At 44.4% G+C, this 144,179-nt stretch overlaps 1 protein-coding gene and 1 pseudogene across 2 annotated transcripts; one reads left to right on the plus strand and one right to left on the minus strand.

Annotated features, from left to right (window-relative positions):
* The first annotated feature begins 24,748 nt into the window (after window positions 1–24,748).
* Window positions 24,749–31,389, plus strand: LOC310789174 (CREB-binding protein pseudogene; annotated as a pseudogene). The gene has a single exon. The product of its transcript is annotated as a CREB-binding protein pseudogene (transcript).
* Window positions 31,390–45,551: 14,162 nt separating this feature from the next.
* Window positions 45,552–107,861, minus strand: st6gal1 (ST6 beta-galactosamide alpha-2,6-sialyltranferase 1; the record flags this gene model as incomplete). The annotated part of the gene is made up of 8 exons (XM_083650873.1): window positions 107,655–107,861; window positions 99,077–99,457; window positions 95,298–95,396; window positions 89,565–89,730; window positions 82,938–83,035; window positions 77,671–77,772; window positions 74,618–74,792; window positions 45,552–45,838 (listed from the first exon to the last, which is right to left on the minus strand). Exons 1-8 carry the CDS (start codon window positions 107,844–107,846, stop codon window positions 45,552–45,554), a joined length of 1,500 nt encoding a protein of 499 aa, XP_083506999.1. The 5' UTR covers window positions 107,847–107,861.
* Window positions 107,862–144,179: the final 36,318 nt, after the last annotated feature.

Consider the following 144,179-nt stretch of genomic DNA (forward strand, 5'->3'; position numbering starts at 1 on the left):
CCTAGGGGAGATTTTAGTGAACTAGTTGCCAGTTACTAGTGGACCCCTGTGGGAGTCGGGGCCAGCGAGCCCAGCAATCGAGTGCGCGTAGCTAGTAATTGATAAATACACTTTTCTAATAAACCCTAATAATTTGGCATAATATATTGATAATGCAGTGAAGTTCAATTTCACACAAGGCAATGGTAGTCATGTGTGTCCCAGTATTTGTAGCTACTTAACAAGATGGCAGACGGAGATGCCTCGACTCCAGACGCACCAAATCGTGCTTTTTGCTTTCACAGATTTGAGATCAAATTCCAGTCAGAGCACTGCTAGATGTTCCATGCATTTATGTAAGTTAAACCAAGTATTGAGAAGAGAGGGACAACCTCAAACTTAAACAAGACGTTCTGTCAAGGATGCACCCAGAAAAGTAAGTGAGATGCTGGACTAGCTTCGGAAGTGACTCAACCACTGGGTCCAAGATGTTCTGTTAGGTCACTACTAGTCCCAGTGAGCAATTTTACGTTAATTAAACATCTAATAGATGTCTAAATGGGCCCTAGACATCTAGGCTAAATTCGGTTGAAATTGGCAGAGCTAATCGACATCTATGCTTAGAGGTTGTTCAAAGACATTCAAACAATGTCTAAGGTCATTCCTAGATGTCTATTAGCTCTGCAAATTTCAACTGAAATTAGCCTAGACATAAAAACAACATAATTTCAACGGTCATGTTCTAAAGTGCGGTTTTGCTGATTTTCTAACTTTGATCCAAAATTAGTAGTATGACAATGAACAATGTCTTAACTTCCATACATCTTGCCTGCAACTGAGACCACTCCACTTAATGGCAAATCTCAGGCAGGGGCGGTTCACAGACAAGCCTGAAGGAAGTTACTGTAGACATTGTTCATTGACAAATAGTAAAGATTTTGGAATGAAACAAAGCTGGTTGAAAATCCCCAAAATCGTCCTTTAATGTAGCATAACAGTGAATAATCCAGTTTGCACACAGTTGTAGTTTAACTTTTTTTATTTAGAATTTTAAACCTGATGCCTTAAATTGTTAGAAAGCTCAAATGATACAATACTGAAGTAGAGAAATGATAATAAAAAATAAATAACATTAAATAAAACAAAGTGCAGGTTTTTAAGATGGACTGTGTGACTTTTAAATATAAAACAAATATGTTACATTGGGGGCTTAGCCCAGGGGGTTCTAGTGTCATTACATTATCTAATGTCTCTGCTTCTCTCCACACCACCTCCCATCCTCCAGTCTGGTCTCCTCTGCTCTCCTCATGTCTGCTGTGGTCTGGTGTCCTCTGCTTTGCTCTGCTCCACTCCCCTCCGGCTGAGATTAGAAAAATTAAACAGAAAATATCAGTACTCATGCCTGACCAAATCATCAGTTACTCTAGCAGAATAATCTATTGGAAACAATTGTTTTACACAGGGGTTTTCAAAGTGGGACTGTGGGGCTCCCCGCAGACAAAGCTTAGAAAAATAAGCCCCCCCCTAGCTCAATTCTGTTATGATTATGTTATTTGATCCCATAGCACTCAACAATTGAGCCAAGATAGCCTGATATTGCTGTTTGACATACTTCCGATTACACCTTAAATACAGTAATTGGTTTGAAGGTACATTATTTGTTTCTGACTCTGGGAAAGTGTGTGGGGGGGGACTTGTACAATTTCCCAAAACTACCTCTGAATGTGAACTATCTCTTCTTTTTTAAATCACACACATTTAGGCTATTCTATGAGATCTCCTTTTAATAACTAACTAATGTTTTTTTTTTTTACTTCCATTCACTGAGCCTTCACTGAAATTGCTTGGAGACCCCCTGGGGAGGCCCCACCTCCCACTTTGAAAACCCCTGGTTTTGCAGACCAACCTGACTTGTGTGGGAAACAGTAATTCTTCACTTGCTTTGGCCCTGTTTGTGGGGTCCCTAAAGGGCTTCAGCTACCGGAGGCACACGTGTAGCTGCACCCGAGGCCTTCTGGTTCTTCTCTCCCTCGTCTCCTGGTAGACGTGTATTTGCACCCAAGACCTCTTGGTTCCGCTCTCTTTCCTCTTGTAGCTGGATCTCATCTCTTCTCTCTCCCTCCTCTGTGATGAGGCAGGAAGGTCCTACCTCATCTGTATTGGGAGACAAAACATGTGTTATCAACACTCAAGCTCTTAAACAACAAGGCCATTGTTATTATCATCCTCCTCATGTCACAGTCTACAAAAATGCCAATCCCATGTTTTTCATGATGATACATTAAAGGGATAGTTTGGTTTGTTTGAAGTGGGGTCCTATGAGGTACTTGCACACTGACTGTACAGTGTACTAGAGCAGGGGTTCCTAAACGTTTTCACATTGGGACCCAAAAGATAAATGATGTTTCTGTGGGGCCCAACTCACAAAAAACATACGTTAATGAGTTGCCATGACGACCTGGGTTCCGACCCATAGTTTGGGAAACACTGTACTAGAGCACTCTGGACGCATCGCACACCAGGATAGAAGAACTGCACTCCAGCCACGGCAGGCACGGTCTGCTGAGTGTGAAGGCAGGCACAGAGCTGTCTGCTGAGTGTGAAGGCAGGCACAGCTGTCTGCTGAGTGTGAAGGCAGGCACAGCTGTCTGCTGAGTGTGAAGGGGGCCATGAGCAAAAATGTAAAAAACAATAAATACATTAAATGCTTCCATACTGCTCACCTGGCATAATCAAAGTCTCCACAAGCCCTGAGATGCCAAGTTCAACAGGTGCCATTTATTCCCTGTTTTTAGCTGAAATCATCACTGTAGCCAAGTGGTGCAGCAGCCTCACTTTATCCCCACCTTCAACCACACCTGGCTACAGTGAAGACTTCAGCTCAAATCCGGGGGTAAATTACATCTTTTCAAGTCAACTTGGCAAGGCCATTGGCTCGAAACGTCAGTCACTGCAAAAAAAAGTCTTGCACTTGGTGTGTGGATCTAGTCTCAAGTACACATTTTGAGACTTCCGGTTGAGCATGCGGCGGTAGGAGACGCGAGCAAGGTGGCTCTGCAAACAATTGCTATTTTTGACATTCTTTCTTGTTCTGGTGAACAACACTCACGCTCAACCTGAGTATTAAAACGTTGGTTAACACAATGCATCGTCTGTGTCCGACTATGGGTCCTAAAAAACCACCGAAAGTCAAGCCGACTGACGGCCCCCACCAGGCTGGCGCGGAGGAAGCTAATAGTGGCCTGCTAACTGAGCGTTCAACCGAGACCACGCTAAACCAAACCAGCACTGATGCAGCCGTACATTCACCACTTCCCACTGACCTAGAGAATCTGCGTGCGGCGATCCACAAAGACACCGTCTCTACAGTTTCAACTCTGCTGGACACCGTCATAACCCCGATTAACAACACCCTGGAATCCATCAAGTCAACCATCCATGATCAAAACCAGCGTATTACCGAAATGGAAGCTTCACTCTCCGGCCACAGTGACCAGCTCGTTCATCTCGAGTCCTGTTACAAAGCATTGCAATTGCAAAATGATAAACTCGTAGACAAAGTGGATGAACTGGAAAACAGTGCTCGCCGCTCTAACGTGAGGGTTGTGGGAATCCCTGAAAAGTTGGAAGGACCAGACCCTGTGAAATTTATGGTCACTTTGTTTACCGAGGTGTTTGGTGCTGAATCCTTCACCCCCCCACTCTCACTGGACAGGGCGCACAGGCTGGGCAGAGTAAGGTGACCAGATTTCCCAAATTAAAATCGGGGACATTTTGTGGTCTGCTAGGGGGGCCCAGGGGGGGCTATGCCCTTCCGGCTTTTAGAAAATTGTGTACATTTTACAGTAAAATGTATAAATCTGGTGCACTTTGAGAGCAAAAGTAAGAGGCTAGATCTATGAAGAACTTTGTGATTTTGAAACAATTGAAAAAGAAGCAGTGGTTACTAATGGTTACTAGTTATCTGGCACATTTTACCACAAATTAGACAGCCTTGGTATGGGAAATAGGCTACTGGTGTATTGTGTAGAGTGGCAGGAACATAAAGAGGGACAACTTCTCTCTTTGACCTCACCAACTGGTGGATAATTTATTTCCACAAAACAAAAACATTACAGTAGTGATGTATTACCTCAGTAAACACTTTCCTTGAGTTTAGGGTGTCGCTCACCAGTTTCAAGTATTCAATGGCCACATGACCATATTCTGCTAATTTAATATTAAATGCTGACAAAATAATTAAAAAAATCATGTTAATAGGCTACTAAAAGGCAATTTTAATGATTAAAATTGTAATCTAGAGATAAATATGACCTATTGTGTTAATTTATCAAAGTTTTGATGGCTGAAGGCCAATTTAGGGAACAGTAGGCTAATGACTAGATAACAATGATCCATCGCCAATCATGTTAAAAATTGACATTTTTTTCAATGGAGTTTGGTGTAAATAAAAACGTTACTGACTTCTCTGCAAAAACGTTTTGAGTTAGTTACTGCACTTACTTACCAGATAGTTTTACTGTACTTTTAACTTTCAATTCAAAACAACTTGGATGGATAACCCGCTGAATGGGGTCCGGTAAACAAGGACGGTAGCAAAAGCAGCAAGCAGACGCCCCCTCTCGTTCGCCACCTCTGGGGCTTCGGTTGCGGGCGGCTGGGTCCTGGGAAAACCACGGCACGGGCAGAGGGAGAACATCTACTCTGTGATCTACTCTGTCACACACAGGCAGCACTTTGCACAACGACAGGCCGCAAATGCTCTGTTATCGAGTTTCTTGCCAGTATTATTATTTGACTTTGTGGCCAAAATCGGGGACATTTTCGGGGACAGCTCCAGCCGGGGACAGAGCACCGAAATCGGGGACTGTCCCCGAAAATCGGGGACGTCTGGTCACCCCGGCAGAGCGACCGAGGACGGAGGGAGTAACAGAGGACCAAGAGCCTTTATCGTTCGGTTCCATCATTACCAGCACAAAGAGTGGGTCATGACAAAAAGACGCCAAGGCATGGCTTTCCGAGGCCATACATTTCTGCTCGGTAACACTTTAGAATACAGCCCGCAAATAAGCATGTAGTTATAGTATAACAACGGGGTTTAGGGCTGTAGTTATAGTCTAACTACGGGGTTTAAGGAGTGAATTATAAGATCTGTACTTATAGTCTAACTACGGGGTTTAAGGAGTGTAGTTATAGTATAACAACGGGGTTTAAGGAGTGTAGTTATGGTATAACAACAGGGTTTAAGGGGTGTAGTTATGGTATAACAACGGGGTTTAAGGAGTGTAGTTAGAGTATAACAACGGGGTTTAAGGAGTGTAGTTAGAGTATAACTACGGGGTTTAAGGAGTGAAAAAATACTTTAACTAAAGGGTAACAAGATCTGTACTTATAGTCTAACGACGGGGTCGCGGGCTGTATGCAGGGGACAAATGTTTGTACTTATAGGCTAATTACGGGGTACCACACTGTACTTACAGGGTAACTACGGGGTTTAAGGAGTGTAGTTAGAGTATAACAACGGGGTTTAAGGAGTGTAGTTAGAGTATAACAACAAGGTTTAAGGAGTGTAGTTAGAGTATAACAACGGGGTTTAAGGAGTGTAGTTTGAGTATAACAACAGGGTTTAAGGAGTGTAGTTAGAGTATAACAACGGGGTTTAAGGAGTGTAGTTAGAGTATAACAACCGGGTTTAAGGAGTCTAGTTAGAGTATAACAACGGGGTTTAAGGAGTGTAGTTAGAGTATAACAACGGGGTTTAAGGAGTGTAGTTATAGTCTAACAACGGGGTTTAAGGAGTGTAGTTAGAGTATAACAACGGGGTTTAAGGAGTGTAGTTAGAGTATAACAACGGGGTTTAAGGAGTGAAAAAATACTTTAACTAGATCCGGTAACAAGATCTGTACTTATAGTCTAACTACGGGGTCGCGGGCTGTATTATGAAGCAGGGGACAAATGTTTGTACTTATAGGCTAATTACGGGGTACCACACTGTACTTACAGGGTAACTACGGGGTTTAAGGAGTGTAGTTAGAGTATAACAACGGGGTTTGAGGAGTGTAGTTAGAGTATAACAACGGGGTTTAAGGAGTGTAGTTAGAGTATAACAACGGGGTTTAAGGAGTGTAGTTAGAGTATAACAACGGGGTTTAAGGAGTCTAGTTAGAGTATAACAACAGGGTTTAAGGAGTGTAGTTATAGTCTAACAACGGGGTTTAAGGAGTGTTGTTATACTCTACACTCCTTAAACCCTGTTGTTATACTCTAACTACACTCCTTAAACCCCGTTGTTATACTCTAACTAGACTCCTTAAACCCCGTTGTTATACTCTAACTACACTCCTTAAACCCCATTGTTATACTCTAACTACACTCCTTAAACCCCGTTGTTATACTCTAACTAGACTCCTTAAACCCCGTTGTTAGACTATAACTACACTCCTTAAACCCCGTTGTTATACTCTAACTACACTCCTTAAACCCCGTTGTTATACTCTAACTACACTCCTTAAACCCCGTTGTTATACTCTAACTACACTCCTTAAACCCCGTTGTTATACTCTAACTAGACTCCTTAAACCCCATTGTTATACTCTAACTACACTCCTTAAACCCTGTTGTTATACTCTAACTACACTCCTTAAACCCCGTAGTTACCCTGTAAGTACAGTGTGGTACCCCGTAATTAGCCTATAAGTACAAACATTTGTCCCCTGCTTCATAATACAGCCCGCGACCCCGTAGTTAGACTATAAGTACAGATCTTGTTACCCTCTAGTTAAAGTATTTTTTCACTCCTTAAACCCCGTAGTTAGACTATAACTACACTCCTTAAACCCCGTAGTTATACTCTAACTACTCTCCTTAAACCCCGTTGTTATACTATAACTACACTCCTTAAACCCCGTAGTTATACTCTAACTACACTCCTTAAACCCCGTTGTTATACTCTAACTACACTCCTTAAACCCCGTTGTTATACCATAACTACACTCCTTAAACCCCGTTGTTATACCATAACTACACTCCTTAAACCCCGTTGTTATACCATAACTACACTCCTTAAACCCCGTTGTTATACTATAACTACACTCCTTAAACCCCGTAGTTAGACATAAGTACAGATCTTATAATTCACTCCTTAAACCCCGTAGTTAGACTATAACTACAGCCCTAAACCCCGTTGTTATACTATAACTACATGCTTACGTTACCTTCTGCTCTTCCCCGACCTCAGCGCAAGCCTTGCAAAAAGACGCGCAGCCTTCAACGATGTTAAAGCCAGCCTCTATAAGAAGAATATTCGTTTCAGCCTGCTACATCCCGCTCGGCTCCGAGTATTCTTGGATAACAAGGTTTATCTCTTTGATACCCCTGTTGAGGCTCAGGCTTTTTACACTGGCCATTGGGGTGAGTGATCTATAAATAGCCTACATACTAACATCATACACCAGAAGCGGAGGAGACGATGTACCTGTATGACTGATAGCCTACATCTCTAATGTGAGATTTGAAGTGAACTGAGCTAGGTATCGAACAAGCACTAAGACCCCCCCCCCCCTTTTTTGAGAATGAGGATAATACAACATCTAGTGCTACTTAACACATTGACTGCCAGCCGTTTTTTTCTTGCTGTAGGTAGCTTCTGCCAAGCCGTTTTTTGAGGATTGTGGCTCATTTTACAAGAGCCGAGGATTCTTTTCTGCTTGGAGTTTGTGAACATACAATATCTCAAAAGTACTAATAGAATGTGTACTTTCTCTGTCTAAAAGAGTTAGTTTGTAGAGTTAGTAGTTATGTAAGCATTAGCAGTTGAATACAGCATGGTTTCAGCATCAGAAAAAATATTCAGAGATAAACGGCTTTTTGTGAAATTCGATAGAACAGTCACTTTAACCATTCATTTTTGGCTCTCTCTCTCCCTCCCCCTCTCGCTCTCTCTCTCTCTCTCTCTCCATCCCTCTCGCTCTCCCTCCCTCTCTCTCTCTCTCTCTCTCTCTCTCTCTCTCCCTCCATCTCGCTCTCCCTCCCTCTCTCTCTCTCTCCCTCCCTCTCGGGAGGGAGACGCACTAGGTTTAATCCTAGTGAGAGGGGGAGAGGGAGAGAGAGAGAGAGAGAGAGAGAGGGAGGGAGGGAGAGAGAGAGAGCGAGAGAGAGAGAGAGAGAGGGAGAGAGCGAGAGGGAGAGTTGCTTCAACTCCTCCCTCCGTGGGCGTTCTTCTTGGCTGCAGCGGCCGTCACAAGCTTGTCTGCTTTGCTGCTGTCCTGTGCCTGCATGTCTGCGCGGCCGCTGTTTGAGGAAGTCTGGATGTACTCGCTCGCTTCTTGGAGTTTTGGTTGAGAGAAGCTTTTGCGATTCTGGTCATATTTATGCTGCGTGTTTCAAAGTGTGTTCCACCTGTAATCTATTATGCAAATTTGCAATCCCGCATCGCCAGCAATCAGCGCGAAAACGAAAGCGTTTTCCCCCATCCATTTTCATGAGAATGGCTGGGGTGAGAATGGCGTGACAAGTTAAAAAAATGCTTGCCTTCCTCTAGTCAGGAGAGCACTGTTGCCACTTAGTGGGTCGGTGGAATGGGTTGTAAACGTTCGGTGGCTCCAATAATTATATAAGAGATGTAAAAGGGTTAGATGCACATCCCACGGTCAAAAAAAAAAAAATCTTTTTTTTGACGTATCAATACGTCCTTGGCAGTGAAGCGCTGGATTCTTTTTGACGTATACATACGTCGTTGGCAGTCAACGTGTTAAAAAAAAAAAAAAAAAAAAAACGTGTAAACTATTATATTGACTTTTCATTAAGAACTGATTAGATACAAGTGGCCTTTTGGCAAGAGACACATCTCACTGATTTAGAGCATGAAAAGTTGAAAAAGATGGGTTTTATGAATACATTTTACTCCTCCCACGTTTCGGGACGTAAGAGGGGCGTGGCCATACTGATTCCAAATAGGGTGAATTTTCAATTGACAACTCAAATTAAAGACAAGGATGGCCGCTATATTTTGGTTAAGGGCAAAATAGATAACAGGGAAGTTACAATGTTGAATGTGTATATGCCTCCAGCCCATGATAGAAGCTTCATTAAGAGAATATTTAATTTATTGGTCCAAGAATTATCAGGTACTTTGATCTGTGGAGGAGATTGGAATATTCAAATAAATCCCAAACTTGATTCCACAAATTCATTTAAGAGGAGTAATCAACACTCAAAATATTTGCATAAACTGCTGAAGGAGTCTGGTATGATAGATATATGGAGGGAACTTCACCCTTCAGATAGGCAATTTACCTATTATTCCCCCCGCCACTCTGAATACTCCAGACTGGACTATTTTTTCGTTTCAACTACAGACAGACATAGGATAAGCGAGTGTGAGATAGGTGTGAGAGATGTTTCGGACCACTCAGGAGTATATCTCACTCTGCATTTAGATAACAGGAAAAAGGACACATTATGGAGACTTAACACTAGTCTACTGAACGATAAACACTGTAAAGAATATATAAAGAAAGAATTGAAAGAATATATGCAAATTAATGATAACGGAACAGTCTCACCAAACATATTGTGGGATTATTGGAAAGCAGTATTAAGGGGTAAGCTTATAGCCTACTCTGTGTATAAGAAGAAAGAGAAACAAAGACGTTTACTCGAACTGCAATCTGAAATGAAGAACCTAGAAATGCAACACTCCACTCAAAGAGATCCTCATCTATTGGCTAGATTGAAAAATGTCAAACAAGAGTTAAATAAAATATACGAAGAGGAGAATGAGAAAAAATTGAGGTTCATCAAACAAAAGTACTATGAAAACGGACCAAAGGCAATGAGGCTTCTATCATGGAGACTGCGTAAACAGCAAACTGAAAGGACGATTTACAAAATACGTAACCCTAACAATAACAAAATCTCTCATAAATTAGAAGATATTCAACAATCCTTCGAGGTCTATTATAAGGAACTATACACTCAACCTGATAGAGCTGCTGCCCCAGTAGTTGATCAGTTTTTGAAATCTCTGGATCTCCCCTCGATAGGAGAAGCCCAAAATAGGGCACTAACTGCTGACATAACTGTTACTGAGCTAGATAGAGCAATAGCTCGGCTGAAGGCGGGGAAATCGCCCGGAGCTGACGGTTATGTTGGTGAATGGTATAAAGCTTTTAGGCCTGAGTTGACGTCGATGCTTCTTAATTGCTTCAACTATACTCTTAAAAAAGGACAGATGCCTCAGTCATGGAACGAAGCAGTTATAACTATAATCCACAAAGAGGGTAAAGAAAAAGTAGAGTGCAGCTCTTACCGACCAATATCTGTTTTAAATACAGATTATAAGCTGTATGCATCAATAATTGCCAAACGAATAGACCTTATAGTTCCAGAGCTGATAGACGAAGACCAGACGGGGTTTGTCCGAGATAGGCAAACCCAGGACAACATTAGGCGAACACTCCATGTGATTGACCACGTGTCTAAGGAAGGAATCAGTGCAACGCTAATTAGTTTGGACGCCGAGAAGGCGTTTGACTCGGTGGGGTGGGGCTACTTATATCAGGTGCTGGAGCGATTTGGCTTTGACGAGAGATTTGTACAGTGCATTAAGTCAATATATTCAGCACCTACAGCTAGAATACGAATTAACGGACAGTTGTCCCGCCCCATTACACTAGAGAGAGGTTGCCGTCAAGGTTGTCCTCTTAGCCCCGCCCTCTTTGCGTTTTTTATAGAACCTTTGGCACAGGCAGTGAGGGAGGATCCAGAGATCAAAGGGATTGTGATTGGAGGTGTGGAGTATAAAATAAGCTTGTTTGCAGATGATGTTTTGTTGACCCTGGGAGAACCGGGGAGGAGTATACCTAAACTGATGTCCCTCTTGACACTGTTTGGCTTATACTCAGGTTATAAACTGAACACGCACAAGTCCCAATTATTTTCCTATAAATTTACACCAGCAGCTGTGTTACGGAGCAGATTTGATGTCAAATGGGAATCTACTACTATAAAATATCTGGGTGTATGGATCCCCAAAGATATCACCAGAATATACGAAAATAACTATGGTCCTGTCATTAAGGCTATAAAGGCGGACCTTGACAGATGGTCAGTTCTGCCATTAGACTTGTCGAACCGAATTGAAACGATAAAAATGAATATACTTCCTCGGTTGTTGTATCTATTTCAGTCACTCCCCGTAGTAGTACCCCCTAAAGATTTTAATGAATGGAATAGAATGATCTCAAGATTTGTATGGGACAGTAAAAGACCACGCATCAAATATAGTATATTACAATTATCGAAAGATAAAGGGGGACTCTCTTTGCCGTGTCTTGAGGACTACTATATCGCTGCCCAGCTGAGGCCACTGGTTTGCTGGTGCAATTCAAATTACTCAGCCAAGTGGAAAGACCTGGAATTAAAACAATTTAACATCCCTGCACAATCTATACTAGGCAGCTGTAAACTTCAGGCTGCCTGTCTAGACAAAGCAAACCAGTGGACTAGAGTGGCCCTTAAGGTATGGCATAGAACCTGTAGAAGGTTACACCTGGAAAAGTATACAAGAATACTTAGATGGGTGGCATACGACCCAGACTTCAAACCTTTGAGATTAGATAAACAATTTAAGCAATGGGCAGAGAATGGGGTAACAGCTTACTGCACCATAATTAAGGCCGGTACCGTGGATTCCTTTGAACACCTAGCAAATGCCTACAATCTTGAGAAAAAAGATTTTTTTAGATATCTCCAGGTTAGAGACTACTATAACAAAGAAATTAAACAAGAAACTAACGAATTAAATTTGATTAATATATTTACCGATGCATATAGATTTAATAATAACAAACATCTTATTTCACAAATCTATAAAAAACTGCAAAATGCTAATAACATCTCTACAGTTAAGGTCAAACAGAGGTGGGAAATGGAGTCAGGCCTGGAGATATCAACTGAGGATTGGGATGGCATTTGGGAGGATCAGGCCAGGACTACTAGTTCAGGAACCTGGCGGGAATTTTCCTGGAAGAATATAATTCGCTACTTTGTGACTCCTAAATTGAAATTCAAACGGGGGGGCTCTCTGGGACAAGATGTATGTTGGAGGATGTGTGGTAAATCCATGGCGGACCATTATCACATATTCTGGGGATGTCCTGTGATCCAAAGCTTCTGGGAAGAGATTACCAGAGAACTGGGGATTATCCTTGGGACTGAGTTAGAATGCTTGTTTCTTTCACTATATCTTGGTAGAATTCCGGAGGGCATTCAGGCACAGGACGAATACATGTTCAAAATACTTCTGATTGCAGCCAAGAAAGCTATTACTCGAAAATGGCTTCAACCGACCCGGCCATCAACGGATGACTGGATTTCGGTAGTCGACGAGATCCATTGTATGGAGAGATTGACATTTTCTTTGCGATTGAGACATGAACAGTATATAACAAAATGGACAAAATGGATTGTATATACAATGGAAAGTGACCCCCCGTCTGAGTAACAAGTAATTCCTACTGAGTGCAATCGTCGACCAAAATAACCCGCTGTACACCATCTTATGTTTCGTCTGTCAATTTTTTTGTCCTTGTCTTTCTTTATTTTCAACTTGAAAACTCCAATAAAAAGAAAGTTTCAAAAAAAAAAAGAACTGATTAGAGCTACCTTACTATGTGGTTTAAATGACTGTGCAACATGCAGAATTGCAGTTGTATTTTTCCCCATTTTTTTACACCACGCAGGCAGCCAATAGGCACAACAAACCAGCTATATCTTTATATAGATATATATATAAGAAAAAAAAAGACTACAAGGAATTTTATTTTTATTTTTTATAGTCTCCGCGGAGATCTCTGCTACGCCTCCTCCTGACGAGGCGTAGGAGTTACGCCTGGTCTTAGTGAAAATAAGGCTTAAGTCGTCTTGGTGCAACCGGCGTAGCTGTTAGGTCGTAAAGTTACGACCAACTTAGCTTAAGACCAGTGTAAGACCAGTTGGTGCAACCGGCCCCAGATGTTCCGACCTATCACTGATTTTTCTTTCTCTGGGTGGATTAATTGCTGATCGATGTGTCACCTGTGTTATGCTACTGCTTATTGCCATGTGTGGTATTCTTTTTTTCTTTTTTCTTTTTTTACACTATACAGGCTGTCAACTGACTTTAGTGCTTTTTTTTTGTGTGGTTTTAAGGGAAGAAAAACGAAAAGATGATAAACCTTCTAATGCAACTATACTTTGGTCAGTGTACAATTTTGTTATATAATAGCTCACCAATTAGCTCACAAAGGTATATCAATGGGTATTTGACTTTATGAAAGAATTGCCATATTTTTATTTTTATTGAGCCACCTTCCCTGTCGAAGAGAGGAGATGCACCGGTGGTTTAGGTCTATTGCCTATTACCCGCAGTTCCCCATTTTTTTCTGGGTGAACATAGGACCCCCCCCCCCTTTTGTTGTTGTTGTTGTTGTTTTGTTTTGTTTTGTTTGTTTTTGGAGTCGCTGTGTGTTTTGTCCTCCTATGTTTTGTGTTTTTTTTTTCTGTTTTATCTGGGAAAGGTCAATGTTTCTTTTTCTATATTATTGGGTTCTGCCCTTGGTACTTTTTTTCTGCAACACTTCATGTATGCTGTCAGCCCCTGTAATGATAGCTTAAATTATGACATCTACATTTAATTATTCTAGCAGTGGGAGGGACAATTCAGTCAGATTGATTTCATGGAATGTCAAGTCAATGAACGGTCCAATCAAACGTTCTAGGATCTTTGCCCATTTAAAAAACCTAAAAGCAGACCTCATGTTCCTTCAAGAGACTCATTTAAAGTCCCTGGAAACCAAAATCCACAAAAACGTTCTAACTATGTTATTTAGGGTCTTATGTTAGTAATTTTGTGCCTCCGAAATTACTATACATTACTTTCAACCCAAAGCCTTAAAATCGCCACTTTTCTACAAGATTCTAAAAAGTACTTCCTCATTGAAGACAGCAGTGCGCGAGGTGCTAAAACGCAGGAGCTTATGACGTCATAAGCTCTATATAATCTTTGTACACGCGCGCAATCCGCACCCACCTATGGCAAGTCCGTTCTTTGCCCCCAGTGACAGCGCTCCCTCGCTGTCCATCTCCTCTGTATGCAGTCTGCCAAGCGCTATGCTTGTGAGATTAGCAAGGTGTCGGGTTTCAGGCCATTCTCTCTCTCTCTCTCTCTCTCTCTCTCTCTCTCTCTCTCTCTCTCTCTCTCTCTCTCTAGAGAGAGAAAGAGAGAGAGAGAGAGAGAGAGAGAGCCGCGGAGCAACGCGCGAACACACACACTCACACACACACACACACACACACACACACACACACACACGGTGTGTGCACTCATCTCTCTTTCTCCGTTTCCCTCCCCCCTCTCAGAGGTGTCCTAAGTGGTTAGGAGTTGCCAGCAGGGCAATGTTGACCAGTGGTGTAGTCTACCTTTTTTCAGAGGGTATACTGACTCTGACTGACATTTCCCACGGATATTGTCGCGTTTTTCTTTCATGGCTTGACAGAAAAAGTATGCCTTCACGCGCCTAGTTGGCTTGAAAATAGAACTCACGTAAAAATCGGCGCAGCTCAGGCGAGGCGTGGGTACACGGAAGGTTCACGTTGAGGCGCCCTGTGTACACAGCCTCATTGACTAAAAAGGACGCCTATTTAAAAGCGTGGGTAAAGGCAAGGCTTGGGTGCTGTGTGTGAACGTAGGGTAACACACAGAGCGCACAGGGTGAATTTTATAAATGGAAATAATTGAAAACGATACATATCATAGCGCATTTCCCAGTGCGCATATGCAAATCTGAGTCATTTCGCAGTGTGTATACGGCGTATACCTGCGTAGGTAGACGACACCACTGATGTTGACATCATGGCATTCAGGAGACAGAGACGTGCGCGAATCTTCTCCACTAAGCACAGCGTGTCATCCTCCCTCCAATTCGGCTTTCTTTTGGATTCCATGTTTGCTCATCATACAGCCTATAGAACCTCGCTATAGGGTAGTCAATTGACAGCACACCAGTTTCGAGTCAGTTGTGGGATTAGGTAAATTGGGTGGATTAGGAAACATTTAGCCTATTCTTGAGTCATTTTCAATGTAGGCTATCTTGTATTATTTTGTTGATAATTTCTTCTGAAATTATTGGTGAATATATGCTACACTCCCATTGTGCATTTCACTGTTGAATCATCTCTATTTAGGATATTCGTGCATAAGGGATTCCATTCAGCGATTGGCCATTCCTGTATACCGTAAATTCCGGACTATAAGCCGCACCTTTTTTCCCGTTTTTTGGCCTTTTTTGGCCCCTGCGGCTTATATAACGGTGCGGCTTATCTATGGATTTTTTCAAAAAAAAAAAATCTCTCTTTTTTAGCACTCTTTCTAACTATAAATCCACTTCTGTTTTAATTTCCTCTCTTGCCCTCTTTTCACCACACTGTATGACACTGTATGACACTGTGTGCACTGTAAATAACAACACAGGTGGTGTTGTGTTATGTTGTTTTGTTGAAATGTTAATAAATGGGAGCATTACATATGGTAATTAAACATTAAAAAAAAAAAAAAAAATACCATTAAAACACCCGCGGCTTATAGTCCGGTGCGGCTTATATAAGAAAAAAATAGTCAACTTTGAAGGTGCGGCTTATACACCGGTGCGCCTTATAGTCCGGAATTTACGGTACTTGGAATTGCATCATCAACATTTCCCTTTACGGCACACACACCTGTCGTAAATCAGCTCTGAGATTGACACTTAGGATTCAGTCCTACACCTCGCTGAAAGAGGGAGTGAGATGCATAATAACTGACTTTTAAGTGCAGCTTTTGGCTGGGAATTTTTTTGCTCATAAGTGTACTCTTAGCAGTGTTCTTAGGAGTAATTCTAGGAAGCTTGATAAATACGGGCCCTGGTCTCCAAACCTCAAGACGTTAATAAAGTCTTCGAGTCTTTCTATTCTTCCCTCTACAAATCTGAGCCTCCTTCCAATAGAAGGTGTATGGACAATTTCTTAAATGGCCTGGAATTCCCATCTATTGACCTCGAGCTGGCTAACGAGCTGGATAAGCCATTAGATATTGATGAGATCATAGAGGCTATCAAAGCTATGCAAAGTAGTAAGGCACCAGGCCCAGATGGGTATGGAACAGGGTTTTATAAGAAGTTCTGTGGTAAGCTTGCTCCACTTATCATGGAAATGTTTAATGAGTCCTTGCGAAATGGGCTGCTGCCACTTACACTCACCCAAGCATCAATCTCCCTCTTACTTAAAAAAGATAAAGATCCTGCAGAATGTGGGTCATTTCGCCCAATCTCGTTAATTAATACTGAGGCCAAAATCCTTGCTAAGGTGATGGCCAGACGTCTTGAAAATACTCTTCCTCAGATTATTTCTGAAGACCAAACTGGCTTCATTAAAGGTCGCCATTCATTTTCTAATATTAGAAGACTATTAAACATTATCCATACTTCAGACCCTTCTCTGCCTCCAGAGGTTGTTATATCACTGGATGCGGAGAAGGCGTTTGACCGCATAGAATGGGAATACTTGTTCACCTTTCGTTTGTCACCATCTGGTTTCAAGTATTTAGGCATAAAGATTACCCGCACTCTAACTTCTCTTGTCAAAGCTAACTTTTCCCCTTTGATCGCTAACATGAAAGCAGACTTTCAGCGTTGGAGCAGCTTGCCCCTCTCGCTCTCAGGAAAAGTACAATGTGTCAAGATGAACATTCTGCCCAAATTTCTGTATGTTTTTCAATGTCTCCCTCTTTTTTTACCTAAGTCATTTTTTCGCACAGTCGACCAGGCAATTTCCACTTTCATATGGGGAGGAAAAATTCCTAGAATTAGCAAAATCATCTTACAAAGACCTAGGACGACTGGTGGTGTTGCACTCCCGAACTTCATGCATTATTATTGGTCTGCAAATATCCAAAAACTTATTTTTTGGCTCAAATCCCCTGAAACTAACTGGTGTGATTTAGAAGCACAATCATGTCGCTCTTCTTCTTTGGCAGCTCTGGTATACTCATCTCTCCCCCTCTCTCCCTCTCGGTACTCTTCAAATCCTGTTGTTCTGTCTACTTTAAAGATCTGGATACAATTTCGCCGGCATTTCAAACTCTGCTCAGCATCTGTCTTAGGGCCTATTAGTAACAACCATTTATTTATTCCTTCTACTTTGGACTCAACTTTTAGACGTTGGGACAGACTGGGCGTAAATTGTTTCAAAGATCTATATGATGACACTTTTTCCAGTTTTAACTCTTTATGCCTTAAATTTGATCTACCACGCTCAAATCAGTTTCATTATTATCAGATCCACCATTTTGTACGCTCTCAGTTTGACTCATTTCCTCGACCCCCCAAAGAATTATCGTGGGAGAAGCTCTTTGATCTGTCCCCAAACCAAAAGGGGTCGATCTCTGATATCTATCAAATTACAATGGGCCTGACTAAAGACAATGTTGCTAAGACAAGATCCAAATGGGAGAGAGAATTGGGGCTGGAGCTGTCAGAGGTTTGGTGGGATGGAGCACTAAGCAGAATCAATTCCTCTTCCTCCTGTGCGCGACTCAGTCTAATACAACTAAAGGTGGTTCATAGAGTGCATTTCAGCAAAGCAAGACTTGCTGAAATTGACCCTGACTCTGACTCTAGTTGTGACCACTGTGGTAATCCACAAGCCGATCTTTCTCATATGTTTTGGTCCTGCCCAAGGCTCGAACCCTTTTGGTCTTTAATATTTGACACATTGTCAACAGTCTTGAATACTACTGTGCGGCCCTGCCCTTTGTTGGCTATTTTTGGAGTGTCAGCTGAGCTTCTCCCTCTTAATTCGAATGAGACTGACATGGTCGCTTTCGCCACACTTTTAGCCAGACGGAGAATGTGTGTGTGTGTTTTCTGTTTTGTATTATTAGTTATGTATCTAATAGATGTATGTCTTTCTTTTTACTTTTTCATTTGTCAGTTGATGTTATGCTTATTCTGCTTGCTGTTAAAAAATGTTTAAAAGAAAAAAAATAACAAAAAAGGTGACCTGTACAGATTTCGAACCTCTGTGCATATGCATGTACCTCACCAATAAAAATTGTTAAAAAAAAAAAAAAAGTACACATTTTGATTCAGCACCCATCCTAGTAGGTTTGCGATGTGCGTGTCTTTGTCATCATTTCCACAATAAATATCAGCCACAGTTGGGTAATTTTGGACCCACTTATGGAAGCTTAGTGTAGTAATACAAAAACTACAGTTTCTTAAAAAGTATCAAAGGTAAGTCAACATTTTTAATGAGTGACATAAAAAACATGTTTTTGAGGAACAGCTGGAATATGAAATAACTTTTCATTACAAAGTGTAGATACTACACCGGGACATTTTTGACCCACTCATGCATCTAAGGGTTAATGTTATAAAGTGTTGTAGCTTTGTAGCTGCCACCATTTGATTCCTTGACCCTGAAAATGTAGGTTTAGCAGTTAAAATCAATGTTCCATCTGATTTACAAGCCAAGATATTACAAAAGGTAAATTCTATGGTGGCCATTTTGTAAATTCCAATATGGCCCCCACATAGATATCTGGGCAAATGGAAACATTGATTTTCTGATTCCTTATACAATACCCTTTCCAAAAATGTATAGTTTTACTAATCTCCAAAAAATTCCCACAAAAGTTAAAATCTAAACATAATGAACTATGATGAACTATAATGACTATATGGCCTAATCTAGTTTTATTTGGCATTTTCAAGGAAGATGCGGACATTTGGAATTAATTATAAGGACTAAAACATCAGCAGAAGAGGACTTTATGATTGCTGCTGAGACAAGTTGGTGTGAGTGTCATAGGATTTATTTTTGCCTAGCATTAATCTGCCGCTTCGTTATGCAGAAAGTGCACAGTTTATGCTGTGGAATTGACCATGGCTCGTGTTTGCATTTTGTGGCTCAGCGTTTCCTTGTTGGAGTGGATATGTCTCCTCTCTCTCTGACCCAGGAGAGAGGCGTGTTGTCTGACTCATAAGGTAGATCTACCTGGGCTCCCTGGATGATCATGTAGGCCACACAGGCAGTGTGACCCCACGTTGCTGTGTGCCCCAGAGGGGTGCTGCTGTAGTAGTTGCTCATTGATCTGCCTTCTGAAGCGGTCTTCCTGCAGCAGGGTCCTCAGTTTGTCCAGGTCTCCTTCTGTGGCATCGTGGAGCGGCCTGTCATCATGCACTCAGGGCCGATTTTACCAACGGGGCCTAGGACATCAAGGGGCCCCAAAAAAAATAAAAAAAATAAAAAATTGGGGACCCTTGATGTGTTTTTTTTGGGCCACCTGTCCAGGGTCTTCGCAAAAAATGTTTTTTTTACTGACGCCATTCAATTTTTTTTTGCAGAGTAATAACATCCACTGTGAGAGGGTGTCCACCCGCTATACCGACCACTCGCAATGCCGACCTTAGGTTTAGGCGTGGGGGGTGGGAGAGGTTAGGTTTTGGGTTAGGGTCTGGGGGAGGTTAGGTTTAGGCGTAGGGGTGGGAGAGGTTAGGTTTTGGGTTAGGGTCTGGGGGAGGTTAGGTTTAGGCATGGGGGCTGGGAGAGGGGAGGTCGGAACAGCGAGAGGTCGGAACAACGACATGGAACCCTGTGAGAGGGCTCCCGAATTTGTAGATGAAATAGTGCAATTCAAAGAATTCATCAAAAACAAAGACAATAAAAGTGTGCGGCACTTGCTTCAAATAATAAGGAAGAGGAACCTGTCATCAGTTTTTCCAAATGTGGATATTGCCTTCAGGATTTACTTAACTCTCCCTGTAACAAATGCCTCTGGAGAGCGCTCCTTTTCAAAACTTGGGCTTGTCAAGAACAGGATACGGTCTACAATGGGACAAGAAAGGCTCACCCATTTGACATTGATGTCATTGGAAAGTGACATTGTTAGAACATTGGACTTCACCACTCTAGTCAAACCCTTTGCCACGGCAAAAGTCAGGAAGAAGACATTTCAGGTACGAACAGACTTGAATACTGCTTGATTGATTTGTGCAATAATTGTGAGAATGTGTGTGTGCACTGTAATAATAACAGCAATAATAAATACTAAATAATAATAATAAAAGTGCTTGTTGTGACATCTCAGTGGCAATGTTTTCTTTCCAATCAGGCTGTTTATGAAAGAACATGATGGCTAAACCTACAGTTTGTGTTTGTAAGTTAGAATGCTGACAGGAGAGCAGGTGGTGACATGAAAGTGAGTGAGAAAAGGAGAAGATACTGAATAATGACATCACAACAGTATAATCCTAATGTTGATTTAAAATGAGATATTCCTTTAAATACGGCTAAAAAAGGTTAAAAAAAAACACTCACATTTTTTTTCGGCGGCCGCCGAAGCCCCCCCTTCCGCTTGAGGGGGGGGCCCTGCAGAGATGAATAGCCCAGGGGCCCATGAAGTGTAAAATCGGCCCTGCATGCACTGCTCGAGCAGCCATTCCTTCATAGAAAATTGTGTCCATTTTAAAGTAAAATGCTTCAATCTCGTGCACTTTGAGAGCAAAATTAAGAGACTAGATCTATAAAGTCTGTCCCCAAAGTCTAGCCCAATCTAGATTTATAAAGTCTGTCCCCAAAGTCTAGCATCAATGACAGATGAATAGGTCTGGGGGCCGGGGGCTATTTTCTAATTTTATTTTATTTTAATACCGAGGTCATGACCTCGGTGTCCTCAATGGTAGCTACGTGCCTGACTATGCGTCTCAAATGGAAGGCTTTAGGAAGGGACAAATTGTTTGAGTGAAATCATTGATGACATCACTCACTGATGACATCACAATTGCTCAAGTGACACCACTCACTGATGACATCACTATTGCTCGAGTTATATCACTGATGACATCGCAATTGCTTGAGCGACATCACTGATTGCTCAATTGACATCACTGATGACATTCATGACATCACTATGGTAGTGAGTGGATTGCACCAGCTGTGCTGTGTGTAAATTCAAACTTAACCTATAGAGGGTATGCATGTGATGTCACAGAGGCAGAAGTCACTGTGGGGTCACGCCCACTGAGTCACAGCAAGACTGAGCTTGAATGCAGTAATCAGCCTAGATAACTGACACCTGCTGCTCAGGGAGGAATTTGACACTCATTTTGACACTTGTTCCTGATTGAGGGGGCGTGTTCCAGTGGGTGTGCATACCCTCTATAGGTCTGACATATATATATATATATGTATATATGCCATGGTTTGCAGAACAAGAGATGATAAGGACCTCTCGTTCCCTTCTTTGTATTTGTCAGGACTGGTTCTTGAAGTGTGCTGTAGAACCAAGTAATTGGGTCACATTCTTACTGATCAAATGAGTGATGATGATGACATGTATAGGCAGCGGCGTGTCTTGTATGCACAAGCTAATATGCTGAGGGAAAAGTTTTATTTTTGCTCTGATGAGGTCAAGATTAGCCTGTTTAGAGCCTATACTGCCCCCTGTGGGTCAAGTTTAAGCAGGCTAGCATTCAAAAGCTTCAGGTTGCTTACAATGACTGCATGAGGATTCTGCTCAGAAAACCAAGGTGTTGCAGTGCTAGTGAGATGTTTTGTGGTGCAGGAGTCTACACCTTTCATGACCTGCTGAGAAATCTGACCTACAAGTTTATCGTCTTAATATATCTCAGAACTTGATAATTTGCTGCAGTCTCAACCTGGTCTCAGTGCTACCAGTCTAGCATTGGGATGTTGTATTGTTTTGTTTATGTATTGTTTGTTTTATACTGGACCTTGTGTCTGCTAATAAAGTAATGATGATGATTTTATATATATGTGGCTCTAATTAAACAAACAGAACAGAGGTCAGATTTGCATCGGTGAAGAGGGAGAGAGACTGACACTTTCTCAATGTCAAGGATCCTTCCTCCGCAGGACTTGCCCTTCCTAGTCACATCCTACCTCACCTACCGCAAGAGTCCTTCCTCACATTGGAAGAGCAAACATTTGGAAGAGGCTAGAGAGTGTGTGATAGCATCATGGTCCCAGGTTAAACAGGTGAGTGTGTGATAGCATCATGGTCCCAGGTTAAACAGGTGAGTGTGTGATAGCATCATGGTCCCAGGTTAAACAGGTGAGTGTGTGATAGCATCATGGTCCCAGGTTAAACAGGTGAGTGTGTGATAGCGTCATGGTCCCAGGTTAAACAGGTGAGTGTGTGATAGCATCATGGTCCCAGGTTAAACAGGTGAGTGTGTGATAGCGTCATGGTCCCAGGTTAACAGGTGAGTGTGTGATAGCATCATGGTCCCAGGTTAAACAGGTGAGTGTGTGATAGCATCATGGTCCCAGGTTAACAGGTGAGTGTGTGATAGCATCATGGTCCCAGGTTAAACAGGTGAGTGTGTGATAGCATCATGGTCCCAGGTTAAACAGGTGAGTGTGTGATAGCATCATGGTCCCAGGTTAAACAGGTGAGTGTGTGATAGCATCATGGTCCCAGGTTAAACAGGTGAGTTTGTGATAGCGTCATGGTCCCAGGTTAAACAGGTGAGTTTGTGATAGCATCATGGTCCCAGGTTAAACAGGTGAGTTTGTGATAGCGTCATGGTCCCAGGTTAAACAGGTGAGTGTGTGATAGCATCATGGTCCCAGGTTAAACAGGTGAGTGTGTGATAGCATCATGGTCCCAGGTTAAACAGGTGAGTGTGTGATAGCGTCATGGTCCCAGGTTAAACAGGTGAGTTTGTGATAGCGTCATGGTCCCAGGTTAAACAGGTGAGTTTGTGATAGCATCATGGTCCCAGGTTAAACAGGTGAGTTTGTGATAGCGTCATGGTCCCAGGTTAAACAGGTGAGTGTGTGATAGCATCATGGTCCCAGGTTAAACAGGTGAGTGTGTGATAGCATCATGGTCCCAGGTTAAACAGGTGAGTGTGTGATAGCGTCATGGTCCCAGGTTAAACAGGTGAGTTTGTGATAGCATCATGGTCCCAGGTTAAACAGGTGAGTGTGTGATAGCATCATGGTCCCAGGTTAAACAGGTGAGTTTGTAATAGCATCATGGTCCCAGGTTAAACAGGTGAGTGTGTGATAGCATCATGGTCCCAGGTTAAACAGGTGAGTGTGTGATAGCGTCATGGTCCCAGGTTAAACAGGTGAGTGTGTGATAGCATCATGGTCCCAGGTTAAACAGGTGAGTGTGTGATAGCATCATGGTCCCAGGTTAAACAGGTGAGTGTGTGATAGCATCATGGTCCCAGGTTAAACAGGTGAGTGTGTGATAGCATCATGGTCCCAGGTTAAACAGGTGAGTGTGTGATAGCGTCATGGTCCCAGGTTAAACAGGTGCTTTTAATAACATCTATGGACGGGCATTGCAAATTAGCTTGGCTACAAAATGTTGTGATACATGACATCAGACGTTTCTTGGTAAATGTTATGTATGTGTAGTGATAGAGAATGATATTTTTCTCCAACATGTAGGTAGATCTGTCCCTCTCCAAATAAATTATAAAACTAAAAAAAATCCCCCCATACAATTTCAGATTTCACTGAAGTTTCTAGCTTATTAATAAACAATTTGGTATTAAACGTTTGCTGGCACACTACAGTGATAACATATTCACGAATGACAGAATATAATTGCATTTAAATGTGTATTGCGCTGTTTTGCTGATTGTCATTTAAAAAATACCCAGCTGGCAGCAATCATTTCATCCATGCGCATAGAATTGTGGGTACTTGTGGCATCCTCGAAATGTCGCTCTTCTTCTTCCTTGACTTTGAGAAACACCCTGAATGGTCTGTATGAGTGCACTGGGCCCAGGTCCTCCTGTATCAGATAGGGAGGGTCATCACACTTTTAGATGTTTTATTACAGGAAGTGTATGACCAAAATAGTGATATATTCTGTCATTTTGTTACATATGGATGGAATTCTAGTGAAAATAAATTACCCTTTTTGCTGGGGACCCCCTGGAACACTCAAGGGTTTCATCAGTGATTTGACACTGACCGCAATTCTATACTAGAATTGGGCGCGTGATCTCACTGTTCACGCGTGACTTTTTTGTTCGGACTGTGTGTGTTCATGCTTGACTTGTAATGATGACATCATCAAGGTTGCGATGATGTCACACCAATGACATCACTGATGACATCATCACTGATGACATCACAATAGCTTGAGTGACATCACTGATGACATGACACACTGATCAGTGATTTTATGACATCACTGATGATGCCATCAGTGATGCCATCGGTGTGAGATCATCGGCGACCTGGCCACTTTCTTTCCTTCACGGTGACATAGAATTTGTATGACCTGGCCACTTTCTTTTGGCGACCTGGCCAGTTTATTTCACGCGGACATAGAGTGGAAGCTTGATGTTCAAGGTTGCACTGAACTGAATCCAGCACTCACAAACAGCAGTACAGTGCCCCATAGAGTCAGCAAACACACATTAAGGACAATTTCAGAAACAAATACATGTTTGTTTGTAACGGATTTGTAAACTGCCGAAATGCTGTTTCTGGTCAGTGTGTGCTATTTAGCACTGAAAGCATGTAAAGTTGAGGAAGTAACTCATTTGTAATTCAAAGTAGGCTATATTTGCTTCACAAAACGAGTGACGTATACACCTACTAAACAGCTAATGTTGCAGGAGCAAATAAGCTGCTAGCTTCATTAGCTTATCACTGGGTGAAAAATAGCCTTCTCCATTCACTAAATGAAACATCAACAAAGATGCAACCAAAATATAGTCTTCTTATATACACACGACAAAAGCGACCAAAGCTGAATTCACCTGCCCTGTCAGCATCAGATGGACCAGATCTAGGATCTCTCTCCTGGGATGATTTGGAGAACAACCTTCCAGATCAGCTGATCCCTAACGGCGGAGACATGTTTCTGATGGGTGGAATGCCCTCCATTGGCGGCTCTGCACCTGGTGCTGGCGGGCCGGGTGGCATCCAGGCAGACCTTGACGGAGGTGGCGGCACCATCATCGTTCCGGATGCAGCCACCAAGCACAAGCAGCTCTCGGAGCTCCTTCAAGCCGGTAGCACCTCCAACCTCACAGGCGCAGGGCTGAACTCAGCCAGCCCTCATCTGGGCGGCATAGAAGCCCAGCTGGGCACATCACTGGGGAAGAGCCCCCACAATAGCCAGGGCCATGCTGGGCTCTTGGCCCATGAGGGGCAGCCCCAGACCGGCCAAGTGATGAATGGTGGCCTGGGACCGGGGGCCGAGAATGGCGGAGGAGGTGGGGTGGCAGGCATGCAGTATCAGGGACTGCCCATGCAGGTGGCAGCGCCTGGCCCTGGAGAAGCAGGGAGTGTGTTGGCAGAGACACTCCAGGGGAGGCAGCAGATGGGAGCTCATACCACCCTCAATGCAGCTCAGCAGGCAGGCAACATGAACAAGACGAGCCTGGGCAGTAACCGGGGTCCATTCAGCGTGCAGTCCTATGGTCAGGGTGCAGAAGGTTCGGGCCAGCAGCTCAACCCCCAGCAGCAGCTCCAGAACAAGGCTGTCCTCACCAACAGCCTGCCGCCCTTCCCCAATGAGCTCAAAGGGGCCACCGTGACTAGTGTGCCAAACATGCAGCCCCAGCAGCTTGCGGCCATGTTGCCCCTGGCCGGTGGCGGTGGCGCGGCAGCGGGCCCCACGGCCAACCAAGAGAAGCGTAAGCTGATCCAGCAGCAGCTGGTCCTGCTGTTCCATGCACACAATTGCCAGCGACGGAAGCAGGCCGACAGGGAGGTGAGGGCCTGCGCCCTGCCCCACTGCCGCACCATGAAGAATGTCCTCAATCACATGACCCACTGCCAGGCCGGCATGTCCTGCCAGGTGGCTCACTGTGCATCATCCAGACAGATCATCTCCCACTGGAAGAATTGCATGCGAAACGACTGTCCCATCTGCCTGCCGCTGAAGAACGCCAGTGGCAAACGCACCCAGCAGCCCATGCTGAGTTGCCCCAACACGAGCCTCCAGAACCCCATGTCCTCAGTAGGCGCAGGCCAACCCAGCAGCCCCACCATCAAAACCTTGACCCCCATACACCCCAGCTCTATCCAGAGAGTCTACAAAGAACTTGGGCTGCTGTACAGCATCCAGGCCCCTGGGCAGGCCCCGGGGTCCGGGCAGACTCCGGCTGCACAGAAAGCACAGGCACAACAGCAGCTTCTGCAGCAGATCAATGTACTTGGTAACCAGATGGCTCTTGGAGGTGTGGCAATGAGCGTGCCCTCGTCAGAACAGACAAACCTGCACACAGCCTCCTGCACACCGACTCCCAAGACACTCAACACTAACAATCAGTTGCTTTCAGACGTGTCGACTGTGGGCTCCATGGGCAACCTGCCCACAGCAGCACCCCTCTCTGCCACAGGCATCAGGAAAGCCTGGCATGAGCATGTCACTCAGGACTTGCGCAATCACCTCATACACAAACTAGTACAAGCTATATTCCCCACCCCTGACCCAGTAGCTTTGAAGGACAGACGAATGGAGAACCTGGTGGCCTATGCCAGGAAGGTAGAGGGGGGCATGTACGAGTCGGCTAACAGCATGGATGAGTACTACCACTTACTGGCTGAGAAAGTATATAAGATCCAGAAGGACCTAGAGGACAAAAGGCGCTCATGGTTGCAGAAGCAGATCATCAACCAGGCTCCTCTGGCTGTCCAGCACCCCGCCCTCCCACAGCCCAATGCCCTGGGCCCCAGGTCACAGAATGGTCCTGTGCTTATGCCCAACGTGCCAAGTCAGATCATGAATCACATACAGGTTTTTCAAGGAATCAACCAGTTCAATCCCATGGCTCTGCCCAATGTCCAGATTTCCCAGGCACCCATGGGAGCCTGCAGTCTCTCCCCCATGAACCACCCACAGCAAATCAACATGAGCTCCGTCGCACCGATGGGCATGTCACCCTCCAGGATGCCCCAGGGCCAGGGCATGATGGCAGCGCATGACAGTGTCAGCATGGTGGGGCAGACAGCCAGCCAGAGACAGTTTCTGGCTCAGACCCAGTTTCTTCCAGGATCCGCCGCGACGATAGATGCCATAAATGTCACCATGGTGCCTGGAATGGGCCAGGCACAGGCTGCAGTCACCCAGCAGCAGCAACAACAGAGCGTTAACCTCCCCATGAATGCACTTGGCCCCTCGTTGGGCACCCAGCTAGCCTCCTTCCAATCCCCCTTGCTCTACACGCCTCCACTCGCTGTCTCCTCGGCCGGTGCGGCAACTAACCTGCCGCACCCCCAGCCCTCAAGCCACAGCTCCACCCCCCCCCTCCCTGGCCCAGCCCAGTGCGCCACCCCGGCCCACCCTGCCCAGCCCCAAACACAGGTGGAGCTCCCCGCAGCAGCACAGATGCAGCCCCCGCCTCAGCGCCCTACCACGCTGCTGTCTCAAATGGGGGCCAGTTTGGATAGCCGGGTTCCCATGTTGGCTTCAGCCACCAGTGCCGTAGCTGACCTGCCTGTCCAGGAGACCAAAGCAGAGCCATGGCACAAACCACAGGAGTTTGAGGCCAGCGGTGGCAAGACTGAATCCAAGATGGAGACTGAGGATGACTCTGGTTCACTGTCAATAAAGGAGGAGCCAGAGGAGAAGCAGGAGCCAATGGAGGTGGAGGTGAAGAAGCCGGAAATGAAGACAGAACCAAAAGATGAGGAGGGAGGAGCCAACAGCACAACCTCCTCATCCCCAACTCAGTCACGGAGGAAAAACATGAAGCCTGAGGAGTTGCGGCAGGCTCTGATGCCCACTTTGGAGTCTCTCTACAGGCAGGACCCAGAGTCCCTGCCATTCAGAGAGCCGGTGGACCCCATGTTGCTGTGTATCCCGGACTACTTTGACATTGTGAAGAACCCAATAGACCTGTCCACAATAAAACGCAAGCTGGACACGGGCCAATACCAAGAGCCCTGGCAATATGTGGATGATGTCTGGCTCATGTTCAACAACGCCTGGCTCTACAACCGCAAGACGTGCCGCGTCTACAAATACTGCTCCAAACTGTCCAAGGTGTTTGAGTCAGAGATCAACCCAGTCATGCAGGGCCTGGGCTACTGCTGTGGCAGGAAGTATGAGTTCTCCCCTCAAACCCTCTGTTGCTATGGCAAGCAGCTGTGCACCATACCCACTGGAGGCACATACTACAGCTACCAGAACAGGTATCATTTCTGTGAGAAATGCTTCAATGAGATCCAGGGGGACAGCGTGATGTTGGGGGACGATCCCGCACAGCCACAGACAGTGATATCAAAAGGCCAGTTTCAAAGGAAGAAGAATGACACACTAGACCCTGAACTGTTTATTGAATGTAAAGATTGTGGACGGAAGATGCACCAGATATGTGTCTTACACTACGATGTCATCTGGCCATCTGGATTCATCTGTGACAATTGTTTGAAGAAGAGCGGCAAAACACGGAAGGACAACAGGTTTTCTGCAAAAAGGCTACAGTCGACACGGTTGGGAATGCACATAGAGGACCGTGTGAATAAATACTTGAACAGGGAGAACCACCCGGAGGCTGGAGCGGTGTTTGTGCGAGTGGTGGCCAGCTCCGACAAAACGGTGGAAATTAAACCAGGCATGAAAGCCAGGTTTGTGGACACAGGCAATATGCCCAAGGCATTTCCCTACAGAACCAAAGCGCTTTTCGCCTTTGAGGAGATTGACGGCATGGATGTGTGCTTCTTCGGCATGCATGTGCAGGAGTATGGTTCTGAATGCCCATTCCCCAACACCAGACGGGTCTACATATCGTACCTTGACAGTATTCACTTCTTCAGACCTCGGGTGCTACGAACAGCAGTCTACCATGAGATCCTTATCGGCTATCTAGAATATGTCAAGAAACTCGGGTACGCCCAGGGCCACATCTGGGCGTGTCCGCCCAGCGAAGGCGACGACTACATCTTTCACTGCCACCCTGCCGACCAGAAGATCCCCAAGCCCAAGATGCTGCAGGAGTGGTACAGGAAGATGCTGGACAAGGCCTTTGCTGAGAGGATCCTGCATGACTACAAGGACATTTGCAAGCAGGCAACAGAGGACCGCCTGACCAACGCCAATGAGCTGCCCTACTTTGAAGGCGACTTCTGGCCCAATGTGCTGGAGGAGAGCATCAAGGAGCTGGACCAGGAGGAGAGGAAGAAGGAGAACACAGCTGCTTGTGAAACTCCTGAGGGCACGCCAAGTGACAGCAAAAATGTCAAGAAGAAGAACAAGAAGATCAATAAAAACAAGAGCAGTGTGAGCCGAGCCAATAAGAAGAAGTCTGGGATGCCGATTGTAGCAAATGACCTGTGCCAGAAGCTCTACGCCACCATGGAGAAGCACAAAGAGGTGTTCTTTGTGATCCATCTGCACTCCGCTGCCATGGTCAACACCCTGCCGCCCATCATTGACCCTGAACCCCTGCTGACCTGCAACCTGATGGACGGCCGCGATGCATTCCTCACTCTGGCCAGGGACAAACACTGGGAGTTCAGCTCCTTGAGGAGGAGCAAGTGGAGCACCATGTGCATGCTGGTGGAGATGCATAACCAGGGCCAGGACTGCTTTGCCTACACCTGCAATGAGTGCAACCACCATGTCAAGATGCGCTATCACTGCACCGTCTGTGAGGACTTTGACCTGTGCATTAATTGTTACAACACCAATGGCCATGAGCACCAAATGGTCAAGTGTGGCCTCAGCCTGGACGACGACAGCAACCAGAGCGAAGAGGCCTCCAAGAGCCCGCACGAGAGACGACGTTTAAGTATCCAGCACTGCGTCCAGTCCCTGGTCCACACCTGCCAGTGCCGCAAAGCCAACTGCTCTCTGCTGTCCTGCCAGAAGATGAAAAGGGTGGTGCAGCACAGCAAAGGCTGCAAGCTCAAGACCAATAGTGGCTGCCCCATATGCAAGCACCTCTTTGCTTTATGCTGTTACCATGCAAAGCACTGTCAGGAGAACAAGTGTCCTGTCCCGTTCTGCCTGAACATCAAGCACAAGCTCCACCAGCAGCAGCTGCAGCACAGGTTCCAGCAAGTCCAGTTGTTGAGGAGAAGGATAGCCACCATGCAAGGCAAAACCATGCCTCTACCGTCCCCGCCGGCCTCTACTGCCCCCCGCACACCCACGTTCCACCCCCAGCCCAACACCCCCCAGACGCCCCAGCAGCCACTCTCTAACCAGCCGCAGACCTCCAACACAGCAGATGTCATGTCCCCTTTCTTCCCCAACATGCCCCAGAATGGCCACCCTCAAATGCCGGTATCCCATGGCAAGCCAGGTGCCCAGGCCTCCCCTCTACACCAGCAACAGTCCCCTCTTTCTCAACCGCCCCCGCAGCAGCAGTCTTCCCTGGCTGCAGTCAAGATGGCACTGCACATCAAAATGATGGTCCAGGCGCAGCAGAATTACCAGGTCAACTTGAATGGCCTTCCCATGAATCCCCAACAGCCACAACAGTGCATGGCCGGAACCATGCAGCCACCCATGCTGATGGTGTCGGGGCCCCAGGTCATGCAGCCTGACATGACCTCGGGACAGTGGCCTGGAACTGGGGGACCCATGCAGGCTGCCCAGTCAGTACAACCAGGCCTTCCCCAAGGCCAGTCTCCACAGCAGGCCATGACCATGCAGCGAGCCATGATGCCTCAAGGGCAGCAGCCACAGCCCCAGAGGATGCTGGTTCCCCAGCAGCCTGGAACTCGGCCACAGACACCACAGAGACCTGGTGCTATGACTCCCAATGCCCTCCAGGACCTCCTCCGCACCCTCAAATCTCCTAGCTCACCCCAGCAGCAGCAGCAAGTCCTCAACATCCTCAAATCCAACCCTGAGCTAATGGCCGCTTTCATCAGACAGCAAACAGCCAAGTACCACGTCACCCAGCCACAACAGCGGCAGCCTGGCATGCTAGCAATGCAGGCCATGGCCATGCAAGGAGTGGTGCAGAGACCCGACATGCCCCTGGAACAGCCCCAACAGCCTCCTGCCCAAGGCATGGCTGCATTAGGGACCCAAGGGCAGCTGATGAACCAGCACCCAACCCCAACCCCCAGATCCAGGAGCTCTCCTGCCAGCAGCAACAACAGCAGCAGCAGCAGGCAGTGATACAAAGGCCACCTGGCCCAGTTCCCCCCTCAGGTCCAGGGGACAGCAGCCAGCTGCGCATGAAGCAGCAGCTAGCCATGCAGGCAGGCGCAGGAGCAGCCGGGGGACCCATGGACCAGCTCTTGTCCATGGGTCAGATGGACCAGCCCAGCTTGGGCATGGACTCTACCCAGAACCTACTCCACCAGGTCCATTCTCTGGCACCCATTCAGTCCCCAGGTGTTGAGAGCAAAATTTACCCTGGTGCACGTTAAAATGTGGGAATGTCAGGTTTGTCACCTTGTGTGATTCGTTAGTCGATCGATCGCCCTAACATGTGAGTCAGACTAAGTGATGTTTTTTGTATTCATGGCAACGCCAGGTAATGAAAAGACAAGTAGGTCACTGGGAGAGGAGGGTCAGAAGAGACTGAAGAAGACTACTCAAACACCTGGGGGATAAGAAGGATCACACACTGAATCATCACTGAAAAAGGTTCTAGGGTTGGTTGTGTGCAAACATGGAAAGGGCCGGGCCAGAGGCCGCCGGCACCTTGGGACCAAATACACAATTATGTTTGCTTGATTTAGGTCTCTCTTACTCATTGCGTGGCTCGCAGCACACTTCATTCAACATGAAATATTGCATCATCTTGCCCTCCTGACCATTGAATCACAAAGCATTTGGCAATAAATTGGTATGGCTGATGGCTGTTTTCTCTACTTACTTTTGTAATCCAGAGGTCTGAGTGCTTCACACAGTGCAACCCTCCCCGCCTGCGAGCGGGGACTGTATTGTTTGTCTTTGTTACCAGTGTGCCAATCTGGGAACCCATCGGTTAAATGATTTTTTATTTTGTTTCGCTAACCTCTGGGGGCAGCAGCCCCGTTTCAATGTGATGCAACAGGAACTCAAGAGGCGCAGTCGGCAGCGGAAGAAAATCCCTTTCCGCTCCCTGCAAGCTCTGCCTTTGGCTCCAACTTGCTATACGCTGAAAATTGTATGTTTTGACTACACACCGGTCACGTTCACTTCATTTTGATCGGTGAAGCGCAGCATGCGTGCGAGTGCTGTTAAACCCCTTTGACGGAGCCTGCCGACAGATTTTCGATGCAAGTCGAAAATCTGTCTCGAAAGATTGCCGGTCAAATTACAGAATAAAGATAACACATTGAATAATTGATAGAGAAATATAGAAAATATAGAAATATAGGAGAGAGCAGAGGAGAGAGCAGGAGAAGGGAGGAGAGCAGGGGGAATGTGAGAGAGTGATGGGGTGGGGAGGGAATGGGAAAAGTTGGAGAGTATAGGAGCAGGGGAAGGGGGAAAGAGGAGAGAGCAGGAGAGGGGAGGGGGGAGGGAGAGCGGAGGGGTGTGGGGGAGAAGAGAGCAGGGAGAGGGAGGAGGTGGGGAGAGAATGGGAAATGTGGGGGAGGAGAGAACAGAGAAGGAGAGGTGGGGAAAGTAGCAGGGGAAGGGGGAAAGAAAGAGAATGGGTGCCATGCTTTAAAATGGAATGGATGCCATGCTTTAGAAAAGTGGAGGGGGGGGGGTTCGGGAACAGGAGGAGGTGGGGAGGGAGAGCAGGGGGATTATGAGAGACTACCGTATATGGAGAGAACAGGGAGAGGAGGGCTAGCTGACACAACAGTAACAAATTACAGTAGTAATAATAACACATCGAACAATCATATGATAGAAAAATATAGACACACCTTTTGCAAACGGACATATGTCGATTTCTTTGCAACCAAACTATGCTTAACTTAATTTGCTGCAAGCCTTTAGTAGTGAATCCCTTTGCCAAATAAACACATGTTCACATATAGAGGTTATGGGTGCCTCGCTTTAGGGTAGAATGGGTGCCATGCTTTAAAATAGTGGCGGAATAGTCGGAGGGGATAGAATGGGTGCCATGCTATGGAGTAGAATGGGTACTATGCTTTAGAATAGTGGGGGAAGGGGGAAAGAGGAGAGAGCAGGAGAGGGGAGGAGGGAGGGAGAGCGGGGGGATGTGGGGGAGGAGAGAGCAGGGAGAGGGAGGAGGTGGGGAGAGAATGGGAAATGTGGGGGAGTTGAGAACGGAGAAGGAGAGGTGGGAGGGTGCAGGGGAGGGAGAGCAGGGGGAATGTGAGAGAAGAGAGAGCAGGAAGTGGCAGGGAATGGGGAAAATTGGGGAGGAGAGGAGGAGTGGAGGGGAGAAAGAGGAGAGAGCAGGAGAAGGGAGGGGGAGAGCGGTGGGATGTGGGGGAGGAGAGAGCATGGAAAGAGAGGAGGTGGGAGGGAATTGGAAATGTGGGAGAGGAGAGAACAGGAAGGGAGAAGAGGGGAAGGAGCGGGGGAAGGGGGAAAGAGAAAGAGAGGGGGGGGGGGAGAAGATCAGACAAACTGACTACTCTAGACATTAACCAGGACTAATTAGGACACGGGGGATCTAGCTAATCTACAGCCTAGTCTGGCCTGTCCTATTCTGATTCTGATTTTAGCCTGAACGCTATAACAGGTCTACAGCCTATAGTTAGGCTGTAGCTAATCTATCGCCTACCTAAGCTATTCTAACCTACCGGCAGCCAGTAATGGTGAGCACCGATGCCCCCCACCCCGGCCCCCGCCCCCACACACATAAGGCGTGGGAGAGAAGGCCAGGGCAGGACACAGTGGCACCCCCTCACCCCCAGTTCATGCAAGAAAACCTTTCCACCATATGGATTGCCTCAGTGACTTGGCTGAGGAGGAACCTTGTGAGGCCGATGTACTGTACATCTAGGGACCCCCCTCCGGGACAGGCCGAGAGATGCCGGGCTAAACCATTTACAGAGTTTCAGATTATGGAAATAAAATTTACAAACAGAAAAATTGAAAATGTAAAAAGGAGTCTAACAAAAGGAATACGAAAATGTAGTCTTTAAATGATCCTAAGATCAGGGAAGAGAGTTGAAAATGTAGAAAGTAGAGTCCAAAAAGATATAGAAAATATAGTCTTTAAGTGTTCATAGGTTCAGAGAATACTAGCTAATATAGCTAGGTGAAAAAGGGGTAAAAAGATTGGGAGTTCCACCGGTGCGCAGACCAGCGTCAAACAGCCGTCACTTCACACGTACCATTTCCCTTTCCTGCCTTCAAAATAAAAGCATTCACTTCTCTGTACTCAGAGCCTTCAGATAGGAGGCAACTCAATAAATTCCATAACAATACTGCCCTGCAAAGCCAAAAGGGGGTAACTCACCAGAGTGTAGAACTGAGAAAAATTACTTTAAAGTTTTGTTGTTGTCCAGCCAAATGTATTGTAGGGGGAAAACTGGAAATGTGTTAATTATTTGTTTTCTTAATGTAGTTATTTATCTACACACAATTTCTTTTTGCTCAAACTTGACCTTTGACCCTTATTTGGAAGTTACCTTACTCTGGCTTTGCATTGTCTGCAAAATAATAAGGGGTGATGCCAAGCGAAAAGACTAACTTCAATTTGATCCTTCACTTGGTTGCTTATCACTATATAAAACCAGTATATATGATAATAATGATAACATAGACATGAAGTCTAATGTTCATGGCACAATTAGGCTTAATATAATATACGTATAAATATAATATAACTAGATTATCAGGCCGCTACACATCCTTCAAGCCTAGTTTGGTGGGACTCTTGTTGGCCCGTTGTTGTGTGTCTGTGTGTTGGCGCCGTGGGGGTTAATGTCGTATGAGCTGGCACATCTGGGGTTAATTTCATATGAGTGGCACCTCGGGGGTTAATGTTGTATGAGCTGGTACCTCAGGGGTTAATGTCATATGAGCTGGCACCTCAGGGGTTAATGTTGTACGAGCTGGCACCTCTGGGGTTAATTTCATATGAGTGGCGCCTCGGGGGTTAATGGTGTATGAGCTGGTACCTCAGGGGTTAATATCGTATGAGCTGGCGCCTCGGGGGTTAATGTTGTATGAGCTGGTACCTCAGGGGTTAATGTATCAGCTGGCACCTCAGGGGTTAATGCCGTATGAGCTGGCACCTCTGAGGTTAATTTCATGAGCGGCGCCTCTGGGGTTAATGTGGTATGAGCTGGCGCCTCTGGGGTTAATGACGGTTTTAACTTGACAACAATAACAACCATCACAACCCACCTGGATATCCAGTTTACTTCCTGTATACATAGCTGAGCACATGCTGATATTCGGCTCATATTAAATGTTAACGTTAGGCCGTGTCTCCGACACACACATTAACAAGTTAGCCTATTTCGGTCTTTACGTATTGTAGTAGTTAGTCGTCGTTGTTGTTGTTGTTGTTGATGATAGTTGCCACAACCACCCCTGTCGGAAAGACGTGCACACGCTGGGTAGTAGGAAGCGTTGTTGTCCGGTCCGGAGCTAGCCTGAGAGGCTAATAAAAACTACATGTTACAGAGTAAGCTGACTATCAGTACGTTATTGCACGCATAGGCCTATCTTTACATTTAAAAAAAATAGAAATAGAAGTAGCCTATGTCAGTGTTTTCCCCTGAATAGCTGAGAAAGTGGACACTGTCAATAGTTAGCACTGTGAAGCTGATACAATTCAGGTTGCGGTAATGCAACATTTAAGGATGCCAACCACCATAAAACACAGAAGAAGAAGCTGAGAAAAAGGAAATGTCGTGGGTTTGCAGCTGGTGAAAACCGTCTAGAAGCTGGCACCTCCGGGGTTAATTTCATATGAGCTTGCGCCTCAACTCAATGTTGTATGAGCTGGCACTGTGGGGGTTACATTTGTATGAGCTGGCACCTCAGGGGTAAATGTGGTATGAACTGGTGCCTCGGGGGTTAATGTATGAGCTTGTGCCTCGGGGGTTAATGTATGTGCTGGTGCCTCAGGGTTAATGTCGTATGAGTTGGCGCCTCGGGGGTTAATGTCGTATGAGCTGGTGCATCAGGGGTTAATGTATGAGCTGGTGCCTCGGGGGTTAATGTCGTATGAGCTGGTGCATCAGGGGTTAATGTATGAGCTGGTGCCTCGGGGGTTAATGTATGAGCTGGGGCCTCAGGGGTTAATGTATGAGCTGGTGCCTCAGGGGTTAATGTATGTGCTGGTGCCTCGGGGGTTAATGTATGAGCTTGTGGCTCGGGGGTTAATGTATGAGCTGGCGCTTCAGGGGTTAATGTATGAGCTAGTGCCTCAGGGTTAATGTATGTGCTGGTGCCTCAGGGTTAATGTATGAGCTGGTGCCTCAGGGTTAATGTATGTGCTGGTGCCTCAGGGTTAATGTATGAGCTGGTGCCTCAGGGGTTAATGTATGAGCTGGTGCCTCAGGGGTTAATGTATGTGCTGGTGCCTCAGGGGTTAATGTGGTATGAACTGGTGCCTCAGGGGTTAATGTATGAGCTTGTGCCTCTGGGGTTAATGTATGAGCTGGCGCTTCAGGGGTTAATGTATGAGCTGGTGCCTCAGGGTTAATGTATGAGCTGGTGCCTCAGGGTTAATGTATGAGCTGGTGCCTCAGGGTTAATGTATGTGCTGGTGGCTCAGGGTTAATGTATAAGCTGGTGCCTCAGGGTTAATGTATGAGCTGGTGCCTCAGGGTTAATGTATGTGCTGGTGCCTCAGGGTTAATGCCGTATGAGTTGGCGCCTCGGGGGTTAATGTTGTATGAGCTGGTGCATCAGGGGTTAATGTATGTGCTGGTGCCTGGGGGTTAATGTGGTATGAGCTGGGGCCTCAGGGGTTAATGTATGAGCTGGTGCCTCTGGGGTTAATGTTGTATGAGCTGGTGCCTCAGGGGTTAATGTATGAGCTGGTGCCTCAGGGGTTAATGTATGAGCTGGTGCCTCGGGGGTTAATGTATGAGCTGGTGCCTCGGGGGTTAATGTATGAGCTGGTGCCTCAGGGGTTAATGTATGAGCTGGTGCCTCAGGGGTTAATGTATGAGCTGGTGCCTCGGGGGTTAATGTATGAGCTGGTGCCTCGGGGGTTAATGCATGAGCTGGTGCCTCGGGGTTAATGTATGAGCTGGTGCCTCAGGGGTTAATGTATGAGCTGGTGCCTCGGGGGTTAATGTATGAGCTGGTGCCTCAGGGGTTAATGTATGAGCTGGTGCCTCAGGGGTTAATGTATGAGCTGGTGCCTCTGGGGTTAATGTATGTGCTGGTGCCTCAGGGGTTAATGTATGAGCTGGCACCTCAGGGTTAATGTGGGTGGGGTGGGTGTCTGTGTGGGTGGGGGTGGTATCGGTCCGATGTCATAATCGTGACATTAGACCTGCCCAGTACGGTAACTTATACCTCAACTCAACCTGAGCATTCTGGTGAGTTACCCCCTTTTTGCGTTGCAGGGCAGAGCATTCAGAGTGCAGTCAAACCAAACCAAACAGCCGTAACTGATGTTACCTCAGTCTTGCTTGGCTTTTCTAGGGCTTTTGGAAGTTACTGTAAATATGACCCCCTATTTTCTCCAAAAAACAACAAAATTGACTCAAGATATTTTTCCACATGATAAAGCAGATCTGTAATGTTCCAAAAATGACAAAAACTCATTTTTGACAAAAATTGAGTTACCCCCTTTTGGCTTTGCAGGGCAGAATAGCTGAGGCTACACAACCATTAGAGCAGCTCATCAAGAGATTCAAGACCTGAAGAATTTATTCAGGACTTTGTGGCTGTATAGTTTTAGATGTATTTGTTTTGACTGTATTGAAGCATTTGATAAAAAAAGAATAGTGCAATGTTGTGTTGCACTATTATAAATATACTGTTATATCCTTTATTTTTATTTTTATTCATTCATCACATTATTAGACTCTCTGATGATTAAAAATAACGCAAACAGTAAAACACAGAATTCAGTGTTTTGCGGTAAAAGTGGCTCTCCTCTTGACTTGGTCCTGCCAGTGCGGCTCTCATTGAAAAAATAGTGAGGATCACTGATTTAGGTCAAATGAGAAAGTGCAAAAGGCAAAATTATACTTTTTTTGTTACACTTGACACGTGTGTTACAGATGCCCTCCTCTCACCTCAAGAGGAGCGCCACCTTTCAATGGAGTCATATGCCAAAGTAATTGCCACCACTCCACGTCTCCGTTCCGCTGATTTATCAGCAAAAATGTTTTCACGCAATTTTTTTAACGTAAACTAAAATATTGTAAATGCCGTGTTTTTCTATTTTGTCTTAGAGTTGACAGCAAACGTAATTCATCTGTTAGACCTATCGGTAGACTACAGCTAGCTTAGCTTTTGTGTTAGCTTAGCTTATATACAGGGAGACACAGGCGGCGCAAATGAAGCACTGCTACTATTGTGCTAAATGGTATTTAATATGGTAATGTAATCTATTACATGCAAAACATGACAAGAAATGTATATTTTGATATATTTGTTTGGATGAGCCATTTAGGGAGGTAAAATATTGATCACATCAACAAAATAGATAGATGCAAGCTCTAATTATATGAATTTGCAACATATAACGTAATACAATGTATTTCATAATACTTATACTTACTTGGATGGCTAATTGATGAGGAATGAGAAGTACATGCCAGAAAAAGAAGTACATGCCAGCAAAATGTGTTACCTGGTTGTTTTTGTGCCTCTTTTACCGCTTTCAGACAGACACTGGTTCTGTTCTGGCTCTGTTCTGGAGTCTCAGAACCTTGGTGCTTTCTGGCGAACCAGCCTGCGTTCACACCAGTTTAAGTGGAAGGACGTTATTCCGTTATTTTGTAAGTTTATAAATTATTTGGTCTGGTGTTCGAGTGAACTCAGCCTTGGCCATCTCTTCCGCAAGTTTGGCATACAACTTGCTCTTTCTTGTACTGCTTTCTAGCTTTTCTTGAAATTCGTAGATGCTCAAATCGTCACTAAACATTTGGTTTCCTCAGCAAACCACTGCAAATAATTTTCCTCCATGTTGTCGCTGCCTTCTTCTCCTTCCTGCTTGTCTTCAGAGCCTAGAATAAGACACGCACACTGATGATGTCACGGTTCGCAAGGGAAAAAAATAGTATTTTTTGGTTCCGCTGAGAACCAACTTTTCAGGTTCTGAACCAATTATTTTTTCGCTCTGAATGCGCCGGCCGGTTCAAATTTGGGTTCGGGAACCGGAACCGGCACGGAGCCCTGCCGGTGTGAAAGCCCTATTTGAGAACCGCTTCATTTGCCCCCCGCCTGTGCTTCATCCATCCCTCCACTGGGGGGTGATTGAAGCATTGCGCAGCTTCCGTTTGCAGTCTGATGACTCCATTTGCCCCTGTTCTCCCCTACTTTTGGATGGAAACCCAACTACAACCAAGTCACAAAGTAGGTTTCCATCCACCTGTTTAATCCACATTTTCAATTTACGCATTAAAAAGCCTGAGTGGACATGCTGCAAAATTAGAAAGGGGGGAGGGGGGCACAGCTTAACATTTTTTTGTTTTGTTTGTTTTGGCTACTGTGTCATGTTGCCACATTGTCAGCTGGCAAATGGACTGCATTTGTATAGTGCTTTTACAGGGTAACGACTGCTCAAAGATCACACAGATCACATTAACCCATTCACACACAGACGAGAATCAAGGTACCAACCAGCTCGTCGGGAGCAGTTAAGGCTTCAGTGTTTTGCTCAAGGAGACTTCAACAAGCTACCAGGTGGAACGAGCCTCGAACGGGGGACCTTCCAATTCCAAGACAACAGGTCTACCTCCTCAGCTACTGCACGCCAACGGCCACGGTTCGAATCCGACCCGTGGCCACATGTCACATGTCATCCCCTCCCTGTCTCCCCACCTTTCCTGTCTGCCTACTGTCCTATCAATAAAGGCATGCCCCCCCCCCCCAAAATAATAATAATAATAATAAACATATATATATATATATATATTATATTTATATAAATATATATATTGGACTACCCTGCATACTGAAGAATAACGAAAAAGGGGTACCCAGTGTGTTAAAAAGTGACGCCAAGGGCTCCTGAGCAAACGTCAGTATTTGATCAGATGGGAGAGAGAACAGCTTGGTAGGGGAGGTACAGAGAGAACAGCTTGGTAGGGGAGGTACAGAGAGAACAGCTTGGTAGAGGAGGTACAGAGAGAACAGCTTGGTAGGGGAGGTACAGAGAGAACAACTTGGTAGGGGAGGTACAGAGAGAACAGCTTGGTAGGGGAGGTACAGAGAGAACAGCTTGGTAGAGGAGGTACAGAGAGAACAGCTTGGTAGAGGAGGTACAGAGAGAACAGCTAGGGGAGGTACAGAGAGAACAGCTTGGTAGAGGAGGTACAGAGAGAACAGCTTGGTAGAGGAGGTACAGAGAGAACAGCTTGGTAGAGGAGGTACAGAGAGAACAGCTTGGTAGGGGAGGTACAGAGAGAACAGCTTGGTAGAGGAGGTACAGAGAGAACAGCTTGGTAGAGGAGGTACAGAGAGAACAGCTTGGTAGAGGAGGTACAGAGAGAACAGCTTGGTAGGGGAGGTACAGAGAGAACAGCTTGGTAGAGGAGGTACAGAGAGAACAGCTTGGTAGGGGAGGTACAGGGCTAAACAACCAAGCTTGGAAGACAGAACTTTTACATAAAAAAGTATAAATGAAACCCTTCCCTTCACTGAAGACGTCCTGCCTGAGCCCACCATTACACACAGAAACACAACATGATTCATGTTAGTCCCCGTCAATGTTCCCCTCAGGACAGCTAAGTCTCTAACCCGAGGCTCCAGTTAGCTGAGGAGGATGGTCTGAAATAGCCTTCCTGCTCCAGAAGTTTCACTGGTGATTAAACAAAAAAGTGGTTCCAAAGTAAAAAGCAGATGAATGGTAGAGAGAGACAGAAAGAGAGCAGGACTGCAGCGCCTCACAGTGGAATGACTAACACATTATAGTATATATTCACATTACAGAGGTACCGTACAAGCTGTGTGTGTGTGTTCTTGTTTTGCTGTCCTTGTGAGAATCAGTTTGTGTGCTAGACCTTTGGAGTGAGGACAGTTTTGCAAAGCGAGGTGTTTTTGGCCGATCCTCACTTCTTCAAGGGGCCATTTTCAATCTGGGAACACATCGTCTATCAGTCTCATGACGATCAGGTGACGGACAATATTTGGGGATTTCCAGTGTAGCCATCGTACATCCGGGCCAATACTTCCTCTTCCGTCCCCTATACAGTAGTTTACAGTCTGATGGGTTCTGATATTGGGCGAGTATAGGATTTAGAGTTAAAGGAAGCCGATCTTCAACCCCAATTTTTTTCATTATAATCTCAGTAATATAAGCAGCTTGAGTGTTTACCTTCTCTATATTTTTTCTGCATCGAGAAATCCCTGTTCGTCTGCCTGCAGAAACTCCGCCCCATCAGCTGGTATGGGTCATTCATTAATGCTCGTTAAGGCTCTCAATGCAATTCTCCGTGGATGCACACATACAGAAAAAAATAAAAAATAAACAATTAGTAGTTGGAAAAGCCACCCTCGAGCAGAACAGCTGTTCACTTCCGTGTCAGAATGACGCAAAACACGTCATTCTGACACGGAAGTACCTGGAATAAACTGCAGAGCTCTCGGTGCCAGAAAACATGAAGAAAAGGTAAACAGTGTCCATCTGCATAATTACCGACATTGTAATGATACAAAGTGGGTTGAAAATCGGCAAAGCCTTCCTTTAAGATCAGAATTAGGATTTAGTTTAGGTTAAGGTAAGGTTTAAGGTTCAGGTTAACATTAGGTTTGGTTAAGGAATGAGCAGTCAATGCGAGCTTTGTGTGTGTGTGTGTATATACTGTCTAAAAGCAGGCACATCTATGACTTGATGGGATTTCAGTCTGTGTGCTATGACAAGGACACTGTGACACGTGTACTCCCATGTGCCTCATGCAGTGTTTGTGTTGTGTACGTTTGTGGTGTATAGTAGTCGATTTGTACACACATTTCAGGGGTGATGGTGCGGTCTAAGGGGCCATGTCCACAGAAACCATTTTGTGAGCTGCCAGCACCTTTCTGCAATTCATTTGTATGGTAAAGACGCTAGGACGTGCTAGGAGCACTCCTCTTCCCAGCACCGGGCCTGGCGTTTCAGCACTCCCAGCAGCTATGTTTTTTGGTGGATTGCTCTGGGTGCCTTAAAGTCAGGCTGAAATGAAAAAATACATTTTATTTTATTTTAGATCACATCCCTGGCTATTCATTCATATCACATTTTTTCATTTTCAAAAGTTCATTTTTAAGGATTTTCTTCATCTATTTATATATAAATTGAGTATGTGGGTAATGTTTGTTTGTTTCAAGTTCTGTGTCCGGCCACAGCTATGCCGTTTTAAATGCAATCAGGCTGAAACTTTCAGGGTGTGTAAAGGGCACCTGACAGAGTGACCTGACAAAGCCACATTTTTAAATTAGGCTAATTAGGTAATGATGTGATGTCATCAGTGATATCATCAACGATGATGTCATAAGGGTGCACACACACACACACACACACACACACACACAAGGAGGCATTGTGACAAGACTGGTCAGTGATGTCATAGGGGGGGAACACAAACACACTGATGATGTCATCAGCTGTCAATCAATCTTCATTGCGAGATAAAAATTGTGAGCCGGCAAAATGGCTGCCTGCCCTACATGGGCAGACTTTTCAATAAGTATGTAACATACAAAATAAACTGTAATGTCTTCATTTAATGTAGAATGCAAAGACATGTAACTGGCTCGTTAACTCGCATTCCCTGAATAACGTTAACGTCCACGGCTCTTACCCCGGGCCCTCGGACATTTCAAGGCGGGCAGCAGGATCGGCGAGGACCGCGAGTGTCTGTGCGGAAAAGTGACGTCAAATCAGCCGATACGCCCCTCTGCAAGGCTCCTGTGCGGACGGTTTTCTCCTGGCCGTGCACACCCCGAATTGTGTAACTACGCAGACGCAGCTGAGTGGAGTTTTCAAGACTCCGCTCACTTCCGCGAGCAGAAACCCGCACAGAGTATAAAAACTCCACACGTTGTGGTCAGGATTCCGTGTCTCTCATTTCCGTGCGGCCGGCCAAACGTCAAGCATATTCCCAGCTTAAGCCTCGGCTTTGAAACAGCAGTGCGTGCGGAAGCAGCCAGTTCCCCGGTTCTCTGCGGATCCCACTCGTGTAGGAGCAGAACACGCTGAATCCCACTGGATTTGGGGTCAGAACACGCCATACAAGCGCCAGGATTGGCCAGTCCCCAGAACTGTCAAATCAAATCATCGACACGCCCAGAGATTCCACAATATCGCCGTTAGGAAGGCCCGCAAATGCGTCCGCGTTGCCTTTTTACACAGAAAATGCTCTTAGACAGGCGAGCCGGCTTTCTGCGAGTGAAAGAGGCATCGTTGCCATGGCGATGTAAACAGCTGTCCTGCAGCTGAGAGAAATAAAAAACATTGTGGATAGTTTTGAGGAGAGACTGACAGAACAGAGGGAATATCCTCACCTCTAGACCACGACTCATCACAGAGGATTTATCAGACGCACGCTAAAAATAAAAACTTGGGGAAGCTGCTGCGGGTGTATTGGGAGAAAAACAGCGATAGGTCCTCTGACAGGTCGTTAATATTATTATCTCCATTTAGCCTACTAATGTCAACGTCGTTTAATAGCCTACTACTACCCATAAACTGTGGGTAGCTGTGTGGCACGGATAATTCCTCCTGGCGCAGTCATGGATCTGATCGCTTTTTGATTTCTTTTCAGCATTTCCCCTTTTCTATTGCTGTGACGGCTGTATCATTAAATCTATTATAATATTTATATAGGAAGCTAGGGATTTGTTGGGATATAGGCTATTAGTGGCTATACATGCACAGGAATATGTTGTTTTTCATAAGGGAAACGCAGGCAAGACTACAGTAACAGCAATTCTTTTCATTCCTTTGATTCCACTGCTGTATTGAATTATATGCCTTGGTTAACTTATTTCTGATATGTAGAACTTCAATCTGGAGGTGGTTTCCCCTCAGCCCTGTCTTTCTTATATGAGCCAGCTTCGATCCCTTCTTTCCAGCTTAGCCTGTTAAATAGACGACTTTCATACAGAAGGCGAGGCGTTAGGACGCCTCAACGACGGCGGCTTTCACAGGCTGTGTAAAAGGGGCTAATGTCACTTTTTTCAGTCATCTATGATCTTAGCCTGGAGAGATGTCTCTGCTGTTTGGGGGGGTTCCGGGTGAAAATTATGAATTGTATTACCTTGTTGGGTTGATGTTAGCTTGCTTACCTTGTTATGCTAGCTAGCTGCCATTAGCTTAACTGTCAGCCAACTGTCAGTTGCGCTGTGTGTCTATGCGCTGTGTTGGAATTAAGCGCTCTGGGCATTCATACTGTACATTTGATATCCAAAGCGCTCCACCATGAAAACCATGTTTTCTGTAGGCACGGCCCCTTATGGGGTTACATGCTGCCACTCCGACGTGCTGCCACTCCGACGTTCTGCCACTCCGAAATATCGGCACTCAGAAAGGGATCAGTCTATGGTTCCCCGGTTCTATACTCCCCGTTTTTCACGCCAAACCTAACCTCCCCCCATGCCTAAACCTAACCTCCCCCAGACCCTAACCCAAAACCTAACCTCTCCCACCCCCACGCCTAAACCTAAGGTCGGCATTGCGGCTTCTAAGGTGAACGACCGCCAGTCCGAATAATGGAAGTTAACGTTCGGAGTGGCAGGGCTTCGGAAAGGCAGACAGTAGCCCCCCTTATGGAGACAATTTGATAGTGCTGAAGAGGGTGACCAGCTGTTTACGCTTTTGCTAATATTGTAATGGCACAAAGGTAATTCTACACTCAGAAGACATGCATGTTAGGTATAAGATATTCCTGCCAGCGCCCTTAACCAAGGCACTGGCCATGCTAGCTAGCAATATACAAATATAGATCATGTGAAAATGACAATATTTCTATAAGTTTACAAGTTAAATTCACTCTAGATTCTTCCTTCTCTATATTTTCACAACACAACCTGTCGGCTCCGCTGCTCAGATTCAGTAATTTGATTGTGTGTTTCTTTAATGTGTCCCGGCTTCCCGGTTGGGCGGAGTTTTCCGTTTTTAAGCACTGTCATTGGCCCGCAGGTCCAAACACCACCCAACCGGCAAACTTAGGTGTTAAAATGAAATTAACCCGTTTTTTAAGTGCTCTGTTTGTTGTCAAATTCACTTTCGGAATGGAAGATTTGGGGTTAGTTAAAAAACAAAAACAAAAAACAAACAAAAAACAACCGGCCCACAGATAGAGTGGCCCAGCAGGAATGTGTGTGTGTCCCGCCCTCAGATTTGCTGAGATACACTATATACTCAAAATGATTATCAATAAGTGGCTCACACATTTCTTGATTGAATGATATCTTGCTGAGTGATGAAAGGGGAATGGCACCCCCTCGCATCCCCCCTCAAATGGACTATTGCACGTGAGTATGTGTATTTGTGTGATGTGTGCTACGCCTCCTATGCACGAGCTGCCTTGACTCGGCCAGTCAGTCAGTGGTTAGGGTTAGGGTTATTAGGGCTAATTCCAGGAGTCTGTGTGCAGTTGAGGCGGCTGAAGCCCGGCAGCGTGACACGTCCGTGGGTTAGGATGTCGCGGTCTTGGCCCTGGTTCATGCGTTTGACCAGGTTCTTCTCATACAGCAGTGGGTGGTAGGCGCCCAGCGTGCACGCTGCGTCGTAGAAGCGCTGGTAGTAATGGCACAGCTCTGTCTTCCTCTTGGAAGGCAGGAACTCGTACACATGCACCACCTCGCACAGTGACATCATCAGGACCGTGCCTGGGTTAGGAGACACAAGACAGTGACATCATCAGGACCGTGCCTGGGTTAGGAGACACAAGACAGTGACATCATCAGGACCGTGCCTGGGTTAGGAGACACAAGACAGTGACATCATCAGGACCGTGCCTGGGTTAGGAGTAACCTCGCGTCACCAGGCTCTTCTCGGCGAGAAAGAGCCTGGCTTCCGCTCACAATTGATTTTGTCACCCTACCTGGTTCCGGCCTAGAGCCCGCCCTAGACCGGATGGGCAGCGTTTCTAGCTCGTCAACTTTTACTTTAACTTGACAATTTGACCCAAGTATCAGAACGTCAAACAACAAAACAAAAGATGGACGTACCGAACAAAGTTTTTGAAGAAGTTCTTTTAGAAACATTGCGGATTCACAATCTCACATCTTTTAAGCCAATACAGGAGTTTTGCATCAGACAATTAATCGAGGCAAGAGACGTCAAGCTAACGGCAACAAAGACGTTTTTTGGCGCACAAGACACAAGACAGGAGGGAAGGAAAACAGGAAGCGAGGAGAAGTGAGTGGCTATGTTTGCACACACAGAGACTTCAGTTTGAGTCACTCGGCTAACCTGGTATTGGGTTGACACATAAACATCATAATAATCCGGTTAAAGAGACAATTCAACCCTAAATCAAAAATACATATTTTTCCTCTTACCTGTAGTGCTATTTACCCATCTAGATCATTTTGTGTTAGTTGTTGGAAGGTAGAGATGTCTACCTTCTCTTCAATACAATGGAACTGGATGGCACTTGTGGAGTTCAAAGCACCAAAAATTTACATTTGAAAAAAGCCCCATTCAGTAAGTTTTCCAAGTTTTGCTATTGGGGAAACTGCGCCCTCTGGGTCCAATAGTATCGATAACGATATCGCCGTTCAAAGTCAACAAAACACAGCGCCAGAAAGCTCTATGTACATGTTGTGACATCGGGTACTCACCACGTGATGAAATAATAATCCATAGTTCCGTGAAACATCATTTTCGTAGCAAATCCGAATCGAGTTACTTCCTTGTTTTCCTGAAGACAGCGCTTCCGCTGTACAGCGCATGCGCGCATCCTTTTCTTTTTTCTTGCCACGGGACGTGGCAGACAACTTGCTTAGTCCCAGGGCTGGCCAATGGAGGGCGGTGTGGGATAAATAAAGTCGAGAGTCTCCCTATTACAAGTCAATCTACCATGTCCTGTGACTAAAAAGCTCTTATATTACAGTAAAAAATGTCAAAAATCTTACTGATTGGGGCTTTAACAGCGAAAGGTCTCCTTTCAGAAATCATAACCTGGTTACAATTGCCTACACCTGCTAGCGGGGAGCTGCTAGTTAGCTGCTAGCTAGCGGTTGTAGTTCTGTTGAAAGAAAATAGTTATTTGAAATGAATTGCTGACAACAAGGTCTGTGGATTATCTTGAGTAGTAGCCAGGGTTCGAGTTATGGGGGGACCTATGGGGTCTTGGACCCCATAGCTAGAGTCTGGGACCCCATAGCCAATAACACCTGTGGGACCCCCACAATAAAGCTTTTTTTTTTTTTTTTTTTTTTTTTTTTCTCTCTCTCTTAAATAATTTATTTTTCAATGTAAGAATTAAATTATTTATGTTAACTAGATAAATAGGCTAAATAAGAAACATGTTTTCAGTTTTCCAAAACTACCGTGTGAATTGTTTGTGTGAAATAGGCTGCATTTCACCTCCAAGCCACCATGCGTCGCCCATGAGCGCGTGTTCTACTAACGCTACTACAACCCAGCTGGTGGAGAAGAAGCCAAGGTGTGTGCAACATCACGTAGCTAACAATTCATCTTTACTTTTAGCTAGTAGGGTTACCATGCCGCCAAAAAAAAGGCTGAAGCCGCCAACGGGGTTTAGAAGCCTCGATAACTTCGGTTTTGGAAAGAGACAAAAAACTGCTACTGAAGTTGCTACTAGCTCTGCTGCCAGGTCTGATAATGATGATGATGCGACAGCCAACGTGGATAACGTTACCACGGCCGCCGAACCTGAACCCGATGCTCCGACCAGCAGCACCATACACCTGGACCGCTCATCAGATTCTGAAGAGGAACGTGAATCGCGCGATGACGAGGCAGGAGAACCGGATGAGGACACTGGGGATGCAGGCGCTGCTATTGCCCAACCACCACCATGCTGGGGACCCAGTCAGTGGATAACATGGAAGGCAAAATACCCCTGGTTGTTTGCAAAAGAGGGGTGTATTGGATGCCTTCCCTGTAAACATGCAAAGACACTCTTACAGAAATCATTTAATGGAGCGCATCTGGCCGATTCCTGGATGAATGGGACTGTAAGTAGCACTGTTCCAAGGAAGTTGCGGAAAAAGATTTACTTACACCGTGACAGTATTGCTCATAAACAAGCTGTTGAAATAGCAGAGCAAAAAAATGATGAAGTGCTTCCGAAGAAAATCACAGAAATCACCTCCACTTTGCTTAAGGAAACAGCTAGCTCGTTCAGGGCAGCATATACTATCGCTAAAGAAAGGTTGCCTTATACAAAATTGAACCCCCTTATGAAACCTTATGAAATGAATGGTGCCAAAGTCGGGCCAGCTCACCGATCCGATCATTCTTGTGCCCAGATCGTAAATCACATTGCAGCAGAGATGAAAACAAAATTTGTTTCTCATGTCAAATCACAAGATTCCCTTATTAGCATAACACTGGATGAAAGCACAATTCATGGACGTGCATACATGATCATTTATGTCAGGTGTGATGTCACTGGGGATGGAGATGTGGACAATGTTTTTTTGGACATTGTTGAACTGGATGAGGGCACAGATGCAGAGTCACTATGTAATGCCCTGAAAACCAGCCTTCAGGCAGCGGGGATGACTGAAGATTTTCTTCGGAAAAATCTAATCAGCATAGCCACAGACGGGGCTGCTGTTCTAACTGGGAGACAGACTGGACTCATAGCTAGACTGAAACAGGATTTCCCTCGACTTCAGTCAGTTCATTGTCTCGCGCATCGTTTAGAATTAGCAGTGAATGACTCCTTAAAAGTGGTTGCTGGCTGCAATCATTTAGAGTTTTTCCTTGCAAAACTCTATTCTCTTTACCACCAGTCCACAAAAAATGCAAGGGAGTTGGAGGAAGCGGCTGCTGAACTGAACATGCAGATTCTGAAAATCGGACAAGTGTTTACAATAAGATGGGTGTCAAGCAGTTTCAACACTGTCAAAGCTGTGCCGAAGGATTTTCCAGTGTTATCACATCACTTCAAAACTGCTAGTGAAGATGACTCACGTTCTGGTGTAGAGAAGGCCAAGTACACTGGTTTAAATAAGCATCTGACATCCACTGGATTCCTTGCTGATTTAGCCACAATGAAAGACGTGTTACGTGAACTACAAAGTCTCTCCCTGAAGCTACAGCGACGTGACATGTCTCTGGTCACTGCAAGCCGCCACATTCACCAAACGATCGAGGTGCTCTCTGCCATGAAGGACCAAGGAGGGAAAACGGAAATTAAAGTGAAAACAGGCATAGCCAGTGGCCAGTTCAAAGGGGTTGATCTCACCCAAACTCAGCCTAAAATAAAGAAAACCCAATTTTACCAGTCAATCATCGATAACCTCACCAGGCGTCTCCCTGACAGTGACCTGGTAACAATGTTGAAGCCTATGGATCAGCACTTCTGGCCGGAAGAGAGGGCAGAACTTGTTCTGTTTGGAGAACGTGAGGTGGTGAAGTTTGCTAAACTTCTTGGAGAGTCCGCCAACGACGCTGTCAATGAGTTTCGAGACTGGAAACTACAAGGTGTGTAATTATTATTCAGTAGGCCTAATAGAATATACGTTGCATACGTAGCCATAATGTGTGTGTGAATCTGTGTGCATCTGTATCACAGTATTTGGGGTTTTTATTTTATTTTTATTTAACCTTTATTTATCCAGGTTAGCCAGGTTTGAAAGCGTGAGCGTGACAACTAAAGGGTTTCTCGTTACAACTAAAGGGTTTCTCCTTAGGGCAGATTGAATAAATGAAGGAGTGACATGACAACTAATAGGTCTCTTCTTTTAGAACCTTCGCTATAGCTTCATGTAGTGTGTACATTGTGTACTGTACCTGTGTGAAGATGTATGGATGAATAGTCTAATAGTCTTTTTTAGTCTATAGTTATTATATTATTATACTTTATTGAGCTCCACTCAGGCAGTGCGTCTGAATTCCGTTGTATGCACCAACAATGACAATCAAGGAATCTTTGTCCTATCTTATCTTAAGGCAAGGAACACCAGGGACATGGTAAAATCTTGAAAAGACTTATAGTGGCGAGCAACACCGTCCTTCCGACCTCTGCAGAGTGTGAGAGGGGCTTTTCTGCTTGCAACGACACAGACTGCAAGACCAGGAATCGGCTGCGAGCTAGCAGCCTTACTGCACTGTTGTTCGTGGACCTGAATGGGCCTCCTATCAACAAATTCGACCCTCTCCCATTCATACGATCCTGGATAAAGAAAGGACATCGGACTTCAACATCATGGGTTCCAGGACCACGACCAAAGCCTCCTGAAAACAGAGCACTTTGGTCTATCTTCTCTGCATAATGGTAAGAGAATGGCTTTTACTTTTTACTAGGCTATTTATATATATTTACTCCCCCCCTCCCCTGCCTCTGTTTAAGCATAATGTATCTATAGAAAAATGGCAAAAAACAACATTGGCCGCTGTGACTATCGAATAACAAACAGCGCTGTCCAGACTCCAAGTGCTGAAAGATTCAGCACTTGGAGTCTGGACTACAAAAAAACGACATACCGTATATAAATAAACTATATAAATAAACGTAAAATGTCCTGTCCTACGACAGGCAGACAGATAGAACCGAAGAGAGATCGAGTGAAGAGGAAGACTCAGCTGCAGGGAGCGGGCGTGATGTGGAGAATGCTCTTCTGGATTCTGGACTGACACAAGACACTTTAGAGGTGGCAACACTGCAGATGGTGTTGCTGTAGGAGGAACAACTGAGGAAGACAAGAGAGCCCTGAACTGAGACTGAACTTAAACCGAATACATTAAATAGAGCTGAGGAAGACTGAAGAATGCATTTATTACTGTTGTTTACTTGATGTCATGTTGCTGCTTATTTGGTGACATGCTGCTGGTGTTTTGATCAATGTGTAGCTTTTTGAGACCTGGAGAGGAGAGGAGATGACTAGAGATCAGGAGAGAGAAGAGACCTGGAGAGGAGAGGAGATGACTAGAGATCAGGAGAGAGAAGAGACCTGGAGAGGAGAGGAGATGACTAGACAGCAGGAGAGAGAAAAGACCTGGAGAGGAGAGGAGATGACTAGACAGCAGGAGAGAGAAGAGACCTGGAGAGGAGAGGAGATGACTAGAGATCAGGAGAGAGAAGAGACCTGGAGAGGAGAGGAGATGACTAGAGAGCAGGAGAGAGAAGAGACCTGGAGAGGAGAGGAGATGACTAGACAGCAGGAGAGAGAAAAGACCTGGAGAGGAGAGGAGATGACTAGAGAGCAGGAGAGAGAAGAGACCTGGAGAGGAGAGGAGATGACTAGAGATCAGGAGAGAGAAAAGACCTGGAGAGGAGAGGAGATGACTAGAGAGCAGGAGAGAGAAGAGACCTGGAGAGGAGAGGAGATGACTAGAGATCAGGAGAGAGAAAAGACCTGGAGAGGAGAGGAGATGACTAGAGAGCAGGAGAGAGAAGAGACCTGGAGAGGAGATGACTAGAGAGCAGGAGAGAGAAGAGACCTGCAGAGGAGAGTAGTCTAGAGAGCAGGAGAGAGAAGAGACCTGGAGAGGAGAGGTAATGACTAGAGAGCAGGAGAGAGAAGAGACCTGGAGAGGAGAGGTAATGACTAGAGATCAGGAGAGAGAAGAGACCTGGAGAGGAGAGTAGTCTAGAGAGCAGGAGAGAGAAGAGACCTGGAGAGGAGAGGTAATGACTAGAGAGCAGGAGAGAGAAGAGACCTGGAGAGGAGAGGTAATGACTAGAGATCAGGAGAGAGAAGAGACCTGGAGAGGAGAGTAGTCTAGAGAGCAGGAGAGAGAAGAGACCTGGAGAGGAGAGTAGTCTAGAGAGCAGGAGAGAGAAGAGACCTGGAGAGGAGAGGTAATGACTAGAGAGCAGGAGAGAGAAGAGACCTGGAGAGGAGAGGTAATGACTAGAGAACAGGAGAGAGAAGAGACCTGGAGAGGAGAGGTAATGACTAGAGAGCAGGAGAGAGAAGAGACCTGGAGAGGAGAGGTAATGACTAGAGAGCAGGAGAGAGAAGAGACCTGGAGAGGAGAGGTAATGACTAGAGAGCAGGAGAGAGGAGAGATGACTGGAGAGCAGAAGAGAGACACGAGACCTGGAGAGGAGAGGAGACTGAGACTTATTTTTGCAAGTATTTACAGTTTTTTGTTCTAAAAAGATGCTACTGAATAATGCTGCTGTTAAGTGCAATTTGTTTTTCGTTCATGTTCTTGATTTCCTGTGCACATTTGTTTATACAATATAGCCTAACATTATTTATTTATTTTTATTTATACAAATATTCATGATTTTATGTTTTCTCTCAGAAACCAGGAGATAAATACAGTATAAATGCTGCTGTTAAGAGCCATACAACTACCGTATTTATTTTTCATTCATTTTCATGTTAGTTTTTGATTTCTAAGTGCAGAGTTAAATAAATGTTTATTTAAGTTCAGCAATTTCTCATTTGTCAAATTAAATTGTTGTATTTTATCAGATGTAAAATACGATGGCATATATCGGAGGTGAGTGAGAAAAGGAACAAATATTGATGAGTAAGACTGAATAATGACATCACACAACAGTCTAATCCTAATGTTAATATAAAATTGAGATATTCCTCTAAATCTGGCTTCAAACGGCCACAATTTGGGGCAAAAAAAAATTCTCCGACTCCCTCCGGGCGCCGCCGAAAACACGAAACACGCCAATTTTTTTTCGGCGGCGCCATAGCTCTCAAGGGATAACTCGAACCCTGGTAGTAGCTGAGATGAATCATGAGAGACCATAGAACATTTCACTGGGACCAAAAGAAGAAAAAAAAGTTGAAATTAATTGTTCTCATTCGTTCTCGTTCTGATGGGAGATTGTTGCCTTTTTCTGCTTCCTGGTTTTGTTAGACAATCGTGGTCGTTCCTGTACACCTTTAGACATGCTGTACTATTTCACAAGGTGAGTAAGAGAGCCATCTATCACATGACGGTGAAAACACTTATTGCCGTCCGATGACGTCAATGGCGGGGAAGCGTTTTCTTATTTATTTTTTATAACGTTTAGAGACGCCAATGGCGGAGAATGAGTTAAAGGAGGACTTACCCCCTAGATATGTATTAGAACAGTGATTTGAAAATACCTATGGAAAAAACCAAGAAATGACATATGCTCTTGTCTATACTAAACTCTTTGGCTGTGTTCAAGTCAAGACTTTTTTTCGGAAATGGACGCCATTACAGTTTGCCTACCGCCTCAAAAATAATTTATTTGAGAGGGGCAATATCTTTATAAATATCAACAACTAGCCAACGCTGGTGGTCTGTATGGAAACAGCATTGCTTAAAATGGTTGAAAGTTATATAAATTTGGTAATTCAGTGGCGAACTAGAAATTTAATTATTTTTCTGCATGTATCTGCATGTAACTACGTTACAAGAGACTAGTGACGCGAGACTCGTTATCGCCGGTCGCATACTGGTGTGGATACGTCATTGCATTCACCCCCTCCCCCCCCCCCGCCCACCACAATCACAATCATAAACATACTGAACACTGATAGCATAGGCTAGGTTAGCTTGTCTCTTGCCTCTCTTGCCTCTAAATTAGGTCTCTAACAATGAGTGACTCTGATAGCAGCACAAACAGTCCTGCGACAGAAATGTCGTATGAAGAAGTGGAGGATCCAGACACTGACGTCGAGGATTTTTCTGCTCCGGAGTCCCCTGTCGGCGGCCCAGAACCATATCAATTTGAGCCTCTAGCACAGGCTGGTGGGGAGCCAGCCGCCCCTCTTGAAGCAGCAGGCGAGGAGACGGAGGCTCAGCATAGAATGGGAGAGGTCAATGAATGGTATGATAGACAATTCAATTGAATGCCCTCTACAGGATTTGAGTGTTGTACTGTAGGCTAGCTAACAGCGTTGGTTCTCAAACATTTTCACGTGAAGGACCCCTAAACTGACACAAATTAGACCATGGACCCCCATCTGATAAGATTTTGAAACCCATGACCAAAGCAGTCATATACCCACTTCTGTCATTGCCTTACTTTTAATACCCATAGGTGGAAAATACAAGCCACTCTCCATTGTGAAATAGCACTACAAAAAAATGCTAATAATATTTTTCTAATTTCATTTATAAATGACCCAACGACAATATATTACAACTGTTTTGCTGGGGGCCACCTGGAACCCACTGGCTAACAGAAAATAACATTTTTGAACCAATAGCCCAGTTTTTGCAGTTACATAGGGATTTTTCATGGCACATTTCTGAAATGTCTTTTCCATTTGCAGGTGCTCTTGTGGCAACTGCAGCAAGCTCTCTCCTAGTGAGAATATCTGCTGCAAAGAAATACCAAAGGTATAAGCACACCAAATAACCCTAAAAAGCTCCATCCTATCAGTATTTGAAGTAACCTCACATGTACTTCTGTAGCTATAATACATGCATCACTGCATGAGACCACACAACACATATACTGCTTTTCATTCCATGCAGGTCATGCGTAGGTGTGGGCGGTATCGTGGGGAAGAAGTCACCTGTGCAACTCTGCACCCTGGGTTTGAACCAGTTTCACTCAATCCATATGTGCTGCAGGCAGCATATGGTACTTACCTGCAGCTCTTTGGCTAAATGGAGGATCCGGTTTTAAATAAGCAAGTATATACAGGGAATTGTATTTACAATATTTTTAATACATATTTAGTATATAAAGTAAACAAGTACTCAGTCTCACAATCTAACATCCTTTCCATCCTGAAAATGATCCCCGTTTTGTAGATTAATAAAACCAATTAACATTTTGGCCAAAGCACTGACCATATATATTCCTTCTTTACAGTTCCTACCGACTTCTTGCATACCGAAACTTTGTGCGTTGGGTGTGGGGTTATCTGGGGAAGCATGTGAGAGTGCGCCTGCCCTCCTGCGTCGTTGGCCGCATCAGGATTGAGTTCCCTGAAGATGAGGCAGCCTACACTGGTTTCAGGGAGGCCCCACTCCCTCCACTTGATTTTGAAGACTAAAATAAAATCATTTTCACTCCAAGTCCACAGCTGTGTCAATTCCAGAAATTATTTTTGGCGCAGGATGGTTTTATCATCACATAACAGGTTACATTTTTAAAACATCAGTAATGCAGAACTTATATATTCAGCAGTTATGTCATTCATCATGTGAAGCCTATTGAGATAGAAATGTTATACTAGTAGCCTACCAATAGTAACAGTACAGAATGAGTATGACTTTTTAGTCCATGACCTAATTTTGTTTAGATTGATATAGATTGATGGGAGTTGCTTGGATTGAATTAAAACACTCCTGAAGATACTGGATAGATTTTTTTTATCAGTGAGGGGTCTCAGTGGTTACTTGTTCTGGTTGACGCTTTACTTTATAAATTGCACTGATAACTGACTGTTCGAGTGCAATTCACAAGGTGAGGGTGACATTTACACAAGATTTTTGATAAATAATCATCACTAATGATGTGGAAGTAAGGACTAAGTTGGTAAAGGCAGCTAGAACAGTCTAGTAAGTTCAGAAAATGACATCACTTTACTGTAATGCACCGTTTAAAATCAGGAAAAGACTTATGCCATATTACCATACCAAACTCTAAGGCTTAGTTCACACCGGCCGCCCAAGCCTTGCCTTTATCCACGCTTTTAAATAGGCGTCCGTTTTAGTCAACGAGGCTGTGTACACCGGGCGCCTGAGCGCGAACCCTGCGTGTACCCACGCCTCGCCTGTGCCTTGCCGATTTTATCGTTTAGGCGCGAGTTCTATTTTCAAGCCGACAAGGCGCGTGCAGGCAGGCTTCTTCTGTCAAGCCATGAAAGAAAAATACGACAATATCCGTGTGAAATGGCAGTCAACTGAATTTCAAAATAAAATAGTTACTACAACAGTGTTGAGCAGAGAGAGAGATTGACGGGTGGCTATCACGTGGGGCTTTCTTCCCGTCGGCAAACAAATCTTCAAGAGAGAGAATAGCGACCGAAGAAGCAAGATGGACAATGTTGTTGTGCCAGCACATATTCTTGCAAGATTGCCTCTGTAAAAAGTCTTGACTATAGTCAGACCTGGTTATACATATCCAGCATCAATAGAACATTAAATATATCAGATTTATTTTACCTACACATGATAATTCGGGACCACACATGAAAAAATACAGCCGGGAGAGAGGAGAGGCGCTTGTGACTCGGCTCCAGGTTCAGCGTGCGGTGTGATCGGTTCACACCCAGCTTAAGGTCTGCAGGTGTAGGCGTGGGTTGAGGCAAGGCGTAGGTTCCCTGTGTCTGTGTGAACGTAGCGGGATGATATACTGTATCTAGTCTGCTCTCACGATATCTGTTCAATTCAGGGGTCTACGATCGATATGGGCTGATATCATATGCTCATTTAAGACCATCAGCACAAAAGCTACAAAATGTAATACCTCTGAAAGGGCCTTAATTTTCCCTAAATTAATTTATCAATTTTACTTTTCAAGACCCCGCAGATACCCTGAAGTAACATCCAAACTAAGAGAAAAAAAACAGCAGTGAGAGTCAAGAGGGGAAGAAACACCAATTTTCTGTCCCGGTAGTGTTGCAAGGTAAGGCAAGGTTGAAGAGAAGTTTGATTCATAGCCTGCGCAGGTTGAAGGCAGTCAGATGTCCGACGGGAGACGTCAATCTTGTTCAGCTCTCAGTAGAACCTCTGGTGGGAAACAGATGTTTCAGGAAGACACAGAGAGAGCTCAATGCCGTAGTGTTTAGTGTTCAGATACAACACAAGTTTGTGTGTGGTCTCAGATACCTTGCACACAGCCATCTGAAGTGGAGTCTGTTGGGCTGATAAAACCTCGGCATGGACTCAACCCCACCACTGGACAGGAACTAATTTGTCCAAGTAAAAAAAAAAATGTTTGAGGTAATAATCTGTGCTACTTTGCAGCTGTTTTGGGAGGAGAACCGACAGGTCATAGCACCAATGAAAGTGATTCATTTTCAACAGGCAGGTTGGGTGGGCTAAAGTCATGTATGAGCATAAGAACTCATGGGTCTGGTGTTGAGACTAGGCTGTCAGTAAAAGTGATGGGGAGGTAATATTTTTTTGATTGAAAAGACATACATAAGTTTCAGTAGTTATTTGTTTGATTATACTTTTCAGTCTGGCTGTCAGTATTTCACCATGTTGTGAAAGCGATGGAAGGGATTTTTATTGAGAAGAAATAAGGTTTTCATCAAGTTATTTGTTGCTGCTTTGATTAAATGTATTTCACAGAATATCAATAATTATAATGTAGATTGAATTCACTCTTGTACTTTTTGAACAGGTTAGAAAAATTGGCTAACATGACATGGACCAAATGACTTGAAACTTACTTGGGCCTTCAGCATGGAGGGACATGTAGTCGGCAGTCAGTTGTTACACAGGAGAAGGAAATCTTTAGTGGACAAGTTGTTCAGCTCTCAGTAGAACCTCTGGTTGGAAACAGATAACAGATGTTTTGGGAAGACAAAGAGAGGTCAAAGAGGTATCATTTAGTGTTTAGTACTGATTCAAGACAAGTCTAGTTACTGCTAGAATATACAGTATTTGTGTGTGATCTCAGATACCGGGCGTGCACACAGCCATCTGAAGTGGAGTCTGTTGGGCTGATGGAGGCACGGTTGTGCAGTGGTAGTGCTGTCGCCTCACAGCTACAAGGTCCTGGGTTCAATCCCCCCCTGGGACGCTGTGGGCATGTTCCACCCCCCATGTCTTCAGTGCCTACTGTCCAGGTGGGCTATCTTGTCGAAAGAGCCTTTCTGTGTGGAGTTTGCATGTTCTCCCTGGGGTTCCTCCATATATAACCCCCCCAGGGCCCAAAATTAACACCCGCCAAGCGCTATTGGCAACCAGATTTTACATTTGACGGGTGACGCTCAGGGGTCTACCCGATTCTTTAAACAAGTATTTTATAACGTCCTTTGTTTAATAGTGGACGGTAAATATTCGGGAACATTACTGGCTGCAATGGCCATCTGAGAAAAATCCTCAGCAGAATCCTTGACGTATTTATGACAAAAATGTGATATATTATTTTGGCCAGTAAGAAATATGCCTGGCGGGTGGATTTCCCCCCCCATCTACCCGTCACCTGGCCGGTGAGTCAAAAAGTTAATTTCGGGTTCTGAACCGCCCACTAAAGACATGCAGAAGATCGTCTGACCAGCGGCGGTTGGAAGAAGTTGGTCCCCGGGCACTTCACTGCAGTGACAGCCTCTTTCCTGGACAGGAACTCACAAGTCACTGGAAAAAAAAGAAAAAAAGCGTGTAGATTTTTAGTTCGATAACAGGGATATATCAGCGGATAGTAATACAACTGGCAAACAATCACTTTCAGTGATCAATAACCAGAAATATATTCTTACAAACTATTATGTAATCAGCCAAACCTTAGCTATTCTTGAAGAATCGTGACTTGTGTCTGGCCACTGCTTCAGCTTTGTCAGGCCTCTGAAACTGTGCACATAGAGCCTCTGGGACAGGAACTGCATCAAGGAACTCCTGATACGGACGCGGCTCTCCCACAACATGATCAAACAATAGCCCCATCAATGTGTCGATGTAGCCTTCAGTGTACAGATAAAACAGAGTTATAACATAACTTTCCCAAAATGAATCATGATGCTGCACTTATGGGAAGAAAAAAAAATACCTGAAGTGGGATGACTCTTCAGTGCTTGCACACTGTAGTCACCGTGCTTGTACTTTGGATATACGATCGAGTATCTCAGTGCTCCAGCTGCAGTGGATGAATGTGTTCTGTCTGCATTTTCATTGTAGTGCATTGCCGTCAGCTGCAGTCTAATAAGAAGCACATTCAGTTATATTAACATGTTCAGCCATTACAAAAAAAATGGGAGGGGAGGGTGAATACTAGAAGTTAGAAAATATACAGGCATTGAATACCTGCACAGCATACCAGTGAAGGAGAACACCACATTTTTGGGGGCAAACTTGAGGATCAGACTGTGAAACGACTCAATCCCTGAAGTGTGGTATTGTGGACTGATTTTTATGATGCCTTTTATCAGTCTCGGAGCCAGCAGAATTGCTGTCAATTTTTCACATGCTGCAGTACCTACACACAGGAGTAATGTAATTAACCCAATTTGGCAACATAAATAGCTGTAAACATGATCAGCGATTTACAACTGCACTTACTTGGCTCGAGCCACTCCCTTGCCTGCTCACCGACTAGAGACTGGTGGAGACACTTTGGAAAAAGGGCATTGTCATGGGTGTGGAGATTCTGGGTGTGGCTGGCAATGGAGGACCACTTCGCCTCAACCTCCTGCGGTGATGCAGAGGTCATAGCCGACCAATAAATGTGGTTCACCACACTCTTCCTCCACAAGGCCACCTTCTGCATTCCTTTAACTTTAGCAAGTGCATCAATCTTTTTCCCTACGCCTGGGCACAAAACATAAAGCTTACAAACACAAATTGTAAGAGAAAATTGCAGCAATATGATGTTTTAGTATCGTTTCATACATACCCTTTCCAATATGCCACGGGTCAAAGTAGTGAGTAATCTCACTTCTTTGCTCCCGCAAAAATTTCCGGACTCCTGTATGTCTGTCAGCAGGCGCGGACTGCATAATCGGGCACGTCGGGCAAATGCCCGGTGGCCTGGCCTGGCCTGGCCTGCAAAAAAAAAAAAAAAAAAAAAAAAAAAAAATTTTGGTGCCCCCAGTCAGGCCACTCACTGAACAGCAGGCCAGGCGCTGCCTACTGGTTTACTAGTGGTTTTATTACTTTATTCAGGGTTAAAGGATGGGTTTTCCATGGGGAATATGAATATATATTAAATCTCACGCCCCTAAGGTTTTCGAATCCGTTGAAATTTTTGAAATTGGTTATTAACTGCCATGCCTATCAAGCATCTATCACATTATTTCCATGTCGCTCTGACGCAAAACGCGTCAGAGCGACACCCCCCGCCTTGCGGAAGTCGTGCACCTATGAACTACAACTGTTGTGAGCCATGGTCCCGCCTCTAGAGGTCCTCCACGCCCCTTCAGAGGTCTGAAGAAAAACAAAAAGGCAGCCATCTTTTTCAACCGCATAGCCTCCTGTAGCTAATATTAGCTTTCCATAGTTCCTTGCAAACTAACCCGATCTCGGGAACGGAAGCACGTAGCGACACGGGACTGGCGGCATTGGAAAGCTCGTCAAATTTTACATCTAGTAGTAGGTGGGTTGAAGTAACGAAATCAACGCTGAGCAATGTACCCGTTTTTACACATTTTTACAGAAAATAGTTACAACATCAGATGCGCGTAACTCCTACGAAAATGCCTTAAAATGCATGAATTTTTTTTTATGAAGACATCTCCCGACATATATACTTCAGTTTAAATTTGGTGCAATTTGGAGGCAATTTATTTTCGATTTATTTTCGATTTATTTCTTCTTCTCTCCATTTATTATTGTCGAAGCCTTCTTCTTCTTCTTCTTCTTTGAGTTTTATGGCGGTTGGCAAACATATATGTGCATTACCGCCACCTACTGGAGTTTGATATCAGCCTGGCTGAGGGGTGGGCATGGAAACGAAGGCCACGCGAGCCCAGTGCATTGTGGGAAATGTAGTATTTCGAGTCCCCGCACCCGCACCTCCCCCCCACCACCCCCCCCCCCCCCCCACACACACACACACAGAGTGGATTTCGGTTGATATCTCTGTGAGTAAACCTCCAATTTCAAAAATTTCAACGGATTCGAAAACCTTAGGGGCGTGAGATTTAATATATATTCATATTCCCCACGGAAAACCCATCCTTTAAAGTGGGTGCATCTCATTGTAAAATTGGACTCGGCCCAAATTGGGCTTCAAACGGCCCAAATTGGGCTTCAAACGGCCCAAATCTGGCTTCAAACAGCCCAAATTTGGCTTCAAACGGCCCAAATCTGGCTTCAAATAGCCCAAATCGGGCTTCAAACGGCCCAAATCTGGCTTCAAACAGCGCAAATTGGGCTTCAAACGGCTCAAATTGGGCTTCAAATGGCCCAAATTTTTCACGCACGTCGGCCCGTATTGGCCTGGCCTGCTTGCTATCTAATGCCCGGCCTGAATTAGAATCCCAGTCCGCCCCTGTCTGTCAGTGACTACTGCTTTGACTGGGACTCCCTTGCGCTCCAGCAGAGACAGACTTCTCTCAAATCCCTCCTTCTCCATCCGTCCGCTGTTTCCAACTTAATTGCTCTGGTGATGGATCAAAAAAATAGATATATGCTCTGCACAGTATATACAAAAGGACTCATGTGAATTATTTTTCTTACTGTTTTTCTATCAATGTCTCACCTGAACCAATTGAATGTCAATGACTTTGTTTACTTTGAGATCCATCATAGTGTAGCTCCCATACTTTGCAGAATGTCCTAAAAACAGGAGAGTAAAGAGTAATAAAACTATAAAATAACAGTACTAAAAAATGTGGAAAATATGCTGTAGCTATGCTGTAGCTAACTATCATACATCCTCATCAAAGTTGGTAATCACCGGGTGAGTCTGCGCGCATGTCCCCACCGAGTGTCACATCTCCACCAGCTATGCTGTCATTGATTAGAGCCTCCTGGTCTTGGTTCCACTGCCAGTTGATGGTGGGTAAAAGGAGCTTGGCCTGGTGTTTATGGAAGGTCTTTTCCGAGATTCCTTGGATCTTGAAGGCTTCCATGAACTAAAAGGAAAACAGTAATGTGATGCGACATAATTGCAACCTACTACCGGAAACAAAACATATTATAAATTTGTTCCTGTCTCACCTTTGATGTTTTAGCAAATGATGAGCCTGTGAACAGAACAACAGCACACAGCTGAAGGTTCCCTGCTGGTATGTTGTTGTTCATCATTGGCTGGCTGGACCACTGGTCAGCGTGGTGCCAGTGATGGCAGTACTGCTTCACCCGGAGGAGTGTCCCAATGACTGTTTTGGTGATCTCACAGCTCCGGTTGCAAAGTGAACATTTTTGAAACAGCTCCATTAATTTGTCTTCGTAGACGATGTACTTGGTCACTGCATGAGGTGGCAATGCATTTGAGGTACTAGAAAAGGGAAAGACAAATGATATGGTGTAAGGAAAATGCTCTATGAGTATGAATGAACCTTGTGTTGACAAAACGAAAAAACGGGTCAGCAGACTAGCCGGGGCAGCTTGAACTGCTAGCTAACACTGCTAACCCTAATCTTGAAGTCCACAAACTATTGCAATATTCCTTACTTTAGTGGTGCACTTATATTATATGCCATCTCCTGTTTTTTCCAGCAGAGTTTAGCGCACAAAATTATCTTTCCGTCAATGGTATTACAATTCTAATCAGCTGAACTATTCACACAACATAAACGCATTATTCATCAATACCAACATAGGACCTAGCTTCGACTCACCTCACAATGCGGCGGTGTACTGCCCAGCGTACTGCCACTAGCCGAGGCCACTGGCCGAGGGACAGCATAACTGTGCAGTATGAGCTGCGTCGCGTAGCCCGACTCCACCTCACTGGCATTGACAAAGGAATCCTTCGTAAAATGGCGGTGGCACACCTTCGCTGTAGGCGGTACACTCTCCAGGCCCAGAGCAACCAGCCACTTTCCCCGAACCTCTGGGTCCACAGGGAAGCTGTTCAGCGCGGTGGTGCTTTTACACCCAGGAAAAAGGCACCTCCGAACCATTCTGCTCGGCTAAAACGAACGCTAAATACTACTAGCTAAAACTATCACTACTGCAATGAGCTAACGCTAATCTAATGCTAACAATGAGCTAAAGCTCACAAAGAGCTATCTACTAACTAAACTACTAGCTACACTACTATGGAGGAAATCGAACCTAACAACTGTCTAAAATCACTAACTTACTAGAACATAACCTATAAACTAACAGCACAATCTACTATCTAACTTCGTATCTCTGTCTATCTCTGTCTATCTCTGTCTATCTCTGTCTCTCTCTCTCTCTCAAAACTCCTACTCTACAAGACAACTAGGCTGAGAGCACTGACTTTTATAAACTTTGAGGTGAAGCTGTTACAATACAGTACTGTAGGTGGCGGTAATGCACAAAAAAGTTTGCCAACCGCCATAAAACACTAGAAGAAGAAGAAAAAGAAGAAGAGCCGAAAGGGTACAGGGGGAGTAGTGGAGTAACTATCTTGAAATCCCATAGTCTTTGGGGACAACCTGACGTCAGGTTGTACCAAATCTCCCATTCATTTGAGAAAAAAAAAAAGCAGTCTTCCACCCTTAGAGGGCGCTTATGCCAGATATGCTACTGAAAAATGATACAAATGGTCAAATGGCAACAGTTTGGTGTCAAATGTGGAAATTCTGACCAGAATTCTTCACACATCACCCCCAAAGTCATATATATTGGTTAAAAGCTGAAAAAAAAGTGTTTTGGAGGTAAGTTCTCCTTTAAATAGGTGCACTGAATACCTATAGGTATGTGAAAAAAAAACATTTTGGGGTTCAGCTCAACTTTAATGTTATTGGTTACCTGTGTTTACCCCGCTTTGAGACACAAAATGTAAGGCAAAGACAGTGGTCTGTTTTATAGCATTCATTACTGTAGGCTGTAGGGCGTAGGCTAAACTTCACATTATTTGACAAAGGAGGAAAAGACAGAAGAAGGTGACATATAGGCGTATTTGAGAGAAATATGTAAATAAATTCCTGTCAGTCCTCGGTTTGCATTAGAATTTATATATAAAACAAAATGGAGACATGGAAGCCTTCTGAATCTCCCACCAGAGAGATTGGTTATTGATTCATAAGACAGGCTTGCAAAATTTGCAACAGCCATAAGACCAGAAGTTAATTCATGAAGGGCCACACTGTAATTTGTCCTTGGCGTGTTCTGACTGTGTAACAAGCTGCTAAAAATAAAGTGCAACAGCCGAATTAATCAAACAAAGAGGTCAACAGAGCATCGACAAAGAACTTACATTGATAAGAACCAAAGGCTAATAGGTTGTTCCATTGCAACATCGACGCACAGCAAATCCACCATTTTGGCCTGAAGGAGACTACCTCTGATTGGCTATCATGGTTCTGTGTTGTTGTCCCATTGGTGCAAGGAGGCATCTTTTCAGGCCAAAATGGTGGCAACACTGGATCATTGGAGCCTTATTTCCTAATTTGGTAGAAGAAGAGTAAGTAAGTAAGTAAGTAAGTAAGTAAAATTTATTTATATAGCACATTTCACAGAACAAGGTCACAAAGTGCTTCACAGTTCACATCATCAAATACAGTTAAAACAATGAATCAGCAATTTATCAAACAACAGTGAATCATACAGAAATGAATGAATCACATGCAACACAAGTAATAAACAGTGAAAAACAAGAGGCTAAGTAAAAGCCAAACTGAAAAGATGCGTTTTTAGCTGCTTTTTAAAAATGTCGATGGAGGCAGCACATCTTAAGGATAGTGGAAGGGCGTTCCACAGATTGGGGGCAACAGATTGAAAAGATCTGTCACCTTTAGTTTTAAGCCTCGAACGAGGAACAGCTAGAAGGCCCTGGTCCGAAGACCTAAGTGGCCTGCTAGTGGAGTAGGGATGTAACAGATCACAGATGTAGGTAGGTGCTTGACCATGCAGGGCTCTAAAGGTGAAAATGAGAACTTTAAACTGGATCCTGAATTTGATGGGCAGCCAGTGTAAGTGAGCTAAAATGGGGGTAATATGGCATCTCTTAGTGGACTTGGTCAACAGCCTCGCAGCAGCATTTTGGACCACTTGTAATCGGTCCAAAGATGCTTTGCTAAGGCATGTAAAAAGAGCATTGCAGTAGTCCAAACGAGAAGATACAAAGGCATGTATAATCATTTCTAGCTCAGCTTGAGAGACAATAGAACGGAGTTTAGAAATATTTCTAAGATGAAAAAATGAAGTCCGGCTCACATTCTTAATATGTTTGTCTAAGCACATGTTTTGGTCAAAAACAACTCCAAGGTTCCTGAGATTAGTTCGCAACCAATACTGTCCGGGGCAACAATAAGGACCTCGGTCTTGTCAGGGTTCAACTGGAGAAAGTTATTGGCCATCCAGTCCTTAATGGCTGACAGACAGTTGAACAGGACAGATAGATTGTCCATTTTATCTGGCTCGAAAGAAATGTGCAGCTGAACATCGTCAGCGTAACAGTGATAAGCAACACCTTCAAATTGTCTAATAATCAGACCTAGGGGAAGCATATAAGCCCCGAATAAAATAGGACCCAAAACCGATCCCTGGGGGACCCCGCAGGACAGGACAGCAGTGCCGGACATATATGGACCAACAGACACTGAGAAACTCCTGTCCGCGAGATACGAGGAAAACCAGTCAAGGGCCGTCCCAGAGATACCCACCCACCGACGAAGCCTATCGATCAGAATGCAGTGATCCACGGTGTCGAATGCTGCACTAAGATCTAGCAGCACCAAGACAGAGCACTCACCTCTATCAGAACACATCATGATGTCATTAGACACACGGAGAAGAGCAGATTCCGTGGAGTGCCTCTGACGGAACCCAGACTGGAATGTGTCATATATATTGTGTTCATTAAAAACAGCAGTAAGCTGTTTAGCAACAACTTTTTCAAGAATTTTAGAAATAAAAGGCAACTTGGAAATAGGCCTATAGTTTTTAGGCAGGGATGGGTCAATGTTAGTTTTCTTTAAAAGAGGCTGAACAACAGCATGTTTAAAATGGGATGGCACACAACCAGATTGAAGGGAATGATTAATAATAGATACCAGACACGGACCAATAGAACTAAGTACATTTTTTAAAAGAGGTGTGGGTAATATATCTAGTGGGCTAGAAGAGGTTTTCATAGAGGCCACCAGCTCAGTGAGGTCTTGCAGGGAAATTGGGGAGAAACAGTTCAAAATTGATGGCCGGGGTGGACAGACTGGAAGAGGTGTGGAAGAGGGGATGATGCTGGCCCTAACATCTCTAACCTTCTCCACAAAGAAGGAGAGGAAATTACTACAGTCCTCGTTAGAGAAAACCGGTACATCAGGGGGTGTGGGGGTCACAATGTTATTGATGGTGTTGAATAAAACTTTTGGGTTCCGTTTGCTGGAGGAGATGAGGTTGGCAAAGTAAGCGGCCCTTGCCTCCTTAACCATTGTATTAAAATCTATTAAAAGGTTTTTATAATAAATACGATGGACTTCGAGCCGTGAAGCTTTCCACAAGCGCTCTACCCGCCGACAGTTACGTTTCGAGCAGCGAATAGCGTCATTTAACCAGGGGGAGGAATTGACAGAAGGCACCAGTCTGGTTTTACTTGGAGCAACTACGTCCAAAATGGAAGTGCAATGTGCATTAAAAGCATGGACAAGGGAATTTACATCTGGATGGGCTGTAAGCACAGTACTTGAATTAAAAGCAGCAGAAAATGTCTCTGCTGAGAGACTGCTTAAAATGCGAGAGGATTTTACCTTTTTCCCAGGCACATAATCCAAATTAAAAGACAGGTTAAATAAAACACATTTGTGGTCCGTAACATGGAGCTCCTCTAAGTTAATAGTGTCTATATTTAGGCCAAGAGTAAAAACAAGGTCCAAGGTATGACCCCTAGTGTGCGTGGGACCAGACACGTGCTGAATAAAATTAAAGGACTCAGTTGCATTAAGAAAATCAGCAGCAAAGCTACTTGCATTATCATTGACATGAATATTAAAATCACCAGCCATGACAACTCTGTCCAGCCTAATAATAGAGGATAAAAAATCGTTAAATTCTGGTATAAAAGAAATATTAAAACCAGGAGGACGGTAAATTAAAATACAATAAAATGGATTAGAACTGCCAACTTTGGTCAGCTGCAACTCAAATGAAGAGAAGGACCCCGTGCACACTGTCCGACTTGAAAAACGGCTCTTGAAAATCACCGCGAGCCCTCCGCCCCGGCCTGAGGACCTGGGTGTGCAGATAAAAGAACAGTCGGGTGGACACAGTTCAATTAGGGAGGCATAATCCTCGCTCCTCTGCCAGGTCTCCGTCAGAAAAAGAAAGTCTAGGTCTTTTGAGACAAATAAATCATTTAAAATGAAGGACTTATTAGTAATGGAGCGGGCATTTACCAGTGCCATCCTGAGGGGCACTGGTTGATTGACGGGCGGCACTGATTGTGCAGCACGGGCAACAGGAAGCAAGTTATTAAGAACCACACCACTGGCTCTCCCTCCCTGTTTACTCAGACGTCTCCTGGAAATCACAGTCAAAATAGGAAAAAGGACAGGTGAGGTTGTAGATAAAAGAGTCATGGAAGGACAAAAGAGGGCGCTATGAATACTGTTGCCTATGGGAGCAGTAATGGAGAGAGAAGGCATAGTGCCAGCAGGACCCACATTAACTGGAACAGGGCTATGACGAGCAGAGCCAGAATGCTGGGCAGGGTCTTGCCGGGGAAACCGTCAGTTAAGGCTAAAAGCAATACAATTAATAAAATTAAATGTCAGCACGCCTATTCCTTTGCCATTTGGGTGCAGACCATCAAATTGAAACAGGTCCTGCTGGGTCCAGAAAGAATCAAAATGACTAATACAGTCAATCCCAGTGGCAGAGCTGTAATTTTGCATCCACATATGCAGATTAAAAACACGGCTAAAGTGCTCAGAGCTTTTAGACAAAGAGGGAATGGGCCCAGATAGGACACACCTTCTCCCCAGACTTTGAACTGTAATGACCAGGGACTCAAGCTCAGCATGTAGCTTCGATGATTCCCTGGACATGACGTCATTGGTACCAGTGTGTACTATCACAGTATGGATAGAAGGATGGGCGTCGAGGGCGGCAGGAATTAGCTCAATAAAATCAGCTGTCTTTCCTCCCGAGAGACAGTAAGTAACTGCACCAGGAAGTTTTACAAATCGGATGATAGAGTCTCCAATAACTAAAATTTCAGGTCGCTCAAAATCTGGATTAGAATTGTAAACAGTGAGTTTGGGATGAATGAGAGGTGGAGTAGACAGGTAGCCATTATCCAAATTGGATGCAGCTGAGGGCAACGGAGTAGGGACACTGGGAGTGACGTCACCACTGGCCACTGAGTTGACCAGCGGTGTGTTTAACAGGTGGGTCAGGGGTTGGAGGCTCGGGGGAGAAAGAGCGGAGTTTGGGCTTAGGTTGTCGGCAGATAGGGGCGACATGTGTCGTGCACGTTTTCGGGGAGATACGAGTGGGGTTGTCGGGGACAAAGTCAGTAAGCTGTGTCAAAAAAGCCGAGCTTTGTCTCTTGCCTTCAGTACTCTTTGGTGTCAACAGTATTGTGCAAGTAGTTGACATTTCACAAGAGCTAGCTCAAAGTTCTAGCCTGGTAAACCAGGCCGCCACGTGAACTCACATTTAATTTGGTTCTGCGTGACGGTCTGGCTCCAACTCTTCACCCAGTCCTTAGCAGGGGCGGGAGCATGGGCGGGCGTAGTTGCCTTGACAGACAACTCCTTCAGCCAATCAGCGTCGGATCCAGTCAAACCCAAATCCACTCGGGAGAATGGCAAAAACATGTTTTCCGTCGAGAAACTCTGCGGTTGCGGCGATACTCCTGTATTTGTTTAATTGTTGTTATTGAGTCTATTTCTGCAATAACTGCACTTTATGGCTGTTTAAACTAGATAAACGCTGACATTACTCCTCGAGACGATCAGGCAAGGAGGCGCAAAATGTAATAAAACCTCACTTTCAATATGTAATAACGACGCATTATGTAATAATATGCGCAATATGTAATAAATCGCCTGAACGTAAAATGTAATAACGTTTGACGCATTTTGTAATAAATTTATTACATATTGCGCAAATTATTACATAATGCGGGGGTTGCACTTTTTTCTGCTTGAAAATGTAATAAATGACGCATTATGTAACAAAATTAGAAAATGCACTGAAGTTGTTATGGGGGGGGGGAGAGTAGGTTAATACATATATTTGACCATAAAAAGCATTTTAACAGTGTTGACCATGCCAATTAACCCAGAATGTGCAAATGTGTCTGTACTCATTTGTCAAAACCAGTCAAGCAACTAGGTTGTTCAGCTGATAACAAACTGAATCTATGGGTGACAACAGTCCGATTTGGGCTCTCCTCCGCACCGCACCCCACTCCTCTCCACCGCCCCCGCGCTCCCCCCGCCCACTGTACTCACCCTCGGCAACAACAAAAAAAGACTCCTCATGTCTAGAAAGGTAGATGGCCTATCCATAAACAATTTGTCACGTATTGAGCCAAGTGATACAGTAGGCTATGTCTAAGAAAGCGGACAGTGAAGCTTCAGATGTTTCAGCACCGAGGACAGCGCAAGGCGCTCTATGCATCGATTGATGAACATTTCAACACCACCGCCGATGGACAGCGACAGGCTGTCAGAGACGATGGTCTGCCCCTTGTCATACACACCCTGTTGTGAAGCTTGATTAAAATATAAAAGCAAATCTCTAAATCTAAACCCTTCTTTGCAGATAAACATTTTATTCACATGCCTTTCAACATGTTGCCTTTGCCGGAGCCATTCAGGCGGTGTCTCCTCATAGACGCATGGTCAACAATGGGTCAGCATGGCCGGGGGAAATCGGAATCCTAACACTGATAGACAATGATGGCAGATGATAGCCTACCACTGAAATATTCTTAGCGACGGTGTAAAGCATGTTATGGTTTCGCATTTTACTGATGTTCATGAAAATTGGTGGAAGGTGTAGCATGGTCCAATGAGAAACCCATAGCCTATATTGAGGAGCCCATTCTCCAATAGTTTTGATGAAGGATTTAGTCTGAAAATCTAAAGATATCCTCTTTCAGCCAAAGTCCATCTGCAACATCATGATCAAACAAAATAGAATTACAACCAATTTTAAATGAACAAAAAACCATAACATGTTGCTTGCTGGCTCGCAGCAGTTAAATGTACCTGCTTGCCGATTTAAATCAAATGTGCATTGTCTCTCCAAAGCCAGCGAGCCAGCAGCCAAAAAAAACATATGCACGCAGCAGCAGCATCCCGATTCCCCGGCCGACACGAGATCAAAATGGCACGGGTCAACACTTAAAATGCTTTTTATGGTCAAATATATTTATTAGCCTACTTCCCCCCCCCAATGACAACTTCAGTGCATATTGTTACATAATGCGTCACTTATTACATTTTCAAGCAGAAAAAAGTGCAACCCCCGCATTACGTAATAATTTGCGCAATATGTAATAAATTTATTACAAAATGCGTCAAACGTTTATTACATTTTGCGTTCAGGCGATTTATTACATATTGCGCATATTATTACATAATGCGTCGTTATTACATATTGAAAGTAAGGTTTTATTACATTTTGCGATTTTATTACATAATGTGCAGTTATTACATAATGCGTCGTTACAAGGCGGCCATTATTGTTTTGTTAGTGCAGTGCTAGTGGCGTTCCTGATTGGCCAACTTGCGCTGTCAATCACAGTGCAGTCGCTGATTGGCTCTTTCGCTCTTCCGCTTCTGCCAAACACCCTCCCAGGCCTTGGAGCCAGACCGTCACGCAGAACCAAATGAAATGTGAGTTCACGTGACGGGCTGGTTTACCAGGCTATCAAAGTTCAGCAGCTCACACAGATTAAAATGAACTTGTTCATGTTCATAGTTCACAATTTTGAATTTTGAACTAAGTTCACAGTTCAGTTTAGAGTTCATTTCTTCTTCTTTTATTTATTTATTTTTTCATTTAGTGCACGGCTTTCAAAATAAAACTCTTATTGTAATGATGTTAACCTTAATATTAATTGTGAGTAGTAATACTTTACAGCCACAGTTTCACTCCATATGTAATCTTCACATCTGTATTTTGATACAGGTTTGCTGTTTGTTGAAATACTGTTTGTTGTTTCTCCAAAAAGGTGAGAATTTGAATACATTTATTCTGAAAGTAAATTGTGGTATTTCCGTTGCTAGTCTGAGGAACTGTTGCTGTCTTGACACAGCCCAAAAACAGGCTAACCACTGCCTGTGTGTGAGCCCCTCCCCCGGACAGGTAGACAGACTCAGAGCAGAGCAGATAAGAGAGACAAGCAGTATCGTGCGTTCCTTTATCGCAAAATAACTGGGATGTGGAGGCTAAATGACATCACATCCGTTTTGTTAGCGTTCCATTTGCAGAAAAGTTGAGCTGGGAAGTTCACTGTTCATTGGTCAGATCCAGTCGCTAGCCAGGCTAGCCATTGTTAGCAATAACAATTGACAACATGGCATTTTGCGGCATTTTGCGCATACAAACACTGCAGCCTCATGTCCACACAGATAGAAGTTAGGCAGTACTGTGTGTACAGCTGATTTAATGAGACACAAACAAAACAGAAGTGCTAAACAATATTACTACGTTTACTACTACTGTTGTTGCACAGCGCAGCCATCTTGGATTTTTTAGGTTGGGGCTGCTGAGGCTCCTACGAGTTTGGAATGGGAAATACCAGCTCTGATGACGTCACCGCCCAGCTCATGACCTTTGAAGTCGTAAGATTACCAGTCCCCAGTTATAAAGGAATGCACGATAGCCTCATTCACACAGGCTGTGAAAGTGGTAAATGTTGTGGAATTACTAAGCCTCGCCTCCGGAGTGGTGAAAGCGGAGTAGTAGATAATTGTGTTACGTCTTTCGTTCCTCCAGTGGAGGTAGTCATAGTTCCTCCAGTGGAGGTAGTCATAGTTCCTCCAGTGGAGGTAGTCATAGTTCCTCCAGTGGAGGTAGTCATAGTTCCTCCAGTGGAGGTAGTCATAGTTCCTCCAGTGGAGGTAGTCATTGTTCCTCCAGTGGAGGTAGTCATAGTTCCACCAGTGGAGGTAGTCATAGTTCCTCAGTGGAGGTAGTCATAGCCCCAAATCGACGCCTGCCTGAAAGGGTAACCGCGGGAAGACGGATCGAAGCTCAGCTCATTCTGAAAAATTACAGGGGAAACAACCTCACACAGCAAGAAAGGCACAAGTGAACGTAAAAAAGTAGCCTATACAATCATGACTGCAGCAGGGAGGAATGCTACAGTTTATGAGTAAGTAGGTTAGGCTATTTATGCTCAAACGATTGTAGCCGGTAGTGAATGTCCCTCCCGGGCTCCCGTCTGGTAGGACACCGCCTACTTCCTGGTCCAAATTGTTTGGTAGGACATAAAAGCCATGCCTCAGTAGGCTTCCCTCTCTCTCTCTCTCTTTGGCTCTTGGTGTGGCAGGAGGGTTTGGCGGTGCTGTTCCCAGTAAGTGTTTTAGTCCGCTGGTGTAAATGCTCACGTTAATGCTGGTGACTCTAATTACCTTCTGTTTTCATATGCCCAGTCTAGATATAGGCTGTTTCCTGGCTCCCGGCGTGGCACGTAGCTCAATGCACTGTGCTCAGGCTGCGTTGCTCCTGGTAGGTAGTTATTGAGTTTATTGTAAATTACGTGGAGCCATCATTTCCCTGTGTTAAATTACCCTTTTATATGCCCAGGTCCAGTACTACGCGACGATCCCTGTGCTCTCCCCCTCGTCGTGCATTGAGCTGCCCATTACAGGGTATTTGGGAAATAAGCCAAGGTAACGATATAAATTACATTTAGTATAGGATGGCTTATTGGGTTTGTGTCAGCAGATATAATAATGTAAATTGTGTTCTTTTATAGACACTGCCACTGCTGTTTTGTTTTGTTTGATTTTGTTATGATTTATTAGTGCAATTGATTGCACTGTTATTCCATGGCCCAGCCCTACGTGGCATCCATTATTTTCTAATTCTCCTCCAAGAACCTATTGGCTAACTAGGTAGCTACCATACCAGCCTATGTACTGAAACCTTTCTCCTTGTCTCTATAGGATCGCTGCGGGATTGAGGGTGGCCGACCGGTCCGTGGGGGATAGTAACAGAGGTTTTGACCAGGGCGCCACCTGTTTTCTAGTGATGTTGCACTCCATTTTGGATTTGATCCCTTATTGATTTTACTCACCTGTGTGCTGTGTTTGTGGCTGCCCTGTAGTGCATTTAGTTGCTCTGTCCCAGGACATTTACCCCCACTGCCGTCGGCTGCGGCCTACGTCCTGCAGCAGGTTTAGGCATTTTAAAGGCTACCTTTTTATATAAATATGGTGCCAGAGGCCACTTACTTGTACAGTGTGGTGGCCTCAAGCGCATCCAAGGCGACACTCGTTGAGGGAGGTAAGAGGAAGGAAAGTAGGAAAAGTAGGGAAAAGAACTAGTTGCCTACGCATTTCGGCCGCTGTGGCCTTCGTCAGGGCAAATGCCCTCACATTTGCCCTGACGAAGTCCACAGCGGCCGAAACGCGTATGCAACTAGTTCTTTTCCCTACTTTTCCTACTTTCCTTCTTCTTACCTCCCTCAACGAGTGTCGGCTTGGATGCGCTTGAGGCCACCACACTGTACAAGTAAGTGGCCTCTGGCACCATATTTATTAATAGTTCCCTCACCAAGAGCACCTCAAACAAACAAACAGACACACATACGACAGAGCACGCCAGCTCCCCCATTTTCTCTACCTTTTTATATCTTTAACCCATTTAGCATATTAAAGTTGTTTGTTTTAATGTTTGTTTAACTTGTTGTTAGCCAATAAAACTGTGATCTTGGGGGAAATACTTGTCTCGATGCACTTCCTTTTGGTCACCTATGTCGAACACTATTTTTGAACCTGGTTGCTGGGTTGGAGTATTTAAAGGGTAGTTCACCCAAAAGTTGCAAAATACCCCTGTGTGCTCCCAGCACCGCATACTACACGATGTTCATGCTTCAGAGGACGTCTCTTAGCGTGCATCTGTCTGTGGCGAGTCGGTCTGAGGATATTCCCTCTGTTCTTCAGTCTCCCCTCAAAACAATCCCAATGTTTGGGGAAACCAGCTCCAGAACTGCAATCTGTCTAGCCCGTTTGCTTTACAAAAAACTGGAACCAAAAGGTAAGAATTAGCCTTGTACCTATACATAATGGTGCCTCTGTGATCCATAAAGTTGATCAGATGAATATTGTCCTTTGATCTTCTTAACGACGATGGGATTATTTTCACCGGACTTGGTGACCAGCGTCATTTTAATTTGTCGGACTTTGATTAGTTATAATAAACTCAGTGCCCACGGTGGTTCACGTGTCATGCCTCATTTCAATCCGGGAGGGGTTATGGCGGAGCTGCTTGGTTCTGTGTGAACGCAATTTCTGTGGCAACGCTGCAGCTGTTGCAGGCCTTCTGAATGGCAATATTGCGTGATCTCTGTGTGAAAGTGGCTAGAGTGTCAAAGTGACAGCAAAACCAGTTGTATTCTTATGTAAATTCTGCATGTAAAGACAATGGGCAATTATCGAGGTAAGAGCGAGAAAAGAATGGTAAGAGCGCCGTTAACTCCCGCAGGTGTGAACGACGCTCACTGTACATTTAACTAAAATTCATGTATTTGCAAAAGGCTGCGTTCAGCTCAGGCTCATATGAGCTTGTTCAATGAAAAGTACCCTTTTAGCGCGTTCATGGATAACACTGGGCATCGATGCTTTACGTACCGAGCAGGCCGGAGGAGGGCGGGTTCTTCTGGATGGGCTCTGCCATGTTGTCCTGGATTCGCTGCCACAGCTGCCACTCAAAGCGGGGGTGCAGGATGTAGAATGGCTGGAGGGGGTGCAGCCTCCTGTACCTCTGGTACTGCACAAAGATGGGGTAGTCTGTCCTGTTGTACCACTGTGGGGGGGAGAGGGCGCTCTTTAGACCAGTGGTTCTCAACGTGGGGTCTGGGGACCACCAGGGGTACTTGAGAGTGTTCCAGGGGGTCCCCAGCAAAAAGATGAATTGTTGACGTTAGGAGTGAGACTAAGAAGATCTATTCAGATATAATGATTCACAACAACACACCCATTGCGCCAGGATTTCAATTTTGGGGGGCCAAAGTCATTTTGGATGCCTTTAATTAGGCTTAATTAGACTAAGTTAGCTTGTTTGCCCTCCTTTGAGGTTTACTACTGCAACAGTAGTATTATTACAAGTGGCACACGCAGGTATATTGCTCAAATCGTGCAAAAATAAAACAGTAGGCTATCTATCATGTTGGTTGTTATCTGTCATCTGGTTCAATACACCAAAACTGTTGAGTCTTAACTGCAAAATAATGATCAATAAACAAGACTCCACACAAGTTTTCTAGACACAGATTGAGCTTCAATTAATTCAATTAACTTAAAGGTCCTATCCGTAAGTTCTAACTATTACTGACAGCGGTGGCCGTTGAGAGTGCAGAGTAACTGCAGGCAGCGTGTGAACGAGCTGACACGCGGGCACAATACTCGCACGCGCACAAGCAGCTGCCTGGCAACAGCAGACTGTTGGTTGCTTTGTAACGTTAACTCATAAAAGTCACTTGAAAACGGCAACCGGGAAAAGGGGGGGGGGGGGGGAGACAACAACTGTAATGGCTTCGGCTTCAACCATTTACCCATTAAGGGGACATTCACAGTGCTTTTGGAGCTGCCAGCGTCTTTCTGCAATTCATTCTCTATGTAAGGACGCGCTAAACGTGCTCCTCTTTTAATGAACGCACCTGGGGCCAGTTGCACCAACTGGTCTTACACTGGTCTTAAGCTAAGTTGGTCGTAACTTTACGACCTAACAGCTACGCCAGTTGCACCAAGACGGCTTAAGCCTTCTTTTCACTACGCCCAGGCGTAACTCCTACGCCTGGTCAGGAGGAGGCGTAGCGCCTGCCTGTAACAGAGATCTCCGTGTCTTATCAGTGGAGACCTTTTTGAGTCCTTACCCTCATCGTCGTAACACAGCCAGTTCTCCGTCTTTTGAAGCATGATGTTAGATTACAACAAACTAGTTGTGTGGCTTAGCCTTCCCAAATGTTGCCGTTAATTTTTTTAGAATTTAATACATAGAATTGGGAACGTTACATTCAATTTCATTCAGACTGTCTGTCTGTCTGGCTCAATCGCCGCCATTTTTCCCCCGGAGCGAGGGAGGGTGGGAGGAGTGTAGTGTAGTGACGCACTTACAGTAGTGGCTGATAGAGCATAGTGGCACAGTGCGCTCCAAGCAGGTCGCGAGGCACACATCATCCAATCAGAGGGCATTCCCTGGCAATTCACATGGACGCGCATTGCTACGACCAGCATAGTTAAGACCAGACGTAAGCCATGTTGGTGCAACAGGCATAAATCCACTCTAAAGACTGGTCTTAACTAAGATCGACGTAGGAGTTACGACCAGGCATAGTTAAGACCACTTGGTGCAACCGGCCCCAGGCGTTTAGCGCTGGTGGCGGTTTTTGTTTTTGGAGGAGCGCTGTGGGCGTTTTTAAGCTGAAAAAAGTTGAACATTAGAGGAAAAGCGCGCTGCTCGTCTTTTCCACTCCTCCTACATTTTCTCCTCCCGAGGAATCCTCGACCTCCGCTGCTGCCAGAATTGGCAATAATCTGGCTTTCATGTTGACAGTGAACAACATCAAACAGACAAAACCTTAGGGTTGTGCTACAACCCGGGTTTTAAACGAGTGAGAACGAGAGCTCTCACTTATTGCCATATCACTGCCAGAGCAGCGCCACTGGATGAACTCATTTTACTCTAAAAAAAATTCTATAAAACCAACCATCCACCAGTAGGTGGCATGGTATGCATGAGAATGGTGCGGCACCCACTAGCAATCGCTGTGATTGCGTCATGTCCGCCCAGCTCTCATGCTCCTCCCTCCAACTCATCCAGCCCACTGCACAATCAATGCATCGACGCAGCAAGGCTGTTTTTTTTGCAGAAAAAACACACCTAATTACAGTAAGCGCACGCTTTGGGACATGGAGATATTCACTGCGTAATTGCGCGGCGGCCCTTAGTGTTTCAAATGGATTGTTCCATCAGTATCAATTTTCACTCTCTCTCCCTCTCTCTTCCCTCTCTCGTTCTCCCTCCCCCCGCTCTCTCTCTCTCCCCCTCGCTCTTTTCTCTCTCTCTCACTCTGTTTCTCTGCTTGCACTCAGCAAGAAAGAAACTGGTGTCACAGACGTGATGGCGGTGACGCTGTGGCTTTTAAGGGGAGTGATCTCACCCTTGTTTTGGGAATAAACACGCCTATGAAGGGTTGCGCCGAGATGACACGAAGCACAGCGGGCCGACACGCCCACAAGTAGGGCTTTGCGCACCGCTGTTCCAGCGCAAAACGGGCGCTAACGCAAAATTACCGCCGTTGCGAAGATAGGGCCCGTAATGTTTTCTTCCTGGAACAAGCATTCTTCTTCTACTAAACATGTAAGCATTCTGACGTTATCATTTTGCTTTCAAAGTTGCACCAGATTGCTGCATTTTACTTTAAAATGTACTTTTAATTCATTAATTACCTGATGCTCCTACGCACCTGACGTACACGGTGTGTGCAGAGATCACCCCTCTTCTACTTTAAAATGTACATAATGTTCTTCGTCGGGAGCGGCACAGCCCCCCCTCTTGGGGGACCTAGCCGACTACAGCTTTCAGCTAGCTGGACATTCTCTGACCTAGCGGAAAACACTGTTGAGTGCTTCAGTCCTTTCAGTGAACCAACTTTTGAAGTGTGTTTTAGAGCGGGCATCACCTGGGTGAGGTCAGCGGAGAAGGGGGCGGGGTCCCAGGCCACCAGAACACCTGAGCTGTACAGAGAGCTGGACAGGAAGCGATGGTCATCAGACGCCATCACCTACAACACAACATGATCCATAATGATTATTAATGATTACTAATACTAGCACTACTAATGCAACACATTTCATTATCCTTATTTAATCAGGTGATAACATTGACATTGAAGTCTTGTTTATCTGTCTTGTTTTCAAGACCTCAAAAATGTGTAAAAGGGTACTTTTGCTTTCCTTCCATTCCGTGCCTGGGCACGATTGTCCCCCCCTCCCCCGCTGGTCAGCTTTCACATTACAACATTTCTGCTGCGCTCGGAGAGTGCACTTGCGTCATCAACTACGCCTGGAGTGTATCCTCACCCGTGTGTTGTCTATGTGGTTCGGAACGGTTGGCGTTCACATTCACATTCACATTCACATTGTTCCGTTCCCGGGCACGCCAAAGCGCTCCTCAGACCACCTTTTCAAGTGGATCCTGTCACGGTTCCCTGTTGCTCGCCCGGGTGCGGAACGGAATGGAACGCAGCGTTCACACTCGTCAAATGTTCCGAAACTGGGGTCAATTTGGGGACAAGTGTGCTCGAGAACGGTACCGGGGCGCCAGTGAGAAAGCACCCTAAGAGTACAGTAGTGTAGGCTACTGTAACATACTAAAACAATCACCAAAATAGGCTTTCAAAGAGCTGGCTGGACCTCACTGGTATTGAATGCTCAGGCGAGATCAAACTCCCACCCTAAAGCATGCTGGGAATGTTTTGGAGATGAGATCAAACTCCCACCCTAAAGCATGCTGGGAACGTTTTGGAGATGAGATCAAACTCCCACACTAAAGCATGCTGGGAACGTTTTGGAGATGAGATCAAACTCCCACCCTAAAGCATGGTGGGAATGTTTTGGAGATGAGATCAAACTCCCACACTAAAGCATGCTGGGAATGTTTTGGAGATGAGATCAAACTCCCACCCTAAAGCATGCTGGGAATGTTTTGGAGATGAGATCAAACTCCCACACTAAAGCATGCTGGGAATGTTTTGGAGATGAGATCAAACTCCCACCCTAAAGCATGCTGGGAACGTTTTGGAGATGAGATCAAACTCCCACCCTAAAGCATGCTGGGAACGTTTTGGAGATGAGATCAAACTCCCACACTAAAGCATGCTGGGAACGTTTTGGAGATGAGATCAAACTCCCACCCTAAAGCATGCTGGGAACGTTTTGGAGATGAGCTCAAACTCCCACCCTAAAGCATGCTGGGAATGTTTTGGAGATGAGATCAAACTCCCACCCTAAAGCATGCTGGGAATGTTTTGGAGATGAGATCAAACTCCCACCCTAAAGCATGCTGGGAACGTTTTGGAGATGAGATCAAACTCCCACACTAAAGCATGCTGGGAATGTTTTGGAGATGAGATCAAACTCCCATCCTAAAGCATGCTGGGAATGTTTTGGAGATGAGATCAAACTCCCACCCTAAAGCATGCTGGGAATGTTTTGGAGATGAGATCAAACTCCCACCCTAAAGCATGCTGGGAATGTTTTGGAGATGAGATCAAACTCCCACCCTAAAGCATGCTGGGAATGTTTTGGAGATGAGATCAAACTCCCACCCTAAAGCATGCTGGGAACGTTTTGGAGATGAGATCAAACTCCCACACTAAAGCATGCTGGGAACGTTTTGGAGATGAGATCAAACTCCCACCCTAAAGCATGCTGGGAAGTTTTGGAGATGAGATCAAACTCCCAACCTAAAGCATGCTGGGAATGTTTTGGAGATGAGATCAAACTCCCACACTAAAGCATGCTGGGAACGTTTTGGAGATGAGATCAAACTCCCAACCTAAAGCATGCTGGGAATGTTTTGGAGATGAGATCAAACTCCCACACTAAAGCATGCTGGGAATGTTTTGGAGATGAGATCAAACTCCCACACTAAAGCATGCTGGGAAGTTTTGGAGATGAGATCAAACTCCCAACCTAAAGCATGCTGGGAATGTTTTGGAGATGAGATCAAACTCCCACACTAAAGCATGCTGGGAATGTTTTGGAGATGAGATCAAACTCCCACCCTAAAGCATGCTGGGAATGTTCAGGCGAGATCAAACTCCCACACTAAAGCATGCTGGGAATGTTTTGGAGATGAGATCAAACTCCCACACTAAAGCATGCTGGGAATGTTTTGGAGATGAGATCAAACTCCCACACTAAAGCATGCTGGGAATGTTTTGGAGATGAGATCAAACTCCCACACTAAAGCATGCTGGGAAGTTTTGGAGATGAGATCAAACTCCCACACTAAAGCATGCTGGGAATGTTTTGGAGATGAGATCAAACTCCCAACCTAAAGCATGCTGGGAACGTTTTGGAAACATCATAGAATTGCATCAAAGTGGTCTGAATGACCCCAAACAAACTGCATAGGAGCTTGAAAACACATCACCATATATTCGATTTTATGTTTACCAGTTTCCCCCTTGAAATTAAGGAAAGTTATGAAATATCAATGCGGAAAAATAATGTTAACCATGGTCTTAGAGACATTAAATGTTGAATAGGGTCAAATTGACAGTAAACATATTAGGAGGGTTAATCCAACCAACTACAGGAAACCAGCCCAAGTGCGTATAATAAGTAAGTATAATTCCAGCTTTCTGATACCCTAAAATGCAGATTGTCCCTGATCAGGATCAGAGGGGAAAGCAGCCTGTTTAAAAGGTCTGTTGCTCTTATGGCCTGGGACAGTCACATCATTCACAACTTTCCATGCCTTAATGCACCCAGATTATGAATAATCTCTGGTCCATTTCAGTCAAGTGCAGCATTAGCACACATGGAGGAGATTAATTCTGTTATCCTCAAAACCACAAATACATCATGAGTTAGACACTCTGCTTTATCATTCTCAAAGTCGTATGGATCCTTGAAAAGCTGGTAAGTCATGGAGAATCAGGGTGGCAGAAATAACTTTGAAAACAGCAATTTTGCTTGAAGGAAAGTTGAATACAGCAAAATTGTAAACAGTGCAGCTGCTTCTATTAGTGATATGTGTCCGTTTGTAGCATGAGGGGCGGGGCTAGGGAAGAGGGGCCGTAGCTAGGCAAGGTCATAGACAGTCGGGGGTCGAAGGGTGGGTAGGGGAGTGGCTATGGGGATGTGGGTGGTGGGAGGGGTGACGGGCAAGACATGGGGCGGGGCTAGGGAAAGGGGGCCATAGCTCGGAATAGGAAGGTCGTAGAGGTCACCGTTTTTGTGCAGGTAAACAACCAGTGGGCATTTCAGCCTGCCTATTTTTGACGCCTATGCGGAAATTGCCTTCTTTCAAATGGCCAGTGGGGGTCGCAGCTTGTGTAGCACTCCCGGGAACATCACCATTCAACTATATGGGAAACGAGCCAACTTCTCTCTCGGTCTACGTCTTAAATAAACACTTTCCAAATTAGTGTATGGTCTGAAAAAACAATTTCAAGTCTTTTTCATGCTCTAACGCGCTCCGTTTTCCAAATGATAGCCCCATTTCGAGGAAAATTGACGACAAACATCGGATAATAAGAACAGTAATACTGCCGATCGGTAGAGGCACCAATGTGCCACAAGGCATCAGGTGGTAAGTAATAGTTGAGCAAATTATCAGAAAATAGCGTTACTTTATGATATTTTAATAATGTTAGTAGACACACATAGATACCATACATCTAACGTCCATAACATGGCGGACCATTTAATGTTATTTATACCGTTAAATAAAGCCTTAAGCCTTCTCTGTATTCAGACCATTCAGACCATTGGATTCAGCACAGAAACCGGAGTACGTTAAGGTTTTAAATAGAGTCACATTATAAACAACTAACCAACGCTGGGGGTCCGTATGGAAACAGTGTTACTCGAAATGGTTAAAAGTTCAATCAATTTGGTCATTCAGTGCTGTTTTACTGCAATGTAAAGTAAGTAGCGTTAGCGGCTACATTAGCCAAAGTAGCTGACTACCCATAATGCATTACGGCGATAAGGGAGACAGCGCAAACTCGGAAACTCCCCCGGCAGCCGCCCCCTCCCCTCGTACTTCCGTGTAGCATTAATTCATTCAACCAATCAAACGAAATCAAACATATCCGGAAGTGAGCTTCATTTTGCTGTGTCAAAGTCAATGAGCTATGTTGGTCCATTTATATATAGGTCAATGTAAACAACACATAGAAATAATGTCATAGCTTTTTCACAAAGCTTCTATTACATTTTCTCACATGACTGCTCCCAAACCTGCACCGCTTACTTCAACACCTGGGTCTGATTTTATTTATTATTGTGCTTGCTGAAAGCAAGGCACCAGTGGCGTCATTAGGCCTGGGCTTTCGGGGCTATAGCCCCGGATCTTATATGAAAAGCCCCGGATCTCAAATGTGCAAAAAAAATAATGATAAAAAATATATACAGTATATGTATATAATAATAATAATATATATTTTTTTTTTACAAACAATTTCCCCCCTCTATTCATCTCTTATTCATGCTTTAAAGCCCTAAAAATAATAATAATGGTATTGGTGATCAGAAATGCATGCAACATACGACCTTTATTTTGAAAATACGGTTAGGTCTAGAGGAAGTTACTCATCTACACTCCCGGAAAATTGATCACCAGGAAACAACAAGGAAGTGTTGTATTTCTCCCTGGGAGCGTCAGGCTGACAACAGAGACCACCAGCGAGCCAAGGTAGATGAAGTCTCTTTTGGCAAATGGTAAATATACTGCATTTATATAGCGCTTTTATCCAAAGTGCTTTACAATGTGCCTACATTCACCCATTCACACTGAAACGCTGAAAAGTGTCAGATAAGGTGTTTCCTCCTGTGGGTCAGTACCTGGGAGCAAGCTCAGATGTACCATATGGAGAGAGCTCATATTGGGTTCCACAAAACTATGACACAAAGCTATGACCAATCAGAATGAAATAAAAAAAGTCTTTCCAAGAAGATTAAATCTCATGATTGATTGTTATTGGGTGGCTTCGCGCAAGTGGTGCATGGTGAGCCATTCAATTTTCCATAGACATTTAGTAAAATGCTTATAAAAAATTGTTTTACTTGGTCAAACTAAGCGATTGAGCTATAGAATCAAGAGAGACCATATAACATTTAACTAGGAAAAAAACCTTCCCCCTGAGTGAAATGATATGGGGAGAGGGGGAGCTTCAGTGCTCAGGAGCACCTGGGGGTACTAATCTGGCCTTGCCTGGGAGTTGATGAGGCGGATGCTGGTTTTGGAGCCCACGTCCTTCTCATAGCCGACTGTGGGCGCGGCGTTGAACCGCAGCACGGCATCATGGGAGTCTGCCAGGCAGAGAGAGGGGAAGAGCAATGAGTTTGAAAACACATGCATCAGTCTGTACACCCAATCAGCACCCAGAGTCTATCAGTCTGTACACCCAATCAGCACCCAGAGTCTATCAGTCTGTACACCCAATCAGCACCCAGAGTCTATCAGTCTGATGACAAAAAAGATATTTCGGGGTTTCCGGAAACAACGACGGAAGCAGAAGTGTTGGGGCAGATGTCCGCTCTACACCAGTCCGAATACGTCTCATATGCAGTTATCTGTTTATAGAGATTAGCTTATTGATCGATTTGATTATTGATCGATCAACTCCAACTGCATTCTTGTATCCCTAGGACTGCAAAGCAATGACTGCAGTGCAAGGAAATGAAAGTCTTGGCACAACTTAGCAAGTTAAATAACATTACTGTCATGTCTTTCTTTTGGCTAGAAATTAATTTTAGCTTGTATTTAGAGAGGTACTCTTTTTCCACGGTGCCAGCGTAGCTTGTAGCGTGGCAACACACGGCAACATCAGGTGATCCAGTGGAACGGATACTTGGGGACTTGGGTTACTAGTGGCCACTAGAGGGCGGCATTTACTAAGAGTCTTGACTGAGACTCCGTCCGTGGCTTTAGGCTACCATGGCGACCCGGTGGGCACCGTGGGATGTACAAGATCTGTGGGCGTTTTTCATCATTTTCCTCTCAGGGCTTCCATCATTTAGGGCAAGTAACAAAGTAAAGTAACTAGTTGGTTTTAAGTAACTTTCCACAACACGGGGCAAGAACCGACCATTTTTACCGCTGAATAGGGGTGTCCAAAAAAACTCAATTATCTTCCATGATTCTGAATCGATTCACAACTCACAAATTGATTTGTTGTTCTTTTTTATTTTTGTATTAGTTATTTTTCTTGAAGTCTTTGAGAACTGAGAAATACTAAATAAGTTTTTATCGATGCAGGTTTAGCATGAATAAATGTCTTATGTTTGCCTGTGTACTGTGTTTACATTATTGCAATCAGTTGATACAAATAATAATAATAAATAGGTATGGTATGGTGTTTATTCTTAATCCCCGAGGGGAAACATGGTTTGCCACCAGAGCGAGTACAGATACACAAATAAGAAACAGTAACATACAGCACAATAACAATAACACAGTAGAAAGAGAGGGAGCCTCACAATGCAGAGCTAGCAGTGTTCATTAAAGAATTTTACAGAAGCAGGAAGAAAGGATCTTCTAAATCGCTCAGTAGAGCACCGAGGCATCAAAAGCCTTTTACTAAACGAACTACACAGGGCATTAAATACATTAAACAAAGGATGGCCTTCAAAAGAAAGAATAGAGTTCAGTTTTCTCCTTGTTCTCTTGGCTATAGTGATCTCCAATTTTTGTCCATGACAGTGATGCTGCCCCCCCAGCAGAGCACAGCATAAAAGAGGACACTAGCTAGGATACCTTGGTAGAAAACAAGTGACCTGCTGATGTCAAACGATCTAAGCTTCCTCAAGTGGAAAAGTCCAGACTGGGCCTTCTAGAACACAGAATCTGTGTTCTTCTTCCAGTCCAGCTTACTGTCCAGGTGGACACCGAGATACTTGTAGGACTGGACTATTTATACCTCCTGCCCATTAATAATGACAGGGGAGACTTCCGCCTTCTTCCTCCCAAAATCAATAACTAGCTCTTTGGTCTTTTCAACATTGAGCAGTAAAAAATTGTCATCACACCAAGAAACAAATAAATCAATCTCCTTTTTATAGGCCCGGTCGTCACCTTTGTTGATGAGACCAATAAGAGCAGTGTCATCAGAAAATGTCTGCATATGACACATGGCCTCACTATGTCTGCAGTCCGCAGTATAAAGAATAAAGAAAAGATGAGCTAAAACTGTTCCTTGAGGGGCTCCAAATAAATAAATAAATAAATAAATAATACATACATAATACTAGGGCTGTGGCGATTCACTTATCTCCCGATTCGATACTATCACGATTCTTGGGTGCCGATTCGATTTATATTGCGATTCTTAAGTATTGCGATTCGATATTACGATTTATTGCGATTTTTGTTTATTTTTTTCTTTTCTTTTTTCAGTTTGTTTGCTTTTTTACACTAGATTAGAACATGGGAAAAGTTTAATCATACACTAGAGACTGTATATTATTTATCATGAGTAGGGCTGGGCGATATAGTTAAAAACAGGGGTGGACTGGGATCATAATTCAGGCCGGGCATTAGATACCAAGCAGGCCAGGCCGATATGGGCCGACGTGTGTGAAATTTGGGCCGTTTGAAGCCCAATTTGGGCCGTTTGAAGCCGGATTTGGGCCGTTTGAAGTCCAATTTTACAATGAGATGCACCCACTTTAACCCTGAAGTGTAATTATTACTTCAGACTAACTAATAAAGTAATAAAACCACTAGTAAACCAGTGGGTGGCGCCTGGCCTGCTGTTCAGTGAGTGGCCTGACTGCAAGCACCAAATTTTATTTTTATTTTTTTTGCGATTATCGATTCTGGAATAAAAGATCGATTCAAAAAATCGTGACATTAAAAATCGCGATACTTAGGTGAATCGATTTTTTTCCCCCACCCCTACATAATACGTACATAATCTTGTACATTATGTATTCTGCTCTCATGCCATAATTTGCTACACCGCCTTTCTTCAGAATCAGAATCAGAAAAAAACAGTATTGATCCCAGAGGGGAAATTAAGTAATGCTGCAGTTGCTCACACTTTGGTAGGCAAAAATATAAACATGGAGAGATTGTAAGAGGCATAGGAATAGACAATAAAACAATAACATAGACGTTAGGTATAATACAATAAAGTGTAAAAAACATGTGCCTTTCCCTACAATCAAAGTACTATTGAGTAAGAAGTGAGAATATGTGACTGACAACCCCCCCTATGTACTGAATCGAGAATCGATTTTCAATCAAATCAGTTATGTACCCAGTGCCCACACATATGGCTCATTTCCACAACATTTTACTGCCCTGTACAGCTCGTCACCACTCGGCTCTAATCGTATCAGCCCTATGGACGTTTTGCTTCCACCGCGGATCATCAGCCCCCACCCACCCCCGCCCACAGCTGGTCGTCTAAAAATAGCGACCGCATATCTGTCCTTCGGCTATAACATAACGTTACAATTAAATCCATCCACAGAACTTTTAAACGGTTTATGAAATACTGGTGCCTCTAAATGACCTACAGTGTACATGGGCAAATGTGACAATCGGCCAAGAGAATGATATCACAGGCATGCGCTGCGCTGCGCTGTGCGGGGACGGGAGAGGCGCAACAGAGTGAAGCCTCTACCCCGCAGCCTCTCACCAGGCAAGACCGGGGCTTCCAAACACCCGCTGCGGCCTAGCGGAGCGCTGCAGCCTCCACTCAGCTACAGAGCTGCCTGAGCGAGCAGCGGACTTTTTTCTCAGACAATTGAACACCCGCCACGATTTTATTTCACCGGAGGTGAAGGCAGCGACACAAAATACTGATGGAAATATACATAACAGAAGATAAGGTAAGACCACTAAACTGGTATGCAGCCGCCAGCATTGCATTGACAGTCAGTAGACAGAGTAAACACGATTCTCTCTGACCAATCAGTAGCCATCAGAGTTTTACGTCACCATTTGGGACCTACTCGCCAGCCCGAAGTACCCCGACGAGGCAGGGACCAAAAGTAGCACGACTCGGCCACAAAACAAACCGAGCTGGGCCGGTTTTTGACGGTGGGATGAGACCAAAAGTCGAGTCGAGCGGAGCGGGACCGCGCTACTAGCTGCTGTGGAATTGGGCCAATAATATCAGTTTCCTCCTCTGGTTCCCATTCCCGGCAGAGCCGTGTTAGAAGAGTTGCGACATCTCCATTCACTCCAATGGACCAGTTTTTTACTCTCAAGAGTTCCAGGAAGTAAGGTCCTGGATTAAGCAGCACTGTCGAGTTGCAGCAAAATGGACAGTTTGTGTTGTACTTTGAAAGTTTTTTTTTCCTTGAATCAAATTGTACATTATCAGCTTTATTTTAGCATGCAAAAGTAGCGCGAGACCCATTCCTGGCTGTTCATTGGCTAATGGTCCTCCGCTGACGCCACTCTCACTCTCTAGAGGACACTAGTTCCCGGGGGCTTTCAGTCCACTAAGCACTCCTAACTTTTTACTACTAGTGGAATACCCCTCCCTGTGTAGTCTGGCTGGCCAGCCTCCTCTCTCTTCAGCCTCCTCTCTCTTCCGTGAGAAGTTCCGAGAGAGGAAACAGGCTACTGGGATAAGCCCTCCCCTGCTCTACAGCTGCTCCCCATTGGAGCGACTGTTTCAGTCGCGGCAGGATGTCCGCTCCCGGCTTGTTACAAGCTCTGTCATTGGCTCCGACCATGTCAATCACAGCGGCTTCGGCTCCCTCCTCCCTGTGTGTCGCTGTAAACAGTGCCCTGCCGCCTCAGTGAAAACAACAACGCTAACTAGCTAGCAAGCTAACAGCAGAAACCTACACGCTAGCTCGTTGCTACATGCTGAAAATGGCAAGTTGGATTGTTGGAAACTATTTTCCAAGGGCACTGCCGCCAAGCGCCGCCCATCGCAATCCCACAATGGAGACCTGCACCGCCAGACTCTTCTCACGGTAGGGAGGGGAGGCTGGCCAGCGAGACTACTCCCTGTGTGACCGGTGGAGGCTGCGCAGCCATACCCATAAAGTGTATCGAGTGTAAATATTCTCTGCACACCCAACCCGTCTGGACTGTGTGCTGCAGGCTGGCCAGCGAGGACAGACATGTCAGCTTCCTGTTTGTTCCCCAGCCCCCATACATGTCGTAAAATTAATTGAAAATAGCTCCCCAACAGATACAACAACATGTGCATATTCTGCCCTCGTTCTTCTTCTTCCTCGTGTCCGGCCATCAACTACAGGGCCGCCGCTATATCAAACGCTTTTAGAAGGTCCAGAAGCACCATGCCACACCATTTTCCTTGGTCAATTTCCTTTCTAATAAAATCTGTAAGGTATAGCAGGCAAGTGTGCGTGGAATGTGATTTTCTAAAACCAGATTGAAATGCAAAGAGGAGGTTGGCCTCATATTGATTTGGCTGTGGACTATTTTTTCCACGACTTTTGATAACACACTTAAAATTGAGACTGGCCTATAGTTGCCATGCTCCACCTTACTGCCCTTCTTGTAAAGTGGCACAACCCTAGCCTGTTTCCATTCACTAGGAACCCTGCCAAGCTCAATGGACAGATTGATGATATGGGTAACATATGGAGATATAAATGCTGCAGCATCGTTTAAGAATCTAGCTGGGATGCAGTCTAAACCAGTAGCTTTAGTCTGTTTAAGCTCAGACCGTTCTTTTTGGACCATAGCTATAGAGACTGTAGCTCAAGAGTTTGATGTATAATATATGCATGTTGTGTTAAAGTTTTCTGAACTGTTGCAGTTTTTAAAATGTACACCGAACAGCCGGGGCTAGAGTGAGCACTCAAGGCTAGCTCCATAGGGTCCCATTCAGGGGCGGACTGTGACCATAATTCAGGCCGGGCATTGGATACCATGCAGGCCAGGCCAACACACGCAGACACACATGCCGGCAACCTTAGGTCGGCAGCAAAAAATTTGGGCCGTTTGAAGCAAGATTTGGTGAATATAATGCTAACGTGATGTTACATGTTACCTATTTGTTCACTAATATAATTCAACATTGCCTAGATAACTGCAAGTATAATAAAGACGTAAAAACAAAAACATGCCTCTGTACAAAAGCTTCACAGCAAACTTAATTTAAGGAAGAGTGCAGTGTCCTGTCTTGTCTCGTCTGAGGTTAAATGCAAATACAAAAATAATAAAATGAAACTGCTTCATCTCCACTTTAAACTGTATTGTGCAGTCCTACTGATAATCTCATAAAGCACACTAATGTGAAAGCAATAAGCATATAGCCTACATGTTTCACTTTATGCTCTGAAATTGTAGCCTACCTGAAGATTCCTGATTCTGATAAGTTCAACACCACCTCCAGCTCTGCAGGAGCACCTGCTGCAGTGCTAGTGCTGCTACTGCCTCCTCCACTTTTGTGAAGAAAACCCCAAAAGCAATCCAACCCATACTTTCAGGTTAGCCACTACTGTTTACATTTGACCAATGGGATTTTTTTATATAGCCTAATACAAATAAATAAATAAATAAATAAATAAATAAATAAATAAATAAATAAATAAATAAATAGATACATAAATAAATAAATAAATAAATAAATAAATAAATAAATAAATAAATACAGGCTCCTTGCTTTCCACCTCTCTGCACCTCTTTTCTTCTCCATTTTGGCACCATTGAACAGCAAGCCCTGCCCACCCGTGCTGGGGTCCCAGCAGCTTCTGACTGAAAAGTTAACTCATTCCTCCCTGCCTGGCTGCCTGCAGCCTGCAGCCTGCTATCTGGGCAACTAGGAACACCAGGAATCCAAATCGAATCGAATCCTCAGATACCAAAAGATTGACACCCCTCCTGCTGAGTATCTCTCACCTATCTCCTTGCCCAGTCCGGAGTAGCGGAGCGACCCAGCAGACGACACCACGGCGCAGCTCTTGTACGGGCCGAGCTGTGAGGTGAGCGACTGGGGGGGCAGCTGGGCAGCCCAGGGCAGCGAGGAGAAGGGCTGGAGGTCAGAGGTCAACGTGGACACCTCCACCTTTAGATTAGATACATCACATGCAATAAATACAATACACATTACAACCCAGAGATAGACGGAACACAAACTTATATTGGACAAAATGTCATGGTTACAGACAGTGATAAATTAATATGATATATGGGGGAATCGATAAAGCAGTATCGCAATATTTTGTATGGCAATATATCGTATCACATAAATGCCACGTATCGTGATATTTTATTATATAATTTGTCAGGTGCATGCAACATTTATGACAGGTTTTTATGACAGTGTTGGTCAGTCTGTTTGCTTGACAATTTTGCTGCAATAAAAAGGATTGAGACTAACAGACTGGAAACTTCATCAGATGTTGACAAAGTTTTTTTCCTTTGGGGACATAATTTGCAGTGGGAAAAAGGTAATAAATCGCAATATATCGCAATGCTAGCATATCGCAATACTATCGTATTGTGACACCACCAATTTTCAACCAGCTTTGTATCATTACAAACTCTGTAGTATATGAGAAAACTAAACAGTTTTACAGGCATTCATTTTGACAGTTTGACAGTTATTGAGAGTTGATTTGATATAAGTTGTGGACCAGTGATGTAATTTGTGCATAGTCTGTCTTTGGTCCAACTCTGCTCGGTTAACAGCAGACACCAGCTGATCCAATTTAAAGTCACTCATCGTCTTCATTATTCCAAGGCTAGACTGCACAAGATCTATCCTTCCGTCTCGCCGCTATGTGACAGGTGTCAGGTGTCAGAGGGTACATTATCCCATGCTTTTTGGTTTTGTCCTTTACTTTCTGGATTCTGGGCCAAGATATTTGACTGGTATTCTAAGGCCTACAAAGTAGCCCTTCAGCCAGAGGCAGAACTCGCCATCTTCGGCTGCTCAGAATCCTCGCTGTTCCTCCCTATGGCTGTACAGTAGTCTCTGACACAGGGGACGACTGTCGCCAAGAGACTTATTCTTAAAGAGTGGAAGTCCCCCTCTCCACCTTCCTTCCAGCTGTGGCTGACGGACATGATTTCAGTTATACATATGGAGAGACTCCGGTTTCTGAGGATCAATTCACTTAAGAAATTCTCTGAAGTCTGGGATCCGTTTCTGGCCTATTTGGACGAGGTTAGAGGTGACTGATGACTTGCCTGGCTGATTCTTTATGGACCTCTTGCACGGGATCCCACGCACATTTCTTGCAAACACATTGACACTTTATGTGGCTGGTATCACTATGCATGCTGAAAAGTTGATATATGTATGTTTTTGTTTTTGTTTGAGCCTGTTGTTCTGTTCTGTTTTATTCTGAAAATTGTAAAATAAAAAAAAATAAAAAATAATAATAATCGCCGGTGATTCTCACAGTGCACCTGCAAAATACACAGTGGAGGGCGGTATTACAGCAGCAGACGAACCACTTCCAAACATGAGCCACTCTCCAATTTTGGAATTGGAGAGTGGCGTCTAACGATTCATAAGGTTTGTAAATTATGTTCTGGCGGTATTCAATTTACCGATAGGGCCACATTTAGTTGCCTGATGAATGGAGTTTGGTGTGGCTGCCTCTCCACAGCCGCAATTGTCCTACTGGACCACAATGCATTGCGCTGGCAAGCGCTGCTCACCCGCGCTTACGTCACGCGCCCCAGCCCTATTGCTTATGTGCAGGGTCACGCGCCCCAGCCCTATTGCTTATGTGCAGGGTCACGCGCCCCAGCCCTATTGCTTATTTATATGTGCAGGGTTTCAAAAAGTTAAACATTTTGACTTTTTAAGACCTTTATAAAACCATTATGAATGCAATTTACGACCTATTTCACGTCCATACTGGCAAAAAAAAGTACAAGGGAAGGAAAATCAGGCTTGGATGCTCCCGATGTGAAATATATTAGGGGATGGTTGATTGATTGATTTAATTTATTTGACAAATTAAAACAAATACAATACAATACACCAACAAGCATACTGTATCAAATAATTCATCAGGATATCACAATAAAGTCGTTAAACTTATTCCCATTGCGGTCCTGAGGTCTCGGCTGGGAGGCAAACAGAAAAGGGGATTATGCTATCGGTCCCATTTTACAAGAGAAAACATCAATACAGAACAATCAAGAATAAAAAGAGTTACAAACCAACACAAGTTCAAAAACCAGTCAAAGAATGGTTTTGCACTATATTACTCTAGTTTACTCAGCAGGATTTTTTTAGAAGGCTTTTAAAACTATTCAGAGAATTAGCAGATTTAATTTTGTCATTTTGTTCCACTCATTTGATGCCTGAAAGCAGGTGTTTGCTGCTGGCTTTTTACAGTGGCTTTATGCGAGACTGAAGTTAATGCAACTTTTAAGAAAGTAACTTAAAAGTGAACTTCACAACCCAATTTAAGACCTGGTAAAATCGAATTTAAGACATTTTATATAAATTCAGTCCAATCTAAGACATTTTAAAGCCCCCCTCCAGTGTTGTTGGGTCCTGCCCTGGTCTTAGCCACAATAACCTTGTTTTGGGCTCAAAGTCCTAAAAATAAGCTGTTGGTACAAATGGCTGATGACGTCAGAAATGATAATGGTCTGACGAGTGACATAATAGACAGTGTGTCAGGGTAATGTGTGGTGTGAACCCAAAAGCAGGGTAATGTGTGGTGTGGACCCAAAAGCATTTTGTCAGGGTAATGTGTGGTGTGGACCCAAAAGCATTTTGTCAGGGTAATGTGTGGTGTGTGGACCCAAAAGCAGGACAGCCGACACAGGAGCTGAACTTAAAGTAAAACATGTATTTAACAAGACAAGGGAAAACAAAGGCAAGAGTTCATGACAGAGCAGAACATAGACCTAACAGCAACAATGAACCGACAAGGACTAACTGGAAGACAAGGCACATATGACTACACAAGGAGGTGATTACAAATGACACACAGCTGGGCTAAACAGAACATGACACACAGAACTACAACAATTAGACTGGGAACCAAAACACTCAAATACAAAAACCAGAGCACAAGGCTCAACCATGACACAGTGAATACAGTATTTACAGTAAATACCCTCTGGCGTTAGCTAGCTGTTAGCCGTTAGCTATGTTTGCTAGCTAAGTGTTCACCAGGCGCTGAACAAAACGCTGCGATAATAACTTTTAACCAGTTCGAGTTGCGCTCTTTCCATAAAGTCTATCAGCTTTGATATCTGTTGCCTGGTTTGTTTTGCAATAAGCAATATTTCGCCACTTCTGTTTTTATCACAGACAAAGAGTTTACCTAAGATAAGAGGCGACACTGTTCTGCTTCTTTTACAACAGCGCCTGCAGTCATTATGTTGCAGTGGAACAGAGCGAGTGAGTGGAGTGGCAAGAATTTCCGCTCATCGCTCACAGAGTGGTAAGTTCCGTCCGCTCACAGCCACTCCGCTCCCTATCGCTCTGCGCTCAACCCAGGTTTTAGTCCACTCTGCTTCGTGCTCCGCTCTAGCTCCGCATTGTCAGCTGCCCCCAGGCAGGCAGGCACCAGCAAGCGAGGGAGAAGGAAAAGGCGAGCAAGCAAACAAAGTCGGTGATTGCAGGGGATTTAAAAGTTATTTTCTGATAGTTTGACAAGCACAAATTAACACACCCACACCTCCAAACAGCTCGGCAAAACGCTGTGGGAAGGTGGTGTTTCCAGGTTTTCAACATGTGTGTGTACACAGCAGCCTGTCTGTCTGCAGTGTGCTGTGCTGTGCGAGAGAGAGGGGGAGGTAGAACTGAATCACATAAACAGAAGAGAACTATGCGTCGGATTCGGGCATGCTTTGACATGTGACGGCTCGTGCACATCTACAATGGCAAAATCGCTTTTCCGCTGTGACGCAGCATTTTGGGGGCGTGGAAACCAGCTTCCAGCTTGGAGCTGTAGCCTGTAGAAACGTTTTCAGGTCGAGGTACACAGAAGGGTGGTTGGACGAAATGTGTAGAAAGAGCTGTCATTGGGTAGCTTTAACGAAAGGTCCCGCCCTAGTCCCGCCCCGCGAGCGTGAAGCCGCTCGGAGACAAGCCGCCTCTAGTCTGCGACACCGAAACGCTGGGCGGTTCCAGCGGCAGGGGGCGCGAGGTTGAAATGGACCAATCAGACGCGGAAATAGAGCAAGACAGCCTATCAAGATGCAGTGTCAAAGAGGCTTTCACGCTCTGCATGCCACCGAGCGTTTCATGGTGTGCAAGAGCCGTGAGTGAAACTGGAGCGGACGGAGCGGGTGATCTGGCGCCGCTCCAACTTTCATTACGGTACCAATCTGGTACCACTCACCACTCAAGCCAAAATTCCCCCGCTCCGCTCATGTCCTCTGCAGTGGAACAAACTATTCAGCTTTGGTTCTTCTCAATGTAAGCTCTTTGGCACAAATGGTGATGTGCGTTGATAGAGTGCGTGAGCATGTCATTGGGCGGCTTTAGCTCAGGAGGTAGAGCGGGTCGGCCAATGACGCAAGGGTTGGCGGTTCGATCCCCGCTCCCTCCCAGCTGCTGTCGTTGTGTCCTTGGGCAAGACACTTAACCCTCCTTGCTCCCGATGGTGTGTAGGCACCCTGCGTGGCAGCCTGCCGCCATCGGTGTATGAATGGGTGAATGTAGACTACCTACTGATTGTAAAGCGCTTTGGATAAAAGCGCTATATAAATGCAGGCCATTTACCATGTACATTTTCATAGAACATCAACGTGAAACAGGTAGGAAAAACTGACTGGAGGGGAGCTTTAAGGCCTAAAATTCAGATGATTGGATTTTAGACTTTTTAATACCCCGCAGAAAGGGTATGTATGAAAGGGTATGTATGAAAGGGTATGTAAGAAAGGGGTATGTATGAAAGGGTATGTATGAAAGGGTATGTATGTGTTAGGGTTAGGGTTAGGGTTAGACAGAAAGGGTATGTATGAAAGGGTATGTATGTGGGTGCCAAGAAGTTTGAACGAGTGATGGTTATGGCTTAACCGCAGATGACTATGGGGGTCTTGAGGTGTTGCTGGCGTCTGAAGTTGATGATGAGTTCTTGGGTTTTTGATGAGTTGAGTTATCGAGAGCCAAAGTCACACCCACTTCCGGGTTAGGCATACGAACCAAGGGATTTCATCCACCATTTATTTTTCCATAGACATTTTATAAAAATAATAATAGTATTAAAATAGGTTAACTTGTTCAAACCAAGCGATTCAGCTATATTCTCACTACTGTACTATTGGAGTGCTGTCTGTTTGTCTGGAGTTGCAAGGTGCACCATTGGTCCGATCGCCTCCAAAATTTGCCAAAACCACTGAAAGAAAAAGAAAAAAATGGGGGGGGAATTATTTTTCCGGGGGGGGGGGGGCACTACAGCGATATTTTACGTTTTTAGGCCTTCACACTCATACAGCCATTGTGACATAATTTCCCTGCTTCCCACTGATGATGTCACCGATAATGTCATTGATGATGCTTGAGTAAATATAGGTGAATCCCCTGGTTTGACCTATTTTTATAAGCATTTAAAATGTCTATGGGAAATAAGATGGCGGATGAAATCGCTAGGTGCGGATGCCTAAAGGGGAAATGGGTGTGACTTTGGCTCTCAATTGTCTGTGTACCTTCTGCTTCAGCTGGCAGAGGAGCTGAGGACCGCTCAGTTTGGGCCTGCGGGACCCCTCCCAGTCACCGGAGGGCTCCACCCCGTACTTGTTCATCGCCTGCATGGGGGGAGCGGAGGACGGCGAGAAGAGAGAGGGAGAGAAAACAGAGAGAAATAAGAAAATAAATGCTTCCTGTTCTTCCCCAGCCTAATTTAAAGGTAAATAAATCACACTCCACCAGGAAAGGAGAATCAGCAGAAATCACCCTGTTGTGAGCACTTACTCAGCACCCCAGGTCATCTTCCCCGTGCCTGGGACAATCTTGTCTCACCCCCCCTGTCTGTACAGGGAAGAGCTCAGACTCCTATGGTCACCCGAGCAGTCATCCCAACGTGGAACTGGCGGAGCATGGTAACACATTTGTTGGGACAGCCAAATCTGAGGAGGATGTTCCATAAGAGCGCTCTCTGCACAGTGTTGAATGCTTTGGAGAGGTCGACAAAAGCCATAAACAGGTCCTGATGTTGCTCCCGACACTTTTCCTGAAGCTGCCGGGCTGTGAATATCATGTCGATCGTGCTCCTGTTCTTCCTGAATCCACATTGAGATTCAGGCAGCATTGACTCTGTGATGTTGTTGATGAGTCTCTGAAGCATCACTTTAGCCAGGACTTTGCCAGCAACAGAGAAGAGTGATATGACCCTACTATTGCCACAGGTGGCCTTGTCACCCTTGTTCTTATAGATGACAATGATGTTTGCATCTCTCCATTGCTGTGGGATGTTCTCATCAGTCCAAGCCTTGGTGATATGCTGGTAGTTCAGCAGGGATATCGTCAGCGCCAGGGGACTTGTTGTTCTTAAGGGAGCGGACAGCTGATAGAACCTCCTTGAAGGTTGGTGGTAAACTGAGGTCGTGGATGGGAGGAAGTTGAGGCAGTATTATCAATAAATTGTAATATGTTATATAATGTAATATATGTAATATGTTGTAATATATGTTCTTCCTTGGCCCATGCCACCCACCTGCCACCATTTTTCAGGAAAATTGGCACAGTAGTTTTTCCGTAATCCTGCTAACAGACAAATGACACCGGAAATTTCTGAGGCAGCTTTCTCGCGCGTCATGGCATTATAAAACAGGTGGGTAAATAAACTTCAGTTGCCCATATCCAAGACTAGATATGAGACAAAAACAACTGAAACTGAATTATATCCCTATAACATTTGATTAATTATCATCGTCGTCAACAACATCATTGTTGTTGTTGTTTATTTCATTGTGTGATCTTTGTTGTTGTTTATTTTGTGTACTGGTGTGGACAACTTATTTGTTGTACTGGTGTGTTCTATATAGAACCTTTTGAGGGTTCCAAATACAATCTATCTACAGTTTGTACCAAGCTATAGAACCACTTCTTCTAAGAGTGGGGTACAAAATGATCCTACTATAATTACGTAAGTAATCAACAATCAATATTTAATTCATGTATTGAAAGTTTTGAGTTGAACTATGTTTTGCAGCTTTTACAGGGTTCATACAGAGAATATTATTTCAGATTCAAAGACTTTACAATGACTTTTTCCAGCACTATTTTTCTGTTCATAAGGGACTTTGCACAAAAGCAAGAAACCATTCCCTCATCCTTACTGCATTTCATATCACAGGTTCACATGTTTAGTTGTCTTTCCCAGAATACAGAGAGAGAGAGAGAGAGAGAGCGACAGCTGTGCGTATTGCTTTATAGGACCTAGGGTTCAAGTCGCACCTTAAAGTGATAATACGGAAGATTTTCATGTAAATAAATATACAGTATATATAGCCCATTGATGAAACCCCTTGCATCTCTCTGTATTGCAACATTTATGAACTTGTGTTTGTGGCGACACTTTCCCCGCCCTCAAACTAAAAAAAACAAAAAGATATTACAAGCGGCGCACAGTTCTTGATGTGTTTCGCCTCACCCAGCAGAATTGTCCGGCAGGAAGGGGGTAGGCGGAGTAGGAACAAGATTGACTACCAGCGTTGCCAGATGCAGATGATGGGTTCATGTCCACAGACTGCCAGAACGCACACAAAACAGCACAAGGGAAACGACCCAATCTGGCAACACTGTCAACGTCCTACCAGACTAATATACAAGAGAGAGTGGCTGACTCACGTAGCCTCATGTAGCGTAGCGGGCTATAGCCAGGAAAGGCTCTCATGCTACGTTTTAATGCATAAAATAAAGCTGATAATATACAAGTTGATTCTTTAAACATCTTATCCTTTCAAAAGTACATCACAAAGTGTCCATTCTGCTGCAACCCAACAGCGCAAAAACCTAATCCATTGGAGTGAATGAGTTGTCACAACTCTTCTATTATATAGCTCTGCTAACTACCGCAGACCAACTTCTTCTTCTTTTGAGATGTGTGTGCGGTTGGCGTCCAAGCATTACATTACCGCCCCCACTGGCCAACTTGAATGTATTAATAATAATAAGAAAAAACCCTTCACGTCACATATGCGCCACTGTGTGGATCATATCTGCAATTATTGCTCATGGCTATAGGTGTTGTCAGAGACAAGAAAACTGAAATCTTCCGTATTATCACTTTAACTTGATCAGAGAGAAATATTAATGTTTTGTTTATGAAATTACACCAAGTGATTCACTCCAGTTATAAAACGCTATTAGCGTCTATTTCACGCACACATCTTTAACCAAGCAGCGTTCAGATCAAAAACTGCGCTCAGGTCACCAAATGCGCATCGCTGGCACTGCATTCAAACTGGATCATTTCATTTACTTCTTGTGTGTTTGCAGTCAGACACAGACCCCTACCTGCATTTTCACTTGGGTGTTAATTTCGGACCATATTTTTATGTTATTTATTTATTTATTTATTCATTTATTTATTCATTATTTTTTTGTATGTACCCGAGGACTCATTCATAATTTAATGAGAGTACTCAAATGTTAAAATCTATCTACCTTATTTTTGAATGCCCCGCTGTAAAATAATTATGCGTGCAAGGTCGGGTCTAGAACGTGAAAGGATTGTTGCAGCTTGCACATTTCCTCGTTAAAACTGGAACTTTTCCACGCTGGAAAAAAAAAAGTTGCTTGTCACAATAAATAACACTCGTTTGACGACTTATTTGAGGGAATGTAATAATCATAGACTGTACATATATAATAATTGTATCTCTCACATCCGCTATTTCTGTTGCTCTTTGAACAACTCGGGGATATTTATCGACAAGATTTTTGCCAAGCTGGACCTGATTTACTCCGTTCACCTGCAGCTTTGAAACATCGTTTACAGACGGGTGTCAGCAACGTAACGGGGGAGGGGCCTGAGAGGGGGGAGGGGGCTGGGAGGATTACACCGGAAGAAGCGACCATATTTCACGTAAGGCATCATGGCAGCTAGAAATAAGGTGGATATATAAAAGGGGCAAGTGTGCAATCTCTGTCCCACTGTCTGTTCTCAGTTTCAATGTTTGTCCCACTGATGATGTCATAGTGATGTCATCAGAGCAAAATCATCTTATGACATCACTGATGATGTCATAGGCACTGATGATGTCATAGGCATTGTGACATCATTAGTGATGTCATAATCATCTTATATAAGCGAGTGACATCACTGAGCAGGCGAGAGGCCGCGCTGCATGGCGGGCGAGCCCGTGCAGCGGGCGAGCAAGATGCCTAGTTACTTAAAATGCCCACCTCTACTAATGATATGTTTCCAGCATGAAATCAGTGGGAATTGAACCCTGGCCCTGAGAGTGCCTTGCTTCCTCACCTGATAGTTCTCCACCACCTTCCTCAGCCTGCTCCCCAGCATGCTACTGGACATTTCATCATCCCACACTTCTCCCAGCTTGCCGTGAGGCCCGAAGAAAAGGTCCGATCCGCTCAGCTCACCGCGGCGCCGACCCGCGAATAGGGTCTCCAACGCCCGCGTGAAGGGGCGGGGCAGCAGCCAGCCCAAAAACCCTGTGGGCTCATGCTCCCGTGTCCTCCGCCTGGAGTGTGGGTCCCGGACCTCCGGTCGCTCCCGCGCCTCCTGGGCGGTGCGGTTGGGAGAGGAGAGGACGGGGATTGGACGGTGAGGGTTGCCGGGGACGACGCCCGGAAGCTTTTGAGGGTTGATGTACATGGGCTTGGCCCCACCCCTCAGCACCTGTGGGCAGAGATGGCAAAAGTACACACATTCTTTATTTAAGTAGAAGTACAGTTACCTGTACTGTAACTTGTGTAAAATACTCCAGTAAAAGTAGAAGTACTGATTCAACTTACTCAAGTAAAAGTAAAACAGTACGGGCTCCGAAATGTAACAAAGTATAAAAGTAAAAAGCAGTGGCGGGTTTAGACCCTTTTTAAGGGTGCTTGAGCACCCCTAAATTTCATCTCAGCACCCCTAAAAAATATTAGACATCTAGACGAATCCGTAGGTACCAGCCATGTTATGCTAGCTCGCTGGGAAATGGGTGTAACATAGCCGGGGTGGGGGGGTGGGGGGCATCGGTGCTCTCCATCATTGGTCGAGGGATGCCGGTAGGTCAGAATATCTTAGGCTAGGCTATAGATTAGCTATAGCCTAACTGTAGGCTGTAGATTGGCTAGACCAGAGGATTCCAAAGTCTGAGACCATGGGCCTCCTCTCAGAAATAGCATGGAAAAAGCTCCATGAAAAAGCAGCCTTCACTCTTATTCAAATTATTAAATTACCTACAACTGAAATAACTAAGATAAATCACTCACTGAACCTCCCCTCAAACTGTTGGATACCTCTGAGCTGGACCTCTTGATTGTTATAGTGTTCAGGCTAAACTTAGATTAGAGTAGAGTAGGACAGGGCAGATTAGGCTGTAGATTAGCTAGATTCCTTGTGTGCTAGTTAGTTCTGGTTAATGGCTAGAGTTAGATTGTCTGAGCTGCTGCTCGTTTGGCCTGGCCGCTTTGCTGCCGGTTTCAGTGTGCCGCTGCTACCTCGAGCGCTGCAGCGGGATGGCCAGGTGGATTGAGTAGCTGCTGTATGCCCTAGGGCTGGACTATGGGCTGATATATGTGCCACCTCAAATTGAATTTGAATTGCTCAACTTGAATTCGAAATTTTTCATTTTGAATTTGAATTGCTCTTTTTGAATTCGAAATTTTTCATTTTGAAATTGAATTGCTCTATTTGAATTCGAATTTTTTTATTTTGAAATTGAATTGCTCTATTTGAATTTGAATTGCTCTATTTGAATTAGAATTTTTTCATTTTGAAATTGAATTGCTTTTATATTTTGAAATTTTTATTTTTTAATGTGAGTTGAAAAACTGAATCTGAATAGCATAATTTTAAACTGAATTTATTTGCTTTGAAATTATTCAGTTTCCACATTCCTATTTCAAAATTCAATTCAAAATTTTCAGAATCTTGTGTTCAAAAATTTCAACATGTGTGTGCGCCATCCGGGTCCTTCAAGGAGGAAGAGGAGGAAGGAGGAAGAGCAATCGAGCGCTGATTGACCTAACTCCTTTTTGGCCGAGGCACCACACACCCACTCCCGCTAGAACTATTTGGTCTTGTTGTATTCAGGTTCGCTACAATCATAGAAGACCACTTTGAGTTGAACAAGGATGTTTATACAGTATATATCATTGAACAGTACATGACAGCGAATCTCGTGAACCCGGAACTGATCCTCCCCCGACCCCGTGACATCATCAACAGGTCAACATCATGTACTGAGATTACACCTTACACCACAGGTCTTTGCTCCCACGGATGTATTAAATTAGCCGCCCGCCAGTCTTTCCATTGTCTGCTCATCATCATGGACGAGAGGACACCAACCACGGTAAATACCAACTGGTTACCATGTATTTTCACCGGCATAACGTAACGTAGCTACACCAGCTGAGCTTGTTTCTGTGGCGCTTAGCCTAGTTGGCTAGCTAGCCAACTAGCTAGGCTAACTGCCACAGAAACAAGCTACGGATTGATGTGTGATTTCCAGGTAAGAATAAACGCACAATGTTGAGCATTTACATTACATGTTATTCACAGGTATATGCCACACTATATATTATCTCAGAAACTAGCGTAATTGTGTTTGGTAAGATAAAGACATTTGATAAATGAATGAATTTTCCTTGTAGGCTGTAGCTAGAACAGTATGTTGCTATAGCTAGCGAGGTGGAGGTAACGTTAACGTTAGCTAGATTAGGCTACGGTAGCATTATCGATCTAATGAATTCTAGCCGTAAACATTTCAGAAGCTAGGTTAGCAACGCTGGCCACACATGTAACATACAGTAACTACTATGTTTTCTCTTATTAGAGATTCCAAGAAGAGAGAACATTGCCTCTGGCGATGACTAAAGGCCCAATTATACTCCATTTTCATCCGTAAATAAGGGCGTCCGTTTCAAACGGTGTAATCGTCACTGCCCACATACTTCCATGCGTCTTTCACGTTGGTATCATGTTAAGCAATACATCCACCAGTGGGCAGTAGAGAGTCAAATGTATGCGTGTGTGTGTAGTTTTCCTCCGTTTCATGCGTATCCGTAAGCTTTCAGATGACGGACAGAAAACGGACGAAATGAACGCAGAGTACGGACAGAAGGCTCTGTCCGTCTCCGTCTTTAGCGTTGAGTATAATTGGGCCTTAACTGTGACGGTGGGATGGGGAACAGGACAACTGCTAGCTGTGTCTATCACGGACCCAAACCTGCAGACTGCAGCAGATACCCGCAGATTTGGAGAGATGTTCTGCAACCACCATACTCTTGTGTCTCCATGCTACTACACATCATTTTGCTCCTTGTATGGGATGAAGACCCGTCGTTGACGTTGGGGAAGACAGCTTTTATGTTGTAGCCACTTTGAGTCCAGTTTTTGTTGATGTGAGTAATGTTCAGATAGAGGGATGCTATTTACTATCTAGCTGCTGTCACTATGCATTATCAAATACCTACATAAATCAAATCCAGTCAAGAACATAGGGTCTGCATGGGAAAATATGTAATTTAAAAATGGAAAGCATGTAGGAACCCTGCCAATCATCTTGCATATTGATATTTGTGGCTGTGAAGAACAGTCTTAATCTATACAGTGATATGCAGGCTATCATTAAATTTTATAAAACATGTACAGTACTTGTTAGTAGTTTCATGTTTGGTTTTACCTGTAATAAATAAGGACATTTATATATGTGCCTTTTATTTACCATCACAGCATAAATGACAATGCATAACCCCTCCTAATGTGATGTCAGAAAATCTAAGTAATTATGCATGACATTACATTTCAGGGCATAGAATATTTTTTTATTCCAAAATAACAGATGTGGGACACAATCAATTAACTATTCATACTGTTTGCAACAGTAACATTTACAGTGCTGAATAATGGAGTTGCATGAATATGAGTGTGCACTGATGATGTGGCCTGCAAAGATGGGTTAGTGTTAGTGACCGGCAGCATTTAATTTAGAAATGTTATAGTGGAACCTACATAGAAAGAAGTTTTACCTGGGCACTTCACAGACTGCCTGGAGTAAAGACATATGGAGCACTCTTTTCTGTCTGCACGTTTATTAATAGGGGCTGAGTGACATTTTGACAGGTAATCTTCTTCTAGTCTTCTTCAGAGTAAAAAATACTTCAATGTTAGACTTTTTTAAATGTTAGTTGTACAAAATCCCCCCACCAGTTCAGCCCCACCTAACCAGCCACACCTGGGGCCCTGATTGAGCTGCACATGGGCTCAATAAAGGGTGGTTGATTGGGTGAAGCTCAGTAGGCCATGTATGCTGTTGAGAGGAGGCTGCTCTGCTCTGTTCTTCCCAATTGATTGTCCATGTGCAGATGCATCGTTTGAAGTGTTAGTTTATTATAGTTAGTTCCTTTGAATATTGATTGAGTATTTGATTTGAATTAGATTTATTATATTACTTTACAGTTTAATTTGTTTTCCCTTGTTTGATCAAATCCTTTGTTAATACCTTGTTTGTCTTTTAGGCCAAATCATCTGTCCACATGATTTTCCATCATTAATCAAGGGATTTGGTTTGTAAATAAAAACCCTGGCATTAGTTCCTCTGAATCCTCCTCATTCCACCTGGATGTCTCACTTGCTGAGGCTACACCTGTAACCTCCACCTTTACAGTTTAACACAGTGTTAGTGTCAGAGGTATGCACCTTGCTGCTACAAACTGAACATTTTCTAGTTGGAAAAAATAAGATTACTATATACTATAATTAATTGGGCTATATTTCATATGCTACATTTCAAAAGACAATCTGTGACGACATGTTTCCTGTCACACCTAGCCCTCATTCGCAGCTTGACAGAAAACGTTGTTCAGGCTCTGGAGATCTGGGATGTACTGGTAGTCCTTTATCAATGCTCTCCAAAACACATCCTACAGGAGAACATAAAACTGTTATTCTTTGCAATTCTTTTAAAAATCAATGCTAAAACATTTTAGGTTAAAATATTGACACGAGTAACTGGTGAGCTGCAGATGATGTAAACGTTTGTAATAAATGTTATCTCTTCTACTTCAACCTCTGTCTAGTCTGGTCAATTATAGGACAAGATACACTTAGCCTACTGTAACACAGTCTTGGGGTTTGTCTTCCTTGTCTAGAATGGACACAAGGCCACTACTGCAACAGCAGCCTTATGTGCAGGGTGAGAATCTAGCACTGCAGCTAAATGCTGGTGAAATACTAAAGTGGCTGGCAAAATAATTAATTTCCCACTCTGGTAACGTCCAACATGGTGTTAGCTGTAGCCTAACACCAGCAAAGAGACAACTTGTGTGATGACAATTCATTTAACACTAGCCGGTTGCCAATATTGACTGCATCAAAGATGTAGCAAAGTAGTATTACTATTACTATTAAAACGATTATGAATTATATTCGCTAAACATTATCTCAACAGACTTACCAGCGGCTTCGTTCTGTGATGCGTTTGTTATGGTTTGTTCACACTTCCTATACGTCCTGTTTGCGGGAATATCATTGGCTGATTCAAGTCATGTGACGCTAAAACGAGCATTTGATTGGTTTTTGCGATAGCACTGCCATAACGTTTCCCTGATCTAATAAGTTACGTTTTCATTAAACTGCGTTCGATTTGAGGCTGCCAACAAACGGAATCGTGTTCAGAAGAATTTTATTTAGTTCATATGAAAAAAGCATCTAACCTCAAAATGGGGATCGATCATCTCAAAAACGAAAGCAGATAGCAGCCTTCGGCCCCTCACCTAAAAAGGAGTTCGGTCAATCTGCGCTCGATTGCTCTTCCTCCTTCCTCCTCTTCCTCCTTGAAGGACCCGGATGGCGCACACACATGTTGAAATTTTTGAACACAAGATTCTGAAAATTTTGAATTGAATTTTGAAATAGGAATGTGGAAACTGAATAATTTCAAAGCAAATAAATTCAGTTTAAAATTATGCTATTCAGATTCAGTTTTTCAACTCACATTAAAAAATAAAAATTTCAAAATATAAAAGCAATTCAATTTCAAAATGAAAAAATTCGAATTCAAATAGAGCAATTCAAATTCAAATAGAGCAATTAAATTTCAAAATAAAAAAATTCGAAATCAAATAGAGCAATTCAATTTCAAAATGAAAAATTTCGAATTCAAAAAGAGCAATTCAAATTCAAAATGAAAAATTTCGAATTCAAGTTGAGCAATTCGAATTCAATTTGAGGTGGCACATATATCAGCCCATACTGGACGATAAATGTACATTTGTTTCTTGTCTATTCAGTGGCTCATTTCACCTGGTAAGTATAATACATAAATTGATCACTAAATGTTTCTGTTCCTTGTGACTATTCATGACCGTATCGCCCAGCCCCAGTATATCCTATCTGTTCTGCTCTCTCTCCTCTTCCCACTTCCCCTGCTCTCTCCCCACCTCCTCCCTTCCCCTGCTCTCTCCCCACCTCCTCCCTTTCCCTGCTCTCTCCCCACCTCCTCCCTTTCCCTGCTCTCTCCCCACCTCCTCCCTTCCCCTGCTCTTTCCCCACCTCCTCCCTTTCCCTGCTCTCTCCCCACCTCCTCCCTTCCCCTGCTCTCTCCCCACCTCCTCCCTTTCCCTGCTCTCTCCCCACCTCCTCCCTTTCCCTGCTCTCTCCCCACCTCCTCCCTTTCCCTGCTCTCTCCCACATTCCCTCCCCCTTTCTCGCCTTCTCTCTATCTCTCTCTATCATATGATTGTTCAATCATGTTGTGATTATTAGTGGCCGGGCCAGCGAAGCGGCAGGGCCACTTATTGTATTGGCCATTATTAGGGGTTCAAGCCCCGAAGACTATACTTTGATGAATGATTAGTGTGATATGTGTGAGGTATGTGGAGGGTTAAATCTCTCACAATATGCTTTATCCACAAAAAAGTGTCCATAATGTGTGAAAGCTGGGAGAGCATCAACATGGCGGAAAACCTTGTGGGCGGAAATGGGAGTGGCCTACTGCATATGTAAGGGATAATGTATAGTGAGCCGGTGATTACTGGGGAAATAATGACCGACAGGTGAATGATTGAGCCCGACGCGTAGCGGAGGGCTTAATGATTCACCTGAAGGTCATTATTTCCCCAGTAATCACCGGCTCACTATACATTATCCCGCTTAGAACACGGCCTACAACTAAATCATTCAATAATCTGACAAAAATAATTATTCAAATAGATTTTTTAATAGCGTTTTCAACGACAAAGCGGTTTCATTCGTAATTGGCACACAAGACACCACAGCTGCAACTGGTTGGCCTAATTAGTTATGTTTCTCTGTCTGCTGACAAAAGGCTCTTATCAACTGATTAATCCAGGTGTGCCTAATCATTGTCGTGAGTGTTGACACAGCTGGATTAATCAGTATAACCAGCAGCAGAGCAGCGGTCGGTTGTCGAGAAATAATGACCGGTGAATCTTGTTGATTGACCAATCAGAATCGAGTATTCAAGAGAGCCGTGTTCTAAGGATAGATATTTACTTGGCCCAAGTAAATGCAAATATGAATGTAGTTGAACTACCAGCAATGTGTTAAACGTAGTTAAATTACTAGTTTAGTTACATGTAGTTCACAACGCTCCAACACTGCATTTCTGTGTACAGATATCGAGCTAAAGGCCTATTTTCACATTATTTCAACACGTTTTCGTTGAAATACACTCACATCCAAGTAGGCTACTGAAGCGTTAACGTTGGAGGTTAACCATTAACCTACCATGTAACGATCTTCCTCTTCTACTCTCAATAAGAAAAAGACAGAAGGTTTAGCTGATAAATACTGATATGCAGTCAGTTTGACTGCTGTTCTTACTGTCATTGGCTGAGTTTCCCAACAAAGAAGCTTCTTAAGGAGTTAAGAAGCTTCTTAACTCCTTAAGAAGGAGTTAAGAAGGCTCCTTCTTCTTAAGAAGGAGTTAAGAAGGCTCCAAAGAAGTGTTTCCCAAACGCCTTCTTAATAGCCTTCTTAGCCCCTATAAGAAGAGTGTAAGAAAGCTGTAAGAAGGCTCTTAAGAAGGGTTCTGTGAAAGGTGCTATATAAATCCACAACATTCTTATTATAAAAGGAATCCATTCTGATTAGAGGAATATAGCCTACGGTAAAACATTTAAAACACAAGTAACCATATTACGTAGAGGAGAGATTTTCAAGTGTTCCCCAATTTTAAACACTAAAAGGTGCATGAAAGAAAGGAAAAAGGGAAAAACACAACAGTGGACACTATATTATTATGTCGTTTTGCCTGACACGGCTGAATCTGCGAGTGTTTCGTTGTTAAGAAGGTGTTAAGAATGCCCCAGACCCTTCTTACAAAACCTTCTTAACGAAAGATCATCTTAGGCTAAGAAGCAATCGGGAGCTTCTTTGACCCTTCTTAAGGAGTTAAGAAGCTTCTTAACTCCTTAAGAAGCTTTTGGGAAACGCAGCCATTGTAACTCACATACTACAATATATTCACATTTACTAATTACAGCATACATATTCTAATTCATTGAAATCTATGTATGTAAATCTATTTATGTTAATCTATTCTAATTCTAACTTTAAACTCAGAATGCTGAATTTATTCTCAGAATTCTAACTTTATTCTCAAAAACATATTTCACGTGGCCTTAATTTTCCATAGTTTTAAATTGTGTGGTGGTGGTGTAATAATAATAATAATAGTGATAATAATAATAATCATAACAACAACAACAACACCAACAACATTATTAATAATAATAATAATAATAATAATAATAATAATAATAATAATAATGGGGGGGGGGGTCAGGAGTCAGTTTGGGAACCACTGGTGAATTAAAACGAATAAACAGATGGTCCCAAAAAACACAACATCACAGACCTTGATGACGGAGTGCGCTCGGGGCTGGGCCCGGGTCCGCGCACGGACACCAAAGATGGCATCGGTGACGGGGACGCTGTTCTCGGCACAGAGGGCGTAGAGCAGAGCCATGGACACGCAAAAGAACGCCATGCAGAGCGCACCGCGCCGCGCCCGCCGACGCAGGCGCCACAGCCCGCTCACACGGTCCATCGCCGCCCCGGGGATCTGGAGGACACACACATACACACAGGCTCAGAGATCATCAGCTGCTCTCTGAAGGCTTTGGAGAATTTATGTCAGGTATACAACGAGGTGTCCATTATCAGAAATTATTGGACGATGTGGAGGCGTGAACCACCGAGGACGGTTGCTTCCGCAAAGTTTATTCATTTTTGATAATGGACACCTCAAAGTGCACTAACCCACTTATACCATGGTCACTTGCCAAAGAAACAGAAATAAGACAATTCATTAATATTTTCATGTGTTTTGCAATCAAAATTTGCGAAATTCTATTTCGTTGAGCTCCGCCCTTTTTATGCTCAATTGGAAGTATTCCTCGCGTAGCAGATTTGACTGAAGACTTTCATTCGCGCCATCAACCTAGATGGCCTTGCTCATTTAGGTCCGCATATTCGCTATATCATGACCATTGACCAATGTTCATCTCCCATTTTCTTCACACTAGCGAAGATACAAGACCAGGGTTCGAGTTATTGGGGGGGGCAATAGGGGCTTGGCCCCCATAGATAGAGTCTGGGCCACCATAGTCAAGAACACCTGTGGGGGTCTCTCTAATATATACATGTATATATTTTTTCAAATTAGTATTATTTAGAATTAGTATTATTTATGTTAACGAGATAATAGGCTCAAGAAACATCTTTTCAGTTTTCCAAAAGAACCGGGCCATATTGTGTGAAATAGCAAGGCTGCATTTCACCTCCAAGCCACCATGTGCCGCCCATGAGTGCGTGTTCTACTACTACAACCCATTTGGGGGAAGAAGAAGCCACAAGGTCACCACCATCATGTGATGTAAACAAAGAGCGTGGAAGGAAAGAGACGACACACCGGCCATTTTTGGAAACAGAATGCGCCTCGCAGTGGTCAGCTGCGGTAGCGCGGGCCCCTATAATCAGCCTCTCTAAACAGTAACTCAACGGGAGAACACTCTAAACTTCGGGGATTCACATCTTTTCCGGGCGTACTGCAAATCTTGATTGAAGTGGTGTAGTGCAGGGATGTAAAACAACAACCATATTGTGGAAACTAAGCAAAAAAAATTGTTTTATTTTTTTCAAGATAAATAGCTAATGAAAAGGACCCGAGGTTCAACTCCCGTTGAGTTACTGTTTAGAGAAGCTGATTATAGGGGCCAGCGCTACCGCAGCTGACCACTGCGAGGTTCTTTTGGCGCTGTCACGTTTCCAAAAATCAAAAGTGACGGAGGCTGCTGGGCGCTGATGTTGCAATGGGGCAATATGGAGCTGCCATTTCTTTCCATAAAAGTTCTTTGATGTAAACAGCCTGAGCCAACGTTAGGGTTGTCCTAAAACCCAGGTTTTACGAGTGAGAATGAGGTGATCCTATCTATTGTACTGGGAACAATAGGACCCTTTTTTATCCTTTTTACTACAAGTATGGCTTACCAACCTTATAGTAATTATGCTTCCAGCCCTGCTTGGCACTAGAGCCTATTCTAAGCTGTGGTATGTTGAGGTTCTTAACATAGCCTTATTTTGAAGTAGTTCCAATTTGGCTGGTGGCTTATTAACATAGGTTCCTGTGATGTGATGAACTCAAAATGCTAAATAATAATAAAATATTTCTGGTTTCCAGGGACTTTAAGTAAATAAAAAGCATTTACAGACTATTTTGCATGGATATGAATACAGGTGTGCCTTGAGATTTTGGCTTGCCATTTGGTGCCTTGGCCACAAACAGTTTGAAAACCACTGTTGTAGTGTACTCTACAGTCAACCTAGTGACATCATCTAGCAGCGCGCTGGTTGGCGAGAAGGTGAAATGTTGTTCATCTTTCTAGCAAATCTAGGTACATTTCAGACAAGCAGTGTCCTGAGTCGGTGAAATGCAAATAATCAAATGTTTAATGTCCTCTTTAAAGGTCCAGGGTGGGGGGATGCCCTGGGGATGGATGTCATCAATGAAGGCCCTCACAAGTACAGTACAAACGTGTGTGTGTGTGTGTGTGTGTGTGTGTGTGTGTGTGTGTGTGTGTGTGTGTGTGTGTGTGTGTGTGTGTGTGCGTGTGTGTGTGTGTGTGTGTGTCACAGTATGTGCATCCATGCCATCAAATGCTCTATCTATTCTGCAACTATTCTGATGATGTCACAAGGCTTTTTCCTCCCAATATGGCGCTACAATACACACAGCTCATTGGCTGTAAGTGTCCCTTGATTGTAATCACCTGTTAATTGATCACAATCACCTGTTGTTTTCCTACCAAAATGGCCGTGTGGTGATGTAACAGAATACTATCTATAGACCAAATCACCGTGACGTCACCATGTAAACAAATTTACTTCCGGGTACCACTTGGGGAAGGCGGCAGGTTTAAATGTGCATGTTGTCAAATAAATGCTGTCAAACCCTCTCGTTGTTTTCGGCCGACTACTTTCAATTTAAATGGTTAAACGGTTGGTAAACATGCTTGTCCGACGTATCTAGCCTTTCTTCCGTATTTGTTTTATGTAGTGTTAGCTAGCTAATAACGTTTGTTTGTCTGTCAAACTCGCTGTTTTTTTGCAGAGTCGTTAACGTTACAGACAGAGTAACCTCGCGTCACCAGGCTCTTCTCGGCGAGAAAGAGCCTGGTACAGACAGAGCTACTGACGCCACGTCAATTTAATTTAGCTTCAAGTCTACTCTAGTCTGGTCCAACAGGTAAATTAGCTAGTCTGGTCTCCACTAACGTTAGTGAAAGTGTTGTTATGAATGATATTAAACAACAACACAACACGGACGAACCATTTTTGTCTTCTTTGTCTGTTTTTGTCTTCAACACGTCAGTTTGTGCCGTCCACCGCCATTATAATGTGTGGACCCAGGGGTACCCGGAAGTAAATGTAAACATCCCGCTGATTTGGTCTATAGGCTCTGCTGCTGAATTCAATAAATTCTGGACCACTTCTGGTCCATTTAACACTCTCTATAGGTTTATAAGGCAACTCTTTATCACACACACACACACACACACACACACACACACACACACACGTTGACCCATGGTTGGGCATGTTGGTGTAGAGGACTTTAAAATCAATATGTCGCTGCTACATTATGCATCCAGGCAGCAGCTACAGAGCCAGAGAGCCTCCTCTGAGCCAGAGCTCCTCTGCCAGCTTTAGTGTTACTTGCATTGATGAAAACTATGATGAAAAATGTCTGCCGACTACCTAGTTTTACTGATGAAAACTAGACGTTAACTAAATAAAAACAAAGTTGTGATGACAAAAACTACGAGGAAATCTATGGACATTTTCGTCAACAAATAAAAACTAGACTGAAATGTTAGGGAGGGACAAATTGGGAAGAGATCCAATCAGAAGAGAAGAAGTTAAACAGTTAAATCTGTGTCTGTATTGAACCTTCAAACCTTAATACCATTCCATAATAACAGATTCATAGATCTTTCCAATGAATTTGGAAATTCTAAAGAAACAATAGTTATGGTTTTCTTTGACTAAGTTGAGACTAAAATACTCAGGGCCATATCGTCCGAATTTCCTCGCAGCGGTGGCGCTGGACAATTAACGATGGGTGTTAGTGCATCTGGAGGCGTGCCAAAGTCGTGCTATTCTCCACAGCGCACATCGAGCAGTGTGCGGGGGTGCAAAGGTGAAATGGGCTGAGCTTACTGGTGGAATGATTCACAGGCGTGGTCAAGATCTACACAGCCATCCCCTTTATTATACCATTTGTGCGATGTGGCGCCATAATAATGTGAGCGCGTGTTGGTACAGTATCCATGCTGGCTAATAATGTGAGAGTGTGTTGGTACAGTATCCATGCTGGCTCGCTGGCTGCCGGCACCGCTGAGCCCCCCGCCCCCCCCCCCCCCACACACTCTCTCCTCTCTCATTATGGGGGGACAAATTGGTTCTTCAGTGGAAAGGTCTATGACGTTTTAGAATGGGGATTTCACTTAAATGCATAAAATAAGGTCTCTGGTTAACAAAAGTTTATGGGAACGTGAATTTGGGTTCAGCATGATATACTCTTCACAAACGTGAATAACTTTTATGGCTTTTGAAGCGTTTTATGAAAATCGTGTTCAAAAAACGCATTTACGTTCCAAAAGTCAAAAGTTATTCACGTTTGTGAAGATTATCATGCTGAACCCAGATTCGCATTCCCGTAAACTTTTGTTAACCACAGACCTTATTTTATGCATTTAAGCGAAACACCCATGTTAAATCCCATAGACTTTTCCTCTCAATACTTCCGGACTCATTCCTGCGGCTTCCTATTGGAAGCAGCGTGACTTGAGTTAAGGCGTACACCAGATCAGCAATACGTCATTTTGTAGGCAGCTGCTGGCGGCACATGTTCCCGCCCCTCCCCGTTGACCTCAATGTAAAAAATTATAGAAAAATAACAGAATCAATCTTGTTTATTAATGACCCCAAAACACCATGACATGACAATTTATTACAACTCGGCCGGGCACACAATGCACAAGATACATCTGAAATATGACTTTGACCCATCTAAAATCATGTGACTCATGACTCGTCTCTGACCTAGTTCCTACGGTGGCCCTGAAGTGCAAATCACAACCGCAAATCAGAAAACACAACGACAAATAAGAAAACACAACGACAAATAAGAAAACACAACGACAAATAAGAAAACACAACGACATTAACCAAAACACAACGACATTAACCAAAACACAACGACATTAACCAAAACACAACAACATTAACCAAAACACAACGACATTAACCAAACCGCAACCACATTAACCAAACCGCAACCACATTAACCAAACCGCAACCACATTAACCAAACCGCAACCACATTAACCAAACCGCAACCACATTAACCAAACCGCAACCACATTAACCAAACCGCAACGACATTAACCAAAACACAACGACATTAACCAAAACACAACGACATTAACCAAAACACAACGACATTAACCAAACCGCAACCACATTAACCAAACCGCAACCACATTAACCAAACCGCAACCACATTAACCAAACCGCAACCACATTAACCAAACCGCAACCACATTAACCAAACCGCAACCACATTAACCAAACCGCAACCACATTAACCAAACCGCAACCACATTAACCAAACCACAACCACTTTAACCAATTTTTTTTTTTTTTTTTTTAACTCATTGAGTGCCATGGACGAACATGTTCGTCATTTCGTTTAGTAACGTAGAGTGCCAAGGACGAACATGTTCGTCAATTGCGTTTTTTGACGGGGGGATGTCGATCTAAGCCTCTTACATCGCCTCTTACAATATGGGAGCTATTGAATGTGTCTAACCTATTTTACAGAACCCTTAGGTGGCGACAGTGCTCTCCAGATTACAGAAAGGTCCGGAAAACTGCAGGAGAAAGCCGTGATCAAAGAGAAACCGATGCATGCTGCAGCCAGAGCCATATAGATTGCTCTGTCTGCAGCTGAAGTCGGGCTGCGAACATCAGTCAATCCGCGCACACAACAGAGCTCCTCTGCCTCTGTCTGTCTGTCTGCATATAGTTTCTCCACACGATTACCCGCCAGAAAGGCAGCACCCGACGCCGAACGGCCAAACCTTTTCCTGCAGTCCCGTTTGGCATTTCCTTGTCGCGCTGGGAGCTGCCCGGGAGCCGCCGTCAGCCGCCCGGCGCAAAAACGGAGGCTCCGAAAATAGACTGGGTGCGTGTGGGGAGGAGTTTGCAGCTCAGGGGGGGAGAAGGGGGTGGGGCACGCAGGCTGCACAGAACTACACCACGTCACTACATCAGAAAATATTAGCTAGAGTCAGTGAATGCTGCATTTCACAAAAGGCTGAATATCTCAGCTTATAATTTGAAAACTGTCTTTTTGCTCAAAACAGCCTATCTTCTCCGGCTCATAACTAAAGAACGGAAAATGGTATCAATAAACTTTTTTTTGCAGATCATAGAACAGGGTCTCCTCGTTCTTTGTGTGTGTTCGGTGTTTACATAGTAATATCACACAATATTCTGTGGGCCTCGAGAAATCACTGAAAACGCTCTGAAACTCTGGCACTGGGAGCTTCCGTTCTCCAAAAGTGGCTGGCACTCAATGAGTTAATATACATGTATATATATATATATATATATATATATATATATATATATATATATATATATATATATATATATATATATATATATATATTATTTTTTTATTTTTTTTGACTTTTCATTTACAACTGTAAGGCAATCATCACAAGTGTATACAACTTCGACAAGCATGAACAGACATATGGCAGCACATTCACACAATACAGGACAGACAGGGGGAAACACAAAAATTAAAAAATTAAAATACAATTTAAAATAAATAAAACATAAGATGGCTAGATACTTATTAAAGATAAATAGAGGTCTTTGGCAAAATTTGATTGAATTAATTTCAGGGACCTCATGTAGAGTTGGGTTTCATTAAAGTAGCAGGTAAAGATGGGTGGAGTTTTGATAAATTTGGCCTTATGAATAAAGAATTTAGCTAAGATTAGTAACACATTGATCATTAGGTCCAATTTTTTGTCTTCTAATATTACACCAAAAACAATACTATTGTAATAAACCTGGTTTGTTAAGTTTGTAAAGATAGCATAATGCTGCCACCACCTTTTTTTTCCCCGGTCTGGTCCGGTGTCAGATGAAGAGAATGCAACTGGAAACAGATAATGGTACAATCATATAGATTTTATTAAGACACTAATTCATTAAAACACCCCAGCAAAAGTCCCCACCCAGAGGTCAACTCCCAGTAAGCCCAGCGGCCCCCCTTCCTCCCAATAGCCAGTACTGCACGTGGATCAGGATGGCACAGCCTATCAGCACACTGCACACAGTACAAAGCACGGCAACCCACTGCACACTATAGAACAGTATAAAAATGTAGGGCCATCAACAAGGAGCACAGCAAACCACTGCACACTAATAAAACAGTATCAAAAGGGTATGGCAATCAACAAGGAGCACAGCAAACCACTGCACACAATTTGAACAGGACCACTCCAAACTATGGGCCGGCACTAACCCACGTTCACTAATAATGGGAGGCAGAGAGCCCCTCTAGCTACCAGCGTTGCCTCTAAATGAGCTCCTGCTAGGACGACATGAGCAGTAGGAAACGAATAAGCAAATAAACAAATAAACAATTAACCAAACCAACAAATAAACAAATCAACAAACAAAACAACAAATCAATAATCGACTAAGACAAGGACATGTTAACAAAACAACATTGAACATTAAAGTCTTAGGTGATAATTCAAACTTAGCTCGCCCTGGGCTGACGAGACCCCCTCGTGGGGATCGAACATGGGACTGTCCAGTGGAGATCGAAAGCGCCCACAGCAGCAAAGCTCGCTGCTGTAGCCGCGTAGAAACGTGACGGCTTGGCATGGAATGGCGTGCGGAGGCGTACCAGCGCTGCCGGTGTAACGGAGTTAATGATTCCACTTGCCATTACTAGCCATATTTGGTTATATTGAATGTGTACTGAATTTAATTTATTATTTGTCAATTGCTTGTGTTGAAATGGTGTTATGTACTGTTTTACTTTGTTGTTTTAATTGTTTTGTAAATTACCATGGAGTCCTATTTTCATGAGAGTAATTGAACTGATCTCAGGGAGTCTTATTTTATTCGGGGTACCTGAACATCGCATTGATGGCTCCCTGTAAACTTGACGGGTAACCCCGTGTTAAGCCTTTAGTCTGCGTTACCCGTCTCAATGGTAGGTCGATTTGTACTGAGCTTCTGGTAATATAGGTCATAACTTTAATTTATTTTCGTTTTCGTTGTCTTATATGTGGAGATACGTTTCTTATAATCACAACACATGGTTGGTGCTGTGAGAGATTGTACTGTGTGTGGCGCAAGCTATTTTAAGTAGTTGGCGATCTTAGAATGTTGTGATTCATCCTTGTGCTTTAGCTACTAGTTAGCTAACTGTAATGTTGTTACGTTTCAGTACACATGCTGTGTTGATGAGAGCTGACTGTGCAGAACTGACAGACAACTGTCTGTGTGTCTTACCAGGTACATGTTCTATGCTTTTATTTCTTTATATTGTTTAAGTGTTCAATTCCTTGAGTCTGCGTTACCCGTCTCAATGTACACATGCTGTGTTGATGAGAGCTGACTGTGCAGAACTGACAGACAACTGTCTGTGTGTCTTACCAGAATACACGGAGGTTATCTCCAAAGAGGATCCTGGTCTGAGTGTCATCTGACTTACAAACACAACGCAGTATACAGCTGCTACAATTGTGCCGTAGTGACCCGGATATTCGTCCATGTGCTGCTGTGGACTCTACGTGGGACAGAGCTGAGTCCTCGCTGCCCTCTACCCGTTTGAATCGGCTTTTCCACTGGGCCGTGAGTCGCAATTGTGACTTGCAGTCTATTATAGCCACGCCCATTTTAAGTTTGCAGACTACACGCACACACACACACACACACACACACACACACGTACACAAAGGTGAATCGATTTCCCACTAAGACAATTAACACGTTCACTGCCAATGACGTATTAATACGTCAAAAATAATCCAACGGTTGACTGCCAATGACGTATTAATACGTCAAAAAAATGAAAAAAAAAAATTTGACCGTGGGATGTGCATCTAACCCTTTTACATCTCTTATATAATTATTGGAGCCACCGAACGTTTACAACCCATTCCACCGAGCCACTAAGTGGCGACAATGCTCTCCTGACTAGAGGAAGGCAAGCAAAAAGCAGCCATTCTCATGAAAATGGATGGGGGAAAACGCTTTCGTTTTCGCGCTGATTGCTGGCGATGCGGGATTGCAAATTTGCATAATAGATTACAGGTGGAACACACTTTGAAACACGCAGCATAAATATGACCAGAATCGCAAAAGCTTCTCTCAACCAAAACTCCAAGAAGCGAGCGAGTCCATCCAGACTTCCTCAAACAGCGGCCGCGCAGACAGGCACAGGACAGCAGCAAAGCAGTGAGACTGGTGACAAGCTTGTGACGGCCGCTGCAGCCAAGAAGAACGCCCACAGAGGGAGGAGTTGGAAGCAACTCTCCCTCTCGCTCTCTCCCTCTCTCTCTCTCTCTCTCTCTCTCTCTCTCTCTCTCTCTCCCTCCCTCCCTCCCTCTCTCTCTCTCTCTCTCTCTCTCCCTCTCCCCCTCTCACTAGGATTAAACCTAGTGCGTCTCCCTCCCGAGAGGGAGGGAGAGAGAGAGAGAGGGAGGGAGAGCGAGAGGGAGGGAGAGAGAGAGAGAGAGAGAGAGAGAGAGGGAGGGAGAGCGAGAGGGAGGGAGAGAGAGAGAGAGAGAGAGCGAGAGGGGGAGGGAGAGAGAGAGAGAGAGAGCCAAAAATGAATGGTTAAAGTGACTGTTCTATCGAATTTCACAAAAAGCCGTTTATCTCTGAATAATTTTTCTGACGCTGAAACCATGCTGTATTCAACTGCTAAAGCTTACATAACTACTAACTCTACAGACTAACTCTTTTAGACAGAGAAAGCACACATTCTATTAGTTCTTTTGAGATATTGTGTGTTCACAAAATCTTAGCAGAAAAGAATCCTCGGGTCTTGAAAGATGAGCCAGAATCCTCAAAAAACCCCTCTGGCAGAAGCTAACTACAGTAAAAAATGTCTGGCAGTGAATGTGTTAACACGTTTTCAGAATCGATTTTTTTTTTTTGACGGTGGGACGTTGATCTAACCCTTTTACGTCTCCTACACCAGAATTGGAGGTATTGAATGTGTATAATCTATTTTACCGACCCACTGAGTGTCGACATGTCTCTCCACAGTAGAAAGAGGCGACCCAAAACTGGAGGGAAAAGCGCAGGAAGCCGTTCTCATACTGTAAAATTGATGGCGAAAACGCCTTCACTTTCGCGCTGATGCACAGCGGTGGCAACGGTGGGGGGTTCCAAGAATAGATTGGATGCACACTTTGAAACACGCAGCATAAATATGACCAGAATCGCATCAAAGCTCTCAACCAAAACTCCACGAAACGAGCGAGTCCACCCAGACTTCCTCAAACAGCGGCACCGCGCAAACAGGCAGCAGCCAGGCAGCAGCAACTTCGTTGTGACACGCCCGCTGGAGAGCCAGGGAGGCAGGAGGAGAACACACACGGAGGGAGGAGTTGGAAGCAGAGGGGGGTTTCCTGCTGTTATGGAGGAAATTACTGTTCAAAACTATTGTTTAGATGTCTGACTCTTACTGATGCCAAAAATGAATGGTTAAAGTGACTGTTCTATCGAATTTCACAAAAAGCCGTTTATCTCTGAATAATTTTTCTGACGCTGAAACCATGCTGTATTCAACTGCTAATGCTTACATAACTACTAACTCTACAAACTAACTCTTTTAGACAGAGAAAGCACACATTCTATTAGTTCTTTTGAGATATTGTGTGTTCACAAAATCTTAGCAGAAAATAATCCTCGGGTCTTGAAAGATGAGCCAGAATCCTCAAAAAAACACTCTGGCAGAAGCTAACTACAGTAAAAAAAAAACGTCTGGCAGTGAATGTGTTAAAGGAAGACTGTGTGTACATGCAATTGGCATATTTAGGGTGTCATTGTAAAATGTGGATGTAAAAAAAAAAGAAAAAAAAAAAAAGTATATATATAGCCTACTGAAAAAAAAAATCCTCTTCTTTTCTCTGTAGTGTGATAATTTGGAGTGGCCTGTACATTAGCGTTTTTTTTCCTTTCTTTCCTTTCTTATTTTCACTGATGATGGAGATACCTAATGTGTCTGATATTGGTAGGGGAATAGATGTACCTAATGTGTCCACTATTGGTAGGGGCTCAGGGATGTGGTTTGGTGGGCTCCCGACTGTGGGTGGGCTTTCTGGGGTTAATCTCATGACATCTACCCCTCATCCTGCCAGGGTAAATCATGGAGTGTCTGATAATGCATGTGCCACTGCAGTACGGCAACCATTTTAGGGCATCCTCGTCAGTCAGAGTATAGGCTATCGTTCCTCAGTCTAAAGCGTTGTCAGTTGTCATGTCTCCTATAGTAAACCGTCGAGTGTGCTCTGAAACACCTTCAGTCCTCACACGAAAACGCTGTCATTCCTCCTGCCTCACTAAAAACGTTGTCGATCCTCCTGCAGACTAGTTGTCAGACATCACTCAAACTAGCTGTCAGGCATCACTCCTCACGTCTCACACAAAAACGTTGTCGATCCTCCTGCAGACTAGTTGTCAGACATCACTCAAACTAGCTGTCAGGCATCACACCTCACACAAAAACGTTGTCGATCGTCCTGCAGACTAGTTGTCAGACATCACTCAAGCTAGCTGTCAGGCATCACTCCTCACGTCTCACACAAAAACGTTGTCGATCGTCCTGCAGACTACTTGTCAGACATCACTCAAACTAGCTGTCAGGCATCACGCCTCACGTCTCACACAAAAACGTTGTCGATCGTCCTGCAGACTAGTTGTCAAGCATCACTCAAACTAGGTGTCAGGCATCACATGAAAACGCTGTCATTCGTTGTTTTTGGTTGTTCTTCCGTGTGGGGAAAGAATGCCTGTGAAGTTAGCAACAATTTTTTACAACTTCACTTCCGGTTGAATGCTTTTTGCCTTTCAAAATAAAAGCATGCGTTTTTTTGATATTTACAATAGATTAAAGTAGTAATCTATGAGACCCAATAGAATTAACATAGTAACACTAAGAGGAACATCTAATTTAATTGACAATAGACTATATATATATTTATATATATATATTTATATTTCTTGAAATTCTTTCAACACAAAGACCGGAAGGCTAAATTTGGACACATGTAAATTAAACATAAAAAGTTAAATGGCTTTAAGGTAGATTCCTAGGATACTTCTTTATTGAATGGGAAAGCTTATTTAATTATTTAATGGTAAACTGTTGTTCCATCAGGCATAAGATATCCAAACAATGTAGGGTGTGTGCAGAAAACATTTGACTTCTCCAATAGCCTTGGTTATGGCCTCTTGGAAGACATCCAAAGAATAGCAAGTAGAGGTGATACACATTAAGCAAAATGGAAGGTTTTGGTCTTGTGAAGTTATTTGCAAAATTTAGATACACAAGTCATGTGTATGAGTGATGACGTCAGCTGCAGTTAGGAAGAAACAGTTAAAACCCCCAGTTCCATCAAATCTATGGATTTGCTACTAGGCAGCTACTCTGCCTCTCTCTGATGGTCCTGATAACAGCCAGCCACTCTGCATCTTTTAACGTTTTGTGTGAGGCGTGATGCCTGACAGCTAGTTTGAGTGATGTCTGACAACTAGTCTGCAGGAGGATCGTCAAAGTTTTTGTGTGAGACGTGAGGAGTGATGCCTGACAGCTAGTTTGAGTGATGTCTGACAACTAGTCTGCAGGACGATCGACAACGTTTTTGTGTGAGGCGTGATGCCTGACAGCTAGTTTGAGTGATGTCTGACAACTAGTCTGCAGGAGGATCTACAACGTTTTTGTGTGAGACGTGAGGAGTGATGCCTGACAGCTAGTTTGAGTGATGTCTGACAGCTAGTCTGCAGGAGGATCGACAACGTTTTTAGTGAGGCAGGAGGAATGACAGCGTTTTTGTGTGAGGACTGAAAGTGTTTCAGAGCACAGTCGACGGTTTACTATAGGAGACATGACAACTGACAACGCTTTAGACTGAGGAACGATAGCCTATACTCTGACTGACGAGGATGCCCTAAAATGGTTGCCGTACTGCAGATGTGGGATCAGGGGGACAGTCACCTTCTGGTCAGGAGGATGATGAGCATGTTCCAGTTTCTCTTCTCGGTGACTTGGTGAAGCAAATAGGGGCGAGTATTGGTGAAAATATTGTCTCTTGCCTTAAGTCCATCCCAGCTAGTAATGTGAACATGACTCATTCAAACATAGCTGATCTTTCTAGGGTTAACCTAACGGTTAGCCATGATAGCTATGAGCCACACCCTTTCAGGGGGGATAACACTGACAGACTTACAATCTCTGAGTGGGAGGAATCCATTAGGATTTATTTGGGTCGGAGGGGCATTCAGTTATGTGACCAGATGGGGGAGGTATTGGGCAAGCTACGGGGGAGGGCACGGGATGTGGTGACAGTCGGGCTACGTAGCAGACCTTCCCTAGACTTGAGGTCAGGCCCACAACCTGTGTTTGACATACTCAGACAGCACTTTAGCGACTCTGTGTCGTCTTTTATGCCTCTTGCCGACTTCTATGACACAAAGCCCCACCCGACTGAGACAGCTGTTGACTATTGGATTCGACTTAACATGGCCCTTGACATTGCAATGGAGGGACTGAGGAGACAAGGCAAAGCTCTTGATAGCCCTTCTCGTGAGGTGACAGTCATGTTCATCACTCATTGTCCCGATCCTGATCTGTCACTAATCTTCAACTGCAGGCCACTAGAGGAGTGGACGGCCACTGATGTTCAGGTGCGGCTGGATGAGCACCACCGCAGGAGGCGTCTCCAGCAGCACCAGTCCACATGCCCAGCTGACAGTTCGCAACCCACGCAGGCTGCAAGAGTTTTGCACACCCATGTTCAGATTGCGGAGAGCCCTCCCGCCCCTCCGGCAAATGCGGCCACCCGGACACTTCCAAATGAGGGTCAGTCACTGGAGCATGTTATCACCCTTCTGGAGCGTTTACTGCAGCGGGAGACCAATCAGCATCCCAGGGCACCTAGATTTGGCTCTGACCCCCGCCCCAGGCCCCGGGGCCCATGTGTCATCTGTGGGAGTGACAGCCATGACACGGTGTCCCACTGTAGGAGAGAGCGTCTTTGCTTCCGCTGCCATGCTGCTGGTCATCAAGCAGTGACATGTCCCGTCACCCCAGCTGCCAACTCACCTGCTGCTCAGCCTGGCAGTCCCAATCAGCAGGGAAACTAATTGGCCCACATGAGCAGGGGACTAGTGGAGGGCCAGATGACATGTCCCCACATGATCAAGAAGATATTGACCTTGAATCTGTTTATTCACAGTTCTGTGCTTCAACACGTGAAGACTCTACGGTGATATTTCAAAACACGCAGAGGATATCTGCAACAGACAATCTTTTCCACACTAATGTCTTGGTCCAGGATGCTGTGGAGCTTCGAGCCATGTTGGACAGTGGCTCAATGGCCTGTTCTTTGAGCTCTCACAGGCTTCCTCTCTTGGTGCAGGCCAATGTTGTTTCCCCTGACTCTATCTCTCCCACTTCAGTTGTGTTGGTTGGATGTGGGGGTTTAAGAACGAGTCCCGTTGGAGTGTGTGAGCTTCAGCTGAAAGTGCTTGACTGTCACATCTCAGTCCCCACACTCATTGTGGAGGGCCAAAGTGATGATCTCATTCTTGGCAGCAACATTATCAAACATCTCATTCGAGTGCTGAAACATTCTGGGGAATTCTGGGAGAAAGTGTCTCTTTCAGATCAGTCATCTGTGGAGGAGAAAAACTTGCTTCAGCTGCTGGCCTCTGTGGAAGAATGGAGAGGCACTGAGTGCTCTGGCAGGGTGGGCACTGTCAAACTGAAGCATGCTGTGACCCTGGAGCCCATGCAGGAGCACTTGGTTTGGGGTCGCCTGCCTAGCCATGAGTGTCTCTCTGCCGGCAGCACAGTTGTTGTGGAATCCTCATCGTGTTGCCTAGACACCCTGCCAACAAGCTTTCTAAAAAATGTCTACAGTTGCCTGGCGACCGACATACTGAAGATAATTAATACCTCTCTTCTTACAGGCATTTTTCCAAAATCTCTAAAAACTGCAGTTGTTAAGCCCTTGCTAAAGAAGCGTAGCCTCGACCCCTCTATAATCAGCAATTACAGACCAATATCAAATCTTCCCTTTATTAGCAAAATACTCGAAAAAACTGTCTACCAACAACTCAATACCTTTCTATCCTCCAATGATCTCCTAGATCCCTTCCAATCAGGCTTCCGACCCCATCATAGCACCGAAACTGCGCTTATCAGAGTTATAAATGACATCCGAATGAACACTGATTCAGGTAAAATCTCAATCTTAATGTTACTAGACCTCAGCGCTGCCTTTGATACGGCTGACCACGAAATTCTATTGGACAGACTGGAAAACTGGGTCGGGCTTTCCGGCACGGTCCTAGAGTGGTTCAGATCTTATCTGCAAGACAGGAACTACTTTGTCTCCATTGGCAACTACACATCTGACCAAACCAAAATGACATGTGGGGTACCCCAAGGATCAATTTTAGGTCCTGTCCTGTTTAACCTTTATATGCTCTCTCTGGGCCTAATTATGCAAAAAAACAAAATAGCTTATCATAGCTATGCAGATGACACCCAACTCTACATAGCCCTCTCATCGGATGACTATGCCCCCATAGAGACACTGTGTCAGTGCCTTGCGCAAATTAATGATTGGATGTGCCAGAATTTTCTCCAACTTAATAAAGACAAAACAGAGATAATTGTCTTCGGCAAAAAAGAAGATAGGCTCAAAGTTACTGCTCACCTCGAATCCCTATCTTTGAAGCCAAAGGACCAGGTAAAAAATCTTGGCATTATTATTGACTCTGATCTAAATTTCAACTCCCACATCAAGCTAATAAGAAAATCTGCCTTCTATCATCTAAAAAATATAGCAAGGATTAGAGGCTACATGTCCAAACAAGATCTTGAAAAACTAATTCATGCTTTCATTTCTAGCAGGCTAGACTACTGCAACAGTCTTTTCAATGGTCTTCCCAAAAAAGCTATTAAACAACTACAGCTCATTCAGAATGCGGCTGCTAGAGTTCTAACAAGAACCAAGAAAGCTGAACACATTACACCAGTTCTCAAATCCCTGCATTGGCTGCCAGTAAATCTTAGAATAGACTTTAAAATTCTGCTAATAGTTTACAAATCTCTCAACGGGTCAGGCCCACACTACATCTCTGAAATGCTTCTACACTATGAACCATTCAGATCCCTGAGATCTTCAGGCACTGGTCTACTAATTGTCCCGAGGACCAAATCAAAACATGGTGAAGCCGCGTTCTCCCACTATGCCTCTCATAACTGGAACAAACTCCCTGAACACATTAGATCTGCCCCTACTCTGCCTATTTTTGAATCCAAGCTAAAGACCTTTATGTTTACTCTTGCTTTTAACTGCTACTAAACTACTGCCTCTCTCGGCCTGTAATTTAAAAAAAGATTCCTGTACATTTCCAACAAATGGACTGTACATGTAATAATAATACTGAAGAGTGCCTTGTAACTTATTTAAAACAGAAATAATGTTTCATGTTTGTTAATTTGAGTATATATTTTAACTAAAACTGTCGGCTGTGTTTTTTTATGTGTTTTTTATATGTGCATTGCTTTGCTGCTTGTTTTTTCGATTATTTTTTTGTAAAGCACCTTGAATTGCCTTGTGTATGAAAGGTGCTATATAAATAAAATTTGACTTGACTTGACTTGACTTGACTTGGAACCGAGTGAGTCGCGAACAGTGCCACGGACAGTCATGGTGGGACGGGTTGTGACACCGTTGTGGGGCGATGGGTGGGTCCCAGTGAGAGTCATTAACCCCTCCACTAGACCTGTGACATTAAGACGCAACTGTAAGATCGCTGACGTGTCCCCTTGTGTGGCACTGGAGGACTTTGACACTGACTACTTGTATGTGAATGACAAACCTGATGATGTGAAATGTACAGTGACCAGGACTGTTGATCAGACTGAGACTGGCAGTGAAAAGAGCTTGACTGTGGGCTCAGAGTTCTCTGACCTACACAAACTTAGCAGTTCAAAGCTCTCTGACTTGGGGCTGAAGGACATTGACATTGACTCTGAGAATCTGTCTCCATTCTGGAGGACGAAGCTTGTCGATCTGTTGGCTGAGTACGAATCCATCTTCTCCCGTCACAGTTTGGACTGTGGAAAGGCCAAAGACTTCGTCCACCGCATCCGGCTGAGCGACAGTAAACCCTTCAGGCTCCCATATCGCCGTCTGGCCCCATCACACTATGAGAAGCTGAGGATGGCCTTGAATGAGATGGAGGAGCGTGAAATCATAAGGAAATCTGCAAGTGAGTACGCTTCACCACTTGTATTGGTTTGGAAGAAGAATGGGGAGCTGCGGCTCTGCACAGATTTCCGTTGGCTGAATGCACGCACTATCAAAGATGCGCATCCCCTGCCTCACCAGGCTGACTCCTTGGCTGCTCTTGGGGGGAATGCCTTCTTCTCAACGATGGACTTGACCTCTGGGTACTACAATGTGGAGGTCCACGAGGAGGACAAGAAGTTCACCGCGTTCACCTCTCCTTTTGGACTCTACGAGTACAACAGGCTCCCGCAGGGGCTGTGCAACAGCCCGGCCACGTTCATGAGGATGATGATGGCTATCTTCGGTGATCAAAACTTCTTGAGCCTCCTGTGTTACCTGGATGACATCCTCGTGTTCGCTCCAGATGAACAGCTGGCGCTGCAGAGGCTAGATATGGTGTTCGAGAGGTTGAGGGCACATAACCTGAAGCTAGCTCCAAAAAAGTGCCACTTCATGAAGCCATCTGTGAAGTTTCTGGGGCACATCGTGGGGAAGGATGGCATCTCCACCGACCCAGAGAAGGTCAAAGCCATTGTCGACCTGGGTGAGGCGGATTTGATAGATGAGGGCACCAACATACCTTCTCCTTCCAAGATCAGATCCTTCCTGGGGATGGTCGGATTCTATCAACAGTTCTTTGAGGGGTTCTCCCGCATCAGCAAGCCTCTGTTTGTGCTGACGGCTGGTATGAAGCGGCCGCGACACACCAAGGGTAAAAGGAACCCACCTGTGGTTAGGAAGCTCTCATCGGCTGACTGGACTCCGGAGTGCGGTGAAGCTTTCAGGAAGCTAAAGCAGGCTTTGTTGGACAATGCCACCCTTGCCCATCCCGACTTCAGTAAGCCTTTCCTGCTGTCGGTTGATGCCTCCTCTAATGGCCTCGGGGCGGTGTTGTCTCAGCTGACTGATGGTGACGACGTTGCACGACCTGTCGCATAGAGGTTCCTAGAGTTCCTAGAGTTCCTCGCGCTCAGATGGGCGGTTTGTGAAAAGTTCAGTCACTGGCTGAGGGGTCACCCATTTACCATCTGGACTGACAACAACCCCCTGACATACATCCTCAGCAAGCCGAAGCTTGATGCCTGTGAGCAGAGATGGGTGTCAAAGCTGGCCCCATACGACTTTGAAATCAGGTACATTCCCGGCCCCAAAAATGTGGTGGCGGACGCACTCAGCCGTGAGCCATTTGTGCGGCCAAGTATGCTTCACCGCCTCACAAAGGTCCCTTATGGTGCACTCCTGAAGGAAGCAAATGCCTTGGACCCTGACTGTGTTCAGGATGTGTTTCGCTGGTCCTGTCACCCATTTGACGCCGAGGCAAACAGCCCTGGGGCCGGGGCCTCTGTGGGTCAGGCTGCCTGTAATTGCGCCGCTGTCAGGGTGTCACCAGGTTCCTGCATCTCACGGCAGGAGGTGTCCGCTGTTATGGAGCAGTCGTTGGACCGAGTGCCTGCCTCCCCATGCCCTCCTCTTGCCTCAGCTCATTCAGTCAATCCAACCACCCGAGCTGTCTGAAATCCGCCCTCTGCCTAGGGGCGAGCTGATGGCAAAGCAGCGTGCTGATCCCTGTTTGAGTCGGGTCCTTCACTTTGTGGAACGGCAGAGGAGGCCGTCAAGACGGGAACGTCCGCATGAACCTGTTGATGCTCTGCGGCTCCTCCGACGCTGGGACAAGCTCACCGTCAAAGCGGGGGTGCTGTATCGCACTTCTAAGGATGCTGTGACGAGGAGGAACACATACCAGTATGTTGTGCCCTCCGCTTTGAAGGACAAGGTTCTCAAAGGTGTCCATGATGAGGCTGGTCACCAAGGGCAGAGACGGACAGTCTACCTAGCCAGACAGCGGTTCTATTGGCAGGGGATGGAAGGAGACGTCAAGGAGTATGTGCGGTGCTGTCGTCGCTGTGTGTTCAGCAAGTCTCCAGAGCCTGAGGCCAGGGCACCACTTGAGAGTGTCAAAACCTCTAGACCTCTTGAGTTGGTTTGCATCGACTTTTGGTCAGCCGAGGACTCATCCAACAAGTCCCTCGACGTACTCGTGGTAACTGACCATTTTACTAAGATGGCTCAGGCTTATCTCTGCCCCAACCAGTCAGCCAAGGCCGTCGCTCAGCAACTTTGGAACAATTTCTTCTGCGTGTATGGCTTTCCTGAGCGGGTGCACTCGGATCAGGTAGCAAACTTTGAAAGCAGTCTGATTGCAGAGATGCTCCATGTTGCTGGGGTTGAGAAATCTCATACGACTCCTTACCACCCCATGGGCAACGGTGCGGTTGAAAGGTTCAATCGCACCCTTGGAAATATGATCAGAGCCCTTCCACCTAAGGCCAAACACAGATGGCCTCAGCTGTTGAGATCTCTCACCTTCTCCTATAATGCCACAGTGCACGAGACCACGGGCTTTGCACCTTTTCAACTGATGTTTGGCAGGGCCCCCAGATTGCCCGTGGACATGATGTTTGGCTCTGTGCTTTTGGATGATCAGGTGGTGGATTACGATGCCTATGTGCAGTGTCTCAGGCGTGACTTGGCAGATGCTATTACAGTTGCCCAGATCTCCACCACGAAGCAGCAGGGGAGGCAAACTGACCTTTACAACCGCAAGCTGAGGGGTGCACCCGTGGATGTTGGAGACAGAGTTCTTCTGGCTAACAAGGGAGAGCGAGGAAGGAGGAAGCTGGCTGATCGCTGGGAGGGCCACCTCTACACTGTTGTGGAGAAGCATGAGAAGACTCATACCTTCAGACTCAGGAACTGTGCCACAGACCAAGAGAAAGTGGTCCACAGGAACCTGATCATGCCGGTGAATTCCTTACCTGTCCCAACTGAGCTTGAAGACGCCTGTGGTTCTTTTGTCAGTGATCTGACCGACAGAGATGTGGATGAGTCTGTGCTGGATGTGGATGTTGAGCATTCCGTTCTGCTGCCAGACTGTGGACCGGAGGACAGAACCATTTCATGGATCTCTCAGCTTCCAGCCTCTGATGGGGGTCAGACGAGTGTTGCGGTTGACGTTCCGACTGGGGGTGGCTTGGGTGGGGCTGTTGACACACCAGACCGGTCTAGTTCTTTTCACCTGACTGTGGACAATGAGTGTTCTGCCGACTTAGCTGACTCCCAATCTGTTGTATCTGCATCTCCAGTTGGCATGCTACCTTCTGATGCAGGTTCTGTAGTTGCATCAGGGGCAGAAAGTAACCTTTTCAGTGACAGAACACTGGGGGTGAGAACAAGGTGTGGGAGGGTTGTTCAGCCTGTTCTTAGGCTTATTCAAAACATGCGCCAGACAGTTTTTGCTGGTCGCTAGAATTTTTTTTTTATGCTTTGGTGTTTGTGTGGATGTGTTTGGACTTCTTCTGTTTTTGGGGGGGGATTTGTTTTTGTTCTTTTCTTTCTGATGTGTCTGATACATTCTGATGTGGATGTTCAGGTAGAATGATTGTGCTGTTTGATAATGTGATATTTGAGTGGCTTGACATGTAAATGGAAATGTTTTCCGATGGGTGTCAGGAGGCTTTGCAGACCTTCTCCATTCTCATCCTTAAGGGATAGTCTTTGACTGGGATGCTTGGTATCACTGATCTGTTCTGAACAGTACTTTGGGCTCAATTTTTTTCCCCTCTTCCCTTTTTGTATGAAGTTGTTGGTACCTGGGTTGCTCTGTTTCATGGTGGTGTCACAGCTCAGTCTCGTTCCTTTTGTTCTGTGATTATTTTGGTTTAGTTTGTATGGGCAAGTGGAGATCAGCAGGGGGGAGTGTAACGGAGTTAATGATTCCACTTGCCATTACTAGCCATATTTGGTTATATTGAATGTGTACTGAATTTAATTTATTATTTGTCAATTGCTTGTGTTGAAATGGTGTTATGTACTGTTTTACTTTGTTGTTTTAATTGTTTTGTAAATTACCATGGAGTCCTATTTTCATGAGAGTAATTGAACTGATCTCAGGGAGTCTTATTTTATTCGGGGTACCTGAACATCGCATTGATGGCTCCCTGTAAACTTGACGGGTAACCCCGTGTTAAGCCTTTAGTCTGCGTTACCCGTCTCAATGGTAGGTCGATTTGTACTGAGCTTCTGGTAATATAGGTCATAACTTTAATTTATTTTCGTTTTCGTTGTCTTATATGTGGAGATACGTTTCTTATAATCACAACACATGGTTGGTGCTGTGAGAGATTGTACTGTGTGTGGCGCAAGCTATTTTAAGTAGTTGGCGATCTTAGAATGTTGTGATTCATCCTTGTGCTTTAGCTACTAGTTAGCTAACTGTAATGTTGTTACGTTTCAGTACACATGCTGTGTTGATGAGAGCTGACTGTGCAGAACTGACAGACAACTGTCTGTGTGTCTTACCAGGTACATGTTCTATGCTTTTATTTCTTTATATTGTTTAACACGTTCACTGCCAATGACGAGTTGAGACGTCAAAAAAAAAAAAAAAATTTTTTTGACGGTGCTACGTGGATCAATGCCCCCCACGTCTCCTATAAAAATATTAGAGGTATTGAATGTGTATAATCTATTTTACCGACCAACTAAGTGGCGACAGTGCTCTCCCGACAGAGAGAAAGCCAACCAAAAACAGCCGCGGGAGGAAGCCATTCTCAAGGAAATGGCTTGGCGAAAACGCTTTCGATTTCACACACACACACACACACACACACACACACACACACGCGCGCACACACACACACTCGAGTACCTTTGAGCATAAATAAGACCAGAATCGCAAAAGCTTCATCAAAGCTCTCAACCGACACCCCAAGAAACGAACGAGCCCGTTTTACAGTAATCCAGACTCGCCCGAGAGCGGCCGCGCCGCCAGCAGCAGCAGCACAGACGAGCAGCAGCAGCAGCAGCAGAGCGGAGTACGCCTCAAGATTGGAAGAAGGGGATCGCGAAGGAATTTCTCTCCCGTGTCTAACCCCCCCCCCCTCGCCTCTCCTCTCCTCTTCCCCGCTCCTGCGATTCCCCTCTCTTTTTTTGGGATCTGTGAGGCAACAGAAACTCGCCTGTGACAAAACACTGCAAAGCCACCAGAGACACACCTAAGGAGGGAGGAGTTTGGAGACACACACACACACACACACACACACACACACACACACACACAAACACAATACAGTATACAGACTTGCCCAAGGGCACCCATAATCACAGGCACGTGAGGTGGTTCTAAAAATCCATTTATCTCAAAACTCTCTGAAAATCTCTGAAACCATGCTGTACTCAACGGCTAATATCTACATAACTACTAACTCTACAAACTAACTCTTTTAGACAGAGAAAGCACACATTCTATTAGTACTTTTGTGAACTTTGTGTTCACAAAGTCCAAGCAGAAAAGAATCCTCGGCTCTTGTAAAATGAGCCAGAATCCTCAAAAAAAACCTCTGGCAGAAGCTAACTACAGTATTGAAAAACGGCTGGCAGTGAATGTGTTAAGTGTTCAATTCCTTGAGTCTGCGTTACCCGTCTCAATGTACACATGCTGTGTTGATGAGAGCTGACTGTGCAGAACTGACAGACAACTGTCTGTGTGTCTTACCAGAATACACGGAGGTTATCTCCAAAGAGGATCCTGGTCTGAGTGTCATCTGACTTACAAACACAACGCAGTATACAGCTGCTACACCGGTATGAATGGCCCTAGTTCCCAGTCCCTTTCTGCCTAAGGAGAGTCTGGCCTCTCCTCCCTATCAGGGGACTGAAACGCTTGCCTGTCTGCTGTCTTCACTGCCGGCAACACTAAAAGTTGCGAACAGCACCCTCCCCCCAGGAGTATTCCAGCCTCAGTGACTGACACGGGCAGTTCAGTTCAGTCTCACGCAACAGGACGCCCGCATACTGTCTGTCTTTATTGTCTCGGCATTTTCTCCCCCCCCCCCACCCAACACAGGTGAGAGTCATCAGCAGCAATCAGTTCTCCCGGTACGTGAGGGCTCCTCCCCGCTAATGTCCGCAGCGAGAGAGAGTCCCTCCCCCGCATTTCATCACACTATTATAATCAAGAACAGGCATTACTGTGTTTTTTCCATTTAACCAATCAATGAATTGTTTACAGAACAGCCAACTGTTCTGTGTGAGAACATGAAACAAAAAGATACTAAAAAAAAAAAAAAAAAAAAGTTTGGTTAATGTGGTTGTGGTTTGGTTAATGTGGTTGTGGTTTGGTTAATGTGGTTGTGGTTTGGTTAATGTGGTTGCGGTTTGGTTAATGTGGTTGCGGTTTGGTTAATGTGGTTGCGGTTTGGTTAATGTGGTTGCGGTTTGGTTAATGTGGTTGCGGTTTGGTTAATGTGGTTGCGGTTTGGTTAATGTCGTTGCGGTTTGGTTAATGTGGTTGCGGTTTGGTTAATGTGGTTGTGGTTTGGTTAATGTGGTTGTGGTTTGGTTAATGTCGTTGTGTTTTGGTTAATGTCATTGTGTTTTGGTTAATGTTGTTGTGGTTTGGTTAATGTCGTTGTGGTTTGGTTAATGTCGTTGTGGTTTGGTTAATGTGGTTGTGTTTTCTGATTTGTCGTTGTGTTTTTTTATTTGTCGTTGTGTTTTCTGATTTGTCGTTGTGTTTTCTTATTTGTCGTTGTGTTTTCTGATTTGCGGTTGTGATTTGCACTTCAGGGCCACCGTAAGTTCCTGTGTCCGCCTGTTGCTAATTTAGCCTTCCCACATGAAATGCTGTTGTAGTGGAGCCCAGCGTCATTGTAGGCTACTTGGCTCGGGGCTGTCATGTAAATATGTGACATGAGTCACATGATTTTAGATGGGTCAAAGTCATATTTCCGGTGTATCTTGCCCATTCTATGGCCAGACCAGTTGTAATATATTGTCATGTCATGGTGTTGTGGGGTCATTAATAAACGAGATTGATTCTGTTATTTTTCTATAATTCTTTTGGGTAGTGCAATTTTACATTGAAGTCAACGGGAAGAGGCTTGTGTTTTCCCCCTAAAAGGGGGCGGGGCCTAATTTCTGATCTTGTGCGCGGCCCAAGACAACGGCCAATCACAGCTCTCGTGCGTTGACGCCGCGGAGTCACATTTTCGAGGAGCTGCACGCCCCCCTCCGCCGAGCTGCGTGATAAACTGGTTTTATGCTTACGCGAAATCGCCAGCGCCGACTGCGCCGAGGAGTCGCCGCAGCTGTGCGTCCTATCAGTGCAGCTCGGCGGAGGGGGTGTGCAGCTCCTCGAAAATGTGACTCCGCGGCGTCAACGCGGACATGACGTGACCATCACGAGAGTTGTGATTGGCCGTTCCCTTGGGCCGCGCACATCGGCTGACGTAATTGTGAGGAATGAGGGAATGCCATTTCCTTTAACAGTGCTTGTCCCCCATCTGGCAAAGCCTTCTGCAATGAGTCATATGTTCCATTTTACTCTGACTCTTGCTGCAGGGATAAGCTCTTCCATTGGCGCCGACCATTTCAGTCGGAGCGAAGGGAAATCCGTGTCGCTCTCAAATGCCCCCGCCGCTGTGAAACAACATCAAAGCTAGCTAGCAAGCTAGCAACCTACACGCTGAAAATGGCACGTTTTTACAAAGATTTGGATTGTGCAATAAAGCAGGCCTGCTTGGTACTTTGGGTGGATGGTTATAAAGATAACAGAGATAGCCTGGCAAGCGAGACTAGCAATAACCTAACTTTTTGAATTTGAGCACAAGATGTAGTTATTTGTCCCAAAAAAAGGCAAACAGTGTGGCTAGTCAACACTGTCAGGACATGACTAAGAAACATTATGAAATATCTGAAATCTTAAATCCACTGGAGGGCGCTTTAAGTTCTGCGTCACCTCACTCATTGAGTGCCAGTCACTTTTGGAGAATGGACCAGAGTTACAGAGCGTCTTCAGAGTGTCTTCAGAGAGACAGTGCCAGAGTTTCAGAGCGTTTTCAGTGATTTCTCGAGGCCCACAGAATATTGTGTGATATTACTATGTAAACACCGAACAAAGAACGATGAGACTCTATTGTATCAGCAGCAAAAAAAAGTTTATTGATATCATTTTCCGTTCTTTAGTTATCAGCCGGAGAAGATAGGTCAAAAACAGCAAAAACAGGCGTTTCCATCTAGAAGCTGAGATATTGAGCCTTTTGTGAAATTAAGCATTTCAAGCAAATCACTGACTCTGAAACTAATATTTTCTGACCTGAAACATCTGAACAGTAATTTCCTTCAATATAACAGCACCCCCACCCCCCTCTACTGCAAACTCCTCCTCCGTGGGTGTGTCTCTGGTGGCTCTGCTCCCTCTGCTGCTTGTCAGGCGAGTCTCTGCTGCTTGCGGATCCACGTTCGGAGGCGGCCGCTCGTCGGGGGAGTCTGGATCGGGCTCGCTCGTTTCTGGGGTTTCGGTTGTGAGCTGGGATGAAGCTGCGTCCGATTCTGGGCTTTCTGCTGCGCGTATCAAAGTGTGCTGCACCCAGATTCTATTTTCGGAGCCCCCCACCGTTGTGCACCGGCTCCCAGCGCGACAGCGAAAAGCCAAACCATTCTCATGAGAATGGTTTCATCACGGCTTTTTCTGCTGTTTTTACTCAACTTTCTCTAATCTGGAGAGCACTGTCGCCACCTAATGGGTCGGTAAAATAGTTTATACACATTCAACATGCCCCAAAATTTTACAGGAGATGTATTAGGCATTGATCCACGTCCCACCGTCAAAAAACGCAATTGACGACAATCGTCGTCATTGGCACTCTACGTTAGTAATCGAATTGACGACGATTGTCGTCATTGGCACTCAATGAGTTAACACATGTACAGTCAGCAGGAGAGGCTTCAGGTGGATGGTGCTGTCAGCCTATCTGCATACATCAATTACTCAAGATCCAACACGTGTAGGGTTGTGTGTGTGTGTGTGTGTGTGTGTGTGTGTGTGTGTCTGTGTGTGTGTCTGTGTGTGTGTGTGTGTGTGTGTGTGTGTGTGTGTGTGTGTGTTTTAATCTAAAAGTGCAGTGCCAGCTGTGTGAGAGGGTGTTAGATGGTAATGTATGTCAGCAGCATCGCTCTGAACTGACCAGAGAGAGAGAGATAGAGAGGGATGTAGAGAGAGAGAGAGAGAGCAAGAGAGAGAGGGGGAGAGAGAGATGGGAGCAAGAGAGAGAGGGAGAGAGAGCAAGAGAGAGAGGGGGAGAGAGAGATGGGAGCAAGAGAGAGAGGGAGAGAGAGAGCAAGAGAAAGAGGGGGAGAGAGATGGCGGCAAGATGTATTGGTCATGTGATCATGATGTCATGTGATCGTGATGTCATGTGATCGTGATGTCATGTTCTCGCAGAAATCCAGGTGCGGTGTGAGTGTATGGATGTAGAACAATGTATATTGTCATCCTGGGGTGTTTGAGTATGTGTGCGATGCGTATGGTGGTTGAGTGTGGGTATATGGGTGTTAAATATCGTCCATAAGTGCTTGTAAGATCCTGCATCTGAAAACACTTGCAAATACCAATCTTGTGAATTAATGTCTTAACGCCAGTTGAAAGTATCCATGTTTCTCGGTCTTTCTAACTTTCTCATTCTCTTCTCTTTCTCTCTTTTTATCGTACACCTCATGTCATGGGTATTGTGATTGCAAGCAGTAGGCCTATCTGAATACTGGGGCAAGGCACTCAGCGCTGTACGCGACCCCACCCACCCCTCACACTGCTTCTTCAGCCTCTTGCCATCTGGGAGGAGGATGAGAAGCCTTCGGGCAGACAGGACTAGCAGGCTGAGGAACAGCTTCATCCACCAGGCCGTCAGGAAGCTGAATTCCCTTCCAGCCCTCCCCTCCCTTTCTGTGCCTCATACGCCCACAGCCTCTGGACAATGACCAGGATATCTGATCACTCATGCACTTTCAGTATGACTTTTAAATTGACTTTTTAAATAGGTCATAAGAATCAACTCAATTTGCACTGCAGCAGTTTTTGCACCTTTTACTTGTCTACATTTTATACTTATAGGTATTAGGCATGATGATTACGTCGTTGTCGTTTTTTAATCGTGTATAAGTGGGTTTTATGTATTTTATATGTATTTTAATGTATTTTCTGCACCGTGGATATGACGAGCAATGCAATTTCCATCCTTGTATGTCATGTATATACAGTAGTGTTGTCACGGTACTCGGTACTTCGGTACTTGGACGGTACTACATTGCTACGGTACTGAACGGTACCTGTTTTTCATGGTACCGAGGGTACCGAATTTACTATTTAGTTTGCCACCATGGCTTGGCTTCATGGACCCAGCCGCCAGCTAACATTAGCCTGTCTGCCTGAGCAACACACATACATACTGCGCATACAGCCCCGCGCACTTCCGGGACTACGGTGTCCCCGAACGTCCACACGTAATCGCGAACAGTCATCCACTGACACAAGCAGTGCGCACAGGCGGCGAAGAGAATGGCTACGGCTGCAGCAGGAGCGGCTGCTCCTATTCCAACAACTCAACTTGTTGAGAAGAAGAATGCAAAGAGTCGCATTTGGAAATATCAGTCCCCAAAGCCCCATCTGCAAAAAGTGTGAAAGGGAGTTCCAAACCAAACAGGGTAACACATCCAATCTCGCCAAGCACCCAGTCCTGTTCACAGAATCCAAGGTGGGTTAATAGACCCTTCTCACGGGGGCCATTTTGTGTCGAGAATCCAGGGTAAACACAGGTGCAAGCAAAACACTAATGAGGGTTTCCAACTTCCATGATTGGGATTTGGAAACCCTCATTAGTGTTTTGCTTGCACCTGTGTTTACCCTGGCTTCTCGACACAAAATAGCCCCCGTGAGAAGGGTCTATTCTTTCAAACGGTGTAAAATAACACGTTTAACAACATATCAAACGGAGCTTATCCTGTCACATTAGTTTTTGAGATAGCTGGCAATGCATTGTGTAACCATAAAAACGTTTGGCTAACGTTAACGTAATAACGTTAACGTGTTTCGTAATGGAATCATTATGGGACCCGGCTAATACCTGGTACAGCGTTAGCTAGCATAGTGTAGCGCCTGTGCAATGCAATGTTTGTAATGGAATCATTATGGGACACGGCTAATAGCCGAACTTAGCCATAGTTCAACATGGCATCAAAATAAATACAAGCTTCTTTCGGGTGAAACATGTCCGTGAATTAAAACTAGCTACATAAAATTGCTTGCACTCTACATGTGTGTATGTGCTGTTGTCTTTATCATCTCTTTATTTTAGTAAATCTCACTGACGTTACTTTCCATTTAACAGTATGCGAGAGATGAAGATGAAGAGGAAGGCACAAGACGCGGAGCCCAAAAGACCACCATCAGACAATTCCTGATGTTTTTGAAAAGCAGAGGAAATATGACAAGAACTCACATGAAGCAAGAAAGTGTGATAGGGCATTGGCAGAATTCCTATGCATCGATCAAATACCAATATACACCGTTGAAAAAAAAGGATTCCAGCAATTCTGTGAAATAAATTAAATTATAATATTTAATATAATAATAAAATTAAATACTTGAGGGCTACATGCCACTGTCTGTACTCACTGCCATACAGAGTTGAATGTAAGAAGAAGTAAGCAGAAGCACATTGTTTTGTTTTAAAGTTGAAGGCTACATGCCATTTGTTAATTGGAAATGGTTGCATACTTTAATAAAGGAGAATATGTTCAAGAAATATCAGTCTGTTTTTTTTACCGTGGTACCGAAATTGGTACCGAGTACCGTGGAAATTCACTAGTACCGGTACCGACTACTGAATTATTGGTACCGTGACAACACTAATATACAGTGGAATTGACAATAAAATTGACCTTGACCTTGATCTTGAAGATGGCGCAGATATGCATATAGGATCATGATGTTATGATGCCAAAATGGACGATTATTATTGTTTTCATTACTGCTTAATTTATTTTATTGTCTGTGTTGCTGTGTTTGAAATGCCGAAATAAAAAATAAGTTAAAACTAGAATGACCGCCTGTGGTACAACTCTGCTCAATCAATAGCAGACACCAGCTGATCCAATTTAAAGTTGCTTACCGTCTTCACTACTCCAAGCATAAATTGCACAAGATCTATCCTTCTGTCTCACCACTGTGTGACAGGTGTCAGGTGTCGGAGGGCACACTATCTCATGCCTTCTGGTTCTGCCCTTTACTAACGGGGTTCTGGGCCAAAATATTTGATTGGTACTCTAAGGCCTACAAAATAACCCTGCAACTGGAGGCGGAACTTGCAATATTCGGATGCTCGGAGTCCTCTCTGAACTTCCCTACAGCTTTGCAGCAATCTCTGACACTCGGGACAACTGTTGCCAAAAAACGTATTCTGAAGGAATGGAAGTCTTCCTCTTCACCTTCTTTTCACGTGTGGCTGATGAACATGATCTCTGTTATACGTGACGGATGGCTCGCCCGTCTGGTCTTTCATGGACCCCTTGCCTGGTATCCCACGCGCAATATATTTTACAAGCACAAGCACATTATGCGACTGGTAACCAGTGTTGGGCAAGTTACTTTCAAAATGTAATATACTAGATATTACTAGTTACTTTCATTTGAAAGTAATAAGTTACTTTACAATATTACTGTCTGTGTAGAGTAACTCATTACTTATTACACTACTTTTGCATAACAACAGCAGCAGCAGAATGACATCGCCACCCTGGAACCATCCCGAAAAAATAATGTCAACCGCCTTGAAGTCAGTGTAAACAATCCAAAATTCTAAATGTTATTGTGAAGAAGGGAATCTCTTGCGCTTCAGCTCCCCCGCAGAGGGAGGACGGTGCTTCTCAGAACAGGAGGATAATCACAGAAAAGGAAGAATCTGGAGCACACGGGTCACTGGTGAGATGGTTTCTTTTTAATAGGCTAAGTTTGACCCTGATGAAGACGCATTGCGTCGAAACGTTGGTGCACTTAGCCTATTAAAAAGAAACCATCTCACCAGTGACCCGTGTGCTCCAGATTCTTCCTTTTCTGTGTCTAAATGTTATTGTTTTCCTTTGTTATTGTCATCTATAGTGGTTATTTGTAGGGATGTCCGATATTATCGGCCTACCGATATTATCGGCCGATATTAGCATAAAAAATCGATATCGGAAAATATCGGTATCGGTTTTCATGCCGATATTTTTTTATTATTTTTTATTATTTTTTTTAAATACAGGGGGAGTCTCACTGAGAGCAATGCTCTCTTTTTCAGGAGTGCCCTGTTCACATTCACACACACATTCATACCTGGAAGCTGACCAGTACAACCACAGTCTGATCTGTGGGCCACTGAGTAGCTCCACTGGAGCGGTTGGGGTTAAGGGCCTTGCTCAAGGGCACCTCAGTGGTGGTAATGAGGGAGGGGCAAGCGCTGCCTTTTCACTTTCCCCACCCAGATTTATCCTGCCGGTCCCGGGGATTGAACCGACAACCTTCTGGTCACAAGCTCGCTTCTCTAACACTTGCAACTTTAACACAACATGCATATTATATATTAAACTCTTCAGCTACATTAAGCTACATTATGTAACTTGTGACGTGAAATTTTCGTGGAAAAAAAGGCCGCTTATATCGGTATCGGTTGATATCGGTTGATATCGGTATCGGAAATTAAGAGTTGGACATTATCGGATATCGGATATCGGTAAAAAAGCCAATATCGAACATCCCTATAAAAACACACAGTTTGATTAGGAAATGATTGTATCTTTATTTAAATATGTGCTTTGATTTAAAAAACAAATACTCAATTTGTAACTTGAGTTACTTGACAAAGTAACTGGTATAATATTACTGAAATGATATAAGTAATAAGTTATATTACTGAGTTACTGCTAAAAGTAATATATTACATGTAATATGTTACTTTTGTAATGAGTTACCCCCAACACTACTGGTAACACTATGTTGTAATGTTGTATGTTTTTTTGTTTGTTTTGTTTTTCTTTTCTTTCCTGTGTCTGAGTTTCTTTTTCCTGTTTGTGTATCCACCTTATTTTTGAATGCCCCGCTGTAAAAATAATTATGGGTACAAGGTCTGGTTTAAGTGACCTGATTGTTGCAGCTTGCCATTTCCTAAAACGGTTGATTTGAAAACTCTGCAGGCAAGATGGCCGCCTACACTCCCTTCTTTACCCTGGCAGAATTAGGTAATGTCTTCATTTGATGTAGAATGCAGAGGACATGTAAATGTTTAGTTAAACTCGCATTCCAGGAATATTGTATTTACTGCGCTGCTCCAAAGATAACGTAGTTGGCTCGAGCCTGTTTCGTCCTGGAACCCACTCGCTTTGCGCCAGAACAGAATCGATTTGAGGGTGGAACACGCCAGGATTGGCCAACGCCAACGCCAGTGCCCACAACTGTCAAATCAAATCATTGACAGCCCGACAGCCCGCCTCCCAGTATTTTTAGTGTATCAGAGTTAGATAGAGAACGTGACAAATATAGCCACGTTATGGTTATAAACAACAAACTAAAGCTGGTGATCCGTATGGAAACAGTGTTACTCGAAATGGTTAAAAGTTATATCAATTTGGTCATTCAGTGGTGTTTTACTGCCATGTAACATAGCTAGCTAGCCGCTAACATTAGCCACAGTAGGCGATTACACATGATGCACTGCGCTCTTAAAGGGATATTTATCGATGAGATTTTTGCCAAGCTGGACCTGATTAGTGATTTGCTCCGTTCGCCCAGACGGGTGTCAAGTTGTCAGCAACAAGGCTGGGAGGATCACACCGGAAGAAAAACGCAGAGGCATCATGGCAGCTAGAAATAAGGTGGACTCATTGAGTGCCAGCCACTTTTGGAGAACGGACGCTCCCAGTGCCAGAGTTTCAGAGCGTTTTCAGTGATTTCTCGAGGCCCACAGAATATTGTGTGATATTACTATGTAAACACTGAACACGCACAAAGAACGATGAGACTCTATTCTATCATCTGCAAAAAAAAGTTTATTGATCCCATTTTCCGTTCTTTAGTTATGAGCCGGAGAAGATAGCTTGATTCATCCAAAAACAGCAATTTTTTTCTTGAAGCTGAGATAATTGGCCTTTTGTGAAATTAAACATTTCAAGCACATCACTGACTCTGAAGCTAATCTTTTCTAATGTAGTCACACCTCAAAAATAATTTCCTTCAATAAAACAGTAAAGGCCAGGGAATTTTGTTTGGCAGAATAATATTTTTAGCTACAACCAGCAGCGCTGGCCCCTGCGTGCGCTGCTGGTTGCAGCTTCTTGCTGGTCTTGATTTGCTGCTGGTGGGCATCGGATATTCGTACAGGAGAGGCAGAAGGCTTTGATCGACGCCCCACCGTCAAAAAACGCAATTGACGAACATGTCCGTCCTTGGCACTCTACGTTACTATTTGAAATGACGAACATGTCCGTCCATGGCACTCAATGAGTTAAAAAAAAAAAAAAAATAGAACGACCACACCGCAGATATATGCCTCCGCCAACAAGTGAGCAGTGGACATCCATGTTTGTCCAGAATTTGACATTTGAGAAATTATGTCAAGGCATTACTGAGATAACCGCCCTGTCTGATTCTCAAGTGAATGAGCTATATAGGTGGCATTTCTAGGTAAGAAGTTATAATTAATTACAATTACTGTCTGAAACCAGTTTGATACATAAGTTCACTGAATTTGCAACCTTTATAGTTACCTGGTTTTGACCAATTTTCGAGGAACCATAGTATGGTGCCTTTGGTGGGCTAGGATATCCCATAATACAAGGCCGTAACCACCGATTCAATACTGGGGGGGACGGCTGCCGGTGCCCAAATCTGGCGTAAACAGCCTCAAATCTGGCGTAAACAGCATATCTTCATTGCTTTCATAGTCAGACATGTTTAGTATGTTTTAGTAGCCTGTTTACAGAACGCGCTGTGTCTGAAACACCTGTACACAGTGTTAGTAACGTAACAGGATGTGAGCTACCAGAACTGTAGGAACTGTACAACCAGCGGTGCCTCAGGAGGTCCCTGAAGATCATCAAGGACACACACCACCCCCACAACAGCCTGTTCTCCCTGTTACCCTCAGGGAGGAGATACAGGGTCCCAAAAGCATGAACAAATCGCCTGAGGGACAGTTTCTTCCCGCAGGCCATGAGACTCCTTAACACACACAAATAAACAATCATGTAGTAGCTGCTACCATTACATATGATAATTATGCCTATGTTATTTGCACCTGTGCAAACAGAATGTTTAATTATGTTTTAAGGTGTCTATGCTAGAAAAGAAAAGGAAAGGTTTACTGTTATTGCTTGTTGTTTCTCTTGTTTTACTGCATCTATATGCCCTGTTTTTGCACTGTTATACTGTTATTTGCACTATGTTGTAACGGAGTCTACAGCACAAGAATTTCACACGTGATACTTGTACTACGGAGTGACAATAAAAAATCTTGAATCTTGAATCTTGAATCTAGTGACCGTCGCGGATACAGCGCGCGGAGCCAGAAAGTACTGCCAATAAATAGCGCGGCCTATCAACAGCAAGACTGCGGTTTTATTGTTGAAATGATGTCATAACACATGCATGCTTTCCTAAAGTAAAACTTGATAACTCCGTGACCCTAGAATGTCCGCCTGGACTAGTTTTTCTGCACTCAGATCAAGCTAGAGCTCCGCCCACGGGACTCATGGATCGACAAGTCAGCTCCCCATACACTCTACAACTGGTATGGAGTTCATACAACTTTATGTCCAATAATCCACACTATCCCTTTAAGTAACGTTACCAATTTGTTTGTGAAATGCAACGTTCTCATTAGCTTGGTTTCACGCTTTTAATTTGAAGGTCGAAACGGGAAATGGTGTGATAGTAGATTGAATTGACACTGGTCTGTCAATTCTATCATTTCACACGTACCATTTCACTTTTTCGCCTTCAAATTAAAAGTGTAAAAACAATTAAACGTTCGTCTGTGAAGCCCAGTGGGCAAGTGAACTAGGGAATGTATGAAGCCAGTTCTGGAATTCCATTCATTCGAAAATCCCGCCGGGGGGCGCACGTCAGGTCCGGAAGTGACGACACGTACATTGGCTCCAATGTAAAAATGAGCCGACTTCTCTCTCCTTCTGTGTCTTAAATAAACATTTTCCGAATGAGCTTATGGTCTGAATAAACAATTTCAAGTCTTTTTCATGCTCTCCTGGGCTCCGTTTTCTAAATTATGGTCCCATTTCGAGTAAAAGAGCCGATAAAAATTATAACTTTGGGGGCGGGATTTTCTTTGATTCACACCAGCCACAGGAAACCAGATGATTCCAACCAGTTGCCAAGGCAGGCTAGCTAGCTAGCTAGCAACGTAGCCAGATATTAAAAGTAAAATAACAGAAACAGCGTTACCCTTATGATATTTTAATGATGTTAGTAGACACACGTAACAGTATAGATCCCCGTGATGAGGTATGTTGATCAAAAGAACACCTAAAACGCTGTATCAAAATCGGGTTTTAGTGGACGGGCAGCTCTGAAGTTGGGGCTTCAGAGCTGATCTGCGGCTAGCTAGCTAGCAACGTAGCAACAGTATAGAGCCCCCGAGGTCTGTTGATCAAAAGAACACCTAACGCTATATCGTTATGTAATGTGACTTGTGACATGATCACCACATTTCAATAAATATAACGTTTTTGCACATTTGAATGCTGCTGGTCGTTTGTTTAATGCTGTATATATTGGACATTTAAAGCTGATACACAATTGTGTTGAGGTAATTCCGCAAAGCTCAGTTAAAAATATAACGTGTAACACTTGAAACAATCAAATGTAACTTTTTCACAGCAATACATACAGTCCAGCCCACCATGGTATAGGAAAGGAACTGTTTGAATTATATCGAAATATATTTGCATGGTGTAGCAATGCAGTCTGTTAAGATACTGTAAACATGCTAGATACTCTGTGACACAGAAAGGCAGATGAGCTAGCAGCAGGGATCTTGTCACCCTGAATTCAGATAAACTTGTCTGTCTAGCTAGACAGCTAGACAATATTACTGTACCATAATACCACAAGCTAAAGGCAGCATACACCAATGGAGGGATGGGTAGCATTAGCTAACGTCGTCCAGGCTATACAGTAACGTTAGGCTATTATAAAGTTATGAAACGCTGATTCAGATGTTACAATAATATGACATAATATGAGCCAGTTAGCCTAGCTAGAGAGAGTAATTTCAGACCACCAGATATCACCATATTTCATTTCAATAAATATAAAGCATTCGTTGATTGAAGCAGACTGCTGATCGGTTGTTTCTCCATCGTCATGTCCTCTGGTCGAATCTTCGGTTCGTAGTTCGTGTTCACTCGACATCAACAATCTTTATATCACATCTGATCATTTTATCCAACCTGCCTCCGACCAGACAACTAAGGGATCATTCTGCGCGATCATATTTGCGACATTCAGATACATGATAATATACAACAAGGCTATCTTTGTTGACAATGTTTATTGACAAAAGCATTAAAACAAGCAAATATAACAATATTCTCCGGTCACTGGGAGATAGGCTACTAGCTACAACTTGTTCAAAGCAAATCTCTCATGTCAGCATTTGGCTTGTGTGTTATTGCAATTTTCTATGTCGAAACAACTGATCAGCAGTAACATGTAGTTTGGCGTTATAATCTCAGGAGAACAGAATATCATAGCTTTAATCTTCACAAATCATTTGATCCTCTGTTGTGTCCCATCACTGGTACTGGACGGCCACCCCTTGAAGAAACGAATGACACTGTTAATCACTGTATAACGTTAACGTTTGCTTACCCAACACTACGTGAGATTGGTAAATACTGTAAATGCAGAGGTGGATAAACTATCCAGAGGAGTTTAACCCCCTTGTTCCCCCTCTTGATTGATACAGTTGATTTAACGTTAGCTAGATAGATATAGATGAGTATATGCTCTGCCTCATCTCAAAGAGGTAGGTATTGGTAAACAGAACTGCGTTTGTTTTCCGTCTACGTCCGAATCTGTGCAGCATGCAATACTGTTTAACGTTTACTGTTTTATAATGTTAACTTCTGCTACTCTAACGTTAGTCCTCCTGTAATGACAAATGGACATGTAGCTAGCGTTAATGTCATGCTATGCAATTAGTGTTATGTTAGAAAATAAAATTACCTCGATTTTGTGGAAGATAGGAAGATGCAAGCGGCAGGCTGGTGACGCCGCGCGATGTCTGGAGGAAATAATACTCTGGTTTTTCTTCGGGCTACTGTATTCACTGTGAGAGCAATGGAGCAAGGCTAGC

Source organism: Poromitra crassiceps, assembly GCF_964638095.1.
Source record: "Poromitra crassiceps genome assembly, chromosome: 1".
Taxonomy (NCBI): Eukaryota; Metazoa; Chordata; class Actinopteri; order Beryciformes; family Melamphaidae; genus Poromitra; species Poromitra crassiceps.